At 38.8% G+C, this 144,179-nt stretch overlaps 1 protein-coding gene across 4 annotated transcripts; it reads right to left on the reverse strand.

Moving 5' to 3' along the window:
- Positions 1 to 1,929: 1,929 nt before the first annotated feature.
- Positions 1,930 to 82,027, reverse strand: STK38L (serine/threonine kinase 38 like). Of its 4 annotated transcripts, XM_046674226.1 has the most exons (16): positions 81,946 to 82,026; positions 74,238 to 74,313; positions 44,270 to 44,345; positions 29,998 to 30,142; positions 26,010 to 26,061; positions 20,425 to 20,547; positions 20,098 to 20,181; positions 13,594 to 13,717; positions 11,741 to 11,895; positions 11,268 to 11,370; positions 11,013 to 11,074; positions 8,966 to 9,083; positions 8,204 to 8,327; positions 7,149 to 7,244; positions 4,804 to 4,895; positions 1,930 to 4,697 (listed from the first exon to the last, which is right to left on the reverse strand). In XM_046674226.1, exons 4-16 carry the CDS (start codon positions 30,129 to 30,131, stop codon positions 4,570 to 4,572), a joined length of 1,395 nt encoding a protein of 464 aa, XP_046530182.1. In that variant the 5' UTR covers positions 30,132 to 30,142; positions 44,270 to 44,345; positions 74,238 to 74,313; positions 81,946 to 82,026; the 3' UTR covers positions 1,930 to 4,569. The 4 variants fall into 4 exon arrangements, with proteins under 4 accessions (XP_046530182.1, XP_046530173.1, XP_046530190.1 ...); XM_046674217.1 differs by lacking the exon at positions 44,270 to 44,345; XM_046674234.1 differs by lacking the exons at positions 44,270 to 44,345; positions 74,238 to 74,313 and having other exon boundaries at positions 81,946 to 82,027.
- Positions 82,028 to 144,179: the final 62,152 nt, after the last annotated feature.

Below are 144,179 nucleotides of genomic sequence, written 5' to 3' on the forward strand. Positions count from 1 at the left end.
GAATTTGCTTGAGTCCCTGTAGCCATCTAGCCTCTCTGAGAAAGAAAGACCAAGGACAAAGCCAACACTCTCAGGATGACACAGTGGAAAGATGGAAAGACCTGTGTCCTTGATGCTGTTTTTGAGATGCAAAATTGATCACCCTGGAAGCTCCTTGTGTCTTAGTGTTACATGAGATAGTCATTTTCCTTATCTTTGAAGCCATTTTTAGTGATGTCTTCCGACACTTTCAGTCAAAAGTACGCAAAGTGACAACTCTGTCACTGGCTCCCCATGTATATTTCTGGGGTGTAGAAGCATATGAGGTAATTTGTCAATGAAGCATGCTCTGTGCATAGAAGGAGCACTGGACTTGGGCTCAAGAGCAATTTATTACCCATGTTTTGGTAAGTCATGCTCAGTTTCATATTCATCATCTGTAAAATTATGATAATTATGTTTATTTCACAGAGTAATAGTAAAAACCGAAATGAATAACGTAAGTGAAAGCATTTTGTATACAAATATAAGTTCGTTTTATCACAAAATGCTTCTGAAAGATGAGTTTAGAGTCTCCAAATTTGCTCCAATGTCCAAGTTTTGACAATCAATGTTTTCACTTTTAGTCTTAATAATGGCATTATTTAAATGATGTTAAGTCAGGCAACAGTTGGGAGCACAACTAGAATGAGCAGGATTCTGAGTGGCTCCCACTGAGCCCAGTGGAAAGAGTATCATGGTTGATTATCAGTGTCTTCCAGGGGAGGATGTAGTGGCACCTGGGGACCTGGGTACTTCGATCACTAGTTTCCATGCTATCTTGAGGCATTTTCAATTTACTTTTGAGGCATTTTCAATTTCAATTCTGCTTGCTAATTGGTTTTGGCCAGTGAGATAACTGTACATAAACCTGTACAACTATCTTGATTGTTTAAAAGTAACACAATTGAAACTTCCAATACTTATTTTGTTCTTGATGTGAACTTTTAGTGTAAATGTTGAGTACATTTACAAAAGTCTTTCTTGAGTTTTGGATAACATCTTCTCAAAACTCAAAAATAAAACCCAAAAACCTCACCAACAGAAATATTATAAACATAGTTTTTATTCTTTTCTTACCTTCAATGAAAAAGGCCTCACGCAACCGAAACATATTTTTGAAACTCCGTAACTGAACACAGAACACAACAGCCTTATGATTATTGTTCTAGACAACTGCTGAATAATTTATATTGCTTTTTTAAAAAATAGCTAAGATCTATTTTATTTCATTCCTTTTTAAAAGCAGCAATATTCCCTCACATTTTTTTCATAAAAATCTAAAATATCTCCCAAGTGTCTTGTATTTATATTTGTTCTAAGTGTTTCATTAAAATTTTTCAGAAATAAGTGCACTTCTAAAGAGAAAATAAAATTTAAATAAAGACAAGAGGAAATAATCATGGTTTAGCAAAACAGTTATTTTGAATCATCTGAATCTCAGCAATTCAAAGAAAAATGTGATTAGTAGCCTGGGGCCTCTCTACTGATTAAAGTCTCGATTCATTTATTTGTAGATCATCAAAAGATGGATAGCTGTTTCTCCTACCAGTAGATACTGATTGATTGATTGTCTAAAGGTTTTCTACAATAAAACACCAAAAATAAATGTACTTTAAAAATTTTAAATTTTACAGATTTACACAAAGATTTACAGGTGTTTAGAAAACAGAAAAAGTATGCTATTATAGAAATAAATGAAACTCTATCTCAAGCAACCAAAGAAAGCTTTGAATATTCCACACTTGTTGTTTTCCATTCAACTAATAGCTTATTAAATCAGCTATATATTCCATTCAGAAAAGGTTGATTTATACGAAATTCCTTATTTTCAGAGAGCACTATGCTTCAATAAATTTAAAGGTTTCAAACTATGTTAATAAGAAAAGCATAAAAGAAAAATAACATAACTTGCTTTAATACAAAGTTTTTTTAATAAAAAAAGTCAAAGTCTACATTAGATCAGGAAATGAATAAATCTGAATTATACAAGCTTTCTATATACTTAGAAAAACCAAAAACACACAGTTTATAATAAAACTCTTTAATTCAAAATAGAGTCTAATTTAAAGAAAATGTCATTATGCCCAGTTGATTAGATAGGGTTTTGTCATTTAAATTAAATGGTTCACCAGAAACATGGGAAATGTATAATAGACAAAATTCAATCTCAAGGGTACTTCGCAAATTACCTAGCTAATTTGCATCATGAATTAAATTCTTAGCTTCCAAAGGGCAGACACAGTCTTTAATTGCTTTTAGATAGGCACTTAAGAAATGCTTTTGATGAGGAGGAAACCCAAAGATTGTGAATCACTCTATTAACCCCAGGGAAAAATGAGACTCTAAACAGGGTAAACTTTCCAGAACTGCCCATTTCCAAGTTCTTCCTGTTAATAAGAATACGGGAGATGGAAACTAAAATGTTCTATTACTATTCAATTAAAAAGTGAACTGAGGTAATTCAGCTCCTTTATCTCTCTCCCTCTCTGTCAACTTGAATTGATGATTTTTTTTACTAAAATGGTTACCATATTAGAACTAGAGAGCATTGCAATCTCCTCGTGTCTTACCCATCCACTATCACACTAGCAACAGTCCTTTAAAAAAAAAAAGGAGGGGAGTGAGAAAATCTCATACAAGTGAGCCAAAAGTGAAGATTTTTTAAATGAGAGGCAGTTATGATTAGAAAAACTAGAGTTAGTCAAATTGAGATAACCCCAGAATTTTACTAGTTCTCTCTCCTAGATACACAGCCACATACAAGAAAAATGGAGACGAACTATTAGATGAAGACATAATAAATATCAAATACTAGAAAGAAAGAATGAATGAATGAAAGGAAGGAAGGAAGGAAGAAAAGGAAGAGAGTGAACAGAGGGGAAAAAACCCAGGATGGCCTAATCGAAACACTGTAGAGCTACCTAGCAGCAACATTTATAAAAATTTTTGTAGATTTGTATAATGATCCTATGCAATTCTTCCCCATTAGGAAGAACATCCCTACAAATAAATCATCATTTTAGATTCTGATCACAGATCATTTGTAACGGTTATAATTGTTATAGCTTAAAAAAAATTTTCTCAATTAACAGTTAAGACAAGTATTAGGCCATTCTTTGATAAAGTAGTATTCCTCAACTAGTCCTTAGGAAACCAAAGCCTCAGAGAGTCCTTTTAGAATTAAAATGTTGAGCTAGAAAACATTATTTAACTCTTAGGGAAATACCCAAAGAATTTGATGCTGTCATCGTCTCCCCTATCCTCTAATGACACCCCCACTCCCCGGCCTGCATTTACTTCCTTAAGTCCATTTACATTAACCACAGTGATGTAGCTAAACATGAACAATATTGCCCTTGAATTAGCTGATCTCTATCAAAGATCTGTCACGTCTGAATACAGCACTCCCACGGGAAAGTAAAACTCCGCTCAGTTGTGAACATCCACGCTGTTCAGGATCTTTGGTACGTTTGGAGTATAAGAAAATAATGGCACAATAATACAAGTACTATCAAAGGAAAAACTGTCATCAAAAGAAACAAAAGTTAACCAGCCATGATATGTAACAACTTTCTAGAAAACCAAAGTCAATAGCTCTTTGTTCTCTACAAGTCCATTTACATGATCAGAAGTTTGACATTTAAAAAAATAGTTTAATAAAAATACACTAGGTTCTACAAGCAGCCTTCATGGTCATTTCTTAAATTCAACTCACCATAATCAAATTAAAATAATGCCATGTCCTCTTGTTAAAAAAGAAGTCCTCTTGTCACAAGAAAAGCAACTTTACATTTTATACGATACAGTACATCTCCCTATGAGTATACAGACTACGTAGAGAAAGGTCATCAGTATTTATCAATGCAAAGTAAATATATTAGTGGAGTGCTCGAGTGAAGGTGTTGAACTTCCTCCTCATTATAAACTTGCCACTCCTGACTGTGGAGTTTGTGTAATAACATGATGATAAATTCTATTTTTTAAATAATTTCCTTTTTAAAATTTCTTAAAACCATTACAGAAATTGTCTTCATATATATTCTATAGATGTCCAAACCAATAGGGCAAGTGTTCTAACACCAACTATGGAAGATGGCTTTTATTGATTATCTAGACCCATAAGATTTGCAGTAAAAAAGCAATACTGCAGTGTTACCTACAGGTGAGCCTATGTTGCTTTAAATGATATGTGTTTCTCCTGAATTGATTAGAGGTGTTACAGTACAAAGCCACAGCAGACACAGGCAGAATGGACCTCAATACGCATGTAGGCAGTGCAGTTAGAAAGGGATGTACGTTTCTTTTATTCCAGTACCTTCGTATAATAAAGTTAACAAAAATAATAAAATATTAAAAAAAAAAAAGCCAGCTGGCACTGCCAACCAATTCCTGTAGTAGTCTTAGAAATCCTAGTCCTGTAGAATTTCCTCTTGTAGTCCTAAGCACCACCGTCTTCAGGAGTATTTCAGTGTACTGTTATCTACGCCAAGCAAGCCTGGTGATGCAGCTACCTGAGTTCTCTTGGTTGTGGGAGAATGTGATCTTCATTCATAATTTCCCAGCTTTCATGTAGGTGGGGATGGAGCCACGCTGAGTCAACCCTTCAAACCTTTTATAGGTATAATTGAGAAAAACCCAGTCTTTGGATTTGTAGTCCGGTTCTGTGGTGTTTGGCACTAGAAAGAGAGAACAATTCACCAAGAGCAAAGGAATTTCATTACTGAAAATGTCATCATCTTTGTAGACTTTTAATAGTGTTAGTTGTGCTGTAGATTGTCTTACCCGGTTGTAAAATATCAGATTCAGGAAAGTCATCAAAATTTGAAGTATCATCAATGCTTTTGATTTCTATAGGGATTGCAGCTGGCCTTTCCCTAAAAAAAGGTATTGAGTAACCATGGTAAATTTTCCTGAATTCTTAATTTTCCAAAAAAATAATTCTACTTGCAAATTCCACATGCTATTCTATATTAGAAGAGTCAAAGAAATTTATTATGGATTTGAAAATAAGTGGATTTCAGAGTTGAATATAATTTTTTATTAAAATATTATCATTTACTTGGAGTTTTTATTTCTTTGTACCAAGACCTTCTCATGCTGTTTTTTTAAAGTGGAAAAACAAGAGTTAATAAAAAGGAAAGTAGAACAGAAGAGATTTTATTTAAAATATCTTATAATTATAAAGTACACTGGATATTATGGGGACTCGATCCTACCTCATTAATTCTGGAATAGAATTCTTCTAGTGGAGAATCCATAAATCACAAGTTATTTTGGAAAATAAGGGGCTCAAACGGTGAAAGGACTACACATTTTTGATGAAATCTGAATCCAAAAACTTCTCAGTCATATAAATTTTAAGGGAATCAGGGACTTTTTTTTTTTTTCTGCTCTATCTCCCCAAACGCCCCCCATACATAGCTGTATATCTTAGTTGCAGGTCCTTCCATTTGTGGGACGTGGGACACCACCTCAACGTGGCTTGACGAGTGGTGCCATGTCCGCACCAGGATCGGAACCCTGGGCCGCCACAGCGGAGCACGTGAACTTAACCACTCAGCCACGGGGCCAGCCCCACAAAAATGCCTTCTTATCATGCTAAAAATATTTAAGTATAGAAATAGTTAAAAGAAGCTATCAATTTTTGTTGCTGTTATTTTTTCAACAAATACTTATTGCATCTATTAGGTGATAAGTTTACAAAACTATGTAAAAAGCATGTATATATTTTTCCCAGAATTATTCCACGTTAATTAATACTTAATCTACTAACTTAATAAATTTATATTAGTTTAGTGGAAAGAACCATAAACCCAAGTGCCCTGAGATCTAATCTCTTGTCATTAATTAGCAGGATGACCTTAGGCAGGTAAGTCTCTGCTCTGTGACTATTTATTTCCTCACTGTAAACAAGATTGGATTGGTGGTCTCAAAGCATCCTTCCAACTGGAAAAAGGGGGCAGTCATATGGGTCTCTTCAAGGAGATGATGTATGTATAGTATAATACAGCGCAGCAGTTAAGAGTCAGAACTCCAGAATCAAACAGCCTGGGTCCAACTCTAGCTAGCAACTCTAGCTAGATCATTGACTAGCTGTGGCACTATAGGCAAGTTACTTCTCTGTGCCTTAGGTGCCTCATTTGTAAAGCAGATAATAATAGTACCTGTTTTATAAGGTTTATTATGAGAATAAGATAAGAAATGCACATAAAGTACTTAGAACAGTGCTGGGCATATAATAAATGATCAAAAAATCAGCTACTATTACCACAGGGAGAGTGCCTAGCACACAGTAGGAGCTCCAGTGAAGCTCTGCGTGGACGAAGTGACATATAAGCTATCTTGAAAGATGAAAAGGAGATGCTGGCAGGGAAGGGCAGGGACAGGTACAGGGCAGGGAGAAGAGCATTTCAGTCAGAATGAATAGCACATGACAAAGCCCTGAGGTGGGAGGAGTGGGAAAGATCACACAGGATGCAACTTGTACAGATGAGGCAAGAGCCACACCCCACAGTCCTGAAACAGCAGATAAGGATCCTTAATTTGATTCTAGGTGGAAAGGGAAGGAAGAAAATGGCATGATCAGATTTAGGTTTCTAAACAGCTGCGGTGTGGAAAACAGACCACAACTACTGAAGGTAGTTTGGCCATAAACTGAATAAAGGTGAAAGCTTACAATTAACAACTATAAGCAAATTCTTAAAAGTTACTTGCATTATTTAATTTTTCCCACAATGTTTAAAAAAGTGACTGTATTTTGTTATAAATTAATAAAGGAGACACAGTATGGTATATTAGAAAGAAGACAAAAATGAGAGGTTATGGTGTGAAATGTAAGTACATCTTTGTTGTGCTAACAACCTTTATCATGTAACTCTGAATATAAGAATCTAAACAGACGCACAGTATGTGGTTTTTCCCTTAAAGTGGATATTAGCTAAAATAAGTCATTTAGCTCTAGCCACTATAGTTTTACTAACTTATATAATCCAGAACAATCATTTAATAACATTCTAACAGTGTTACTTCTTGTCTTTAATCTAGTAGAATCAGAGAGAAATCAATCGCTGTCTAGTTAAAAATTTGTCTTCACTCAGACCTCTGGCATTCAAAGCCTATGAACGTACCTGATGTGCCCCCAGTCTACACCTTCAAAAAAGGGATGACCTTTTATTTCTTCTACTCCACTATTTCCAATTCTATTTTCAGAATCAACACAAAATCTAGAAAATGGAAACAGGGAAATTATCATAAGCAAATTGTATCTAAAGTACTCTGTATTATTTCAAATATTGTTTTTTTCTGTTTACTGAAGTGAATCCTGTGTCTTGTGGGAAATGTGGGAGAAAACAGAAATCATCTGTAATTGCACTATTCAGAGATAACTACTGTAAACCATTTGAAGCCGTTTCCTTCTAGTCTTTTGTTATAATTTTTTAAATATTGTGTTGACACAGTAGTTACTATTTTAGGACCATTTTTTTCACTTCATATCCTGAGAAAATTTTGCAAAGTCGTTAAATATTTTTTATAACTTCATTTTCTAAAATTTGCATATATAAATAATAAAATTTTTCCAGCCAGTCCATTATTATTGAACATTTAGATGGTTTTCAATTCTTCATTACTAAAAACAATATCATGATAAACATATCGTACGTAAATTTTTACACACATCTGATTATCTATGTAAGCAAAATTCCTAGAAGTAGAATTACTGGGTCAAAGATCATATATAGTTTAAAGATTTTTGATAATATGCTGCCAACTGGCTGTTCTCATAGGTTATCCCAATTTATATTCCTTCCAGCCATTCACTACAACATTTCCTCTTAGTGGAGAAACAGAAGGGGATCTTTTGCTTAGAAAAGATTTCATATATAGACTTTTGTGATATGAACTGCTACTAAAAATTTACCTTCCTTTTTTTCTTTAATGGGATAGGGTCATTGCATTCTAACAGAAGTGCCCTTTGAAATTATTAACTCTTACTTTTTCTTTCTGCATACTTCCTTTTAAGAGTCTACATTTTTTAAAAACATTTTTCTTTACTGATCTCTTTGATTGCATAGATCAGTGGCAGTCCTTCTCTTCCCACGGAAGTGGAATGGGCAATTGAGTCTTTTGGGGATCTGCGAAGTTTTGGGATACCACAAACTCCTCCAGGGATTTAACCACTCACCTAAGAATTAAGTCCTTGGCTTTCTCAGATATAGGCACCTCTGGAGGGAATACCAGAGTTTCTTTCCAGTTCATCACTTTTCTATATGTTTCTTGCGGTGTTTCAGAACAGAAAGGCGGGTATCCTACATATCAGAGAAAACAAAAGTTTTATCAGCTGTTATGATCATAGATGCTACACCTACTATACGTGTCAAAGAAACAAAATAGCCCTGAGTGCTCTATTTAACAATAACAAATGCCACCATTCATCAATTTATAATAAAATTGCTAATCAAGTCAACAATAAAGGACTTCAAGCCTTGCCCCCCCCTTCACCTGAAAGGCCATGCAGACACAACTTTGACAACATCTGAATTCCGGTTAAATACCCCATTCCTGAAACAGGTTCCCTAGAGAACTCACTGGTATTTATCATTGTGTATTGAACATTGAGGAATGTCAGAAATCAGTTTACAAGAGTTCAGATATTTTATTTTCCTTTATTTATTTTTGCTGAGGAAGATTCACCGAGCTAATATCCGTGCCAATCTCCCTCTATTTGTTAGTATGTGGGCCACCAGCAAAGCATAGCCACTAACAGAGCAGTGTAGGTCTGCACCCGGAAACTGAAGCTGGGCTACTGAAGTGGAGTTGCTGAACTTAACCACTAGGCATCAGGGCTGGCCCCAGATATTTTAGCCCATGATATCTGCAATATGTTCAATCAGTGACACTCAAGGAAATTTATATAGTATGTAAGTAAATGAATGATAAATCATACCTATTAGCATTTCATACATAATCACTCCCAAAGACCACCAGTCACACAATTTGTTGTAACCAGTCTGCATGAATACTTCCGGAGCAATGTAATCTGGTGTCCCAACTGTGGAATATGCCTGCAAAGGAACAGCTTGTCAAACCAGCATTCTTAAATTTTTTCCGAAAGATCTGAGTATGGCTCACTACTGGCAAAAGCAATATATACAGAAGTTAACTTTTCATTTAATACTTATTTGGCATGTTTTTCATGTATAAGGGCTTGGTGATAGGTACTGAGTCAGATAATATGTTACTTAAGACATGATTTCTGCCCCCTAAGAAGCACATCTAAGTTGATTATACATTTAGCTCTAAATTCATTTAGAAAAGACTAAAATGGTTGAGCCCAATAGGCCTGGCTTCCTCACTCACTACTGATGTGTTTTTTTTTTTTAAAGATTTTATTTTTTCCTTTTTCTCCCCAAAGCCCCCCAGTACATAGCTGTATATTCTCTGTTGTGGGTCCTTCCAGTTGTGGCATGTGGGACACCACCTCAGCATGGCCCAATGAGCAGCGCCATGTCTACGCCCAGGATTTGAACCAACGAAACACTGCACCGCCTGCAGCGGAGCGCGCGAACTTAACCACTCAGCCACGGGGCCAGCCCCACTACTGATGTGTTCTTAAGGCAAGTTATTCAACCTCTCTGAGCCTCAGCTTCTGCTTACATAAAATTGGAGTAATAATACCTGCCCTAATAGACTTGATATGGGGATGAAACAAGAAAAGGAACGTGCTTTGTAAACTACAACCTGCTATATAAACATCAGGTAATTCCATTATAAACTTCATTCCGGGGCACTCACTATCCATTGGGGAGCACTGCAGTTTTTCATTCTTAATTGTTGTAAAATCTTACAAAAACTATTTCTTTAAGGCAATAGTTCTCAACTAAGGGTAGTATTCTAGGGGCCATTTGAAAATGTGTGGCAGCACATTTTGTCACTTCAATGACCTAGGGGAGAACATAACCGGCATTTAGTGGGCAGGGGATACAGGCTGTAAAGAATTTCCTGCCCAAAATACCTATAGAGTTCCCTCTACTTCTCCCTTGGGAAACACTGATATACGTTGTGATGATGGCCATGAGAACAGTGTAACATTCACTTGAGTAATCACCTGTGAATATTCCGTAAATAGAGAGGTACAGAATTCCCACCATATTTTTAAGCAGTATTCATTTATCCCTTTAAAACTAGGAAATACTGCAGTTCCTTTCTCAATTGTGAAATCTGATCTAAAAGTGACATATTTCAAAGTAGAAGGAAGGTTTTGTCATTGATGCATAGCTCAATACATTTTTTAACACTTTTTACACTTTTAAAAACAGTGAAATGTCTTACAAGCATAGGAAGCTTGTAATTACCTGGGTTAATGAGAGAATGAGCTCAATAATGCAAAGGTCTTTTAATTTGGTTTGAGAGGGTATCAGACTATTATCTTATTGTCTATTTATCTTCCTAAGGGAATGCTGAATTAGTTTCCCATCATCATTTGGTTGAATTTAACAAATATTTAGAGAATGTCTGTATGTGCCAGTCATTGTACAAAACATTAGGAAAACAAAGTCAAAAGGCACATTCCTAACCTTGAGAATGTTCATGACCTAGTTCACAGGATAAAGAGAAAGAGGAAAGGGGCAAGCAATTCTCATATTTGCTAAGTAAGAGAGGAGAAATATGGTGTGGGGTTAAAATAGACAGTGTTATTCCACATCAAAGGAGTAATTAAGTTTATCTGCAGTAAAGTCTGTTTTCTAATTTTATCTATTTATCTATTGATAAAATACTCTAAAGATAAGCCATAAAGTAAAAATCAGCTTTTCACTTTATAGGCAAGGAAATGTTACAGACAAACTAAAACCTGTGTGATCTCAGAATGAGCTCTATCATTGCTACGAAGTAGGCATTACTCATTGTGAAGATACGAAATAATCGGGCAAAAACCAGATGAGATTTTTAGCACCAGGGCACAAAATTCTTCCTTAGAAACATGGCTAACTCACCAGTTGTCTCCTGTTCTTCTTCCACGTTTCTGCTTTCCTCTTTGAATTCATGTTCTGAAACGCTAATTTCAACAAGACAGAATTGTAATCATGAGGGGAAAACTCTCACCAAAAAAAAAAAAAAAAATTCACACATATAATTTAAAATACATTGGTTTAAAGAGTGAGGAGAAGGAGAGAACCTTCAGTTCTCAAGAGCACTGAAGTAAACCAACTATACTACTTTAATCAGGAAAAAAAACAAATCAGACTTACAGAAGTCACTTGGTGGGTTGTGTGTAAGGTTTCTGTAGAATTCAGTCCTGTGAGCTTTCTTTAATCCCGTGCACAAACCAAAATCAGATAATTTTACATGACCCTAAAAAAAAAAAAAGGTCTAGTAAAATCAACAGAAGATATTAACTTTGAGACAAAAGCCTTATCATAAACTCTTCCTTTAAATGCAATTATTATAAAAATTCTTAGCTTAGAATTCATACAGGCGCAATGTAAAATTATAAATATTTGATGATGATGACTTTAAAAAGTAGAAAATGGAAGAAGATAAACAGACAGCCATATTCTCTTGATGTCATTTCACTCCAGAGTCCTCTCCTATTGCATGAGTCTATGAAATAACGCAGTTTAGCAATAATATAAATTGCAGTCGCCCATTTCCAATCACAAAGTCAGCTCTATTACTCCATAAATAATCAGCAACCTAATAATTCACCAATTTATTCACATGCCTTGGCATCCAATAAAAGATTGTCTGGTTTAATATCCCGATGGATGAAACCCAACTGATGGATTGCATCTATTGCCAGAACAGTCTCTGAGATGTAGAACTGTGTTTCCTCTTCTGTCAAGGTATCTTTCTTCATTAGCAATGTCATCATGTCACCTAAATAAAGGAAAATAAGTATTGTGTATTAGAAATGCCTCAAAAGGGGAATACCTTGTAAAAGCTTTCTTTTTATCTATACAACGTATGCCTGATTTTTGCATTTTATGATCCACCCAGTATATACCTCCAACTATCTCTAGGGCCAAATAAAAAAAGTGTCATTGCATAAGCAAAGTTTCATGACATTTAATGGTTTTAAGGTAGAAAGTATGTGAAATCAAATCAGAGCAGAGATGATAAGGAAGTAATATCCACTATTCAACATCCACAATAAGTTGCTAAGGAAAATATGTCCAACTGCGAAAATAAATCAGAGGAAGCAAACCTGGAAACGGGATATATTCTTTCACATTCAAGTTTCAAAAACACTCAGAGGTCTTCGGGCCAGCAAAAATAGGACATCATCCCACTAAAAGAGTCACCTCTAGACATTCCTTTATTATCAAGGAACTTTTTCTTTAAAAAGGGGCAAAGAATAAAAATTGGTAAACTTACAGCTCAGAATTGACAGCTGTTAATATTTTTTCATGATGCTTCAAGCCTTTTAAAAAAAAATAGCATGTAGAAGTATTCTTTGTCCTCCATTCTCATGCTATTCTCCTCTCCCTTTCTGCTGAGTAACCGTTATAATGGATTTGGTTTGATGTGTACCCTCCCAGCTTATTTTTAAAATATGTTCTCATATACATATATTAATCTATCTATAGTCTTCTGTATGTATTCTTAGGAATTACATAAATGGCATCAACTGTACATATAATTCCACAGCTTGCTTTATTCCTTGACTCTGTTTCTGAGATCTTACTGTTGAAACAGATATAGCTCCTGCTGCTTAACTACCGTACAATATTTCATCGCATAATTATGCCACATTTTATTTATCCATTCTTCTACTGATGACATTTATCCTGCATCCAGTTTTTCACTGTTATGACAATGCTGCAATGAGTATCCTTTACAAGTCGTCCACGCACACATTGAGGAGAATCTCTAGGGAAGACAGACGGTTGTGGAACTGCCGGATTGTGGGATCCATGCAGTTCCAACTTTACTGCTATCTGTGAATAGCTCTCCAGAGGAATTAGAGATTAACTTACATATATGAGAAGCCAGTTTCCCCCACGGCCTCGTCAGACTTTTAATGTCTTTGCTAATCAGATGAGTGTGAAACAGTATCTCATTCTTGTTTCAATTTGCATTTCCCTGAATACGGGTGAAGTTGAATACTTTCCTATCTACTTTATAGACCAGCCAGAGTTTCTATTCTGTACACTATCATTTGCACACTGGGTTGTTTGTCTTTTTCTTTAGTGGCTTATCGTTCTTAACTCTAGACTTCTAACAATCTAATTATATTCAGTAAACCCAGAATGGTAGTGTTTCAAATAAATACTATAAATACTATATAATAAATAAATAAAATGCTATATAATAAATAAGTACTATAAAATAAAATGCCAACTTTATCATTCCTTCAAAACAGTCTGAATTGTGGTCAAAATTAGCATTATTATGGGAGGAATTATAGGGAAACCAAGACTGACTATGTAAAACCTCAGAGCTAGGAATATGAAAGTAAAATTAAAATAAAGTTACAATTATAAAAATTAATAAAATCATAAATTACAATAAAATTATAATGACATATAAAGATGTGCTGTGTCAGTCTGTTATCGCTATTATGTTTGCTTTTACCTCCAGGGAGAAATTCCATGATTAGATAAAGGTTCCTCTTATCTTGAAAACTGTAAAACATCTTCACCACCCAGGCACCATCTGCTTCTACCAAAATATCTCTTTCTGCTCGGATATGGGCCACCTAGATGATGTATTTTGAAAAAATAATTGTAACACATTACACATTTTTCAAGCTTACCTCTTACAATTATCCATCCAGTTCTTTAAGAGATGAAGGAAAGCTGGAGTTTTAGAAAAGGTTTGAAACATGTATGCATGTTGATATTCTCATTAAATATGGAGAGCCTCAGGAAACAGTTTATTTTAGCTTCTATCTTTAGGCCTAAAAAGGTGGGATCCACAGGTATATTGCGGAAGCCAAGGCCTTTGAGGTAGAAAAATGATCAGACTAAAAACTTTCTAACCACCTTAGCCAAGGATCCTGGCTTGTCATAAATTTAGGGCCCTGATCTGACTTTTAAAAGTTAAATGTATACAATGTACATCTGAAAGCTATATGTTATAATCCAATGTTAGTGCAATTAATAAAAAATTTTTAAAAATAAATAAAATAAAAACCTTTAAAAAAAAATTAAATGTAGTAAGCAATGCCCTATAGATTGACATAACAAAGTCAGGGTCTTCAGCAAACTATTTTTAATTGTTAATAGTAAAACAAAGAGCTTGACTTGGTCTTTAACCATTTGTTTTTTGTGGGTTTTTTTAAAGATTTTATTTTTTATTTTTCCTTCTTCTCCCCAAAGCCCCTAGTACATAGTTGTGTATTTTAGTTGTGGCTCATTTTAGTTGTGGCATGTGGGACACTGCCTCAGCATGGCCTGAGGAGTGGTGCTAGGTCCGTGCCCGGGATCTGAACCGGCGAAACTCTGAGCTGCCGAAGCGAAGCACGAGAACTTAACCACTTGGCCACGGGGTCGGCACTTGGTTGTTTTTTTTTAAGATTAGAAACCTTTATAATAACTTTATATTATTTTGTTATAAGAGACTACCCCTATAATATCGACAATCGTCATCTACAAAAAATTAGTGTAACTTTTTGGAGTTTTGCTACTGACTTTTGTCAGACACGTAATTACTAGGGATACTATTATTTAGACACTTGATAGGCTGGAAAATTTCATAAACTGAGTAATTTGTGGGGTTGGTATCGATTTTCAATTGCTTTTGCATTACTATATTTTTTCTTCAAAGATTAATAATAAGATTTGATTTTATGTTTTTGGTATATTTACTGTGCACATGAACTCTGGCCCAAAGCACATGAGAACATAGATTTGTAAGTCTTTTCATGATAATAAAATATGATCTGCTTAAAATATCATATTTGGGATTACTGTATTATTATCTGGTACAGTAAATGCTCTCAGCTCAAAGCACAAAAATAAAAGTTGAAAACTATTTCTGGCATCAAAAAACTTTCTCTCTCTGATGTTTCATAAAGTGAGAAATGGTATCAAAATTTTTACCTATTGCCTTTTACAAAAGCATTTTAAGACGACACAGGAAAAAGCTTAAACTGCTTATGTTGCATCTGGTGTTGTCAGGAAAAACAGCTACATCATAAACTTGGCTTGATTATTTTTAAATATCTTAAAGCCAGATTACAGGATATGTTTTCAAAATGGGCATGTTTCCCAAGGCTAGGAAGTAGCACCCACAGTAATCTGGTATCACAATAGTGGGAGATAAATTGCTACTTAATTTTGCAATAATTTAAATTATTTAAAGTAAATGTGATAAAAACTTAAAATAATGACATGTTAGGATTGAGTATGAAAAGGTTTTCTAAAATGAAATTGAATGGTGACAAATAAGGATAAATTTTTATAGCGGGAAAACAACCCCAAAATGCAAAATAGAGTTGATGTTGGGCCCCAGTGAGATTGCCCCTGCAGAGAAACAGTGGTAGAAGCTCTTCAACTTCTGGCAAAATATTCTACACCAGGGCTGTCCAACAGAAATACAATGCAAGGCACATATGTAATTTAAAATTTTCTAGCAGCCACAGAAAAAGTAAAAAGAAACAGGTGAAATTGTTTTTAATAATATAGTTTTATATGACCCCACACATCCAAAATGTGATCATTTCAGTATGTAATCAACATAAAAATTATTGAGATATTTTACACTCTTTTTTTTGTACCAAGTGTTCAAAATTTGGTGTCTATTTTCCATTTATAGCATATCTCAATTCAGACTAGCTACCCCAGTAGCCACATGCAGCTAGTAACTAAAGGCTTCAGCTGGAACTAACTGCTGCCTCTTGTCCTTCCTCTAAAACCCCATCTAGGACTAATCCTATTACAGCTTAGTTAGAGTCCTGTTTATCTCCTTGTCTCTGAGGCTCCATATCTTGACCCAGACCCTTATTCCCAACAATATCTGTAATTCTCAAAAACAACTCAGTATCTCCACCATCCTTGCCTTCCAGATCTCTTCCCTCAGGAATCAGACTGTCTTCAACAAAGTCCTGTATCACCTCATCTCTGGATGGTTCCCATCACCTCCTCATCCTGACTGAAACCTGGCTGTCTCCTGAGAGTCCTGTCTTCCAACAGAGTGAGTTCTCAAGAATGGCCTGCTTTGCTCTCCCATGTTGCTTGGTGAAGAGGTGGGTTTCCTGCTCATTCTCATGGCTCCTTCTGAACACTGTGACACGTTCCTTCTCTCCAGCTCCTTTGACGTGCATGCTGTGAGACTACATCAGCCACCATCCTTCCTCATGGCTGTCATTTATGGAATTCCTGGTCAATCTCCCACACTCATTCAGGACTTCAGCTCACAACTCACCAACTCCCTTTCCATCCTTTCCACTCATGGATGGATTTCAACATCTATAAGGATGAACCATCAAATACCCTATCTACACAGTTCCCTGACGTCTTCCTCACTTCCACTCATCTTTTTCTCCACTACATCTCAGCCACCCACGGTAATCTTCTTGTCCTTCTCATCACCAGTAATTGTACCTCCTCTAAAATCTCAATTTGAAGGAACTCTGTTTCTGATCTCCACCCTTTATCCTTCCAGGTTTCTTATTCTTATACTTCAATTTCCATTCTATGGACCCTACCACTTTTTCTCTATTACTTTCCTCATAAACTCATTTCTTTCTCTAGCCAGTCTCAGTTCCATCATTAGGATCACTCTTTTGCAAATGCCTTGAACTCCCTTGTCCTTCCCTCTCTCTGTTGTATTTGCCTGGAAAAACACCAACCCTAGTTAAATCCAAATTTCTGTCTATTCCATCATGCCCCTGAGCAACTAAGCATTACTAGAGAAAAATCACCAACTCTACCAACTGGTTTCACTTTACATTCATGATTGCAAATCTCAGTGCGCATTCAACTATATTTCCCTACTTCAAGTCAATAGTTGTAACTATTTCACAATCTTCTCTCCTTATACCTCCAACAAGTCATCCATCCCTCCTTAACTTTGAGCTGATGACCTCACATATGTGTGCTCAGGGAGGAACTTGGCACCTTACAGTGCAGATCAACCACCCTGCATTTGTTCCCATTTTCTCTGCTTTTCTCTCCTGTTTTAATGAATAGGCCCCTACTCCTAACAAAGATCAACTCTTCTATCTTCCAGTGTATTCCTGTAATTATTTCCCCTCTCTCTCTTGTACCTTCAATTTTTCTCTCTCTCTTTTTTTTGGTAAAGAAGATTGGCCCTGAGCTAACATCTGTTGCTAACATTCCCCTTTTTTATTTTTTCTCCACAAAGCCCCAGTACATAGTTGTATATCCTAGTTGTAGGTCCTTCTAGTTCTTCTGTGTGGGATGCCACCTCAGCATGGCTTGATGAGCGGTGCTAGGTCCACACCCAGGATCCAAACTGGCAAACCCTGGGCCACCGAAGGGGAGTGCCCAAACTTAACCACTACACCACTGGGCCGGCCTCCATTTTTCTCTTCTTAATGGATTCTTCCAAACATCATTGAAACACTTCCTCTCTTAAACAAACAAACAACCTCGTTTTGACTCTAAATCTCACCTTCCCAACCTATTCTTTGTTCCGCTTCACACAAAAGATTTATCAACACTCACTTCCTCCATTTCTTGCTTCCCGTTTTCTTTTCCACCATTCCAATTAGGCTTCTGCCCTCTAATCCACTGAAACTGTCCTTGCCAAGTTATTCAAAATCTCCATATTAGGACATCCAGTGGACTATCTTGCTCTTGCTCTCTCTCTCTCGTAGCAGCATTCAACATAGCTGACCACTCACCATCTCCTTTAAACACTTTCTTCTCTTGGTTTCCAAGACACCATGTTCTTCCAGTTTTCCACTATCTGATTAGATGTTCTCTCTTGCTCTCCTCAAATGGTTTCTCCTCTGCCTTGTGTCCCCTAGGGCCTGGATCTAGGCCCTCTTTTCTTCTCTATCTGTATTTGTTCCTGAGGCAATCTTGTCCCGTTACTTTAAATATTATCAATATATTGATGACTTTCAAATTATATTTCTAGTCAAACTTCTCCTCATATTCTAGCCAACTGTCAACTTAATATGTCTACTTGGATATCTAACAGGCAGCTCAAACTTAATATGCCACCAAGAGAACTCTTGATTCCCACTGTCTCCAAACCTCAGTCTTTTCTAAATCAGAAAATGACACACCACGCATCCCATTCCTAAGTAAAACTCTAGGTAATATCCTTGATTCTCCCCTTTTTTCCTCACTAACCTCACCCCCCAACATACAGTACATCACAGAAAATACTGCTGGCTCTTCTATTAAAACATATACTCAATCTGTTCGACTTTTCTTCAGCTTGACTGTTGTAACCCTAGTCTAAGCCACAATCATATCCTGGCTGGAATTGCCACAGTCTCTCAGGTGGTTTCCCCACTTTAAATTGTGTACCTCCTATCAGCAAGCAAAGGGGTTGATTCATCTTTGTAAAGCATCCATCAGACATGCCACTGCCCTGTTTAAACAAAACACTGTCTTCCCATTGCATTTAGAATAAAACCCAAACTCTCTATCTTGGCCTTCAAAGCCCTATGTGATCTGGTCCCTGCCTACCTCTCCCATTTCATCTCTAACCACTCTTCCCCTCACTTAATTCTAGCCACAAATGGCTTCTTTCAGCAGGCTAAGATTCTTCTTGCCTCAGAGCTTCTGCATTTGCTACCTAGATCTCTGTTCTACTCTATCTTTATACATCATTCTTTCTCATTACTCAGTCTCTCATCAAATATTGTGTCTTCAGAGAAACATTCCCTGATCTAATTCCTCCTCCCAAACCCAGATCATCTGTATCACTTTATCCTTTTGTAAAATTTTCCTTTACAGTACTTATCAATCATGATTATTTGAAATAGCCACCTGCCCATTTTTCCCATTGCTATAAAAGAGCGAGGATCAGGTTTGTCCTGTTAACCACTATATTCCCAGAACCTAGAACAGTATTTGAAACATCACATGGAACCAACAAATACTTGTCGAATGAAGGAAATAGAAATAAAGTAAAAGAATGCAGTGAAAATTCAAGTGGGCCATATTTAAATAAAAAATCGGTACTATATTGCTATAATAACAAAGTAAGCTTCAGGTGGGGACGAAAAAGCTTGAAATAAGCCACTAGGTACAGAGAGGTGCTATCTCCCTCTATAACCCCATTATTGAGTCCGTCACTAGCATATGGATTCAATTTAGACACTCTCCAGAGTGTCTACCTGGACTGGTTGAAACACGGGTCAGATGAACACATAATACTATTGATGTTTTCAGATTTATGGCCACCCCCTAAACTGCAATAAGTCACAGGAAACATGGAGAGCGCCCCGGAGTATGAAATTGGAGTGGTTACAGATTTTGGAAATACGTAAAATCAGCAAATTCTCAGAATGGTCCTGCTTATTTGATACGTGATAGGAATGGGTGCTGAGAACTGTCCTTTATTTTCACTAAAGTCAGAAAAGAAGGCATTTTGTTATGGACTAAATGTTTGTGTCCCCGCCACCCCACCCCCAAGTTCCAGTGATGCCCTAACCCCACGTGTGACTAGATTTGGAGATGGGGCCTCTAAGGAAGTAATTAAAGTTCAGTGAGGTCATTGGGGGAGGGGGAGGGACGGGGATTAGTGTCCTTATAAGAAGAGGCACCAGAGAGGTCACTCTTTCTCTGTGCACACACCAGGGAAAGGCAGCCACCTGCAAGGCAGGAAGAGAGTCCTCACCAGGAACCAAGCCCTGCCTGAACCCTGACCTTGGACTTCCAGCCTCCAGACCGTGAGAAAATAAATGTCTGTTGCTTAAGCTACCTAGTCTGTGGTATTTTACTATGGCAGCCAGAACAGACCAGTACATATTTAGATTATAAATTCGGAAGAAATTTTAACTGTAAGAAGTGAGAAACAGTGAAATAGGCTATCATAAAATTAATATATACTAAGATGTGTAAATTTCTTTTTAAAAATCCCAGCATTAACGCTTACTCTAACACCTAGTCAGCGGATGTTCCTTTGGCTACATGTGTTAAGAACTCATACCTGTTCCTTCTCAAGCATATCAGCTTTTCTCAATATCTTCATCGCATAGATGTGGCCTGTATCTTTCTTCTGGACCAGCCGTACCTAGAATGTAAAAACTGATCATATTATAAATGTTAAACAGTCACCACTATTTAGTTAGGAACAAAAGGCAGCTGCCTTTAAAGAAAGCAGTGCTGCAATTTGCCATTGCTGGTATTTGAGGAATTCTATTAAAATTAAACTATCTGAAAACATCTTTTAATACATTAAACTATTTTAATACATATTTTAAACTGTCTTAAGATAACTATTTCCAACAGCAGTCACTTTTAAAAGGAAGCACACCTCTCCAAACGCTCCTCTTCCTATAACTTTCAGAGACTCAAAGTCATCCAAGCCAAGTCTGGTCCTCTTGAGCCGCAGGAACTCTGTTTCCTTGCGAGCATGCTGTGATCGGCGTAATTTTTTCTATTAAAAAAAGTTTAAAAGGATCATTTTAAAATCACATTGTTTCAAAGGAAGCCTATAGTATCAAAAGATAAGACACAGAAAAATGGGGGTAAAGTATCTTAAATATTATATACTAGTGCTATAACTTAGTTGCCCAAGTTGAATATTTATTAAGCATGGAAAGAATAAAACAATCTAAAGAAAACATTTTTTATGTTTAATAATTGATGTCTTTATTCTTGAGGTGGAGTCCATTAAATATTTCATCTTAACTAGTTCACCATATTCTTTTATCTACAGGCTAACTTAATTCATAAATAAAAGTTAAACTTTAAGAAATGATAATGATGTTTACTATCAGAAACCTACTTTGCTTCAATTCTCTAATTTCCAAGGTTGTTATGTCAAAACTACTGAGACTTATGACACCAAACTAACACAATGGCAGTGTTTCCATAGAGATTTATTTACTATGGTAGAATTTACTCTTGGACAAAGCTTAATAAACTGCTTGAGACTTGGCATACGACTTCCTGAAAATATGAAATTGCAAAAACTAATAATTACATGAGGAATTCATTAAAATATTCAAGTCAGGAACTTCATAATTCGTTCTCCAAAGATCACAAAAAACAACTACCATTAGTCAGAAACATTATGAAATTCCTGAAGGTTAGGCTACATTTGGAATAGGCATTTATTTCATTGTTCTAAACCTCATTTTTTCCCCTCACCAAACAAAATTCTGTTTTGTGACATTCTGTTAGTTCCTAGCACAGCAGGAAATAAACAAATTAAAAAAAATAAATAAACTCCTGTTCATCTTCAAGTGAACCTATCAAGCTTCCAGTTGATCGGGTTCCAAGTTCTAAGGGGAAGGAAGACAAGTCAAAATGACCATAACAGCTCAGTAACATTGCTCCTCAGATGCAGCTCAAGGTATACCCACTGAATAGTCCTTTCACACTGCTGTGTACATCTGTTTTAAAAAGGCTATGGGTGGACTATTAGTTAGTTATAAACAGGTAAATGTATATCATCAATGCAACGGAATTCTGATACTTCTAACGAAGTTAATCTAAGAGGAAGAAATCAAGAAATTATGTCTTCAATTTAAACGTCTTTAAACAGCTAAATGAAGCTACACACAGACACATCAATGGTGGAAACAAGATGATTGTTTTTTTGTTCAAAAATGCCTTTTGAATGATTAAAAAAACAACTGAATTACTAGTAAAACAAAAGGCCCAAAAAGGAGCTTGTTTTAAACTTTGACTATAATAAAAAAGGCCACATGGAGGCACTACAGTCATGTCTTTCAAAGCAGTAAAGCGGTTTTGGGGGTTTTCTTAATTACATAAATGAATAAATATAAGAGTTTTGAAAGACATTCTGGATTTCTGAGTTTTTAGATTACAAAACAGAGCAAAGGTTGATGTAGTGTCAAAAACTTGTCTAATCTGAATGGAAAAGATGCTCTCATTACCTAGTTTCATAAATTGTGCTCAAAATCAACAGAGAGGCAGGTAAAGAAAACAATGTTCCTTAATATCTGATAAGTCACATAACGCAGCAAGTAAACAATGTTTATGTAGTTTTGGGCACAGCTATTTAATGGCAAAAAGGGAGAATCGACAAGTGTATGGAACACATAATTCTACAAAAATGGGAAGTCACCTATAACATTGTTACATTACTTTTAAAAAAACCTATTCAGTGATATTAGTCTTAAAATCAGTGTTGCAGTCCAGAGGGAGCTGAAGAAAGACAGCATTTAAAAAAGTTGATGAAAAAAAGCATGCTGATACATACGCTCATGATTTATGTAGATTAAGTTGCCTTGAAAAGCAAACAACATTTTTGTGGTCATTGCACCCTTATCTTCTCCAAAGAGGCTAACAACCCTCTGGGGACAGGCTTCACGTTTCATGGCTCTCCTGTGCATCTTAAACTTGTCTACTTTGGTTTTCCATTAGAGTAAATAATATCCCATGTTTGATAGGATTATCTTAAGTAAGATGAAACTAGAAATACATCGTCTTGTTCCTTTCTCCATTCCCTTTTAAACGGGTGTTCCTCAAACTCTCCATCTGCAGGGTGCTCAGTTTCTGTATGAGACAGTGTACACAGAAGTTCTGAAATGTGAAAGGGCTCAGCTAGCAAGTTCATCTCAGTATATATGCTCTACATGGCTATATTACATGGTTTAGTTTTCACAAATGACTTTCACAAATACTTTTCTATTATAGAATGAATTAAGGATGAATACTAGTTTTCATTTAAAAAACTAGACTATTTTTATTAAAAAATTTTATTTTTAAAAAACCCACCCCACATAAAGAGAGTTCCAACATATTTTATATTAAGGTTGAGAAAGTATGTACATTTCATAGAATTTGACATTGTCAAGGACCTAGCATGGGGCCTAAAACTAAGCCTTTGTGGAATTAAAATATCTTTACAAAAACATTCTAGAAGTTTTATAAACAGTTATTAGGGGCCACTAACTATTTTTAGGGGTAAATCATGTCACATTTTCTGAAAGTCATTTAGAAGCATTAAAGGAAATAGCTCTAAGCGTAGTTAGTACTTCATGGTGCAGACCAGAGGTCACAAACTAGAAGCTACAAAGCGTATTCAACGTACAGATGTATTTGATTTGGCCAGCAGGTTGTTTTCAAAACATCTGAATTACTTGCTTTTATTTTAAAAAGCAGGTGATTTTACATGAAAGTCCAGATTTCTAGCATCTCATGAATAAGAGGATCTCAGCCACAGTGGGCAAAGTGGCCGTCCCCTTTTGACGGGCAGCAGTTCTCTACTGTGTCACGGTCTCCACCACTGATGCCAGTCACCAGGTGAAGTGTGTCATTGGGCTGGTGCTCTTGTTTTCTTGCAGTAAAGTGAAAAGAGGTATGTGTCTTTATCAAAAGATAAACTGCGAGGATCAAATATTTTAGAAAAAGGAAAAAAATGCATCTATTTCTTTGTGGAGGTGCAAAAAATATTCTTATGAGTTGAGGATGCAAGCAAAGTATGTTGGATCAAGAGAACATAACCTAAGACATCATTGTGAAGCCAACCTGGCCAACTTCTCATTTATGTTACCCGCTTGGCCCTTGGGCATCTATTTTTGTAATCTCTTCTCTAGATTTCATATTAAGATCTTATGCATAAGATTTCTATATCAATATAATGATATATAATGTATATTAATACAATTATAATTATAATATTATTAAGAAAATTAATACTAATGAATAAAAATGAGGAAAGATGTGCTCAGCCTTATTTTTTCTCTACTGATTGTAATACAGATCTAAATCATTACCTTTCTCCCTTAAAATTTAAAGAACATAAATGAAATGTTTTAAAAATATTTATTACAGTAATTTTATGTAAATAATGTGAGTTTTCTGGATTGAGTCAGCTGATTAACAAAGTAACCACCCTTGGTATAAATCATAAAATATTTTGTTACTCGATTTACACATTGCCAATATAAAAACATGGGTACAGTCTTAGGAAAGGTGCGAGGAAGATTAGAGAATGGTTTGATTTCAAATCATCCTTTGAAGACTGCTCTTCAAATATAGAAATCCTTCTCTGATCGTTGAAAACTGTCAAACTAATTAATCTAGGCTGTTATGTCCCTATTGCATAGAAAATAAAGTATATATTTCTTTTTTTTTTTTTTAAAGATTTTATTTTTTCCTTTTTCTCCCCAAAGGCCCCCGGTACATAGTTGTATATTCTTCCTTGTGGGTCCCTCTAGTTGCGGCATGTGGGACACTGCCTCAGCGTGGTTTGATGAGCAGTGCCATGTCTGCGCCCAGGATTCGAACTAACGAAACACTGGGCCGCCTGAAGCGGAGCGCGGGAACTTAACCACTCGGCCACGGGGCCAGCCCCTAAAGTATATATTTCTTAGTAAACTTTTCCAAGCCTAGTTTTCCATTAAGTGCTGTCAACTTACCTTGCTATTTCCTTTACTGCATACATATATCTATTATTTTATACATACCTCAGCTCTAATTTAAATTCTATCTTTTTAAGATTCAAATCAATTGTTACCTCTTCCATGAAACTTTTTCTGATCCCGTTGAACTAGGGGAAGAAAATCTCTGTATTTTCAGTTCTATCATACACACATATTTTTACATACATGTATACATATACGTATACATGTTCTATCATGTATACATATTTTTACACACACACATGTAATCTTTCCTTCTAATCTATAAACTCGTTGAGGGAAAGATCCATTGTTCACTTATTCACCAAACATTTATTCTAGCCCTCTGCCAGCTCTGGAGATGTAATGCTGAATAAGAGATAGAGTTTCTACTCTGGGAAAATGATTTTTAAGGCTACTCCAGGGACAGGAACAATGTTATGGCAGAATGTAGGAGCAGTACCTCAAGAAATTAGGGAAGATTTCCTTCTGAAAGCAAAGCCTTAAGTGAGACCTAAAGCCTCTTGAAGAAAAATGGGAGTTGGACAGGAGTAACGAAGTTCCAAGCAGCAGAAAGAGCATGTCAAAAGGTCCATAGGCAAGAGTGTGGAAATTAAAGTAATTCAATATTGTGGGTCAGCACGGGTGTAGGGTGACAAGAGATGAGGCAGAGGGAGATAAGCAGAGGCCACACTGTAAAGCGTCTTGTACCCCAATGTTAAAGAGTCTGCCCTTATCCTGAGTACTTGGGAGCCAATGAACAGTATTTAGCAAAAGAGTGACATGATCAAATCTGTTTTTAGACAGATAAATGGTTTCATTGTGTAGAAAAACTGGAGCTGGGGAGTGGGGCTAAGATCGGAGGCAGAGAGACCACTCGGGGGCCGTTATTCTTCTGGTGAAATATACGGTAGTTTAAAGTAGGGCAGTGGCACTGGACTAGAGAACTGGATGGTCTTAAGGAATATTTGGGAAAGAAATTTGAGATTTGATAATTGATTGATTCTCCTTGGGGCCCTATTTTCCTGTTCCACACACCTAGCATACTGTAGATGCTGCTCATTAAATCAACGTTCTCGGAATTCTTTTTAAAAAAACCTGCCTCCTTTTAAAGATATCCATCATAGCAATAAGAAGCCCATATTCATATGATGAAATCCACATTATCGAAGTTATAAAATCATCTGATATCATCTGATATCTAAGATATAAAATCGTCTGAAAAATGCAAAAGTCACTGGGGTTGCTTTTGTACAGTAATTACAGTCGTCCCCCCTGCCCCGCTTTACTGAGATATAATTGACATATAACGTTGTATAAATTCAAAGTATACAATGTGATGATTTGATACACACATGTATTGTGAAATGATTACCACAATCAGGTTAGTTAACACATCCATCAGCTCACGTAACCTTTTTTTGTAGTAAGAACATTTAACATCCATTCTCTCAGCAACTTTTCAAGGACATAACACAGTAGTGTTGACTGCAGTCACAGCAGTCACAGCGAACACTGTTACCTCTTCATCTGCTAATCCTTCTTCTTCCATGGCCACTTCTAATTTCTTCTGCCTTTTTAAAAGAAAAAATAATTTAAATTTTAAATACATTCCTAACAATTCCCATTTAAGAAATCTACATTTTTTCAAGTTTACCAGTTCAGTTTGCTATGCTAAAAAAAACTTTCAAGTTGAATCAAAGTAATCACTAAGAATAGTTTTCTTTCTCAAAATATATAGCCAACCCAGATTTAGCTTTCTCAGACTAGCCAAATGAAAAACTTACTTCTAAAGTTGCCTAAATGAATTGTTAGCAAAGGTGACTAATTTTCTAATAAGGAAACCTCTGTTATTGATGTTCAAACCACCATAACCATTAACATTTAATCAATGTTTACATTAGAAGTATATAAAGGTAACACTATATAGTGTCTAAAAGTATAAATTTTTAAGGTGGATGTTCCTGTTTGAATTCTGATTCTAACATTCATTAGCTAAAAGAGATTATCTAAGTCCCTCACTTAAAGTCTAAGCTTGATTTCCCAATTAATCAAGGAGAGAGATTCAATGTAATTGAGTGCATGTTATTCTAATTCTTGAAAATTGGAAAGTCATATATGTATATAAAAAATAACCTATTAACTACCAGAACATTTGCTTCTCTAGGTACAGCCAAGTTGAGTTATTCATTACTTTACAATGGTACCCTTGAAATTAGTTAAGCTAAGCACTGTGGGGCTGGGGAGGAGGGGAGGGATAAGTGAAATAACTAGTAACTACAGAGATGGTTGTGATTCGAATTTTGCAACTCATTTCCAAGTGAATGTTAAGTATTTTATTTGTATTGTATTGGTTTTTCCTAGAGATAAGCCTGGGAGAGCCCTTCCTAATTAGTTTTGGAGTGTGTTAGAATAAGACACTTTCCGGGATTTATCCATATGGGTTTAAGGATTGAAACCATCATACACATCTTTTGGTATTTGTTATTTATGACGATATGTCCAAAGGTAAGCTCTTTCCTAACCTATTATTAAGATCACTTCTTTTTATTTCTTATGGAAAGTTCATAACAAAAATATCTAAAGCCTGTTCACACACCAGCACCCCAGTGGAGAAGATGAGGCCTAATAACATATTCTCCACCCACCTCCTCAGCATTTGAGGGCACCTAGGTGCTTATCTCACTGCTTTTTATCTTTTGTTTTCACATTATTCCCCTCGGACCAACCCTTAGACGGAATAAGCTCCTAACACTGGGTTCTGTGCCTGCCATCATGCACCTCTGGGCACTGCAGAGCTGCTCGCTGAATGATTTTCAGTTTTCTTCTCTGCAGAAAGAATCCAAAGAGTAAGAGCAACATTAATCTGGGAGAGACTATCAATACACAAGCAACTTTATCCTGTCAGATCTCGACTGCCCGCTTTCCTCAATCCTTGCCAAGACTAACACCTCATGAAATCATCCCTCATTCTCGGGAGAGAGGCAGTAACTTTTATCTGTTTCCACCAAATGTAAAGGGGAAGACCTATGACTTCTCTTGTGCCTTTTTACTTACTTGTTTTTGGTTTTGGTTTTTGGTTTTTGCTGAGGAAGATTCACCCTGAGCTAACATCTATGCCAATCTTCCTCTATTTTGTATGTGGGTCACCGCCACAGCAAGGCTGCCAATAAGTGGTGTAGGTCCACGCCCAGGAACCGAACCCAGGTCACTGAAGTGGAGCACGCCAAACTTAACCACTGGGCCACCAGGTCAGCCCCTCTTGTACCTTTTTAAAAAACAATTTTCCTCCATTTAATGCTCTGACATTTTGTTCTGATTGGCACTTTATTTGGCTTATGTATTTATCTGATCAGTTAAGCCTTAAAAATTCATGACGTTTTCTTAAAGTATAAGCTTTTAAGAAAATATGAGCTGTTTAATATGACTTCCACGGCACCATCAAGCTGAGGCTGCTTTATTTTAAAATAACAGTAGATACTTTTATTCTTACTTTACTTTGTTTGGAAATAGAGGGCAAAACTGTGCTACTTTAAGGTTTCAGCAAGAAAAGACAATGAACCTTTACAATTCTGACGAATAACTTCAGTGCCTGCCTGCTGAGAAAATACAGGTCTCTCTTTCCTGGGTTCTCTTCTATTTTGTTCACTCTCCTTAATGATCTGATCACTTACAGAGACTTCCATTACATTACAATTAGTGTAATTACTTATACATCTGGATTTATTTCTAACTTATTTTGTGCTTTCTATTTGTGTCTACTTTTTGGTATTTCAGTTTTTCTTTTTCTCTTGCTTTCTTTTGAACTGACTTTTTTTTCTCATTCCATTTATTTCCTTCTACTAGTTTGGAAGTTACAAACTCTATTTTTATTCTTTTACTGGCTGCCTTAGGAATGATAACATGGACACTTAATTTGTCAAAGTCTGAAATTAATCAATCTTCACCACCCTATGTTATATTTCTGTCCTTAGAGATACAAAGATCTCTAAGAATACTTTAATTCCAATTACTTCCCTCCTGATAGTCTACTATAGCAAAATATTTTAATTCTATTTTTTAAAATGCATAAGATATTATAATTTTTATTGTGGCTTTTATACAGTCAATTGTTGTTGAGATTTATCCATGTATTTACATTTAGATCTTCTGTTTGTGATCACTCTCCTTCTGCCTAAATTGAATCTTTTGAAATTTCTGCTGATGGTGACCTCTTAGTATTAGCTTGCCTCTGCTCCATTCTCTCTCCTCTCTTCCTTTAGGAACTCTGATTAAAGATATGTTAGCTCTTCTCACTATGCTCCATGTTTCTTAACTGTTCCATATTTTCCTGCTCTGTCTCTCTAGGTTGACTTCTGAATAACTGCGTAAGTTTTAATTTTCTAGTTCTAATTCTCTCATCAGCTATGTCTAATCTGCAGTTAGACCTGTCCAAAATTAAGTCCAAAACCTGATTCTTCTTCTTGAGTCCAATTTCACTAAGTTGCACCACTCTCTGTTTGCCCAGGCATGACATTTCGGAGCTGGTATTGACTTATTTCCCTTATATTTCATATTTGGCCAGTTGCCACGATTTGTCAATTTTTCTCACTCATCAGTTCTTCTCCATTGTTGTTGTCACAATCCTAATTCAAGCCTCCTTTCCGTTTGTCCGACTACATCACTAGCCATTCCTGTTTCTAATCCCTCCTCCCACAGTCCATTCTATACGTCACAACTAAAATACTCTTCTAGAGAGACACCTGTGATCATTTAATTCTTCTGTTCAAAAATCTTCAAAGACTCCTACTACCATGAGAACAGCTATAGTAAAGCATCTAAGGCTCCCAGGAAATGGTGAAATCCAACTGGAGCCAGATTGGACACTGCCTGACCTAGCACTGAATGTGAGTTCTTCTGTCTCTAACATCCTTCCTCCTGTTCTTTGGCCTCTTTCTTCTCCCTCTGATGCATGTATAAATAGTACTCTTCCTTTGGAGCCCTGTTTCAATGGGACTACCATTTATGAAGCCCTCTCAGTTGCCTTAGCAAAAGCAATCTCTCCCTTCTTTGTCCTTCTCTTAGCGATACTTTTTACTCTTTCATGTAATATTTACATGCGTTATCTTCCTTACTGTAAGTTTCCTGAAGGCAAAATAACATGCATTCATTTTTTATTCTTCCATTCCCACTTACATATACACAACACTATAAATGCTTTTGGATTAAAGTTAGTTATTCATAAAGCACCCTCTAAAAGAAAGTATAAAGTATATCATAATTTCATGGTTGCAAACATTTTGTTTAAAACATCAATTGACATGTGATATAAGTATTTGGGTGTACAGGACAAGAAACTATTCTGTGAAAATAAAACAAGTAACTAGGTACACTGTCAGTATAGGAAACTTAAAAACAGCATACAGGAATCCACAAGATTTATATTATTAATGGACAACATGTTTACACCCCACTTGCAGCATAACAGCTTATGTAACTAAACAGAAAATTTTGACTAGCCTTTACTATACCTGGTTTCTCTCTCTTCATGCTGTAAAATTAGGTTGCTGTAAAAATTCTCCAATGTGAGCTTGGCCACAGTCACTCTTTCCCGGGTATGGTTGCTCATAGGAAAGGTGGTTGTAGTCCCTGCCGTCATTGCCATAGTAACAGAAACTGAAACAACATATAAACACAAATTATTCAGTAGAAAAAAACTTTCTATCCATTATAACAAACTCTGGAAATGGTTGAATTTCTACTAAGTAAAATTCTACCCTAACAGTTAAGACATCTAAGTCTTTCACATTATAAATAACACGATGCTAGTAAAGAAAGAGAAAGACAATTTCTATTGCTTTGGGAATAGCGTAACTTTGTGCTGGCAAAACGAGGGGTGAGTAACAGTAAAGCAGCAGCAGTGGCAGTCCACACACAATATGGACACACTTATATACAAAAGGTCATATTCAACATGCATTCAAAACAAGAACGGGTCAATCTATTTTGTTGTTTTACTGATTACTAAATAAAATCCATAAGATTTTGCCAATACTTATGTCCCCAATACATGTTAGTCTCCTAAGAATTACTGTAGTTTAAATAGTAAGAAGCAGCTTCTGCCATATAATTTCTATGAAACATGAAGTGTTGCATCAAATACGCACATAAATATCAGTTTACGGCAGTTCTTATGAGTACATGTTTTATTTTTTTATTTTATTTTATAAATACCACTGAACTGTGTGCTTTTTTTTTTAAGATTGGCACCTGAGCTAACATTTGTCAATCATCTTTTTTTCCTTTTTCTTCTCCTCAAAGCCCCCCAATAGACAGTTTGTATTTCCTAGTTGTAGGTCCTTCTGGTTGTGCTATGTGGGACATGAGCCTCAGCATGGCCTGATGAGTGGTGCCATGTCCTCACCCAGGATCCGAACTAGCAAAACCTTGGGCCGCCGTAGTGGAGCACTCAAACTTAACCACTTGGCCACAGGGCCGGCCCCAGTGAGTATATGTTTTAGGGGAAAACTGCTTTTAGAAACAAGCCCTTTAGATGGAGTTCATGGCTGTCCTATTTCATTCTGATTCCATGCTATTTCAGATAGTGCTATAACAAGGTCCAGTACATTTCTCCAGACTATGAGGTCCATTTCATTTTCAAATGACACTCAAACGCCTATAGGAACCAGGCAGAAAACACAAATGTATTAATCAAGCCAGGTGACAAGAGAGAAACTTTGTGGCCTTAACTGGACATGTATGTTTACTTACAGCCGTTCAAGCGCCGACTTTTAAAAACCACTGGGCCAGCCAAATGAAGTACTGGTTTGAAGAAGATAATCTGGACAATTAGATAAGATAAGGAACGTGGCAAAATGGCTGCTTCATAGGGTGACAGACTGAACTCTGGTGGCTGTTATAGGTGGGCAGTGACCCTAAGAGACTTGCCTACCACAGTCTACATCTGGGCCAAAAAACCTAGAAACGTTCCATATATTATAAACAGGTTTTTGCTTATCTGGATGTGGATCATAACACACCATTCTAGAGAAGATCCAGATTGTCAAGAGTGTGCATCCAACATTGCACTCAAACCTGCCACCTACTCCCCAACACCCACTTCTCCAATTTAAATTACATGAAAATACAGACCCCTGTATACGGACCTAAGCTGGACTAGACTCCAGGGATAATGGAATGAACCAAAAGACCTTTCTTGTTCTACAATGTCAAGCAAGTCAAGTATAGGCTGAAAGTAAACAATTTAACTATGGCAAACTCCCAGTTCCACTGTCATCTTAATTGGGTTTCTACCTCAGTGTGCTCCGTAAGTCTCAAACTCATTATGTCTAAAACTGAATCTATTATTTTAACATCATAGACTTGTTCCTCTGCTAACTACTCTAAATCTTTTTATAACAAGAAGCAGATCATGTCATTTGTTTAAAGTCATTCATGTCTCCTCACTGCCTATAGCAAAACAAATTAGCGTGATAAATAAAGACAACTCACACACACTGAGTGCTGGTATTTACCAGGAGTTTTATGATATTTTATTCATTGATTTTTTTTTTCCTCCTGTGGATTTAAGATAGTGACACTTCCTAAGCACGACTGCCTTTCGTCCTCCCAACAGCCCTGTAAGGTAAGGAACTAAAGCTTAGAAAAGCCACATAGCTAGTGAGCTGTGGAGTCAGGACTCCAGCTCCAAGAACTCTCTCCAACTTGTCTCCATGGCCTTATCTGCTGCCCAGCCTCACCACTCACTCTTCTCCCAACATCCTTGGCTCTTTCATGCCTCCCAGTCCTCACACGACCTACCCTCGAATCAGTTATGTCCTGTACTCTCTGCAGGAACCCTGCTGATCCTTTAAGTCCAGTTTGGCTGAAGTCTTACTGGGATGACTTCTCTAACATTCCCTCCCAGAAGAGACATACATTTGGCATTCTTTCATGCGTGTTCTCTAGCATTTGTACCAACATAGCCCAGGTACTGGTGCTTCTCACTCCATTTGTCTCTGCGCAACAACTTTTCCTGATTCATTTTTGAGTATTCACCACAATAGCACTGTATCTGACACACAGGAGGCAATAATGAATGAATGAGTCAACCCGTGAAATGTGGGGTGGGGGAAGAGCTGAAAGAATTAGCAAAAGTAAAGTACTCCATAAAGGCTGGCTAATAAGCAACTATGGAAAAAGAAATTACTGAACCTAGGAGTCATAAATTTAGAAATCTAATCCAGGCCCTGCTGTTAATTGACCCATGGTCTTATTCAAATCACCAGGACACTCTGAACTTAAGTCATTTTCCCCCCAAAGATTATAATATTGGCTCTGCCTAGTTCACAGGCACAGTCTAAGGCTATTTGAGATAATACATAGCAAAGCCACAATGTCTTATACAAATGTAAGACATTATTTTAGGCACCTTGTTTAATATTTTTAAATGTGCTAAATGCTTTAATAATAACAAATATTATTTTTAAAAGTAAATAATAAAAATAATTGAAACTCGAGAATTATCATGGCCAAATGATTTTCAAGCACTAAGCTGTTCTTGGAATGCTATTTTAGGCAATGCTACCAAACCATTTTTGGAAATCTTAGAATTACTGGGTTCATGTTCTATGTTTCAGGATCAGATGCAGAAAAGTCAAAGAAGAAAAAATAGAACAGGGGTGGTATACAGCAGACATCCCAAATCATGTTTGTTAATTGGGATTTGAGGAGGGGGGTGGTGGGGGGAGCTGCAGAGGATAGACCGGAAGTTGGGGAATTCAAATAAATTTAGGAAATCCAGATTACACAAAGTTCAACAAGGTTCTTATTACAAGACTTCCCGGAATCTTTAATATGCATCCTAAACACTCAAAGGGGATAGGTACAATCTACAGCAGTATTCTAGGGAGCCTCCTTTAGGCACATAAAATTTAAGTGCATAGATAATTCTCTTCAAACACTAGTAAAAAAGCGCCTGCTTCTTCTTCTCAGCAAACAACGGGGGGGGGGGGGGGCGGGCGGAACTTAGAAGCTCCAAGAAAGAGCAATACTTAGGGATTTCAGAGTGCTTTCTGATTTGTCCAGAAGATCTGTAGCTGATAGAGAACTTTCAAATTGGTTTGCCAGTTCCTAAAAGGAAAAAAAAGCTCACCCTGGTGGGCTAGTGGTTATGACTCAACAGTGTTATCACTGTGGCCCGGGTCCATTTCCTGGTCAGGGAACCACACCACCCGTCTGTAGGTTGTTATCCTGTGGCAGCTGCATGTTGCTGTGATGCTGAAAGCTATGCCACTGGTATTACAAATACCAGCAGGTCACCCACGGTGGACAGGTTTCAGCAGAGCTTCCAGACTAAGAGAGACTAGGAAGAAGGACCCGGCCATCCTCTTCCAAAATGAAAGGATTCATGAAAATCCTATGACTAGCAATGGAGCATTGTCTGATATAGCACCGGAAGGTGACAGGCTGGTGCAACAACATCGGGCAGGGCTCAGCTCTGCTGTACACAGGGTCACCAGGAGTTGGAATCAACTGGATAGCACTAACCAAAAAAAAGGAAAACAGGTCAAGATCCAACCACAGTTGTCCAAGGTCTATATTTTCCTTTCAAAAAGTGAATGGTGAAAAAACAAACAACAGCTTTTATAATGCCTCTTGAAAAAAGCACAAAGAACTAATACATAAGCAATGCTTGTGGAAGTCAGAAAGAAAGACGTATGATGAACTCAGGGTGCGGCCTTGGAAGGGAGCTGACTGGCTGCCAAGAGCCTCATAGAACAGGCTGCTCTGCTCAGTCTGCCAAGGTGCAAGGTCTGGCTTTCAGTTGCTGGTGTGCCAGGGCAATCAAATTCTGGAAGCTACTTTATTATCCTAACAAAGTTCACAAGAGACTGATAATATAAGACATAATGGCAATTTATTGATTTACACAATAAGAAACTGAGTAACTAGGAACAGATACGTGCATCTTCTAGCAAATGCATTCTGTCCTTGTAGGCAAGCTAGATGTAAAGCCTTAATTAGGATCAGAAGATTGCTTGGTGAGTCTGGCATCAAAACAGAGAACTGTTACTCAATTTAAACGTTTAACGGCATCAGGATAAGGTGGAAGCTTAAAAAAAAAATTCTGGTCACTATCTTGCCACTTTAAAGTGGCTGGAAATGGCCAATATTAAGCTCTGCTGCTGATGGGGCTTTCCCAGAATGAAGCAAACGTGGGGGCATAGAGGTGAGCCGAAATAATACTGAGCAAAACTTTGGGGGAAATTTTTATGAAACATAAAAAAATGTTAGGGAATTCAAAACAACTCCAAACAACAGAGATTGTTTGCATTAACAGTATAGAAATAAATATGAAGTGGTTTTAATAAAAATTTATGAACCTGAGGTCTTTATAAAAGAGGGGTAAACAGAAGATCAGGTTTCTCCCATCATAAGAAGATGTAAGGCATTTAACTCCAAAATCCAGAAGTGGATATCAAGTAATAAAAAACAATCTGCAGATACTATACCATTTAATCATGATTATTATGTTCTTTCCACTCTAGTTATACATAAGGCAAGTTCGTATGCCTTATTTAAAAAACCAAATCAGAGCAAAACCTATGTCTACCCATCTTTGTAATGAAAGTATTACAGCACCTGGCAAAGTGCTGAGCACACAGTAGGCATTCTGTAAATGATGCAGAGTAACTAACTCAAATGTAATGAATTTTAAATCACATTTGTTTTACATATAATACTTTCCTTTGGATTAAAAACTACAGCATCATTTAGTTTTATGTTAACCTGCAGAAACAAATCCTACTTGAAACTCAAGATACAACTGCAGAAAATGCCAAAAATCCTACCCTTTCTCTTGACTAAATAATATCTTTTAGAGATTAGCTTAAAAAACAAGTAAAAATTATTTCCCTCTAACCAGACACAAATAGACTTTAAAAATTTCAAATTAAAAAAAACCTAAGAACAAAAGTGACCAAATTATTACAAAGAGTGATCTCAATGACTGGCACTTATTATACTGCAAATTTATTCCTCTAATGGATTTAGCACTGTTCTTTGTCTTTTATTAAAGCCCTTTCTTTAGCCAGAAAAAGAACAGGATACAATTTGCAAGTCTAGAATTCCTGGACTGATAAAAAAAAAACCAGTAGGTGCCCTTGAATTTCCTGTTCACGTGTTTTCTCCAGACTCTCCTATTCATTAACGGAGACACTACCAATAGTTAAGTCCAACATTCTTTCGTTTATCAAGCCTGGGGAAAGGAGATAACGAATCTGGCACTCAGGCCATCTATAAATACATGTAGTGTCTCCAACCATTTACCATCAAACTTCAAAAGTAGGAAAACAGAACTGCCTTACCTGACTGGTAAAACACACTATTTAACTGGTGATTTCACCTTAGTTTTCACACACTACATTTCAGAGAAAAGCACATCCTTAATGCTACTGTACTGCCTTGGAGTATAAAAATTTTCCCAGATTCATCATTACAATCACGTCGTTTAATGACAGGGATGTGTTCTGAGAAACGTGTCATTAGGCTCTATCATTGTACAAACATCACAGAGTATACTGAAGGGGAACAAAATTTGCCACCCCAAATGTGTCTCCTTAACAGAAGATTATTTTAGGCTGATAATTTTTTTTGTTTGTTTGTTTTTTGTTTTGTTTTTTTTTTTAAAGATTTTATTTTTTCTTTTTTCTCCCCAAAGCCCCCCGGTACATAGTTGTGTATTCTTCGTTGTGGGTTCCTCTAGTTGTGGCATGTGGGACGCTGCCTCAGCGTGGTCTGACGAGCAGTGCCATGTCCGTGCCCAGGATTCAAACCGACGAAACACTGGGCCGCCTGCAGCGGAGCGCGCGAACTTAACCACTCGGCCAAGGGGCCAGCCCCAAGGCTGATAATTTTTAAGAAACAAAAGACTTGAAAGTTTTTCTTGTTACCTACCCCTTAACTGCCTAAAAGAATTCAGATAAAAGAACCTGAATTCTCAGGAAGTCTCAGGAAGGGAGATATCACCTTAGCATAACATGAACTAGGTGGTAGACAGGGAGGAACCTAGAGAAGCCTATTTGTTGGGCTCCCCTCTGTGTTCTTCTATTTCTGTGTGCCCAAACATTTGTTTTCCAAAAGTTTGCTCCTTTGCACCTTCTGTGACTTGCCTTCCTTCACTCTGAAGTCTCTGACTCTCCCCACCCCCAGTATCTTCTTTTGTCTTTAACTCAGGATGATATTTAAGGTGAGGGCCTCAGCTATTTTAGCAAGTTACTCAGTTTTCCTGGGTTTCTCCCATGTGTCCATGTTATTAAACTTTTGTTTTTATCCTGTTAATGTCTCATGTCAATTTAATTCTTAAACCAGCCAGAAGAACCTAGTAGGGTAGAGAAAAATTTCTTCCTCTCCTATAGTACGTACACAAACCTAGATGGTATAGCCTACTACAAACCTAGGCCATATGGTACTAACCTTATGGAACCATCACCATATATGTGGTCCATGGTTGACTGAAACGTTGTCACGCAGTGCATGACTGTAGCTGAAATCATAATGCCCTAGGCTACAACAGATCCTCAGGTGTCATACTGTATATGCTGGTTCCCTAATGACGGAGCAGCCACAGCTTCTTTATTCCCTGAGGTACAATTTGCAGAGCAAGAAAAACAGTCAGATGAATACTTTGAATAGATACCCAGAAGCGGAACTGCTGGATCATATACGGCAGTTCTATTTTTGAATTTTTGAGGAACCTCCATACTGTTTTCCATAGTGGTTGCACCAATTTACATTCCCACCAATGGCATACAAGAGTTCCCATTTCTCCACATCCTCACCAACATTTGGTATCTCTTGTCTTTTTGATAATACCCATTCTAACAGGTGTGAAGTGATATCTCATTGCGGTTTTGATTTGCATTTCCCTGATGATTAGTGATGTTGAGAATCTTTTCACGTACCTGTTGGTCATTTAAACATGTTCTTTGGAAAAATGTTTATTTAGGTACTTTACACATTTTTTAAAACCAGACTATTTGATTTTTTGCTTCTGAGTTGTGAGAGTTCCCTGTATATTTTGAATATTAATGCCTGGTTCTGAGCTCTTCTTTGTTGGGAAGATTTTTTATTACTGATTCAATTTCCTTACTCATTATTGGTCTGTTCAGATTTTCAATTTCTTCAGGATTTGGTCTTGGTAGTTATATGTTTGTAGGAATTTATACATTTGTTCTAGGTTGTCCAATTTGTTGGCATATAATTGTTCATGGTAGTCTCTTACGATCTGTTCTATTTCTGTGGTATCAGTTGTATTATCTCCTTTTTCATTTATAATTTTATTTATGTGGGTCCTCTTTTTTTCTTGGTCTAGCAAAAGGTTTCTCAATTTTGTTTATCTTTTCAAAGAGCAAACTCAGTTTTGTTAATCTTTTCTAATGTTTTCCTATTCTCTATTTCATTTATTTCTGCTCTGATCTTTATTATTTCCTTTCCTTCTGCTAACTCTGGGGTTAGTTTGTTCTTTTTCTAGTTCCTTGAGGTGTAAAGTTAAGTTGTTTATTTGAGATCTTTCTTTTTCTTAATGTATGCATTTATCACTATAAACTTCCCTCTTAGAACTGCCTTTGCTGCATCCCCTAAGTTTTGGTATGTTAGGTTTCTATTTTCATTGTTCCATCTCTTATTAAATTTCTCTTTTGATTTCTTCTTTGATCCACTGGTTACTCAGGAGTGTATTTTCATGTATTTGTGAATTTTACAGCTTTCCTCCTTTGATTTCTAGTTTCACATCATTGTGGTCAGAAAATATAACTTACGTAATTCCTATCTTCTTGAATTTGCTGAGACTTGTCTTGTGGCCTAGATCATGATCTAGAGAGATCATGTGTACTTGAGAAGAATATGTATTCTGCTGCTGTTGGATGGGATGTTCTGTTTTTGTCTGATAGGTCCTACAGTGTTACTCTGTCTGAATGATCTATCCATTATTGAGAGGGAGTATTAAAGTTCCCAACTATTATTGTGTAGGTGTTTATTTTCCCCTTTAGTTCTGTTAGTATTTGCTTTATTTATTAGGTATTTTGATGCTGGGTGCATAATTATTTACAATTGTAATTTCTTCTTGATGAATTGACTCCTTTATCATTATATGACCTTCTTTGTCTTTTTTGACTATTTTATCTTAAAGTCTATTTTGTCTGATATAAGTATAACCACTCCTGCTTTCTTCGGTTACCATTTGCTTGAAATAACTTCTATCTCTTGACTCTCAGTCTATGTGTCCCCTTAAAGTTAAAGTGATCTCTTATAGACAGCACATCATTGGATCTTGTTTTTCTATTCATTCAATCATTCAACGTCTTTTGATTGGAGAATTTAATCCATTTGCATTTAAGATAATTAATGATAGGTAAGGACTTAATATTAATAAACTATTTATTAAATTAATAAATTAAGAATTTGCTAATTGTTTTCCGACTATTCAGTAGATCCTTTGTTTCTTGCTGTCTTGTTCTGTGAATGATGACTTTTTGTGGTAGTATGCTTTGACTCCTTTATCATAATCTTTTGTGTATCTACTACAGGTTTTTCTTCGTGGTTTCTATGAGGCTTACATAAAATGTCTTACATTTATAACATCCTATTTTAAGCTGATAACAACTTAACTTCAATAGCATACAGAAACTTTGTACTTTTACTTCTCCTCCCTCACATTTTAGGTTACTGGTGTTACAATTTACATCTTTTTTATATTGTGTATCCAGTAACAAATGATTGTAGTTATGGTTATTTTTAATACAGTTGTTCTTTAACTTTTAAACTAGAGCTGTGAATCACATACTATCATTACAATATTAAAGAATGTGACATGGGCTATATATTATTTACCAGTATCAGTGAGTTTTATACCTTCATATGTTTTTATCATGTTAATTAGCATTCTTTTATTTCTTTTCTTTTCTTTTTCTGCTGAGGAAGATTAGCCCTGAGCTAACATCTGTGCCAATCTTCCTCTATTTTGTATATGGGTCACTGCCACAGCATGGCCACTGATGAGTGGTATAGGTCTGTGCCCAGGAACCAAACCTGGGCCACCAAAGCGGAGTGTGCCGAACTTAACCACCAGGCTATGGGGCCAGCCTCCAGCATCCTTTTATTTCTGCTTGAAGAACATCCTTTAGCATTTCTTGTAACTTAGGTCTAGGGGCAATGAACTCCCTCAGTGTTTGTTTGGGAAAGTCTATCTCTCCTTCATTTGTAAAGGACAGCTTTACCAGGGATAGTATTCTTGGTTGACAGTTTTTTCTTCCAATATTTTGAATATATCATCCCACTCTTTCCTGGACTGCAAAGTTTCCGTTGAGAAATCTGCTTACAGTCTTATGAGGGTGCCCTTGTACGTGACAAGTTGCTTTTCTCTTGCTGCTCTCAAAATTCTTTTTCGTCAACGTTTGACAATGTAATTATAAAGTGTCTTGGCATAGCCCTTTTTGGATTCAACTTATTTGGGGCCCACTGCACCTCTTGAACCTGCATGTTCATTTCTCCCTCAAATCTGGGGAGTTCTCAGCCATTATTGCTTTAAATACACTTTCTTCTTCTCCTTCTGGGATTCCCATAACGTGTATTTGTATTTCTTGATTGTCCCCCATAAGCCTGTAGGCTTTTTTCACTCTTCATTCTTATTTCTGTTTTCTCCTCTAACTGGATAATTTCAAATGACCTACTTTCCAGTTCACTTGATTCTTTTTTGTTCTTGGTCAAGTCTGTTGTTGAAGCTCTCAGTTGAAGTTCGATCACTGTTTTCTTCAGCTCTAAGATTTCTGTTTTGTTTTATAGCTTCTATCAAAAAACTTTGTTGAACTTTTCATTTTGTTCATGCATTGTCTTCCTAATTTCATTCAGTTGTCTGTGTGTTCCTGTAGTTCAGTGAACTTCTTTAAGAGAATTATTCTGAATTCTTTGTCAGTTCATAGATCTCCATTTCTTTAGGGTGAGTTACTGGAGTTTTATTAGTTCCCTCTGGTGGTGTCATGTTTACCTGATTCTTCGTGTTCCTTGATTCTTCATGTTGCTATTTTGGTAAGTGGTCTCCTCCTCCAGACTTTACAGGTTTGCTTCAGCAGGAAAGGATCTTTACTAATCAGCTCAGCTTGAGGTACTGGACAGGTCCGTTGGTGGAGTCTGTGGGCAGGCAGGACTTGCTATTGGGGTCTCTAGTTGGGTGAGGCCACTGCCCATGCTCTGAAGCAAAGGGGGTTGCTGCTGGCTGGGCTCTGAAGTTGGGTGAGACTGCTGACTGGGCTCCACATTCAAGCAGGGCCAGGTCGGGTGGCTGGCTGTGCCAGTCAGGTGGGACCACTAGCTGGGTTCTGCAATCACCTCTGGTCACGTGAGCTCTCAAGCTGTTTTCCCTGGCAGGGTGGTGCCACTGGTTGGACTCCACAATTGGGCAGGGCTATGGCCTGAGCTCTGCAATCATTTCTGGTTGAGAGGAGTCTCAGGCTGAACTTCCTGACTGGATGTTGCTGCTGGCTGGACTCTGCGTTGGGGCGGGACCACAGGCAGGTCTTTGTAGTTGGACAGGGGCTCTGGCTATGCTCTGAAATCAGACAGGGCTGCACACTGTGCCCTGAACTTGGGTAGGGCCTCAGGCCGGGCGTCACAATCAGGTAGGCCACTGGCTATGCTCCACTGTTGGATGAGGTCACTGGCCAGGTTCTTTGGTTGGGAGGGACCTGCAGCTATATCTTGCAATTGGATGGGCTACAGACTATGCTTTGCAGATGAGCAGGGTTGCTGTCCAGACTCCCTTATCAGGTAGGGCTGCAGGCTATGCTCTGTGATTGGGCAGGGTCAATGGTTGGGTTCCCTGCCGGGGTGAGGCCACAGGCTGTGTTCAACAATTGGGCAGGACCATAGGCTATGCTCTGCTGCACAGCAGGGCTGTAGGGTGGGCTCTGCAGCAGGGGGTACCATAGACTGGGCTCCAACCTGCCCAGGTCACTGTTCAGGCTCCCTAGTTATGTAGAGCCAGAGGCTATACTTAAAAGTATAATTAACAGGGCTGCTGGCTTGGCTTCCTGCCCACGTGGGGCTGTAGGATAGGCTCTGTGGCTGTCTGGGTGGGACTGGAGGCTATACTCAGTAGTTGGGCAGGGTTGTAAATGTGCTTCCTTGACTGGGTGGGGCCGTAGAACAGGCTCCACAGCAGGTATGGCTCGTTGGCTAAAGACTCAAATCAAACAGAGCTGCCAACTGAGCTCCCTGGTCAGAGGAGACTACCAGCTTGGCTCTGCTGATGGGCAGAGACCCTGGCTGGGATCTGTGCTCAGGCACCACTATAAGCAGGAATGTGGTCCACTAAGATCTGAGCACTGGTTGCTGTAAAGCCCACCCCGTCCTCTGTCTATCTGATCCCCACTGGTTGAGCCCTGAAGATGTCCGTAGTGATCTCCGTGAGGCGGGCTTCCCAGGAAGCATCCCACAATGCTGGGGGAGCTGGATGTCCACCTTGCACTCTCTTTTTCCCACGGGAAAAACCACACGCCCAGGGGGGCTCTCTTGGTGCAGTGCTGTGCTGCCCTGGGGGAGGGGCAATGTGGGCTAGTGTAGCTGCTCCTCTTAGCCTTCTAATGTGGTCCTTCTCAGTCTCTGCAGTCCAGGGGGTTGCTTCAGCCTCACTCCTGGGTTCTGGGTTTTTTATAATGGTATCTTAGCTATAGATAATTGCTAGTTGGTCCTCTTGTTAGGGGCAGTGAAGTTGGGAATGGCCTATGTCACCATCTTGATGATATCACTCCCTGTCTTCTTAAATGGTAGGGATGTAATCCTTTCTGGTAGGGGCTATGGCAATTTGTATCAAGAACCTTAAAGATTTTATTTTATCTTTTGACGTAATAATTCCACCTTTAGGAATCTATCCTAAGAAAATAACCCAAATTACAACAAAGACTTGTAGGTTTTTTTAAATCAAAGATTAGTTTAAAAAAACAAACTAATGTTTAAAATTAGGTGAACTGATTAATAGAAATGATGATAGCATGAAATACTATAGAAATAATACTGAAGAAAATTTTCCCAAAGAAAAACCATGAGAAATAATGTTAAGTAAACATGACACAAAGTTCTATCTTCAGGTATAATATAAACTCAACAAAATGAAAAAAGGGGGGGCAGTAAATTATGGTGTGAAATTATGGATGATTTCAATTTTGTCCTTCATCATTTTTTAAATTTTCCAATTTTTCCATAATGGGAAAATGATCATTTTTATAAAAAGAAAAAAGTACTTAAGAGTAATTGTGTGAGGGTACAGGTGTGAACAGGAAACAGGAATCAACTTACATTTTTTCAGCCCACTGTACAGTACCACTGTACTTGGATTTTTTCCCTATGAACCAAATTCCTAGCTCTGGTTTAGTGGAGGATTATGAAGAACAGCAAAAAGAGTGCGACGTCATGGAACAAAACTAAAGACAGCCCAGAAGACTAATGGGAATTCTGAAAAGTTTTTCAGTCATAACTTACAGTTCTTTTCAGGGAAAAAGCTTTTTAGTGTCTTCTACCTATGCATATTTACCAGGACTCCAACTGTCACTCTCCTTTCAAATAGCTTTTCTATAGGTGACTCAAAAAGCCATTATCAAAACCAAAAGCAGGGCAGCACGAATCTTAGCTAACTTAACTTTAAGTCATATTTAAGGTAAGGGAATTACTCCTCTAAAATCATAAAGAGAGACAAAATGAATGCTCTAGCTTTAAAGATCTTCACTGCCCCTTAGTCCTTCCTTGCCCATTTTAAAGGAGATAATGCCTAATTCAAAGCACCAGTACAACCACAAATGCCTATTTTGTACAGAAAAGGTGACGGTTTGCTGTCATCAGAGAACACCCAATGAATGAACAAGACAAGAAAATGATGAGTGGTAAGAGGTGGTGTGACATGCTGTTAAAGAAAAGGGGAGGAGCAAGCTTTGGCGAGCAGCCCAAACACATAACTCACTCAGTGGCCCAACTATAAGAAGGTTGGTGATCTTTGCATTCTAGCCTTTCACTTTCTTAGAAGTAAGCTTCTAACAGGAATGAGAGAGAGACTGAAATTCACACACAAAATGAAACCTGAAAACAGACTTGAGTTTAATGAGGATATAAAATATATTTTCCAAACACAACTTTAATTAAAAATATCAACTCATATTTTAATTTTTCCCATTCATTCAAATACTCAAAGCTTCTACATCTTTGAATAGCTTCAGGAGAGACTTAAGTGGATTCCTCCATTGGACCAATTTCTTTATTTTAATTTGAAAATTACTATGTTATTTTGTTTGCTGTTCCTTTTCAAATGACAACTACACACTGAAAAAGATCAGACTAATTTAGCAACATAAGAGCCAGAGCAGCAGTCCTTTTTGAGGGCAAAGAATTGGATTAGACTAAAATTAAAATGTGATATCACCAAGCTTACAATTTTAACATATAAGTAGCTCTGAGTTACTTTTAATTATTTTGAGTCACTTAAACTCTCCCACAAGACTTTTGGACCATCACGAGTAACCAACGAAAAATGCTCCCAGCTAAAAGCAGACATACCACGCGACTCATCAGACTGTGGTATTGTGTTAAACACACAGATCAGCTGACTTCCACAAACATGAGAAAATCCGGGAGGTATCCATCTCATTAAGACACCAGGGTACAAAAAGACTTGAAGGCAGAAAAAATTTTTTTAGTGTCAGTGACCTTTATAATTAATACCTGAACAGCTTATTATCTAAGTATCAAACAGGGTCATACCACTTTATTGACTTGTGATCTTCAGAACACAACTCTGGTTTATTTGGAAAACAAATATAGGCGAGGAAAAGAATGCCTAAAATGGAAGAAAAAGTAAACTGTATACTTTGTTGTCATCAAGGATATCCTGTAATTCAAGTAGGCATACAGGCAAACCCTCCCATAAATCAGCTTATGAGTTCAATTCTGTTCAGCAGTTTTTCTAGAGGTCTAAGATTGCAAATTTAGTTCACCAACAGGCAAGACTGTTAGAATCACAGAACCTGAAAACAGAACTGTACTATCTAGTCTATCTCCCTCATTTTACAGACTTGAGGCCCACAGTCATTTGGCTATCTGGTCCAGAACTAGAACGGGTCACTCAGCCTTCAGGTGGAGCTCCCAATCTAGCTGGAGAGTCCACCGTGCAGTGGCAGTTCTAGAACACCACACTGCCCCTGCAGAAAAGTTGGCCACCAGAATACTGACAGCCATGGCCCAGTCCTGAACTACGTGGCATCTATTAGCTCTAACACTGAGTTTAATGTCTAACACTGAATCGCTGCTTCCTATCTTATGATTACACATCTGTGTATCAAATAACTGGTTTCCACCTGCTTTTTTCACATGACAGAAGAATGACATTTTACCACAAACTTCTGGAATCCAAAATATTATGACTAAAGGTTTCTTGAAAGCTATTAGGATTTTAATTACAGAAGATAATCATCATTAAGTGATGTACATTTAGCTTGGGACCCTACCTCTGTCTATATTAGAAATGTGCCCCAAAGTGAGGTTCTCAAAATCTCATACACTGTTATGTATGGGGTCATGGACACTCGTTTCCAGGGCACCTGAGCATGAGGGCAAACCTAAGTGTACATATGTTCAGACCTTTGGAATTTGCCATAGGTATTCTATAACAGATGAAATAAGGTTTCTAAAATATAAATATGTACTTTTTTTCTTTCCAAACTGGAAATATCTGTTTTTCTATTTATGAAAGTAAAATATGTTTCATGTGAAAATATCCAGAAGTATATAAATTGCAAAGTGACAGTGCCCTCTCAATCCTACCTCCCATAATATCCAGTTTTAACTGCTAGCTGATAGACTGGAGTTAGACTGCCTGGATGAAATTCTGGCTCTGCCACTTAAGAACTGTGAGACCTCTCAGGGTGTCAGTGTTCTTATCTACAAAACAGAGATAATGACAGCATGTGAGAATTAATAACTAGGGTTTACTAAGTACTTTACAAAGTGTAGGTATTGTGCCAAGCACTTAAAATATATTAACTAGTTTTAATAAAGTGGTTGATTGATATGTGTTAAAGACCTTAGTGTCTGATATTAGTTGAGTGCTCATCAAATGCTAACTGTTACTATGTCGTTCCAAAACCTTAAGGCATATGTAATACACATACATAGTTTTAATATAAATGGGCTCAGATAAACTGTTCTGTAACTTGCTTTTCCCCTTACTATCTTGCAGATATCCTTCAATATTCATTAAAATAGATCCACTTTATCCTTTTCAAGGAGCACATAGTAATAATATTTTCTAACATATGATGAGTGATTTGTGCTAGACATTCTGCTTTATGTTTACCATCTCACTTAATCCTCAGACCAACCCTAAAAAGCATGTGCCATTATCATTTCCATCTAGAGAAGAGGAAAGTGAAACTTAGCTGGAGTAGGTAATTTGCCCAACATCATCAGCTTAAATGTGGTGGGACCAGAATTTGAATGTAGGTTCCTCTGAAACTAAGCAACCATGGCACACTCCATTTTCTATACTGCCATAGTTTTAAACCAATGTCCGCTAACAGTTGTCTAGATGGTTTCCAGTTTTGGGGGGTATTTTTACCAATGCTGCAGCAAACATATTAGATCACAGATTGCACACTCTCTCTCTCTCATTTCCTTGTTATATACTTCCAGATGGGCAATTGCTGAGTCAAAGAATACTCACATTTAAAATTTAGATACACACTACCTAAGTGCTTTCCTGAGAGACAGTACCAATAGACTATCCACAGTTATATGAGAGAGCCAACACTGGGCACTGTCCATCTTTTTTTTTTTTTTTGAGGAAGATTAGCCCTGAGCTAACATCTGCTGCCAATCCTCCTCTTTTTGCTGAGGAAGACTGGCTCTGAGCTAACATCCATGCCCATCTCCCTCTACTTTATTTGTGGGACACCTACCACAGCATGACTTGCCAAGCTGTGCCATGTCCGCACCCGGGATCCGAACTGGTGAACCCCAGGCCGCCGAAGCAGAACATGAGAACTTAATCGCTACACCACTGGGCCAGCCCCACTGTCCATCATTTTGATCTTTGCCAGCCTGATTAGTTAAAAAGAACCTATGATGTGTTAGTTCTGCTTATGCATTTCTTTGACTAAAGTGATTTAAACATTTTCCTATATTTTAAGTAATTATTTCTTCTTTAACAAGCTGCCTAAGTTTTTTGCCCACGTTTGTATTAGAAAATTCATTCTTGAAGAGATTCAGTATATTTGAACAATATAAATTATCACAGCCCATTCTTAGCTATTTTAAATAGCTGAAATTATACCATAATGCCAATATTTACATAATTTCAATTTATACGACTTACGAAAAAAATCAGAGTATGCTTAGTTCATGCAGGAAATACACTTGTTACGTTAGAAGCAGGGCACTTCCCATAAATCAACAGGATCAAATGAAAACTATTGTCACACAACTCAAAGGTTGAGAATTTAAGTAGAAACATAGCTTTCCAAACTAAGTAAAATTTTCTCTTATCTCAGATGTGACATTATGACTCTATTGTTTGGACTAGCACATATAATTTCTTTTTTTAAATAACGCCAATTTAGTCTTTAGCAGAAAACTTTCCAGCTTAATGATTCTCTGGACAGCAACTAATCAACGTCCTTATCGCTGCTATGATCATCACCGTCCTCATCACGGCCACCATTTACCAAGCACCTTCTCTGTGCCCGCCAGTGCTCGTGCATTATCTCACTCGATCGTCACAACCACCACATGAGATAGGCACTATTTCCCCATTTCATAAATGAGAAACCGAGGCTCAGAGGGGTTAAGTCACTTGCTAGTGATCTCTCAACTAGAAAGTGGCAGGGCTGGGATCTGAACCCTGTCTGACTCCAGGGCTATTGTTCTAACATCATGCCTACCCTTTATGACCAGGCTTAATTAGCTAAACAAAGCTAAAGGCAAAAATAAATATGTAACTTCCTAAAGGCTATTCAAGAGAATTACTGGTCTTTTATTACACGATCACCTTACTTACTGTCAATAAATCTTAAACCTGTATAATTCCCGGTTTTAAAGAAACTTAAAAGGATCAACTCGCCCATCCTTCTACAGAAACAAGGCTGTTAACCTTCCTCCCACTTAACCTGCCCCCTTGCCCAAACAGCTGTATAAGTTGTTTAAAGAGCTTTATAATCTGTTGGGAATTTTTGCAATTATTTTGCAGATTATTTCAAATACGTATTTGTCTAACCTATGCTGTCCTCAGTTACTAGTCTAAATAGGGAAAGACTATGAGAAGGCTTTACTGTATGAGCAGGAGGATTTACCAACACAGAGTGGCAGCTACAATCCCGGCAAAGATGCCATCATTAGGGGTGAAGTCCAGGTTTAAGCTGCATGTAGACGGGTTCTCAGGAGCCCTGAAATAACCTCAGGAGGCAAGAAAGGTCTCCTCGTGGTGACACAGAAGTGCCTCTTACCTGCTTGGCAGCCTTACAATCAGAAAGTTCTTCTTCCATCTAACCTAAATCTCTCCCACTGAAATTCAAACCCTCTTCTTTTTCTCAAATTCCCCATAAAAATGAAGAACCTCACTACAGCAATTAACGTGCCCAAATTCTCACAGCAAATAAGACAAAGGTAGCTGGAATCAGTACTGATTTTCTTCAGTGCAAAATCAGAAGTTCTAACTTTTCAATCTATTTCGCTAAGGGAAGAATTGCTTGTCTCCCTCAAGAAAACTGTGAAACTGATTTGAAAATAGAGTTGCCTTTCTGAAATCTTCGTGATTAGTACCTATCTGAGAATTTCAAAAACAGAAACCCTTCACAGTGCCTTTAAAGGTCTTCATTAATAAAAATAAAACCAAAGGTAACTCTTATCTAACATTTCTTTGTTGGGTACAGTCCTAAATGTTTAACACGCATGACATTCTTGATTCTGTGAAGTCGATGTTTCCCACATTAACAAATGAAGAAACTGAGGCTCAGTAAGTCACCACCCAAAGACACACAACTAGTCAATGGAACCTGGTCTGCCGCATACCAGGGCCTAAGCTCATAACCCGCTGCGCTGCGTCGTCCCTCATCTGACCTTTATCTTTAAGTGGGTAAGCCTCCCTTTAGAGAGGACTTAGCTCCGGAAAGCACCAAGTTCTTTATAATAAAGTTTATTTTCCTCATCTCTTTCCATTATAAAATTTGTGGAAACATAAGGCCCCAAGGTTTCACAAAACTAAAGAGTCATACTTAAGAATGCAGCAAACATTTTTAAAAACTAAGAAAAAAAATACGTGCACTAGGACTCAGAAGCAGGAGTCTGAGCAACTAGAGAACTTCTGCACTAGATAACCACCTGGTAACAGTGCATTCTGAGACTCTACTCTGTTCCTTCCTTCCTTCCTTCCTTCCATCCATCCATCCATCCATTGCTCCATAACATAACAGTCCATTCTGAGACTCGACTCTGTTCCTTCCTTCCATCTATCCATCTATGCATCTATCCAGCCAGCCAGCCAGCCAGCCATCATCACACCTAAACCAAACTATTTTATTTTCAGAGCTGTAAAATATAATTTGACTTCTGGATGGGCAAGCCTCTCACCTTTTCCTTTTGTTCTCTCCCAAAATTCGCACATACTCTTTTCACATGAATTTTAGAATCTGCTTGTAGAGTTCAATTAAAAATACTATATATCATCTTTTTGAAAAGAGGAAAAAGCATGATTTAAACTAACCCAGCCTTAGCCTCGGGCTTAAAATTACCGTTTTGGTTTGGTTTCTTTGCCAAGGTATTTCTGCCATCTGGGGAAAAATATCCAAACTGAAGGTTAGAGTTTTTTAAAGTCCCTTTTAAAAAGCTACACCTGAATTTACAGTTATTGATTATAGAAAATAAAATAAGATATTCAATAAACCTATTAGGTGGTGTTTGCAGGACAGTTAAGGCTTCAGTCTGACAAAAGATAGAAAAATAGAAGAAACAGCTAAGCTAACAGTTCCACTGGTTGTAGGTAAGGCTGATCAAATAATTGGCATCAATAGCACCCGTCATACACCAGACAGTAGGCTAGTAGGGAGAGGCCAAAATAGTAGGCGAGATGATATGAGCATTCTAAGATCCTGTAATACTGTTGAAAAAAGTGAGACTAAGCCACAAAAACAATTAGTGCATGGGACAAATAAGCCTGGGTGGGCCTTTCTGATAGAAGCAGGGCTTCAGAACAGGGTAAGATCAGTGTGGCTGCAGTGCCTGATAAAAACTAATAAATTGGGCAGCTCAGCTGTAGCTTAACTGAATGCCTGGCAGTCATTAAAATTTAATGACAGCTATTTAGAAGCCCATGTGAAGAAAAACAGTGATGACCTTAACTTGGTTTATAAATCAAGACGGAGCCACAGGTACAGCACCTAATCAAAGGGCAGAGATCCCACCAGCAAGCCTCTCTCCTCGTTCTTGCAGCAGCTCCTCCCGATGATGCCTGTGAATTGGGGCCAGCACTAGACTACCCCAACGGGAAGGCCCCAGACGCTCTGTGGCTCAAGGGGCTATTCAATACCAGAACCTGATCCTACTACCCCTATACCCGGCCTGAAAAGCCCATGTTCCCCAGAACCTGCATCCACAAAACCTCCACCCAGTTTCCTGATATCATGGAAACTTACTCACTTCACTCAGAAGACCTAGTATGTGGGCTCATCTATTTGCGGAAAGAGGTAGTTCTGTCCAAAAGTACTGAGTCAGACATTTTTACCAGAACTGGATTCATTTTAAAAAGAAGAAAAAAAATTTTTTCTTTTTCTTTTTTTTTTTAAATTGAATAAACAAGATGAGCACTGTATCTCCTTCCAAGGAGCAAAAAATAATGCTAAACATAGCTGGGAATGTTGGTTGGGAGGAATTGGAGTGGGAACTTTTTTAAAAATTTAAATCATATGCAAAGTATACAGTTTAATTTTTTTTTTAAGATCGGCACCTGAGCTAACATCTGTTGCCAATCTTCTTTTTTTTTTTTTCCTGCTTTTTCTCCCAAAGCCCCCTGGTACACAGTTGTGAATCTTTTAGTTGTGGGTCCTTCTAGTTGTGGCAGGTGGGACACCGCCTCAGCATGGCCTGACGAGTGGTGCCGTGTCCGAGCCCAGGATCCGAACCGGCGAAACCCTGGGCCACTGAAGCAGAGCGCCCAAACTTAACCACTCGGCCACGGGGCTGGCCCTCAGTTATTTAATTTTTAAAGCATTATTAGATAATGCAAAGCAAGACATCTCCGTGACTTCTTTACCAATCTGTCACGCCAGTAAGCATTACTTAGTGAGGGTATGTTCTTTCAAAATGAGTAGAAAACTTACCTATGAATTGGTTTCAAGGCAATTTCGCTAAAATCAGGAAGCTAAGGCTATTTAAACCTGCTGAGGTTCCTTCCAGTCCTATTGTGCTGTTTATACTTTTTAAAGTAATTATTAAGTACTTTAAACTAGGCAGACACACAGCAGGGTGTGAACAGTTTTCATACACCAACTTCAGAACTCTATTTCTAATGAGATACATTGTAAATTGTAAATTATAAAACAGTTCTTCACAGCCTTTAGATTTTATTAAGTGAAGTTGGAATAATTTGGTGGGTTGTACATTTTTAGAAGTGAAATACATATATAGTTCCCTACATACTTTAAGAGTTGTGAAGATCAAATGGAAGAGGTAAAATTGCTTTATAAAAGGCAAGACACTACTCAGTGTAAGATTATACATGCACTGGAACGCTAAAAAGGCTAAATCCAGGATAACAGTTATTTCTGGGGAGGGAGGGTGAGAGGGGACCACAAAGGCATCTCAGACTCAATCTGTCATAGTTGTTACTTCAACAACACCTGAGGCAAATACGGCAGACTATTAAGATTTATGATGCAGACACATGAATGCTCCTCAAATTTTTCTCTCTTTTGTTTATATTTATAATAATTCATAATAAAAGCAAGAACTATGTTTATAATATAATCTTGAGAAAACAAAAATAAAAAATGATAGATTCTAAGGAATTTGAAAGGTTTCTTATAATTATTAAAGTTACTTAACTTTACACAAAGAGTATCTTGATTTCTACTAACAACTATTTTCCTTTCTAATATCATCACCACCTCTTTTCTTCCTTAAATTTCCATCTAACAGAGTTTAAATAAAAAAGCACAACTCTCAGGGCTGGTCTGGCGGTACAGCGGTTAAGTTCACATGTTCCACTTCAGCGGCCGGGGTTTGCTGGTTCAGATCCCAGGTGCGGACCTATGCACTGCTCATCAAGCCACGCTGCGCAGGAAGATGGGCACAGATGTTCACTCAGGGTCAATCTTCCTCAGCAAAAAGAGGAGGATTGGCAGTAATGTCAGCTCAGGGTTAATCTTTCTAAAAAAAAAAGTGCAACTCTCTCCAGGGCACGTGGACAAAGAAAGCTCAGTGAGATAGGCTCAGTGGAAGTGACAGTCCTGGGAACAGCTGGGAAGATAGAGTACCAAGACAGAAGACCACTGCCCGGGGGAGAGGCAGCCAGATTTCTGCAGCCAGGTTTTCAATGAGGCTTCATTATTTTAAGTATCATGACTTCCCAGAACACCAGAGAGACCCTATATTTAAAAGATTAAAAATATATCCCATACATGCTAAAATATTTCCAGGTGAAAAAACATAACATCAAGGATATGCTGCAAAATAATATAGAGGAAGTAGATGTGGATCATATGGAACAAGACTGGTCATGGTTGGATAACTGTTTAAGCTGGAGACGGTACATGGGAATACATTATACTCTCCTATTTACTTTTGAGTGCATTTAAATTTTTCTGTAATAAAGTTTAAAAAAAACTCAAACAAATAAACGATTTAACTATCACTGCAGTAAGTCTTGCCCAATTTCAATTTGTTAGGCCTATTCATGGCAAGGAGGCCAGGCAGCCAGGCCAGCATTAGTTCTGACACAACCACTAGTCAGCTGTGAGCCCTGGTCTTAGTTATTCAGTCTCTTCAGTTTTGAGTTTATCCATCTGAAAAAATGAAAGGGCTGGATGAGATGATACCTAAGTTCCCTTTTAGCTATAACACGATTATTAGATTTATAAAACTAACTTATGGTTATTGTCTAATATAACTAAAAACTGCAAATGTTACTAATGAAACACCATGGCCACATGGGAGTATCTTTAATCCCTTATTTATTTATTTATTTATTTATTTATTTATTTGACAAACATTTGGGGGAGTGTGTACTATGTGCCAGGCAGTGTTACATGCGGGTAGAATACAAAGTTAAATGATACAGAATTCTGCCTTCAAGATCCACTCTCATCATGGAAGAGAGATGTATAAACAAATGACAACAATACAATGTAAATATGACGATAGCAATGATGGAGTTGAAAATACCAAAAGGCCTTCACAGTGTGAGGGAGCAGGGAACAGTGAATAATTTCATACACAGACAGTGAGAGAAAGTAAGCGTCAGGAGATGAGACTGCATAGGAAAGTAGGGACCAGATTGAGGAGGATCATGAATGTGATGCCAAGGAACTTGGATGGTATCTGGAAAAGTGATAGGGAAGGCATTTTAAAGATTCTAAGCCTGGAAATGATGCGGTCCAATCCACTTTTTAGATGAATTGCTGGAGCAGGAAATACAGATTTGGTGGTTGGTGGTGTTTGGGGGACAGAGGAGGGAAACAAAGAAGGGAAGGGAGGTTTACCTAGTAGTTGGGAGACAACTAAAATGGTCCAGCGGGGATGATGAGGGTGTGAACCAAGGCAGTCTTCACGCAGATTCCCGGAATACTGTTATAGCAGCATCTTGGGTTTTGGAGTAGGGAAAAGAAAGTGTCCTGAATTATATAAGTAAGTAGTTGTTAATGTACAATAAAGGTAATCAGCTCCTTCTTCAAAGCATAAATGAAGCAAAGGTTTTAGAAATGCAGATTTCAGGTACTCTGCTGTAATATTTCTCCCTCCATCTTTCAGCATAATATAGAAATTACAGCATGAAACTCTAACATCGATTCATCATTGGTGGGTTACCAGCTTCAAGCACAGTGCCTAGCACATAGTAGGTGCTTAATAAAAGTGAGTTATGTGTTGAACGGGATGAAATAAACAGTGCCACATCGTGCAGGCAGTTAACTCCCCGCTTGCTGGCCATCTTAGCAATGACTTGATAAAAAGCACAAGTCAGGAAAGAGGAAAATTCTTTTTCAGGTGAATTTTATGCCCCTCTGTAATCCCAGCCCTTCCAAGTTTTTAGACTGTGTCAACAAATGATCCTAACTGCTATTTCTTAGAGCAATGGGGTGGACAGTTAAGTGCTCGTAATCTAAGAGTTAGACTGCTCCCCACATGTAGACTATAATAGAAGATATTTTTTCTTATACATTACACGGTGCCTTTTATCTTGCCCCCAAAAAGGCATTTCTAAGAGAAGTATTAGAATTGCTCAGTCTGTTCTCGGGGCCACAAACCGTACGGACTCTTGCTTCAATTTTTATAAAACAACAGCAATATTTTTCCCCTCAAAAACCATTATCTTTATTTGAATAAAGGTAAAGAGTAAAGCACAGACAGGTGGATCACCTTAGACAATGTCCTGATGTCAGTGACTATTAGTCTGAAAGGAGAAAATCCTGCCTTTCCATTATCACCTCCTCACACTTTCAGATTTTCTCAGCAATGAGCCGTGGGACTAAACATCAACACCTGGAAATCTGATCACTCTATTCCACACCCATAATGTTATAAAACGTTAACACCCCCCCCCAAATGTTATCAGCAACAATACTATACCATTCATAATAATCAACTGAACATTAATTACATGCCAGGTGATAGGCTTAACACTTTACATACATTATCTCATTTGACTTTGATCCTCCTATTAACCCTAAGAAGTGGTACATAAAGTTACTGCCATTTTGCAGTATAAAAAAGTGGGCTCAGAGAAGACATGTGTCTTTATCTGATGTTAACCAACCAAAGCCTGTCAGACCCTGGTCCAGAACTCTCCGTCAGGCTCTAGTACCGCCTCTCCCAAACCAGGTGAGGTAGGTGGGCAGATATTATCCTGTTTTAAAGATGAAAAACCTGAGGCTCAGAAAGTTGAGAAGACACACATTTAGAAATGGAGCCAGCTTTAGACTTCTATCAAGGCCTCTACCATAACCACTCCATGGGAATCAGCAAAGTATAAAATCCCCACCCTTGTTTTAAAAAACATCAAACACAGGCTGGCTTTGTCAACATAGCATAAAGGTCATGAGGTTCTGGTGGAAAAAAAAAAAGAAACGCCAGTAAAGTTTTTTTTTGACCTACCAAGGCCACCTTTAACTCAAATCATAAAAGGAGCTAATTTAGAAAATAATGCTTTTCAGATTTCTAACGTGTCCATTTATTTTTGTTTGCCAATATTTATTTTGTATGTTTCTTTTACAGCCCACATTCAACTGCCAAAGTTTTCAGCACTTATCAGACACTTGGGGAAAGGTTAAAGAGCAATCTTCTGTCCCCAACCACAGAGAAACAATGTCTCCAATTAATCCTCACAGAATCTACCGCCAAGTAGCAAGCAGGTGCAATATTTCTGATGCATTGAGAGTGTGTGTGTGGGGGGGGGGGGGGGGTAGGGGGGTGAAGAGGGTAGAGAGAAACATTGAAAACAAACCACACTTGGGGGGCTCATTTCTTCTAAGTGACTTAAATCCCATAAGGCATTTGGCTGTTGACAAGATGATCCTGCCCTTGAATACAAGGAAGTTGCACCCAGTCTCACAAAGCACAGAGTCAATCACCCTAAACAGAAGTCTGGACTTCCCTCCAAGACAAATATGGAATTCAATCTGTGTGATGCCTTGAATGCAGCTAATTAATTTGCAATCCTTTATTATGACCATACAAGGAAGGGAAAAGAGCTACCTTCCTTGTCCTTCCTTGAGGGGGAAGCAATAGAGGAAAAAGCATAATATTCAAATTCCATAGCAAAGTTCTAAAACTTTTCCATTAAGATACACACCCTAACTGAGTCATCAGCATAACACCCTACAGTGCATCACCTCAGTACTAACTACCTTTCCTGTACATGGTCATTCCAACTCAGTTAATTCTAGTCAAAACACAATGGGTAAGAAGCTATACCTTGTTTCATTCTTTTCACTTGGTATTTTAACTCTAATTTTTAGAGTAAATGCATTGACCTTAATTCACTTAAGTACTTAAACTATTGCTAACTGAATAAAGAAACCACAGCTGAGGAAAATTACATCTGAAAGCAGCCAATAGCCAAAGCAGTAACAGCAACTTAAAGAAAATTCCTTCATGAACCAATGAGAATGTTTTAAATCCAAAACAGGTTATGAGGAGGGAAATTCTCTTCACCTAAAGCTAATGAGTGGACACTTTTCATATACATTTAGCCACTTCCCAAATAGCTGTATAAGAGTTCCTACACTGCGATCTTTCAGGAGGGCTCCATCTCAACTGGAAAGTAACTATCCAAGCTCGAAAATCAGTTGGACCCCTCCATGGTATTTTTTAAAACCATTCTCCACTGACTACTGTCCAAATATTTGAATGTGGCATATGGGAGACTGAATTTCCTGAAATCTTTTACAGGCCATCATCCACTCACAAAGATCCAAAGCTGTTCATCATGGAAGCTGACACACTGGGCAACTCCAGCTCCAAACTCTGCTCTGATCTTAAAAGTACTTGATCCCAGCTACCACCCTGAAAATATGTTTCCCATTCTTTTACCATCACATTAAAATACAAAACAGAGTTTTAGGTGAATCCTTCTTTTAAGGATTAAAAATGAATTAATATTTCTACAGATACCAAGTTGATAAATATCTTATATATCTACTTCTAAGACTCTACAACTAGACTGCCTGAATTTGAATCCCTGATTCCACTCTTGCTAGCTGTGTGATCTTAGAGAAGTTAATTCACCTGTCTGAGCCTTGGTTTTCTCATCGGCCAAAGAGATTCTTGTGAGTTAAGACATGTAATGTATTTAGAATAGTACCTGACACGTAACAAGTGGTCAATTTGAAGAAACTATTATCATCATTATCATTGTTATCATCACTGTTGCTAACTTGACAATTATATTGTTAACATGTCCTTTTGCCAGCCTTCCAGTATATGGAAAAAAATCTATCAAAACATAAATCTCTGATCTACTACTAAGCTAAAGAAAATAATCATTGACATGGTACATTTATTTCATAACCTACAACTTTTCAATCTTCAGTATTATTTTTGTTGATGCTGGGTTTTTGTGGGGTTTTTTTTAAGATTTTATTTTTTCCTTTTTCTCCCCAAAGTCCCCCGGCACATAGCTGTATATTCCCCGCTGTGGGTCCCTCCAGCTGTGGCATGTGGGACGCCACCCCAGCGTGGTCCGATGAGCAGCGCCATGTCCGCGCCCAGGATTCGAACCAACGAAACACTGGGCCGCCTGCAGCGGAGTGCGCGAACCCAACCACTCGGCCACGGGGCCAGCCCCATTGATGCTGGGGTTTTTTTTAACCAGGAAAAATTAACACGTTTAATCCCCTGTTCAAATTATTACGCTTTTATTTTCAGTTGGTCAGTGACAGTTTGGTCAGCAAGTTACGTAAGTCCGTAATTTAACATCGTTAAGAACTCAATTATAGCAATAGTTTAGGATTCATTTGGATCTCTTATGGGCAACTATTGCAGATTTAAGGCAGTCTTTAAGTTACAAGCATTAAACTTTTGAGATCATGAAGCCAAAAACGTTTTGTCTTCAAAATAATCCTAATACATTTGGAGAGACAGATGCATCTACAACTAGGCTACAACATAGAAAATAAAAGTACAGTAATTTGAACAGGGGATTAAATGTGTTAATTTTTCCTGGGTTAAAAAAGACAGCAGCAGAAATGAAAATAATACTGAAGATTGAAAAGTTATAGGTTATGAAATATATGTACCATGAATATGCCATGATTATGAATATGTATTCAAGATTTTATATAAAACTTACTTTATACACATTAAAACACTAAGGTGGAAAAAACACATTAGCATTATAGGATGAAAAATAAGCCACAAACTAGCATAAGATACTTGCAACACATTAAAATAAAGAATTAAATACAATGGTGATATAGTATTAATAGCTATTCTCATATAGTTCTTACTAGGATCAGGCATTATTCTAAACAATATACATGTATCTTTAATGAAGAATTCCTATAAATCAATAAGAAAAACACAAACAACAAAATAAAAAATGGGCAAAAATCCCAAATAGGAATTTCAGAGAAGAAAACACACATGGCCCGTAAACACAATGAAAGCTGCTCAGCTACAATTCTAATCAGAGAAATGAAAATTAAAACCCCGAGGTGATATCATTTTGCACCCCAGACTGACAAACTTAAAAAGCCATTGATATGTAGTCTTGCTGAGGAAGTGGCACAGCGGGACTCTCGTCCACTGCTGGTGAAGGTACACATTGGTGCCAGTGCCCTGGAGAGCAGGTTGACACTACTCAGTAAAGCTGAACACACCCACACCCAATGACCAAGCAATTCCACTCCCAGCTATGTACTGTAAAGACACTCCTGCACATGTGGAACAGGGGGAGTGCTTAAAAACAATCACGGAAGCACTGTTCCTACAGAAAAAGAAAACAATACAGATGACCATCAACAGAAGTGGAATAAAAAAGAAACGTGGTATATTCATATAACTGAAAACTACACAGCAGTGAATCTGGACAAAGTACCAGTGCATGGGTGAATCTCAGAAACACAAAGTTGAAAAAAGAAAAGTCACAGAGGAATACACACTGTATGTTTCCATTTATATAAAGTTCAAAAACAAGCAAACCTAAAAAATCATATTGACTCAATGGGCTATATTCCTAGGTGACGAAAACTGTAAGTAAAGCAAGGGAATGCTTACCATAAAATTAAAGAAGTCGTTACCACTGGGAGGAGGAAGCACACAGGCAGCTTCTGCGATGCTGGTTAAGTTCTATTTTTTAACCTCCAAGGAAGATACTTTGGTGTCTGTTTCCCTATTTTTCTTTATACTGTACTGATCATTTTATATTCTCACATGTGACACACTTCAAAACTAAAACAAAAATTAATGTATTCCTTTTAGATGAGTTGTGGGCAAGTCTATGTAATGAATTCATCACTGAAACAATGTAGACATTTCAGACTAAGAAAGTAACTATTTTAGGATAAAGAATCTAAGAAAAAACCTGTAACGGAAACAAAATCTTGAAACTTTAAAATTAAGCAAAACTAATTTACAAGCAGAAGAACAATAAAGTAATGATATATAAAGCATCACTTTCCAAGTGTGTTCTACAAAACATTTTTTCTTAGATGTCTGACGGAAAACCATTTCTAGGAGTGAAATAAATTTGGGGAATAACGGGCTAAACAAGTAAATCTCCTAAGGAAGGAACAGAATTTCCCAAATTCTTTGACTCTGGAATCTTTAAACACGGTGAATTACACAGTGATTCTTTTAGGACTACTGTTTCATATAACACCAATTGGGAAGCATTTTCTAACACAGAGGCCATCCTAGATAGAATATTGCCCCCAAGATGGAGGGAGAGCAGGAGATACTCCAGTAGGTACTCAGATATCTAAGCCTTCAGAAGCTGGCCGGTCCAAGCCAAACCCTGAACAGTTGGAATAAAAATCCATAACCAAATAGAACCCTGTAGGAACTAAGTGAACCATCATTCTATGTATTGCATGAACACTGAAAAACCTTTATTGTAATTCTCTTGGGGGCAAAACATGATTCAGGCAAAAAGTGCAAAAGAAAAGATCTAGATAAAGAAATATTTTTATAGCTTTCAGGATCACAGACGACTAATAAACAGAGGGTCTTATTTGATTTAGGTAGAGTTCAATAGAAGCATCCAGCACAAAAATCTTATGTTTCAAATCAGATCTCTCAGTTAAAAGGTTTTTCCATTAGTCTTCCCCTAATAAAATTAGAAAGTCTCTAATTTTTTACTGAAGTTTTCCCTAGGTACAACAAATCTGTGAAGTGGATCTGAAAATGCTTCATAATGTGTTTTTAATACCATAGGAAAAATAAGATGATAATGCTCTTCAAAAGAAAATGTAAACACTGCACATTTATTTTTAAAACTTCTTTATGATTAGACTACTATCATAAACTTTTGCACACACATTACTCTTAGAAACTAACTTCTGGGTGGCAATGACATACATGTTTAAGGAAAAATTTGTGTCAGATACAATGTCTTTGTATCTTAAATACGTTAAAATCTTATTTGAAAAAAGCCAAACACCTGTCTTTTCAGGGTACCATAGGTATTCAAATTGGCAAATGTGGTACTGCCACAGGTTTCTACCAGGTGGAGGCTAGCAGACTGTCTTCCTCAGAAGGCTCCTGACAGAGGGGCATTCATTACCCTGGCGATTTACCACAAGCCAGGCCCAAGACACAGCTTTACAGGTTTAGAAATTTGATTTTATCAGCATCAATAAGAGAGCTCCATCTTTTAGAAGTAAACAAAAATTAATCAAGCTTAAACAAAATCAGAATGCAAATTTATTAATATAAAATGACATAAATAACTGTGACAGAAGCAAGAATGCCTGGTTCATATCCAATACTTTCATTATAGCCAGACTTACATGGACAGTCAAATCATAATCAGAAAGTTCCTGAGTACACATGGAATCAGGATTAAGGAAGTAAGAGGAATTGAGTATTTAATGGTCTTCCTTCCTTCTGTCAATAAGTGCTTTTTTAATTAAGCAACTACTATAATCAGGCACTCTCTTAGGTGCTAAGAATACAGAGATCTCTGCTTTCAGAGAGCTCCTATCTAAGGAACAGTTGAGGAGTATATATTTCACAGAAGTTTATTTGTAATACTATTAATAAAAACAAAAAATTTTGGAAGCAATCTAAATGTTTAACAATAGAGCTGTGATTAAATAATGATAAATTCGAATGATGAAAAAAGTTCTTTAAGAATAGTATTTTTAAGCAGTAATTCATGACTTGTGAAAATTATCAGAATGCAAAGTTAAATGAAAAAAACAAGCTAGAAAAGTGTATATAGTGCATAATCATATATACATATATATAGCACATGCATACATATATGTATATATTTCCTATCCCTTTATATGCATAAGAAAAAGACCAGAAAGAAAGTCATAAAAGTACTGTTAACAATTATCTTTTTTTCTTTTATACCTCTCAGAATTTTGTCATTTACTAAAATAACATTACATGCCTTTTATCACTAAGGGAAAAAATTACTTTTAAAGCAATTTCAATCAACACGAATACTAGGATCTCTTCAGACTGATCTATTAGAAGCTATCCATGAGTGCCAGTCCTTGAACCTGTCTGTGGACTCTGAGAGAGAGCTCATCCTTTCCCATGCCTTTGAGCCATACTCCACAAGGATAATAATACACCTGAGTAACACACCCTATCTTTTCATCCAACCTGTGGTCTTATATTTCTAGCTGTCTGCTGAACATTTCAACTTAAACACCTTACAGATAGCTCATATTTAATTATGCCTAACTTTTCCCCCACAGCCCATCTTCTAGCAACTCCATTTCTGTCCATGGCACTAACCTTTCTCCCAAACCAGAAAGCTTGGAAAACAGCCTTAGTTCATCTTTCCCTTTCCTATTTCAAGTTCATTAATAAACTGTCAAAATCTCTCTCCCATCTCATCTTACTCTTCATTCTCACCTCCATCACTGTATCAGTCCAGGCCCTGATGGCACTGTCACTAACATTACTGTACCAGCACTGGAGCAGGTCTTCCTTGTGCCATTCTCTCCCATCTCTAAATCACTGCTCCTTATACAGGACTCAGATGATGTCATTCCTTGGCTCAAAAACTTTCAAATCCTTCTCCTTTCCACCACTCCAATCTAAACTTCTTTGCCTGGCTTTTATTAAACCCCGTAATTTGGCTCCACCCTAACTACTTAACTTTATTTTCCATTATTTGCTGGCCTCCTCCCTCATCAACCAACAGACATGCCATCATCAACCTTACCACTGAGCCCTGGGATAGCTAAACTTACAAATGTTCCTTCCTTTCCCCTCTACTTGTGTTTAAAGAACTTAGTGAATTTTTCCTCTTCTGCAAAGCTTTTCTTGATTTCTCCAACCTCATTTATATTTCACTTTTTCAAACTTGTCTAGCACTTATTATGAATCTCACAATTAGGGACTTAATTCCATATTCTCATGTATGTATGTTAGTCATCTATTAAATTCCACATTCCTTGAGGACCAGAGCCATACCTTAGTCTGTATCTAGCATGATGCAGAGCACAAAGAAAGTGCTCAATATTTGTTGGCGGATCCAGGAAGAAATAATCAACTTCAGTCTCAGCCTCTCTTTAACACAAATGTAGCAATTTGGGCAGGTCAAGCACCATCCTAAGGGATGTAATAGGAGACTTACATTTAAGCACATTACTATGGAGGCCCCTTAGGTATAATACTGTAGTCTCTATGCCCCAGACCAGGGACAATAGAGACAGAGTTCTAAGGAATGATAATTGGGGATCTCTAATGGAGATTACGGAGGATTTCAAACACCTCCCAATCTGTGTGAGAATGGGCACTAGATCTTTTGTAAGAGAGCTCGGACTGGAGTGAAGCCCGAAGAGAACTGCATAATAAAGCAAAAGACCACTGCATAAACCACCGAATCTCACTAGGCCGCACTACACTGCTATTGGTAAGAGACGAGAAGTGAAACACGATAAGAAGTATTTTCATATGCATGGTACTAGTGCTCAAATTTATGAAGTTCTTCAGAGTCTTCAAAGGGCTTTCTACATTGTAGTTTATTATCTGACTTTTCCTAAATACAGGGTGAAATGGACACAAAGAGTCATATTAAAACAGAGTTTATATACAACTCTGCTTTATTCTGAGTCTTTAAATACACTTATCTATATTATTCTAAAATTAAGAGCTACTTCAGAAACTGACTACTCAATGATTTTATGTGTTTTCTTCCATGGAAAATGTAATGTTTTAGAATGCTTAACCTATCAATACCTAGCAAAATTTTTAAAATTCCTTCTCCCTATCAAAGAGGTATTTTAATTTACTCACTTTGTATTGAATCAATTAAAACGTGTACGGAATTCACCAAATATAAATTATAAAAACTAGTTTTCAACAACATTTCTATTTTTAAAAGTTGAAGTTTTAATTTAAATTTAAAGACATTATTATCTGGGCCTTGAGAGGAGGGACAATTGCGAGGTTTCTTGTGGTTTCTTCTAGCAACTGGATAGTATTAAAGAATGGTATATGGTACATGGATGTCTGGTTGATTCCTTAGCATACAGGTATCTGTAGCAGACTCTCCGCTGACGAGGAAGTGTATCTAACTAAGAAATGAGTAACTAAGAAATGAGTATGTTTACAAAGAGATCTGCTGCCGATGTTTCTAATAAAAACCTAACGTTTACTGACTGCTTCCGTGGGCGAGCACGTGCTACTAAATGCACTGTGTGCCATATACAGTATATGTTAATATATGTAAGGCTCTTAAAACAATGCCAGGCAAATGGCAAACCCTACATAAAAGTTTACCACCATCATCTTCATATCACTTCAATCTGAGAAGAGGATGAATACCTTACGAAGCAGGCATTACTTTACTGTGGCTTCCCAATCCCCCAGTTTGCAGATACAAAAAGTTTAGAGGACTTAAGGCATTTCATTTGTTCCAGGTCACACAGTTAAAATGGTGGATGCTGAGCTCTTTCTAACCACTGAGTAATGTTTTTCCAGTTTTACTGATATAATTGACACACATCACTGTGTAAGTTTAAACTGTACAGCATAATGGTTTGACTTACACAGATTATGAAACGACTACTGTTCTAAGTTTTTAGTTAGCATCCACCATCTCATATAGATATGAAAAAATTTTTTTCCTTGTGATGAGAACTCTTAGGATTTACTCTTTAACAACTTTCCTATATATCACACAGCAGTGTTAGCTATAGTCACCATGCTATGCATTACATCTCTAGTACTTATTTATCTTGTAACTGGAAGTTCGTACCTTTTGACTGCCTTTCTCCTATTCCCCTTGCCCCATCACCCACAAATCTGATCCCTTTTTCTGAGCTTCGTTTTCTTTTTAGATTCCACACGTAAGTGAGATCACACAGTATTTGTGTTGCTCTGTCTGACTTATATCACTTAGCATAATGCCTCAAGGTCCATCCATGCTATTGCAAATGGCAAGTTTCCTCGTTTTTTATGGCTGAGTAATATTCCATTGTGTATATATATATATACTAAAACTTCTTTATCCTTTCATCTGTCAATAGACACCTGGGTTGTTTCCATGTCTTGGCTATAGTAAATAACGCTGCTATGAACAGGGAGGTGCAGACAGCTTTTTGAGTTAGTGTTTTCATTTCCTTTGGATATATTCCCAGAAGTCACTACATAATTGTAATTCATTGATCAAATAACTTTAAGCTTAAAATAGAAGAATTAGAAAAAGTTCAGACATTACGGTAACTATGAAAGAAGTTGGTCATGCTCTGAAAAAATGACAATATTAAGAATGGTCTAGCAATTTGTTGCAGAAAAACAAATGGGAAGGGTGTGAGCAAAACTGTGGTCTTAGGTTCCTGGTTATCCATGCCCAGAATATGGGTATTACACAAAGAAAGAAAATTGACATTTTACAAATGTGTTAATACAACTAAGCATCACTGAGATTTGATGGAATGGGACTCCGAACTGGAACAGAGCAATAGTGGAAAAGTAGAAGCATAAAGAATTGCTGATCTGGAATCTTCTGGAGACTGAAACTAGCATAGAAATAGTGATGGGGACTACAACTTTTGGGATATTTGCTAGAATTCTCCCACAGCTAAAAATCAAGGCATCTGATAAATGCCTTGCTAAGCCTTCCATCTCTCAAACAGGGAAAGAAACATTCTGGATATAAATGTAACCACAGGGAAGAAATTAGCTGATTAAATGGAAGTACTGGGAAACCCAAGAGCAATGGTGAAGCTGGTTACAATGGCTGGGAACAGGAATGTGGGACATAATTAAGGAACACATATTACAAAAACTTCAAAGAGAAGAAAAGTAAATCCTGCCCGAGACTTTAAAAGGGAAGATGTGTCCTATGTTTTAGGAAGCTCTCAAGAACAGACTTCTAGTTAAACTAGCTTTGCTTAATTAATCCAATAAATATTTACTGAGCACCTACTATGGGCCAGGTACTGTTCTTAGCATTAAGGATACAGGTGACACAAAATACCTGCCGTTATGGAGCTTACATTCTAGTTGGGGAGGGGACAGAAAGTGCAGGGGCTGGGAGGGGCATTAAAATTTTAAATAAGGTCATCAGGAAAGGTTCCATTGAGAAGAAAGTTTGAGGTGAAAAGGAGTGATTTCAAAAGCTGGGCAAAGAGGGTCCATACAGGGAACTTTATAAATGCAAAGGCCCCGAGGCAGCAGTGTGTCTCTAAGAAACAGCAAGGAGCTCAGTATGGCAGAAATAGAGAGAGGGGGAGTGGTAAGAAAAGGAGCTCGGAGAGGTAAGAGGTGGCAGAAAGTGTAGGACTTGTATAGACTGGAAGGACTGTGGATTACTCCTAAATTATACCCTAAGCATTCACACTTCTTAGGCTCTGTTACACTAAAGGCCTGTGTGGAATACCTACTTTTTACTAGGCGTTGGGAGGAAAATAGAAAAGAAATAGAAAACATGATTCTTATTCTGAGACAATGTCCATTTTAAACTCTGTTGAAAGTGAATTATAAACTGAAAATGAATTTAAAAGAATAACAAGGGAAATGTTCTATATCTATTCAGGACTTCATAAAATACCAAGTTGAAATTTCTGGGTTTTAGAGTAACTAATTCTTAAAGTTATATCACTAGAATTATCCAGGAAATAAGGATGAGAGAGAATGAGTCAGAAAAACATGAGGAAAAAAGGTATATCCAAACAGTATTGTCCCTATTCATTCCAGTCATGGAGAGAAAGGAAAATCTGAAATGGTTTGGTATAAAAAAAATGAAGTTCCAGTTATAAACTGCAAAGGATATTAACAATAGAGAAAAGGGGAAGATCCTGAAAAGACAGGCTGCACGAAGAGCCCTCCAGTGAGCTCAGACTTTGAAAGACACAGAGAAAAGACAGGAGGCACAAGTCACATTGACGCCCATAAAAGAAACACAGGATGGTATCAGGAAGGAAAATGCCCACAACGAGCTGAACTTAGGAAAATCATTAAGGGCTGCAAAAGGGGCTTCTGAATTTATGTCTGGAAGAGAAAATTTACAAAAGGCCTGGGTAAGCTGGTTAAGTTAAATAGTGTAGTTAATACCTAACAAGAAAAAAAAAAGAAAAACTTTTACTTCTGTATTGGTTTTTAAAAATCTTACACTTGAATACCACCTTTCACCTTACATATTTCTATTTTACAACGTCCTTGAGAGGTAAGTACAACCCCTATATTATAGAGGAGAACTCAGTCCAGTGTGCACCCCACCGCTGGACCGCTGCCTCTTTTCTCAGCTTAGGAGAATGACAGCCAAAAGTGGAGAGCCAGGACCAGAGAACTGAAGCCCAAGATACAGGAGGCTGTAAGAGAGCTGCCCCCGATCCACTCCAAATCTTGACTTGGCCGGCTGACCAAGCTCACCTATCATGAACCCACATTTTGCTGACTGCTCGACGTACTCTTTAATGAATTATGAAGACCAGAGGGCTTTGCTGAAAGACAGGGGACAAATTGCCCAATCTTTGAAAATGAGGAAAGAACATGAACATTACAAAAGAACGTGGACATTACAAAATACTAACTGTAGTGTTTACCATCCAGCCTGAGGAAAATTCGAGAACCAGATAATAAAGCAGATGGTTTTTGAATAGACAAAGATGGGTGATCACTAAAAATCAACATGGATTCAGGAGGAACAAGTCTTGCCAAGTAACTTTATTTCTTTTGTTGGCAAATCTACAGGACAAATAATCTATGTGACTCTTTGAAAGGTATTTAACAAGCTTCACTCTCCAACTCTTTTTAGGCAGGGAAAGGAGAAAGATGAAGAAAAATGGCCTGAGTAATAGATGTATTTATAACTGATTAAGCAACAAAACTCTGAATGTTCATAAATAAGTTCTGCAAGACTAGCTGGGCTTAGACAACTATATTACCAATGAGCTGGATAAAGCTTTTGACAATATCCTTATCAAGACTTCAGGATCACTGGGACCTGGAGAGAATAATCAAAAGTGGGACAGCAGAGTCAGAATCCAAAACAATTTTAACAGAAGATTAACTTAAATGAAATTTAATAGAGAAAAGGTAAGGAATTATATTTAGAGTCAAAAAAAATCAAATACTAAGTATAAATTGTGAAACTGTTATTATAAACATAAGGAACTAAAGATTTGTGTTGAATAAAGCTTGACACCAATTAAAACTGTGAAATAGCTGCCCCTCAAAGTTTACACAATCTTAAGGCTGAGTTAATAGACACATAAGGGCAGGAACAAGGAAGGTGAATGTCGTACTCGACACTGCACTCGCTGGCTCATCCCAGGAGAAGTCTGCAATCCTTGGCAATGCCCTATAGGCAATACAAAGGGACAAAGTAAATGCCCTCATAATTTGAAAATGCAGTTACCCTCTGGGAGCAATATCAGCAAGAATCAAATGGAGTGGCAGAAATTAGCCATCAACATAAGTCAGTCCAAGAAAATGTGTGACTGAAAATATCTGGGAACACTCAAGTCCAATCAAAAGTGGGCTGGGTGTAGCTTCTGGGGGGCATGATTAGAACATGAATGTAGAAGGCTGAAACCTTGTCAATTGTGTTTTCTTCTGGCTAAACAAAGACTGCGTTAAGAGAAGAGTGTCACATAAAAGCAGGAACTTAACAAGCAAGATTTTGCCTGAGTTCCCCTAACACTGTCCCAGGTGAAAATAGGCTGACCATATCCAGGGCAACACTGGGTAGGTGCATCCTTACAAAAAGGGCTCCATCAGGCTCTCATGGCTTAGTGACACTCCCCATTAGGATTACCCATTCTGATTAGAATGAGTGGCTTCCCACGTCGAGTGTCCTATTGGAGTGACAGTGCACTGATCAAATGATGCAAGTTTCCATTCTGCTCACAGTTATATTAATAAATTCATTAACTGGCATTCTTGTTTTTATGTCAGTCTCTTGGTCACTCGCTAAACATAAGTGAATACCCATAATCCTCATTATTTCTGGACATACACACAAAAAATTCACATTTATGGAACTCGAAAAGTGAGGTCTCATCTTAAATATGACCATCCATATCGAGATACCCCACACCTGTGAAGTGCTGCCTCTTTTTACAACAACTGTATTTTGTCTAAAACTGAACCACACTTTTTTGTGTGTGTGATTGGCCCTGAGCTAACAGCTGTTGCCAGTCTTCCTCTTTTTGCTTGAGGAAGACTGTTGCTGAGCTAACATCTGTGCCAATCTTCCTCTATTTTGTATGTGGGGTGCTGCCACAGCCTGGCTTGATGAGTGGTGTGTAGGTCCACACCTGGTATCTGAACCCGCAAACCCCAGGCCACTGAAGAGGATCATGCGAACTTAACCACTATGCCACCAGGCCAGCTCCTGAACCACACATTTTAAGAGAGAAAACCAACAAAGTATAACACACATACAGGAGAGTAGACAGGAAGGTAAAAGGTCTGGAATCTATGACATCTGAACAAATGAAATGAACACGCTCAGCTTGAAACAGAGAAGATCAGAATAGCCATTTCAAATAGCACCCTTGCGGTGAAATGAAATTATCTCTAATTCTGTGATGAGAACCAGCTGAAAGCTGCATAAAGAAGAGCTTTCCCACTAACACTGTTCCATGCCGGGCACAGAGTAACTGCTCAATAAGTTCCGGCACATGGTAAATGCCCACAATGCTAACTATGACTGTGTTTTAGGATATAAAAAATGTCATGAAAGAGATACACAAAAGATGCTGTGGGAAAGCACGGGAGGAGCACCTAACCCTGACAAGAGGTGAGAGGTCAAGGAAGGCATCCCTGAAAGTGGAGACGCGTAAGCAGAGTACTAAAGAAAACAGCAATTACCCAAGAGAGTGTGGAAAAGGGCATTCCAGAAAGCAGTATGTAAGACCCAAGGTCAGAGAAAGCTAGTGGTTAGGACAGTTGGAGAGGTGAGTAGAAGGAGGAATAAAAGATAAGGCTGGAAAACCAAAGGGCACCACTTCTTCAAGGGACTCAGACTTGCATGCCATGCTAAGGAGTCTGGAGGAAGCTATGGGGAAGCACTGGAAATTTTAAGTGTGGCAGTTACATAACCAGATTGCTGTCTTAGGAGAACACTTTTGGCAGCCACATGGAAGATGGATTGGCAGCAGGGAGATGACTGTTTCAGTAACTTGGAGACTGAATGAAGATACTGACACTGGAGAAAGAGTAAAGAGAGAATTCAAGAGGTAGTAAGGAGGACTTCGGAAATGACTGGATGTGAGTGATAAAGAAGAAGGAGTCAAGGATGATTTCCAGGTCTACGGCGTGGGCAAGCAAATAGAGAATAATGTCATGCACCGGAAAAGGTAAGGAGCATGAGAAAGACTCTGGGAAGGGAGAAGACAAAGTCAGTTCTGGGCAAGCTGAATCCTAGTTACCTGAGGAACACACCAAGCTGGTGATATCTAGGAAAGAGAGGGACAATGGAGTCTTTAGCTCAGAGAAAAGTCTGAGCAAGACATACAGATTTGGAAGTGATCATCAGAGGGTGGTCACTGAAGATATCAGAGCATATAAGATCATCCAGACTCCAGAGTACACAGAGTGAGAAGAAAAGAGAATTGGGGACAGAAGGCTGGAGAACACCAACCATTCAAGGGAATGAAAGTTAGCTATCTTGTGATCTGTAAGTTCCTTGTCTTTAGGCAAGAAACGAAAATATTTAGGCAAAGACTAAACATCCACCTGTCAGGAATTAGAGGGAATCCACAGTAGAGAATTCGATCTCTACAGCATCTTTCAATTCTGACAATGTGTCAAAGACTTTACTTCAATCCAGTGTCTCCCACAATCTGAGAAATAACTTTTGTCACCATTACAGAAAAACTACACTTATACCTATTTTTATTCTTTGGTTTTGTTAGCCCAATGACAAAAAAAACACTTTGAAGAATTAACATTTCTTGTTGCTTGAGGTGGTTGTTTTCTGAAAGGGAAGGAGTACTTGGTTTAGCTGGACAAGAGAGCACAGGCTCCAGATCTAATTTCTTACCCTATTTTTCCCACTGTGGGTCCAGTTATATGGTTGGTATGAGAATGTAGTTTTACCCAAACACATGCCCTTCTTCTTCTTCCCTTCCCTTTCTGCCACCTTCTGCCTGTCTGGGGCTATACATCTATGGGCTTAAGTCTTAAATGTTTTACTACATTTCAGAAAGGTACCTAGAATTTCCACTAATATTTAAAGTGTGTTGGTTTCTGTTTCCCTTTCTGCTCAATTCTAAAAATAGAGAGATACAGGTACATATACAATTTTTTTTTAAGTCATTTTTTTTTTTTTAAAGATTTTATTTTTTCCTTTTTCTCCCCAAAGCCCCCCAGTACATAGTTGTATCTTCTTCGTTGTGGGTCCTTCTAGTTGTGGCATGTGGGACGCCGCCTCAGCGTGGTCTGATGAGCAGTGCCATGTCCGCGCCCAGGATTCGAACCAACGAAACACTGGGCCGCCTGCAGCGGAGCGCGCGAACTTAACCACTCGGCCACGGGGCCAGCCCCACATATACAATTTTTTTAAATTAAATCCAGAAATATTTGATTGAAACAAACTGTCATTTTTGGCCTAACAACACAGCCAGCGTATTTTCCAACAGGACCACTGGCAGTTTAACTTAACCTAAAATGTGGTTCTGGAACAGGTGTTAGAGGTACTTTCCCTCTTTTAACCACAAGCACCTTTTCTCCTGCCTCCACCCCAGGCCTCTCCCACCACTCTGCACCTTCTTTTCTTTGCCTGTTCCTGTCTTTCACTTTCCTCCTGGTAGTGCCCATAAACTTTTATTATTACCACTCAAGGCACTAAAGCTAACACAGCTGCCAACCCCTGACCTAGAAATCCAGGGGATATAATTCTAATTGGAGTCTAGAGTTAACTTTTTGGTTGTCCTCAAAAAACAACTTTATCTTCTGTTTCAATGGCCCAATCCACAGGACAGAAGAAATAAATGTGAAAAGGAAACTAGAGAGCTTTTCAGCTCTAGCATTACATGTACAACGTTCAGAAGCATGATTTGCAAATTCAGGTTTCTGAATGACCAAAAAAGGTGGGAGAGGGCAAACCAGGGACAATGTTTGACACAATTTGAAGTTTAGAGTCATACTAAGTTATTAAAATACAACAAAGGTTAGAGTGGAGAAGAAAAAAAAATCAAGAAGCAGAATAAAAGGACTTTAGCACTAGATATTACAGTTCTGGGAACTTAAGGGTTCCATAAAATTTTATGGGAAAGGTAAATAATTATGGTCCCACCACAATCCCCTCCCTCAAGTCAACTGCTCCTGAAGCTATGCTTTGATGCTGCATTCTCTCTATAAAACAACCCTAGTTGCTCCAGGCATTCATAAAAGAAAAGGTTTTTAGTGCATTGCTTTCTCTCTTTCTCTCTCTGGCTAATAATATCATTAGCTTTTCTGTTTAATTTCACAAAATGGAAGCAAGACACAATTCATCACTGGCAGTATATGTGCAGGCTGGGGGTGGGAGGCACAGAAGAGGGTCTTCCTCTAGGCTATAAGAAGCAACAGAAACACTTCCTCACAAAAGCTCAGAGTGCTAAAGCTGGACAAAATAAATAGAAAAAAACACAGCAAACAAAACGTTATTTTACTAAGACAAGTTCATTTATCTTCCAGCTTCATGTCCCAACACTAAAAGAATCCAGCTTCTTGTGACTCCCTCAACAGGCTCTTACATCTCTATGCTATAACGTCCTCCCGCCGCCTGTTGGCCTGAAAAACTCTCACTCACCCTTCAAGTCTAAGCTCAAACACTACCACCTCTCTGGAAAGCTTCTCTGACTTTCCCAAGCAGGGGCTCCTTCTCCTTAAGCACTCCTCTCACTGTTCCTTCAGGCTAGCAGGTATGTGCTGGTACAATTATTTCTAGACCTGCCCGGTTTCTGAGGGAGCACCATGTCTCCCCATCACTGCATCTCCTGGCACACAGCATGTACCTCACAGGCAGTTCACAGAGCGAAAGAACTCCCCAGGTCTCGACAGGAAGGGGCAACACCCATCCATCCAAGAGTCTCCTTTCCAATCCCACCTAGTTTAGAACTTCATTATCCGCCTCCTACATTAAGTTAGTCACTTCATTGCTCTTCCCATTTCTGGTCTCCCTTCCCTTGAATCCATTCTATATACACTACTGCCATTGTAATCTTACTAAAGTACAACCTTAATTAAATGTACCAGGTGGAGCAGTTGATGATACAGAGAATGAAAAGCTGAAAACACCTGTTCTCTAAGCTCAATGGGCTCAAATCCAACACGGCAGAAAGAGAAGTAATAATTAACATATAATTTATCAGGTGTTACAGAGATATATCCAACTCATGCTAATCCCTCTGCCTGGCATGTCCTTCACTCTTAAAGGATCAATTCAAATTTCACTTTATATAGGAAGCCTTCCTAATCTCTCCAGCCAGAAGCAACCTCTCCTTCTTCAGCTCCCACAGTGCCCTGTTACTCGCTTATCACTTTGTTTGAATTATAGTTATTTGAACCCATACATTATGTCTCTTACTGGATTGAACTTTTCTAAATGGAAGGGCAAAACATTCTACTCATCTCTATTTTGCCATGGTACCTAATACAGTGTCCTGCAAATAGTTGATAAATGTTGAATGATGATGATTAACCTCACTAAAACATCATGAGTCTGTGATTCCTTTAGGATTTGCCAGTATTATGAATATCAATGGATCAAATACATGCAATTCAGGACTGAAATTTTTCCACTTGAGCCACAAAAATAGAAAACATCTATTCTTTTCGGCTAGATAATAGTGGACATATGGAGAATATCCTCAACCAGACTGGAAAGATGTGTCCAAATGAAATGGATCTCTATTGTACAACCACAACAAAAGGCAACTCCCTAGCGCTATAAACCAGGCAAGCAGACTCTGCTGACAAATAAAGAAAAATTATGAAGGGCAAACATGGTGTGATGTTTCCATTATGGGGGCAAGTGCTTAACTAAGTAAAAACATCCACAGCTTAGTAAAAATTAAATTTAGAAAAACAAGATACTGGCACAAGATAATACTTCAAAAATAAATCATTAAATAAGCTCTCTGATCTCTCAAATAATACAACTTTCCAGAGGGGAATACTTGCAGCTTATCCATTCTTTAAAGTTTACATCCTATTTCCTACAACGGTGCTACTATAAGAGACCTCAATTCTTTAATTTCACTTCTGAAATGAATTCTGCCCTCCCTCCACCCCATTCCTTCATCATCCTTACTTTTGTTCAATGCAACAGTTGTGTGCAGGATGAGGTAAACAGTAACAACTATCATTCACCTGAATCGCAAGGATTGAGGACTTTCAACATTTCATGATTCAAAAAGCAGAACTAAAATCCCAACTTCTCAATTTTGACCAACAAAGAAGCTCAAAGTAAAAAAAAAAACACCTTTTAAGAAAATACTGTGCTATCACGATATTTATCTGTTCCTAATTGGCTTGAATGAAGTCAGAACATCTGATTATATCATTTACTTCAGTATTAAAGTTGCTGAGGGCAAGAACTGTGTCTCATCAACTAATTTTGTAGAGTCCTTAGCAAACCGTCTGTAGCAGCTTTTAATCTAAAGATCAGAGTTTAAGTTTGCTTTGAGGACTAAGAAAATGGATAAAAATGCTTTCTAAAATTCTAAAGCACAATATAAACATAAGTTGCTACTAGTATTATTCTTACAATAAACTCTCTCCAAGAGCAAGTCCCCCTCCCGTCCACAGGAAGTCTGAACAGAGCTGAATTAGTTCTGTGTACTTTTCCCAAGAGAATTTATGTTTGACATGCAAAACTGTAAATAACTCCTAAAAGAGGGAGGCAGGAGTGGCAAGAAAGAAAACTCAGGTGGGACTAGAAGAAGGAGGTAAATTAAATAGCAAAGAAGTTTTTTAAATAAAATTAAGCAACACCAAAGAAAACAAACCTGGATCTTGGAGATCAATTTCTAACTCCACCACTTACTATGGACCTGTGTGACCCTGCGCACTTCATCTCACTAGGCTCTAGTGTCCTCATTTGTAAGTAGAGATAATATAATTCATAGGGTTGCTGTGGGGATTAAATGAGAGAATATTTATATAAAATACTTAGCACTATGTCTGGTAGAAAGTAAGTGATGAGTAAATGGTTACTGTTGTTGATAAAATTATTATTAGACCTGCACCCTGATTGGTGACATTCAGGAAGAAAAAGGAGCCAAGAACATGTCAGAGGGGAAGATGAGATACAGAGACCTAAGTCTACATATTACTGTTGGGAGACAGTGTGAGAAACACAGCTTACATAAAGCATTTTTGCATATTAAATGTACAAATTACTTACTGTGTCTCCAGGATTGCAGAAGAATCTAGAGAACCGTAGCCAGAATCTCCAAGTCATAAAAGCAGAATAGCAATGACTGTATGGAAGGAGAACAGGACCAAAAGAAAAAAAAATATGCTTACTGATGTGAACAGAAGCTTCTCTGTTTCCAAACTTTCAATTTTCTAAATTTTCATAGACAGAATGAAAGCTAGGCTCGATAGCAATGGCACAGTGACTCTGCTTGCCAAAAATAGATGATATTAGCAATCATGCAGGGGCATTTAAGTTTCTACCATCTTGTTCTTTAGGCTGGGGAAGTAGTTGTATTTGTGGCTGATTTCTGAGGTGTTAAACATTATCAAGTTCATCATATTCAGTAATTGCAAAAGCAGTAAAAGTATTCCAAAATTATGAAGAAGAGGAATGGAATCCCCTCCTGAATCAGATGTAGAAACAGCAAATAATTGTAAAAGGGAAGAAAACAATGGATGCTGCCTGTGCATATGGGATCAGAAACTTATATATTGTAATATGTGAAAAGAATCCTCAAAAGACAAGGAAAATAGGAAACCTTCTGTATGTGTGGCCAGAGAATCAAGATCAATTTGGGTTGTCACGTGGTCTAGTGTCAATTCAGGGGAAGGCAAGGAGCTAGTTTAAGAATTTAAAAGCTCAGCACAGTACAAGCGCCACTATCATAAGGTACAGACAAATTGCCAAAGTTTGAGGTCTTTTTGAATTTACACAACATCAGTGTGAAGGGTCAGCTCACTACATGACCTGTAATGCTAAGGTCTTCCCTAACACCTCTGCCAAGATCATCTAAGAGGGAGGATGCCTATCTCAGAGGAACAGGTTAACTTTTTTATAACAAAGCATAGCTGACTTCTAAGCATCTCCATGACATTATGGGCTGAAGATCCTGAGAATTTTGTCAATCGGGGGTGCTAAATGGAAATAATATATTATCACTACTAATTTAAGATGTGTAAACAGCAAATCTTTTTTAAAAATTTGTTTTGCTATTTTTGTCCTATTGTAATAATCTAAGTTTATGAGCTTTAAATTCTGGCTTTAGTTTTGCTACTTTTCCCATTAGGTTTTAAGTTCATCAACATAAACTGTCCTACGACGTGGATTTTCTAGAACCTACCCAACTCAGACAAGGAGAGAACACTTACGATATTAATTCACAGAGCCTGTGCCTCTGGAGTTCTACTTAAAACTGTGAGTATGGTTAATGAGGGCAGTGACAAAGGAGCTGAAGGGTCTGCATCTTGCTAGAGAGGTAACAAGAGGAGTACCCCTACCACCACCTAGATACACTCTTTATCCTAACTTTGAAATCCAATTGTGTTTATTGTGATCCCAGTACTTAGATAATCCATAACAAATGTGACTATTCCTGAAACTTCACAAATAAAATCAGTTGGACCATTCCAACTGATTTTCATTCAACAAAGAAGCACTTACTGAGTGCCTATACAAGGCACAGCGCATTTCTATAGCAGCTTTTATTTCACAATCCCAAAGAGCTTTCAAAGTTGCCCTAAGATCAAGTATCAGTGATCGAACTTGTCTCATTTCATACATGTGTGACACTCTACTCAAAATCCTGATTCAGGTGTTATAAATTTAGCTGTTTGAGGAAATAAAAACTAAAAGGACTGAGACTGACATTCAACCATTAACTAAATTCCAACTTCACAATTCAATCCAAAAAAATACCCAGTGCCAAGTGATTTCAAAAAATTACACGCCAAAATATACAATGATTCAAACATTCCATTACGCAAAGGAGTTAATGTCATTATAACTTATCACTTTCAAATCATTATGGGTACACTACTAGGTAATAAATCAAATTTATCAAAAGTGCTACTCAATGGATTGAAACAGCAATCAAAAACATCCCAAAGAATAAAACCCCAGGACCAGATGGCTTTCCTGGGGAATTCTACCAAACTTTCAGAGAGGATTTAATACCTATCCTTTTCAAGCTATTCCAAAAATTAGGGAAGATGGAACACTTCCTAACACATTCTATGAGGCCAACATCACGCTGATACCAAAACCTGACAAGGACACCACGAAAAAAGAGAACTACATGCCAATATCACTGATGAACATAGATGCAAAAATTCTAAACAAAATTTTGGCAACCAGAATTCAGCAATTCATCAAAAGAATCATACATCAGGATCAGGTGGGATTCATACCAGGGACACAGGGATGGTTCAACATCCGCAAATCAATCAACGTGATACACCACATCAACAAACTGAGGAATAAAAACCACATGATCATCTCAATAGATGCAGAGAAGGCATTTGACAAGATCCAACAGCCATTTATGACAAAAACTCTGAACAAAATGGGCATAGAAGGAAACTACCTCAACATAATAAAGGCCATATACGACAAACCCACAGCCAACATCATACTCAATGGGCAAAAACTGAACGCCATCCCCCTGAAAACAGGAACGAGACAAGGATGCCCTCTATCACCACTCTTATTTAACATAGTACTGGAGGTCCTGGCCAGAGCAATCAGGCAAGAAAAAGGAATAAAAGGAATCCAAATAGGGAGGGAAAGTGAAACTCTTGCTGTTTGCAGACGACATGATCTTATATATAGAAAACCCCAAAGAATCCATTGGAAAACTCTTAGAAGTAATCAACAACTACAGCAAAGTTGCAGGGTATAAAATCAATTTGCATAAATCAGTAGCATTTCTATACTCCAGTAATGAACCAACAGAAAAAGAACTCAAGAATACAATACCATTCACAATCGCAACAAAAAGAATAAAATACCTTGGGGTAAATTTAACTAAGGAAGTGAAGGACCTATATAATGAAAATTACAAGGCCTTTCTGAGATAATTGAATGACGACATAAGGAGATGGAAAGACATTCCATGTACATGGATTGGAAGAATAAGCATAGTTAAAATGTCCGTTCTACCTAAAGCAATCTACAGATTCAACGCCATCCCAATCAGAATCCCAATGACATTCTTTACAGAATTAGAACAAAGAAGCCTAAAATTCATATGGGGCAACAAAAGACCCCGAATTTCTAAAGCAATCCTGAGAAAAAATAACAAAACGGGAGGCATCACAATCCCTGACTTCAAAACATACTAAAAAGCTACAGTAATCAAAACAGCATGGTACTGGTACAAAAACAGGTGCACAGATCAATGGAACAGAATTGAAAGCCCAGAAATAAAACCACACATCTATGGACAGCTTATCTTTGACAAAGGAGCTGAGGGCATACAATGGAGAAAAGAAAGTCTTTTCAACAAATGGTGCTGAGAAAACTGGAAAGCCACATGTAAAAGAATGAAAATTGACCATTCTTTTTCACCATTCACCAAAATAAACTCAAAATGGATCAAAGACCTATAGGTGAGACCTGAAACCATAAGGCTTCTGGAAGAAAACGTAGGCAGTACACTCTTTGACATCAGTATTAAAAGGACCTTTTCGGACACCATGCCTTCTCAGAGAAGGGAAACAACAGAAAGAATAAACAAATGGGACTTCATCAGACTAAAGAGCTTCTTCAAGGCAAATGAAAACAGGATTGAAACAAAAAACAACCCACTAACTGGGAAAAAATATTTGCAAGTCATATATCTGACAAAGGCTTAATATCCATAATATATAAAGAACTCTCGCAACTCAACAACAAAACATCAAACAACCCAATCAAAAAATGGGCTGGAGACATGAACAGACATTTCTCCAAAGAAGATATACGGATGGCCAATAGGCACATGAAAAGATGCTCATCATCGCTGATCATCAGGGAAATGCAAATCAAAACTACCCTAAGATATCACCTTACACCCGTTAGAATGACAAAAATATCTAAAACTAATAGCAACAAATGTTGGAGAGGTTGCAGAGAAAAAGGAACCCTCATACACTGCTGGTGGGAATGCAAACTGGTGCAGCCACTATGGAAAACAGTATGGAGATTCCTCAAAAACTTAAAAATAGAACTACCATACGATCCAGCTATCCCACTACTGGGTATTTATCCAAAGAGCTTGAAGTCAGCAATCCCAAAAGTCCTATGCACCCCAATGTTTATTGCAGCACTCTTTACAATAGCCAAGACGTGGAAGCAACCTAAGTGCCCATCAACAGACGAATAGATAAAGATGTGGTACATATATACAATGGAATACTACTCAGCTGCAAAACAGAACAAAATCATTCCATTTGCAATAACATAGATGGACCTTGAGAGAATTATGCTAAGTGAAATAAGCCAGCGAGAGAAGGACAATCTGTGTATGACTCCACTCATATGAGGAATTTAAAATTATGGACTAAGAACAGTTTAGTGGATACCAGGGGAAAGGTGGGGTGGGGGGTGGGCACAAAGGGTGAAGTGGTGCACCTACAACATGACTGACAAACATTAATGTACAATTGAAATTTCACAAGATTGTAACCTATCAATAACTCAATAAAAAAAAAGTGCTACTCAATGGTTACATTTAATTTGCACCAAGAGCAACTTCGAAAAATGGATTAAATATCTAACATGCCAAAAATAACTTATTTACCTGGGTTTTCATTATTTTGGAGCTCTTTCTAAAAAAACTGATCCCTAAATTTAGGTGCTGGAGGAATATATTTTCCTAAATCAATTCTCTGAAACTACAGAGCCGAGAAAGAACATCAAGAATAGGAGAGAAAATAAGGATAATGTTTAGGCACAGGGATACAAGCATCAGCCAGAATGCCTGGGTTGGAATCCTTGTTCCACCATTTTCTAGTTATCTGACCTTGGTACCTCAATTACTCTGTCTGCAGAATGGGAATAATAAAATACCTACTCCGTACAGTTGTTCTAAGGATGAAACCCAGGTAAATTACCATACGTAAGAGTTTAGCAGCAAGCAGCATTATATAAAGTGTTTGCTTATTATGATCATCATACGACTAGATCATCCAAATCATCTACACAAATGCCTTTCCTGACTCAAAGCCTTCCTTAATTGGTCTAGAATTTAATCCCTCCCTCCTGGCTTCTCCAGAAAATGCATCGTGTATTATAGTTGAGTACATTTCCCTCCCTTTAGATTATATCTCCTTGAAGACAGAGCCCACAGTTCATCTGAGTGTACCAGACAGCAAATAATATTCACTGTTGTCCTTCATTTCTCTCCCTAAAGACTCTGAACAATAATACCCTGTCAATTAGCAAACCTTTACCTGGAGACAGGAGCTTTATGTAACCAATACACTTAAGTACTGGTCATACCTTGCTAAGTACTCTCTTAAGAGTTAAACAAAAAAAATTTTTTTGGGGGGGAGGAGGAAAGAAGGATTCATTGAATATTTTTAAACAACTGACCAAGGATATCTTCTTGAATTAATTAATTTTTTAAAATTTCTTATGCTTTAAAAGCTTACTTTCATTATCACATTCAAAAAGCTCATGGTGTTTTAAATATAAAAATACAGTAGCATAATTTCTGCATACGTCAAGTCTAACCTAATCACAACTTGCCCATCTGTTGATTTTAACGTAATCCTGGGGATGCTAGAAGACAAGATGCTTGCTTGATTCATCCTACACTATTTACGTAAAATAAAATCATTTTAATATTACATTGAGATGCAAATCTTTCTGGCTTTGATTTGCGCCCTCTTTTTCTCTCTTAAAAAAGTGGCACACACACACACACACACAAAAGCCTGCAACTTATCCCAGCTCACTGGGAAAGCACTTGCTAAAGTGTTATCCAACTTTGCTAACACAATGATATTGCCCTTAACTTTGAGAGAACAGAACTTTTCTGAAAACGAATGACTGAATTGAGTTCACTGCTTTATTACCATTTTCTACAAAGTACAATTGTTCCTCTGTTTTTATAGTGTCCTACCTTTTGAAATTAATTTTTCAGCATAAAAACTGACGACATCTAATTAGTTGCATAAATATTCCTAGACTCTATGACTGATTTTAAAACAAACTGAAAAACAAAAGCCTAAAGAAGAACTGCACCCATTTAATGTGGTTTTTCTAAGTCTAATTTTTTCATTCCCCAGTGGCAGGCCTTTCAACAGAGTACAAAAACTACACCCAGTTTGTTTCTCATGCTAAACACACCCCGACCAAATGGGAAACATTATCAGCCATCTTAACAAGGAGCAGAACACAAAGCCAAGCAAAATCAAACCAAATTTTTTTTAATCCATTGTACTTCTTTTGAGATTAGGATTTTTCACATAAAAGTACTTTGATGAACAAATGCCATCATAATTTAATATCATATTTTGGACTAATTTCTCTCCCCTCAAATAGTCATCAAAGTGGCTAATTCACATACGATACCTCTCAGCTACTGAGTACAGCATAGTAAACTTGTTTTATATATCCTGAGGCTTACAAAGAAAGGCCAATCAAACACAAAGAGGTTTCCAGTATCTTATATACATATATGACTGAGACAAGGAACTTTCAAAAACCTGCACTGGGCAAGCAAAACTGGGTTTAAACAACAATAAACTCTGCCTTACAGTAGGGAGACCCGACAAGTTTAAGCCCCCACTCCACCTCTACCCCTTAAAAGACAAGGTTTCATTCCCATCTCACAACCAGGAGGCATAAATTAAAACACTTCAAAGATGTTTCCTCACATTTTAGCAGTAATGAAGTTAATACTCAGGCCTGTTCCGAGCAATTGGCGTCTATCAAAACTTAGCACAAGTTATGTGAAATAGACAAGAGCGTTGGTTCTGCATTTTATCAAGTGAGGAACAGCAGCATCACAGGTTTGGGACAAGCCATTTCTTCCAGCACACCAGCTCTCCCCGCAGCCCCCTCCCCCCACCCCCGCCCCACATTTCTTTTTATATCTTTCCTCCAAACTTACAACCCGAAAAGCGATCCCACAAAACCAAAGCAGCATCAGTAAACGGAAGGCCACTGGTTTGGAAAATAAAGTTTGTTCTTTTGCTGTCAACCTGGCAACTTTTTAAAGGTGAGACGTCTCCTCCTCAATCGGGTACAAGCTTTCCTATTCCCATACCAAACCACCATTCGTTTGTCCCCCGATAGTAAAGGTGAAAAAAGGGAGCGGGAGAAAATGATGCTGAAAAGCAGGGTCTATGGGTCCAGCGGTAGGGACAGATTTTGAGACCAGTTTTGAACACTCCGTGGCTTCTGGGAGCTGGGCGGCTTTACTCCGTGTATCTGAGAAATGTTTAGCAATCTGACGCATCAGTTTTTAGGAATGGTACACAAACAGCCCCCACAACGTAAGAGCCATGCCTAGAATCCTTCCTGTCGGTGACATGGGCTGGAGGGCACGGGACGGGAGAGCAGAGGTTACCAGGAGAGGCTCCGCGACATTTGTTATTGTTTATGAAGCCCAGGCGGGGACCGCGAGCCGGGTGCTCGGGGGCCGAGGAGTGGAAGGGGAAAGGCGCAGGGAAGGACAAAGATTCCTCCCCGGGCTCGAGGCTACTTCTCCGGACACACGGAGCCAGTATCACCCCAGGGAACAAGAGGGCCAAGGCCGTCGCCGGGGCTTCCCCGGAGACATTTCCACCCCCGAAATTAGCCCGGCTTTCCTTGGACACCCAAAGACCCATAAGCTCTCCTCCTGCTCCTGCTCGCAGAGTTGGGGCTGGCGCGGCGAGACGGGCCCCCCAGCCCCAGCAGCCGAGCGTCGCATCCGCGCACTCACCTGCCTCCGGTCGCGCCCGCGGCCGGCTCAGCCTCCGCACCGACCGCAGCCGGCCCGGCGCCCGTCCGCTCCCTGCTGCCCGCTCCGCCCTCGCCCCGCCCCCGGGAGGTGGGACCCGCGGCCGCACCGGAATCTCGGGGCGGACTCCCTGAACTCTCGCGAGCCCTCCCTCCTCGGCTTCTCGGTGGCTGGGCCGGTCCGACTCAGCCCTGACGTCATACGCACCAAAGCCGGAAGTAGCCTTCTGTCGTCAACGCCGCCCCCCCCCCGGCTCCACCCAGCTGCGTCTGGTGGATTCCTGATTGGCCCTGGCAGAGTTGGCTGAACAGTTGGCTGGTTCCTCCCTGATCAGCCTCGCCTCACTTCCCTCCTCTCTAGTCAAAGCTGATTCAAGCCTCTCTTGAGAGTGGCCTAGTGTGTTGCCGTAATATGTCACATGTCGTAAATGTCGTCAGAGTTTTTCTCAATGCTTCACAATGTAATGCAGAGAATGTTAGAAACAGAAAGAGTGTTAGCGATAATCTCCATGAATCCACACATGTTGCAGATTAGGAAAATGTGGTCAACGAAGATGGGTTGACTGACCGAGTTGTTTAGTCGGTAGCCATGGAATCTAGAAGCGACCCAGCTTTCTTGACCCTTTTCCATTTCACTGTGACTCGACTCTAGAGACTTGAAAGGAACTCAAGTTTGGAAAAGCCACAAACACTTGGAGGCATACATGAAAAACTTGCTTGGATTATCTTGGAAAATTTGAAATAACTGACCATACTGGGCTGCCCTATTTAGGATCAAAGAACTGTGAGGAAAATCACCTCCCTACAGTTTAACTCAGAAGGGATGGCTTTGGGAAGATGATGTCTTTGAGTTTTGAGTGAAAACTTATTGGGAAAGCCAAATAATAGAATCATTTCCAATTGTTGACAAATTTATGTTCAATTTGAATATTGGAGGTTTCATGAAATACCCGTGACTTTTAGACTACTAAGATAATATACGAAGCTGGTACTGTGCTTTTTGCAGAAAATATAATTATTTTTAGTTTCGCCAAGAGCCGGTGACACATGCAAAACACTTAGGGAAGCATCGTGACATCACTTCCCTCTCTTTTTTTACACTCTGTGCTTTCTCATGCGTAGCTTGGTAGCAGAAAAAGCACTAGCCCAGTAATTTGTGTATTTGGGGGGAAATCAGTTCCACCTATGTCATACGGTCATTTTGAGGTGCAAATGTCTATTGCCATATACAGCCTAAGTAGGTTTAATTGTGATGAAACATACTCGACAGAAGCCTCTACAGCTCCCTCCCCGACCACACACATATATATACCAGTTCAAGTGGGTAGGATTGAGAACAATTTATGGAGTGTTCTACAGCAAATTTATGTTTCCAAATAACACACCATGCTTTTTTTCATGGCACTAGAGTAATATGGACTAGTCTAGGGTATCGGACTGGGATAATATGGGTTGACTAAAGCTTTGACCTCCAATTTCTAAATTGAAGCCATTCAAAACAAAAATTCCCCCAGGAGGCTGTTGAAAGTGCTTGAACTGAAACAAATTGGAGCCATGTGCCCTTTTGGAAGTTTGATGAAATCTATGAACTCTTTTTTAGAATAGTGTTCTAAAATGCATAAAATAAACTAGCTAGGGCTACAAAGGAAACTGATTATATTAATATACAGTTATCAAAATAGTAAAAAGCGAATTTGTGATATAGTTGTGTGGTAGGCAGCTTCTATAATGACTCCCAATAATCCTCACCTTCTCATATTCCTGTCTTGCACAACTCCTCCCCTTGAGTATTGGCTGGACCTAGTGACTTCTTTCTGAAAAAGAAAATACAGCAAAAGTGATGGGATGTCACTTCCATAATTAAGTTACAAAAGACTTTTGGCTTCCATCTTGCTCCTTTCTTCTTTCTCTCTCCCTTGCTTACTCTGACGGAGGCCAGCTGCCATGCCATCACTTGTCTTATGGAGAGGCTCGTGGGGCAGGCAACTGAGAGAGGTCTCCAGTCAACAGTCGCCAACAAATTGAGGCACTCAGTCCAACAACCCATGAGAAATTGAATCCTGTCAACAGCCACATGAGTGAGCTTGGAATTAGATTGTCTCCCAATTGAGCCTTGAGATGACTATAGCCCCAGCTCACACCTTGATTTCAGCCTGAGAAAGGACCCTGAGCCAACAGACCCAGTTAAATCTTGCCAGATTCCTGGCTTGTGGAGACTGTGAGATTACAAATATTTGTTGTTTTAAGCCACTGATTTTCAGAGTAATTTATTGTACAGCCATGGATAAATAATAGTTGTATATTTGCTTCTTTATTAATACATTAAATAACAAGATCAGGACCTACAGTAATTTTGCACTAGTGATGCACATAAACAATATTTTGAGATATCAGCAACAAATTTAACGTGGTAGAAAATATGAGTGATTTCTATTGGGGGCAAAGTCACAGGTTGCTAATATTATTGTGGTTTGCTGACTACATTCATAATGGAAGAAATGCTAATTTTCAATTAGGGTTTGGTGAAAAAATATAAATATACGTATAATATATGTTAAGATATAGATAGATAGATAGATTATGTACATATTTATTTTATCATCAAAGTTTACAGACAGATTAGGAACCCTGGGCCTAAATAATAGATTGTTTGTAAGACCTTCCAAAACTGTTACTGTCAACTCTCTCAAACATTAGAATTAAAGTTCAGGTCATAAACTCGGGTAACAGATATACATCATGGCTATTGCTAACTGTTAACCTATAGTGGAATAAGAATTTTTATCCCCTATCTTTTACTTATTCCCTCTTCTCCAAATGTGTGCTAAATGTAGATGGACAAACTAAAATTCTCGGCCAGAGAGAGTGAGAAAAATCATGGTGAAAACCTTGTCAGCACTCAGAATTCATCTGATTTTCCTTTCCGTATGTGAAACTGTAAGCTCCTTGACTAAAGGGACTCTTTAGTATTACTTTTACTCTCCTAGGCCTACCAGATAGTAAATAACCATTGAATTCCAAATGATGGTAGTAAAGGATAACAGAAGGAAACATTAAAACCCTTCCACCAAGTGAGTAAAGTTGGTTTTCTATATATGCAACTCTGCAACTGTGGTCTAGGCCAAAGCGGTATTTAGAGATTAATTTATTGCTTTGAACACATTTAACAGAAAACACGAAAATGTAAGAATAAAGGAACGAATCTCTCAACTCAGGAAACCTGGAAAAGAAAACAAATTAAATCCAAAGAAAGTAGAAGGATGTAGCGCAAAATCTCTTCCAGGGGTCCACAACCCTTATGTGCACTATGTATCAGAGATCAAATATATAACCACTCCTATATATAACTCTGTTTTTCAAGTGGATGTAGATTATGTTATGATTAACAAATTCACATACAATTCTAAAATATAAAAGCAGAAATTAATGGAAGAGAGATTTTTAAAAACTGGAATGACCAGTAACAACCAAAAGGTGATTCTTTGAAAAGTCAAAGAAATAGTAAAAACTTTGGCAAGACTAATCCAGGAGAAAAGAAAAGACAAAAATAGTAAGAATGATAATGGAGATGTAACTACAAATATGGAGATTTTTTAAAGCATAAAAAATTATGATAAAAAAAGAGAGACTATCAAGAGAAGCTGGTTGAGTACTCCCCTCCGTATAAATACAAGAGTAATGTTAATTCCTGCTTCTATGCGTAGATAGTCCAATAAGAGTAACTAATATTTATTGAGTTCTTTCTGTGTGCCAAGCATTGTGCTCCTTGCTTGTACTATCTTATTCAATCTTTACAATAAGCTTGTGAGTTAGGTATTATCCCCAGTTTATAGATGATGAAGCTGAGTGAGGCTCAGAGAGCTGTAGTGACTTATCTAAAATTGGCCCAATAGAGAGTGACAAAGCCAGCAATCCAGATTCCAAGTAGTAGATAAAAGAAGTACTACTGAGCAAAAGCAAAAACATGGAATCTGGAGACAGAGAAACTAGTTTGAAATCACTTGCCTATTGACAACATGCTCAATGAATGTTAGCTGTTACCATTATTATGGTAATCCCCATACTTTAAATGGGCTTAAGAAGACTACTGCCTCAAACACGCAGTAATGGGCAGAAATTCACTTTCAAGGACGTTTATCCCAGCACTGTTTATTCATAACTGTGCAAAGTTGGAACTAATCTAGATGTGTAAATATAGGATTGGTGTAATTAATTATGGTGAATCCATACAGTGTAATAGCATGTGTCAAAAATCATATGTAGGTAAATGGTTAATGACATGAGAAGATGTTCAAAATACATTGTTTGGTTTGGGAGTTCTTCTAAAACGGGTTACCAAAAGTGTTCTGTCTTTTGTACAAAAATTATTTGAAAAATAATATATGTGTGTATATGTAGGTATTTATAATATACACATTCGTACATATATTTGAGGACTGAAAAGAAAGATACTAAAATAAAAATTTTCTCTCAATGACATGATTATTAAAAAAAAAGATTATGACGCACGATATTATGCCAATAGATTTTTTTAAGTGAGAAAGAATAGGTGCCTTTCATTTCTCCTGGGAGACTGTCCTGATGGAAATCCATTAATATTTTTACCATGGAAAAAATGGAAAGTTGATGAGATAGAACAATTGAAAGGAAGCTTCCAGTTTGACACTAAAAGTGCTTGACTCCTGCCTCCTCTTCTCATAGCCAGGACTATGAAAGGGGCTCTAGCCCAGACAGGCTAAATGCAATTGACTTTGTTTGTTTGAAAATGAAGGCTCTGTTCTACAAGCTTCAGGGGACTTTCACTGGACCGTTTAATCAAACACATGACCATCCATTCAGAATTCTGAGCAGACTGCCTTCTGCAGAGCACTTTATAAACTGGGACACAATGACTTATGATTGATCCCTGCCTTAATTTTCAAGCAGCTTGACTAAACTGCAAACTATTTATCACCTAGGCTTTAAAGCATTCCAAGGTTTAGACTATTTCTCCCCAAAAGTGGAAAGCACCTATGTCAATCAGAAGCCTGAAGAAAAGCATTAATGAAAGGTGAAAAATATATTATTTCTAACTACCTTTTTGCATTATGTTTATTGTTCTGCAAAGTGTAACAAAGAACAACATGGGATTTGTATTTCAAGGACCTGGTTCTGTTACTACAGCATGACCTCATACAACTCACAAAGGTTCTCTGAAGTCCTGTTTCCTCATCTGTAAAATGGGAGAATATCAATACAATAGTTGCTGCAAAGATGAAATATGATTATGTATGATGAAAGTACTTCGTGAACCATAAAACGTCATTACCATAATGGAAAGAATACTAGTTTGAAGATAGAAAAATCTCAGTTTGAATAATAACTACCTCTTAGGGTGAAATGAAATTAAATGAGATAATGTAAACTAAGCACCTAGTATAGGACCTAGAATGTATTCACACTCAGTTCAAGATAGTTATTATTATTACCACTAATACTAATTAGTGATATAACAAAAGCATGTTTCAGAATGGAACACTTTTTTTTTGTCAACTACAAATCAAGTGGATTCTCTGCGTTTAAGGAATGTTTTTGGTGATGCTTATATCCAAGAAGAGAGAAAAAATCTCTGTCAGACATTTCTTGCTTTGATTCTTGTCTACTCTTTATTAATTTTTACAAATTCCTGATACTAGCAGAGATACATAAACAGTGGATTTTCCATCGGTGAAATGGGAAATATAGAGCATAGTGCATTAGTAAGATGAGGTCAAGTCCAAGAACAGTTTAGTGGATACCAGGGGAAAGGTGGGGTGGGGGGTGGGCACAAAGGGTGAAGTGGTGCACCTACAACATGATTGACAAACATTAATGTACAATTGAAATTTCACAAGATTGTAACCTATCAATAACTCAATAAAAAAAAAAAAGCTGGAGAAAAAAAAAAAAGATGAGGTCAAGTGATGCTGCAGTAACGGACAATCACAGAATTTTAGTGGCTTAAAATGGTGAGGAATTATTTATTGTTTACGCTTTATGTCCTTTTCAGGTCAGCAATAAGCCTTTGCTCATCAGAGTCACTCAAGGTTCCAGGCCAACAGGACAGCCATCATCTTGAACAATGCCAATCTTCATGGCAGAAGGAAAGGACAAAATTGGAGGGTCTCACGTAGAGACTTCTGCTCACAACCCATTGACCAGAAGGAATTGCATGGCCCCATACAAATAAAAGGGAGCCAAGAGGTACAATCTTTTTCTTAATTAATTATTTACTTATTATTTTGTTTATTTTTTTTTAAATTTTTTTGGTGAGGAAGACTGGCCCTGAGCTAACATCTGTTGCCAATCATCCTCTTTCTGCTAGAGGAAGATTGTTGCTGAGCTAACATCTATGCCAGTCTTCCACTATTTTGTATGTGGGATGCCACCACAGCATGGCTTGGTGAATGATATGTAGGTCTGCACCCAGGATCCAAACCTGCAAACCCCAGGCCACTGAAGTGGAGCACACAGACTTAACCTCTATGCCACCAGGCCAGCCCCTATTTTTTCATTTTATTGAGGTCATATTGGCTTTTAACATTGTGTAAATTTCAGGTGTACATTATTGTATTTCAGTTTCTGTATAGAGTGCATTGTGTTCACCACCAATAGTCTGGTTTTTATCCGTCACCATACACATGTGCCCTGTTACCCCTTCAGGAGGTACAATCTCTTGACGTTCCAAGAAGGAGAGAAAACTAGAAATATTTGGCAAATAGTACTCATGACAACCACATATTGTATATGTGAAAAACACTGTCCAAATGCTAGATATAACATGATTCCTTTTTTCCACCTTTTAAAGAAAAACTGATAGTTAAGCTCTTTACAAAAAGAAAAATGCAAGACAGTATATAATATTTTGTGATAATATATGCTATATTTGATACAGTTTAAAATTTTTAAATATCAAGTTAAAAGAGAAAAAAGTAAATTTCTTTTGGTGTCCTCAGTCTCCTAAAAATGATATTCACTGATATTAAAAATTCACTAACATTATAATTAAAATTTAAAAAGACTTTTCCTTTTTAAAACTAAAACAAATTTTTTTCTTAAATCTCACCATCTTTCTTATTCTTAATTTTAAGATTGAGTCCAAAAATTTCATTTTCTCAAGTAAGAGAAAGAAAACCACCCCAAAGACTGTTTTTTCATCACAATTGTGGAATTTAACTTATTAAAAAACCCATTCATGTTTAATGTAGGCAGCCCAAGAAAAACTGAAATAATTTGAATACATTCTAGGAAATTGTAGTCACTTTGTTGTGGACTATTTACATTCTGTGAATCTAGCACTGAAAATTATTATATATTGAAAAAGTGACCACTTTCCAGTTTTAAAAGGAATTTTAATGATACCACCCCTATTTTTAACTATAAGTCATGTGTGTATATAGTTTGATTTTGGATCTGCACTAGAGTTTCTATGCTTAATTTGGTTCTTTCTCTACAATTTATTAGCCCATTTAATATAGAATATGTGAGAGGAAAAGTTGATTTATGAGTGATTATTATTCTGCGTCAAAGTCTATTTGAATTGTTAGAATTAGCTCTTTATAGATGGTGTCAGGTCTTAGAAAATCTACAAACTAAGAGGATTTTGAGGGGGTTTCTATTTTATACCTCCCGTCTTTTGGGGTGGGGATTTCTTTCCTTTTCTTATAGCCACCCTATTCAGGTCCTACTCCTTCAACTATCTACTTTCTTTATTTTTTTATTTTTATTTTTTAGATGTTGAAATTCCTGGGACTGGAAGAACAGGCCAGAGGGTGAATGTCTCCAACTCATACCCCCCGTAGTGGCCCGGGTGCTGGTAGATGTTCGTTCTGTGGTCTGAGCCTGGAGAGAAAGCCAGATGTGAGGGCAACTAGCAGATCTTTTCCCCATGGTTTAGGGTAAACTGCCCATGCTCAGAGAAAGAAGACAGACTGATCACATGGCCAAGCAGGGCGGAGGGGCCCTACTATGTCACACTGTATAATGGAAGGAGGACCACATTTGGGGCCCACATTTGGAATAAGGGCTGAATCCTTAGTCTTGTGGCATTGGGCACATTTCTTAAACTGTCTAAACCTCAATTTACTCATCTGTAATTGGGAAAATTTAGGTAGACCTATATAGCGGAAAATAACTGTTACCAGAAAAAAATAATTAAATATCAGAAGGAGGGTCAGTATTTTATAGTAAATATGGGGGAAAAAATGTTATATTTTACCACAATAAAAAAAAACTTGAAAAAAAATTTAGGTTATAATTGCAGCCGTGAAGTACTTAGACTGAGCCAAAGCTGAATCATATTAGAAAATTTTTAGCATAATTTTCCTGACATAATTGTGTGATATTATGGACTGACATCCCTCAGTTTACATTCGACATTACGTCACAATCATATAAAGGGATTGCTCTTGAAAAAATATCTGTTTTCTGAGCTCTTTTGATGTTCACATTTTTCTATTTTAAACCATCGTTTGCAACAGTTTCCTCTATGTTAAAACAGTTAAAACAATTGAACTTCCCTCTCAGTTATCTCTTCCCACTAGAGGATGTCAACTTTAGGGCAAATTCCTCGAAGTGGGTCAAAGGGAATGCACATTTTACATTTCCAAACCTATTGCCAAACTACCATCCAGAGATTGCACTAATTTCCACTGTTACCAGCAAGCAGTACAAGAAAAGTCCCATTTCCCCACATGCCATTCACACAAGATTTGTCCATATTTTAGTCTTGCCAAAAATTAAAACAGCCTAAAACCTTGGCATGATATTAGAGATAAACCCTTGTGTTAAGCAGAAGAGAAGTTTGTGTAGAGACTCATCTTGTAAAAGGTCGATTGGTTAGTAATTATTTTTATGTTTTGATGACTTTTGCTTCCTCAAACAATCTTATAACAATGGAGACTCAGAGAATGAATGCCTGGATATGGAGGACCCTCTCCGTCCATCCAATAGAGTTGTGAAAATTAAATTAGATAAGGTACGTAAGAATGCTAGCTACTTCCTAGGCACACAGTCTAAGTTTCTCTTCTTCCTTTCAGCTCTGGGGCTAAGGTTGAGGACGAGACTGTGTAGGGAAGTAAGTTACAAAACCTGTGGCTTGTATGAACATAGAGAATTTAAGTAGGGTCTGGGGCAGACAAGATCATGACTACTGTTGATTGCTGCTATGTTGACAATTTTCATTTTGCTGGATGTCTTTATAGATCTAGAGATAGGGATTGTCGAGAAGTTACTGGATCTGCCTCTTATTCTGCCATGCCCTCCAACCTCCCCTTCAGTCAAGTTGTTTTCAGAGAGTTAGCCTCATGCATTTATGCTGACTTGGTTTACTAGAGGAAGTAACCCAAAGAGGGCTTTCAAAGAATTGGTTTTTTTCTGATTAGACCACACAGGGCCTTGTGGACAAGGTTAAGGAGATTTGTCTTCACTTAATAGCAATAGGAAGCTCTTAAAGGGTTTTAGGCAGAAGGGTGACATATCAAACTTGCATTTGAAAAAATACTCTGCCGCTAACATTGAGAACTGGTCTGAGGGGAAACAGAGTGGATATTAGTGGATGATTAGGAGGCTGTTTTGTATTTATAAGTATTAAATTGTATATTGTAAACTAAGGCAAGAGTACCTTGGTAAGCAGAAATGAATATCTGGTCTACTTCTAGGTATGTCCTACCAGGGCTGAATGGTACAAAGATGACCATATCATGATAAATCAGATAAGTTAAAATTGTATAAATCAGCTTGCTCATCAAGTAAATTCCTTATTTGTCTTCCCATGTAGGTTTTCTTAGGGAATAAGGGGGTGCCAATTAGCCAACAGGAATTTTTGGTTTGCTTGGCAATTATGTTTCTCATTACAAATTGCTATATGTTCTTTTCTGAGTTAAGTTCCCCTTGCTCTGGATTAGTTCTCTGAGTTTAATCACGTATGAGAAAATTGAGTTTCTGGACATACAAAGCTAAGAACCAAGCTCTGACTATCCTAAGCAACATAGACAAAATCTCTTATCATCATCTTTGTGTTATTGTTCTCTAACTACAACAGTTCCTACGGTAGAATCATGCTGGAGTAAAATTCTTATAAGATGATTAATATGCACACTGCTTTAATAATTTTAATATGTTTAAAATAGACCTATTTTAATGCTTGAAATGCTTATTAAAAGACTCATTCACATATGTAAAATGGCCCAGTTGTAGATCAGATTTCCTGGGAAAAAGACCCTGAAGCTCTCAGATTAACGTGCAGATTTATTGAGGAATGCTGTCTGGAACAGCTCAGGTGAAAGAGAGAAGGCAGGAGGATTAGGCAGAGGGATAAGTTGAACTGAGATGCAGGCGCAACAGAGGCCTCAGCCTATCCCACAGGGAGCCCTGGGGTTGGGATTGTCCTTCAGTCTTGTCGCAGTTGAGTCAAGGGGCTAGGCCTTTGCACTCCAAACTCAACCAGCTGTTGACTATGGTAGAGGCAGCTCATTTGGCTGAGGGAATAACTGGAGAGAGACTCAGCCATGGGCTGTCAGAAGCCAGTGCTCCCCACAGCTGTAGATGGGGGTGATGCCCCACAGCATCCTCTACTAGCCCACTGAAGGCTTCATCCTCCATCGTAGGCTTGCTATATTGCATGTACCAATAACACACTGCTCTTTAAAAACGTTCCATTTTGCCTCCTGAGATGATATTCTGAGGTCACCTCACTTCTGTATCACCCTGCTTACCCTCAATCTAATCATGAAGAAACATCAGACAAACAAAAAGTGAGGGATATTATACAAAATAACTAGCCTATTCCCATCAAAATGTAAACATCATGAAAAACAAAGACTGAGAAATTGTTCTAGATTTTAAAAGACTAAAGAGATAAGGCAGGTAAATGCAACATTTAATCCCCAATTAGCTCCTTGACCAGAATTTTATTATTATTATTTGCCATAAAGGACAATTGTCAAAAATATGATTAAGATCTGTAAATTAGATAATGTTAATGTAAATTTTCTGATTTTGATAATTGTTCTGTGATTATGTAAGAGACTATCCTTGACCCTAAAAAATACACATGGGAATATTTAAGCTTAAAAGGGTAAAACGTTTCATTTGAACAGTACCATTTATTTTTATCTCAAATACTCCCAATTTTGTCCCGGAAAAAAACTACAGTATCCGTCAATGGAGAACATGGCATTTTCAGTAACTAGGACTAACTACGTCTCACAGAAGTATGTTTACCTAGAATGCATACAAGGAGAATAGAGCCTATTTTCTGAATGGGCACTTTCTTATAGTTTTTTACAAAAGCCAGGTGACTTCATTTATTTCAGACCTGTGCAACTACCTCCTTTCTGCCTGTGTATTTTGTTCTTTAGGTCCAAAGGCCCTGTATCATTTACCTTCCGTCTTTGATATTTTTTAAAAAGAACAGTTTGTCATGAACTAATTCCGTATTATGTCAATATTGTTAGTGAACCTCCATGGGAACTTCAGTATCTAAATAATGGCAGAGTAATCCCTCTATCACTGAGGTGCTTTGAATCCTGCTGAGTCCCTCTGAAGGAAATAAGAATAATAATGTTACAAACCTTTACAGTTACTTAGTGCTTTCATCAAAGGATCTCAAAGCAATGTACAGGCATTAATTAAGCAAGTGAACATTCCTGTGAGCACACTGCATATTATTCTCTTTGTTTTAAAGATGATTCAACTAAAGAAAAATGAAACGGAGATAGATTGGTGCATATATACGCACAAATACATATAAATGTATATATTTAAGTTATTCCATGGGACATAAAATTAATTAGAAACCAACATCTACCACATAGACCTAGTCCCCTTTAGTTAGTTATTTTTAATGCCTCTTATATATTTATAGGGTGAACAACTCATCCCAGTTTGCCCAGGACTTTCTTGGTTTTAGCACTGAAAATCATGTGTCCGGGGACCTCCCTCAGTATTAGGCAAGCCAGAACAACTGGTCACTCTAAGTATAACTTTCCCTTTTCTTTCGAGGTAAATGAATGAAAATTGACTACGAAAGTCAGAGACCCCACCAATTAAGCGGTAAATTATAGACTGGCCTGTGGACCTGTGAGCTTAAATTCTCAGTTTGTTCTATGATACGAGCGACACTTGTCAACTCACATGGACTTCTGCATTCTCCATCAAATATTTTAACTTGACTTTTTTTTTTTTGAAGAAGCAAATTTGTAAATAGTGGTACAAAACAGAATGACATGTTGTTCCTAGCCTCTTGTGATCCCAATCTTAAAGGTCATAACACTGAGAAATAGAAATTAAAGTTCTAAGGAGCTCAAAGTTTCAGAATAGGAAGATTCACTAGGGAAAATCATAAAATGTCAAAAAACATATCAGTAGAACTCTCAGAGATATTGTGGGGAATAACAGACTTTGGCAAAATAGAAGCAAGAAATATGTTAATGAATGGCTTCTTATGGTAACACTGGATCTTGGCGCTAGCAGCATAAAAAAATAATAATACTATAAAGTTAGTATTGTGTAGGCTTTCAAACTATTCATATTTTATATATAAAGAAAGATGAGGTTAAGAGGCTGGCCCGGTGGTGTAGTGGTTAAGTTTGCATGCTCAGCTTCAGCAGTCTGGGGTTCACAGGTTCTGATCCACAGCATGGACCTACACACTACTCATCAAGCCACACTGTGGCAATGTCCCACATACAAAAAAATAGAGGAAGATTAGCACAGATGCTAGCTCAGTGACAATCTTTCTCAAGCAAAAAAGAGGAAGATTGGCCATAGATGTTAGCTCAGGTCCAATCTTCCTCACCAAAAGAAAAAAAGAAAGATGAGTTTAAAAGGCAACTAAAATGAATGGTACAGCCATTATGTATAGCCATGATTAAATTACCTTTAATTAATCTATATGTTATAACTCTTCCTTAAAAATGAAAACTAAATGGAATAAAAAGCAAGCATACTAAGAAGAAATCGTTCCTTCCTTTATGCTCTATTTGTATTCTGTACACATTTTATGATAGCATTTGCAACATTTCATTCACCTAGAGTATTTGTTAATATATAGTAAGCATTCAATAAGTATTTTTTGAAGGAAAGATTGGGAGAAAGAAAAGGATTCAGGCAAGCGTAAAATAGTCTACTGAAAACTAGCCCTTCCAGGCATACGGGTGCTAACTCAATGATGTACAAAACATTGTTCTATGTGGGGGGGAGGGGTATAAGGACAAAGAAATGTAAGATGATACCCTCTGCCACTAGGAAGATTAAAATTATGTTAGGGAGCTCTGACTGAAAGTTTAAAAATGCCTTGGGTACAATACACTGGCACAAAGCTCCACATAAGTAAAAGTCAAGTGAATAAGGACAGTGAACTCAGATGAGACTGCAAGATCGCTGTGACCTTGAGTAGAATAGATGAGGTCATAGCTTAGATTTACCTTCTACAGGAAGCCTTTCCTGATGATCTAAGATTGGGATCGATGTTCATCTGATGGCCTCCCTCACATAGGACACAGATATTGAAATTGCCTGTTTTCTTCTCTGTTTCTGCCACTAAGCAAAAATTTCCTTGAAGGTAGGAACTCTGTTTCATTTATCGCTGCATCTCCAACGGCTGCCATTATGCCTGGCAAGTAGAAAGCCAAAAAGAAATGGTTTTTGAAAGACTGACTGAGTAAATGAGTTAAAAAAAAAAACATTTTGAGTGAATCTTAAAGGATTTGGAGAAATTAAAGGGCTCCACATCAGGGACAGGGAAAACGTTATGGGCAAGTGTGCAAAACCAGGAACAATGTGCTCACAGAACAGTGACTAGACCAGAAGTTCCAGGACGGTGAATTTAGAATATAAATCTAGAAAGAAAGGTTAAGTTTGGACGCTGGAGTTAGGATTCTTTTTTTTTTTTAATTGAGGTTATAATAGTTTATAACAGTGTGAAATTTTAGTTGTACATTATTATTTGTCACTCATCATATAAATGCACCCCTTGTGCCCATCCCCTAACCCCCTCCCCCTCTGGTAACCATTAAACTTCTCTTTGCTGTGTATTAGTTTGTCTTTTACATATGAGTGAAATCATATGGTATTCTTCTTTCTCTGTCTGGCATATTTCGCTTAACATAATACCCTCAAGATCCACCCACGTTGTTGCGAATGGGACAATTTTGTCTTTTTTTATGGCTGAGTAGTATTCTATTGTATGTATATATATATATATATATATATATATATATATATACCACGTCTTCTTTATCCATTCATCAGTTGATGGGCACTTGGGTTGCTTCCACTTCTTAGCTATAGTGAATAATGCTGCAGTGAACACAGGGGTGCATAAGTCTTTTTGAATTGTTGATTTCAAGTTTTTTGGGTAAATACCCAGTAGTGGGATAGCTGGGTCATATGGTACTTCTATTTTTAATTTTTTGTGTGTGTGAGGAAGATTTGCCCTGAACTAACATCCATTGCCAATCCTCTTCTTTATTATTATTATTATTTTTTTGCCTGAGGAAGATTAGCCCTGAGCTAAAAACTGTGTCATCTTCTTCTCCTTTGTATGTGGGACACCTCCACAGCATGGCTGATGAGTGGAGTAGGTCCACATCCAGGATCTGAACCCACAAACCCAGGCTACCAAAATGGACTGCACAGAACTTTAACCACTTGGCCATCAGGCCAGCCCCCTCTATTTTTAATTTTTTGAGAAATCTCCATACTGTTTTCCATAGTGGCTGCACCAGATTACATTCCCACCAGCAGTGTTTGAGGGTTCCCTTTTCTCCACATCCTCTCCAACATTCGCTATGTCTTGTCTTGGTGATTATAGCCATTCTAGTGTGTGTCAGGTGATATCTTAGTGTAGTTTTGATTTGCCTTTCCCTGATGATCAGTGATGTTGAGCATCTTTTCATGTGCCTATTGGCCATATGTATATCTTCTCTGGAAAAATGTTTGTTCATGCCCTCTGCTCATTTTTTGATTAGGTTGTTTGGGAGTGTTTTTGTTAAATTGTATGAGTTCTTTATATATTTTGGAGATTAATCCCTTATCAGCTATATGATTTGCAAATATTTTCTCCCAGTTGGTGGGTTGTCTTTTTGTTTTGTTCCTGGTTTCCTTTGCCTTGCAGAAGCTCTTCAGTCTGATGAAGTTCCTACTTGTTTATTTTTTCTTTTGTTTCCCTTGTCTGAGGAGACATGGTATTTGAAAACAGCCTTGTAAGACTGATGTCAAAGAGTGTACTGCCTATATTTTCTTCTAGGAGTTTTATGGTTTCAGGTCTTACCTTCAAGTCTTTGATCCAATTTGAGTTAATTTTTGTGTATGGTGAAAGATAATGATCTAGTTTCATTCTTTTGCATGTGCCTGTCCAGTTTTCCCAACACCGTTTGTTGAAGAGGCTTTTCTTTCTCCATTGTGTGTTCTTGGCTCCTTTGTCAAAGATTAGATGTCCATAGATGTGTGGTTTTATTTCTGGGCTTTTGATTCTGTTCCATTGATGTGTGTCTGTTTTTGTACCAGTACCTCGCTGTTTTGATTACTGTAGCTTTGTAGTATATTTTGAAGTCAAGAGTTGTGATGCTTGCAGCTCTGTTCATTTTTCTCAGGACCGCTTTAGCTATTTGGGGTCTTTTGTTGCCTCATATGAATTGTTGGATTCTTTGTTCTATTTCCATGAGGGAAGTCATTGGGATTCTGATTAGGATTACATTGAATCTGTAGATTGCTTTAGGTAGTATGGACATTTTAACTATATTTATTCTTCCAATCCACATGCATGGAATATCTTTCCCTTTCTTTATGTCTTCATCAATGTCTTTCAATAATGTCTCAGAGTTTTCATTGTGTAGGTCTTTCACCTCCTTGGTTAAATTTATTCCTAGATATTTGATTCTTTTTGTTGCTATTGTACATGGGATTGTATTCTTGAATTCTCTTTCTGTTAATTTGTTATTAGAGTATAGAAATGCGACTGACTTTTATAAGTTGATTTTGTACCCTGTAATTTTGCTGTAGTTGTTGATTATTTTTAATAGTTTTCCAATGGATTCTGTAGGGTTCCTATGTATAAAATCACATTGTCTGCAAACAGTGAGAGTTTCACTTCTTCGTTGCCTATTTAGATTCCTTTTATTTCTTTTTCTTGCCTAATTGATCTGGCCAAGAGCTCCAGTACTATGTTGTGGAGTTAGGATTTTTTAACTTGATATTCTAGGCAAAAGAAGGCAATAAAGATTTTAATTAGGAGAGGATAAAATCAAAGAAATCCTTTAGGGAGATTAGTCTAGGGGCAAGGAAAGGCATGGATTTGTTGAATGAGGAAAGGAAGATACAGAGAGATCAGTTAAAAAGCCAGGGCAGTGAGCTCAGTCAAAAAGACAAGAACCTGGGGAGTGGCCTTCAAAAGAGAAAAGCAAGGACAGAAGAGAGAGATGCTTCATTTGTTTGTGATCCTATCATAAAATAGATGTATTCAGAAGCGATTTTAAAGAAATGATCATTATAATAGTATAATCATTATAGTAGATTGATTAGTTAGGAGATCATTGATTGATTGTTAGTAGATCATTATAGTAAATTGGCTATGGGCAAGGGCAGGGAAACAAAGAATTACATTCTTGGGCCTAGATGAATTAGTGAGTAACAGTTTCAGCTACTTATTTAAAAAAAATTCAGAGTAGGGGGACGAATTTGGTTTTGCAATGTTGATGTGGTAGCTAGTCTTGAAGATGGTTCCAAACAATTTCACCACTCCCTATACATGCAAGCTGCTTCTCCCAACAAGAGGTGGAGCTTATGACCTCTCCCTTTGAATCTGGCAGGGCCTAGACTGCTTTCCCCAATAGAATACAGAGGAAGTACTCTTCTGGGACTTCTTGACTCAGGCATTGGAAAGGCATGGCAGCTTCCTATTCTTCCCTCTTGGAGCTCTGAGCCATCAGGTAAGAAGTCTAGGACACCCTGCTGAAGAGAGAGAGGCCACAGGGATAAGATGACACATCGAAAATCATCAAGGCACCAGATGTCCAGCCCTAGCTGCAGCCCTGGCTGCTATCTGACTACAACTGCATGAGAGACACCAATTGAGACTCGTAGAACTACCCAGCGGAGCCATCCAAGTCAACCCATGGATTTATGAGATATAATCAAAATCGTGGGTATATTAAGCCACTGTTTAGGGATGCTGTGTTATGAAGCAGTGGGTAATTAAAATGGTTGCTTCTGATGTAATTATGGTGTATTCAAGTGAAAAAGTGCAGTAGAAGAAAATAAAGCTAAGTCGCAAGTCTGGGACCCCTGTAGAAGGGCTGTGGCCTGAGAGAAGGGTAGACCAGCTGGCAGGAATTCTTTATCATTCTCTTGCCATGGGCCTAGGAAGAAAGACAGAAATCTATGATTATTTTGAAGGTCTATAAATTGAACCATCACTCTCTACTTACTCTCTTCTTCCATTAGGCATAATGTCAGGTGCCAGGTATTTACTGCCCATCCACATCACCCGTGTAGCTGGGCCGCCAGGTAAAACACAGGATGCCCAGTTTAATTTGAACAATGAAGTATTGCAAGGGACATACTTATACTAGAAAACAATTTGTTGTCTGAAATTCAAATTTAACTGGGTGTCCTGTTTTTTGTTTTTGCCAAATCTGGCACTATTACCATAGCCACAAAATGGAGGGTTCTTTCCTAAAAGGAGAACAAGGGCAGCCAGTGTGTGTTAGGCTTCCACGGTGTTTCCCTTTGCAGTCAGGAATTTGAAAGCCCACCAGTGCAATGGCTGGCTCCTGAAGTGGTCAGCCAGTCAGCAAATCCCACCCAGATACACAGTTAAGCTTTCTGTTGTCTCATTGTGAAATATGAATAGATACCAGGCATTTGATGAAGCCTACAAAATCATTAAAGAGAAACATCACAGTAAATAAATAGAAATAGTGACCCTGGAGAAAACAGCTAATGCAGGGAATAGGATAGAACTTTAAAAAAATGCAAATAAAAGCCTCAGAAATTGAGGTGATGCTGTATTTCTAAAACATGAATGAGAGGCTATGGGGAAAAAAAGTCAGAGAGCAAACGTCATTCCTAGAATTTGAAAATACAACTGCTGAAAAATATTAAAAAGCTTAGAAGATAGAAATAAATTTGGCAAAATATAGAATAAAAAGACATGAAGGTAAAAAATAGGAGGGAAAGTTAAGAAATAAGCGGTCATTCTAGAAAGTCCAAAATGGCTAAAAAGCATTTCAGAAAGAAAGAACAGCAACATAATAAAAAAGCTAAATGGAGAAAGCAGCTGTCTTTATATTGCAAATGCCCATTGATTACTGTGGGGAAAAAAAAAAAAACCCAGAAAGAAAAAAACCTAGATACATGGCTAACATCCTAAAAAAAACTTCTAGAAAGAAAGCGCTCACACACTCATGCACACATACACACACAGGTCATCATCAAAGGAATGAATGAAAGGCAGGCATCCCTCAGATTTCTCATTGGTGGCAAAGCTGTCAAAATTCTAAGAAAAAGTGAGTTTCAACCTAGAATTATATGTCCCACCTAACTATCAATTAGGTTGAAGGCAGAATACAGACGTTTTCAAATACGTAAGAATTTGGAAACTTTACTCTCAACGCATCCTTTCTTAGGAAGGTACTTGAATACAGTCTCCAACAAAATGGAAATAGAAACTCATAGGACCAATCAAGGAACAGAAGTACCAGGATGGCATCTATTTAGCAGGTTTAAGGGAGAAACTCCTTCATTTATTCAGCAAATATTTATTGCACACCTACTACATGCTAGACACTCATCTAGGTGCTGGGGATTCAACAGTGACCAAGAAAGTCATCATAATGCTTACATTCTAATGAGCTGCATAGGAAAGAAGTAAACAGATATGTACATAATCTAACTGTAGGAAATGATAAATGCTATGAAGGAAAACAAAGCAGGGAAAGGAGAGGTGTGCTGGTTCAGGCTGAGTGGTCAAGAACAGCCTCTCTGAACGGTGACACCTGAGGTGAGGCTTGAATGAAATGAGGAACTGGGACATTAAAAACTCTGGGAGAGGAGTATTTCAGGAAGAAGAAACAGCTAGTACAGGGCCCAGGGGTAGACATGAGCTTTGTGTTTTTGAAGCTTGGGAAGAAGACAACCGTGGCTGGAATGATGGGAGTGAAACAAAGAGTGGTAGGAGATGACGTCAAATAAGAAGGGGCCAGATCACAAGGGCCTTCTCTGCTGCAACAGTGACAATAAATCATTTGAGCAAGAGAATGAAGTGAGCAAGACAATGGAGGAATACAGGAAAAGGAGGATTTCATGGGCTAGATGGTGTGATTGAAATAATGGAAAATATTAAGGATCCAGGCAAAGAACGAAAGGGAAAAAAATGGAAGGCAATTTGAAACTATGGGGGAAAAGGTGGTACAAGAAAATAAATATAATCATTTCTCATTATGTGCGTCTCCATCAAGAAATATTTAACTCAACACAAAAATATAAATAATTTTTACTGACTTTCAACTTTTAGGATGGGATTGGAAGAAAGGTTGAAAGAGGAAGCAGAATAGCACAGTAGTTATGAGCATGGTTTCTAGGAGCAGACTGCCTGATTATGAATCCCAGCTATGCCACTTATTGACCTTGAGAAAGTTATTTAACCTCTCTGTCCTTCAATTTCCTTGCTTGCAAATGGGAATAACAAAAGTACCTATCTCATGTGGCTGTAAGGGGTAAATGAGTGGATATTTGTAACATAGAACAATATTTGCACATGGTTGGCCTCAAATTAGTGTTTCTTTAATTTATAAAGCATGGTATGATTAGAGGGCAACAGAAAAGTGTTCCATCCAAATTTCTGTCTCCTACAGAGAGAAATTATTAGAGATTTTGTTGAAGGCTTTACAATCTTTTAGAGTCCCCCGCGAAGTAGAAGTTCTCTTGAGAGGAATGACATCTTAAATTCTCATTTGCTCCAAACCTCTTTGAATGAATCAAATCCTTTCCAAGCTTGATCCTTGTCTGAGAGTAAAGGCAGCAGGATGGGCATCTGAGATAGGGACAGGGGCTGGTTTGGCAGGAGAGCAAAAAGCTTTGAAAAGGAAGGTTAGAGGATAATTCGAAAGACAACTAACAGGGAGGACTCCAAGACAAACAACCTCCCAGTTTGGCCAAGAACCAGAATTCAACCAACAGAGTCTTACCTCCTGTTTCCCCATGGCCAGTCCTGTCTGTGCCACATTGACATGTTTAAACTAGGATAGACCAAGGAATGAGTTCCAGGTTTGGCATAGTCTCGGGTTATTTATAACCAGACTAAAAAGCCATGTTGTTTCTGGGGCTGCCATGGAGTCAAACCCCAGGGAACACTTTCACATTCTTTTTGTCCAAGGCTCCCTGGCCAGTGTAGTAGACTTGATCTCAAAGGGTGGTCCCTGAACCAGTTCAGCCTCAAGGGATTGGGAGGGGCTGTTTGTTCAGGCAGGAAACAGCTCCCAGAAACTCAACCCGCCTTTGGGAGTGGTGCCTTGGGAGACTTTGCAATCCCCTCAGACTGGGGCCTCTGGCTGGCTAAGTTCTACTATTTCCACAAGAACGGTGTCTGCCCTTGAGTGGAAAGAACATGTGTACAAGTTAGGACTTGCCCCTTTGCAAGACGAGAATTTCTGACCCAGAGACAATCTGCTTTGGGAGTTGATGAAATCTAAAATGTGGCCATTTATAGTAAGCTTTTTCAGGCTTTTAGGTTTCAAGTTGAGTGTAACATGATACAGGAGGAAACCGTGCTGGCTTAAACAGTCACCATCCGTATTCACACTTGAACTATAAAAATCATAAAATTTTAAAGCTGGAAGAGACTTGACTTAGCATCTCGTCTCCCTCCCTTCTTTTCATATATGAAGAAGCTAAGATATGAAGAAGTTAAGTAACTGAAAATGACTGAGATTAAACTCAGGTGTACTGACTGCCAGGCTAGTAATTCAATTCATCAGATGCCATTCGTAACCTGGAGGGGATTGGAAATAGACTATATGATGCTTGGTGAAAACACTATACTTTCTTTGTATGATACAATTATCTATAAAAATGCAAAATAATTTCAAATGCTGTAAAAATTTTAATAGTTCTTCAATTGTTTAAAAGTTTTAAAAGACTGAAAATTTAAAAGCATCTATATCTCACAGACACCTGTAACCTGTGACGTGTGCACTGAGAAACTCTGCAAATCAACTCACCTTAGGAGTCGGTAAAGCCCTCGGCAGGGAAATGTAATTAGTGGAAAAACCAAAGTATTAGATATCTCCCTTACAGCTCCAATCCCACCCAAATGGCCAGGCCTAGATGTCTGGGTGTTTGTGAGGGCAAAAGAAACTCAGAAGCGTGGGGCTGGCAATGGCCGGGTCAGGCCATTCTAGCCCAGCATGTCCACTGTACTGCGGGCCCAGGGATTCTTGATCCAAAGCACCTGGGAGGTGGAAACAGGAAGGATGGGAGGCAACAGGAAAGTTTGGGAACAAACAGTTGTGAATCAGACACACAGAACTGTGCTCAGCTAAAGATGAGCCCATTGCTCTAAGACTGTCTCAGTGATAGTCTGTCCTTGGTCTGGGCTGTGAAGTGTATCCACCCTGAAATATGGAAATACTAATATGAGATCAGACTGATAAAATAAGCACATGGAAAAAACCAAAGTGACTGAAAGCTCAGAAGGGTGGAGGCAGAGATGGAATGGCCAGTGCTGGATGTCATGGGAGAAAGCAAACTTTCCTTAGTAGGGCAGTATCAGTGAAGATTAGCCTCTGCTACTCGATATTTTTATCCCTCTCTCACTGACTCATCACTTATGCTCTCTTTTTTTAATGAACTTTACTTTTTAGAGCAGTTTTAGGTTCACAGCAAAATTGAGTGGAAAGTACAGAGAGCTCCCATGTACTCTCTATCCCCACACAAGCACAGCCTCCCCCACCATCAACATCCAGAACCAGAGTGGTACATTTTTTACAAGCGATGAACTTATGTTGACACATCATTATCACCCAAAGTCTATAGTTTACATTAGAGTTCATTCTTGGTGTTGTATATTCTATGGGTTTCGAAAAATGTATGACAGGTGTAACCCACCATATTATCATACAGAATAGTTTCACTGCCTTAAACATCCTTTATGCTCTGCCTATTCATCCAACTCTCTCCTTTAGCTCCTGGCAACCAGTGATCTTTTTACACTTCCAGAATGTCATATGGTAGGAATCATGCAGTATGTAGCGTTCTCAGATTGTCTTCTTTACTTAGTAATATGCATTTAAGGCTTCTCCATATCTTTTTTGGCTTGCTATATCATTTCTTTCTAGCAATGAATAATATTCCATTATCTGGATGTACCACAGTTTCTTTATCCATTCACCTACTAAAGGACCTCTTGATTGCTTCCAAATTTGGGTAATTATGAATAAAGCTGCCATAAACGTCCATGTGCAGGTTTTTGTGGAGACATAACTTTTCAACTCATTTTGGTAAATACCAAGGAATGTGATTGCTAGACTGTATGGTAAGAACATGGTTGGTTAGTTTTGTAACAAACTACCAAACTGTCTTCAAAAGTGGCTGTATCATTTCGTATTCCTTCTAGCAATGAATGAGAGTTCTTATTGATCCACATTCTCACCCACATTTGGTGTTGTCAGTGTTTTGGATTTTAGACATTCTAATAGGTGTGTAGTAGTATCTCATTATTGTTTTAATTTACATTTCCCTGATGATATATGATGTTGAACATCTTTTCATATGCTTATTTGCCATCTGTGTATCTTCTTTGGTGAAGTGTCTGTTCAAGTCTTTCACCCATTTTTTAATCAGATTGTTTTTGTATTGTTGAGTTTCTCTTACTGAGTTCTTTGTATATTTTGGATAACATTTATCAGACATGTCTTTTGCAATATTTTCTTCCATCTTGCATCTTCTCATTCTTCTTGTCTTCTCAGTCTCTTGACAGTCCTTCATAGAGCACAAGTTTTTAATTTTAATCAAGTCTAGTTTAACAATTATTTCCTTTATGGATTGTGCCTTTGGTGTTATATTTTAAAAGTCGTTGCTATACCCAAGGTCATCTAGATTTTCTCCTGTGTTATCTGCTAAGCGTATTATAGTTTTGCATTTTACAATTAGGTCTACGGTCCATTTTGAGTTAATTTTTATGAAGGGTTTGAGGTCTGTGTCTAGATTCATTTTTTTATATGTGGATGTCCAGTTATTCCATCACCATTTGTTGAAAAAAGCTATCTTTCTTCCATTGTATTGCTTTTGCTTCTTTATCAAAATAACTTGGTGGGATTTTGATTGAGATAGCATTGAATCTGTAGATCAAATTGGGAAGAACTGACATTTGAGCATATTGAGTTCTATCCGTGAACATGGAAAGTCTCTCCATTTATTTAGTTCTCCTTTGACTTATTTTATCAGAGTTTTATAGTTTTCCTCATATAGATTTTGTATATATTTTATTAAATTTGTACCTAATTATTTCTTTTTGGGGGTGCTAATGGAAATGGTGTTGTGTTTTTTATTTCAAATTTTACTTGTTCATTGCTGGTATGTAGGAAAGTGACTGACTTTTGTATATTAACCTTGTATCCTGCAACCTTGCTATAATCACTTATTGATTCCAGAGGAGTTTTTGTCTATCCTTTCAGATTTTCTACAGAGACAACTTATGCTCTTTTTATGTTTTGTTGCACCTGTTTTTTGTTTCAGTTACTTCCATTGGAGCAGCAGAGTTGGGTATGGGCTTTGTGGGCAGAGACAATTTTCTATACAAATCCTTAGACTGGACTAAGCAGAGCTGGAATTCAGATCGAGTTTGTGTTTAGGTCAAGGTACTTGGAAAGATAGTGAAAGGATGAGACGGTGGGTGAATAAGGTAATTATTTCATCAATTTTTCAGATCTTTTGCCTGATTTTTGGCTACTGTTTCCTGTAAGTGGTTTCTTTGCCCAAACAGCCATGGATGGCTGCAGATGCCATCTTATTCTCAGGACTTGAGACAAAGCTTCCAAAATTTCTAATGTAGAGCTAGCTGGTCCTCAAGTTTGCTCTTTCACAACCCTTACTACCCAGCTGGTCTCAAGAGAGTTTTCTCATCAGTGGAGCAATCTAGGAACTTAAAAAAAAAAAAAAAAAGATACCTTTGCTGCTTTATCCACTTTCTCACTCCCAACCTCCCAGAAGGCCTGGGCTAAGTCAAGCAGCCCCTGCAAGCAAATTTCTACAAATGAGTGTTCCACATTGATTTGGTCAGAATATGGAGAAATTTATTTTTCTAATTGATAAAAAGTATATTTAGAAACAGATTTACTTACTGGTTTACTTCCACTAGCTAAAGAACAGGAAATGTTCTAAAAAAATTTAACAATCGGTTCCCATTTTTTCTGAAGCTCTCTTCAGTTTTGTTTGTTTGTAATTTTATGAACCAGAGAACATTTTGAGAGGTATAGGAAAGGGTGAGTAAAACAAATCACTCACTCTCAAGAAATAGCACTAGGCCACATATTAATTGTTTTAGGAATTTCAGCTGACCACTACTGCACATATGCATCTCAAAAATATCCAAATTAGGTGGGCGGCTGCTAATAAAGAGTGTTGTTTTCATTTCCTTTTGAGGGCAGTGTCTACCTCACTGAGACAGCAAACAATTTTCATGTCTTTAGCTACATAAGGAGTTAATAGAAAAGGCAGAGTTAAAGGACAACTGCCTTCCAATTCATTCCAGTGGAATGTTGGAGTTGATTTGCTTTTGCCTATTAAAATCATTCCTCTCCCATCTACCTCCTCCCACAGCTGCCCACTGGCCTGCCTCTTTAATCTGGCTCCAAAACTTTGGTCCCACCTAGTCCTATCATGTAATTTCTTTCTAAAATACTCTTTCTTGGATCGATGACTTGAAGTTGACCACTTACTCCTAAATGATTTAACTCCTTTGTTGGAACTGCCTCCTCTTAAGACTTCTCAATTTTCACTTCCAAGGGTGGGAAGAAAGTAAAGGTGTCAGAGACTTACTGCATAATTGGCTAAGGAGTACATTGACCATTTTTCCCCTCCCTGACAGGAAGGGTTTTTACTCAGCCTGACGTATGGGCATAACATAACCCTACCTTGATCTATATTCATCACAATCTCCCCCTTTACTGACACTTGAATGTGATGACTTGACTGGATGCTCTCCTTTAATCAGGAGGGAATGGGGGTATGGAAAGAAGAGATAAGATTGATTCATGCTGTAATTCTTCAGCAATTGCAGCAATATCAATTATAATTCAACTTAAAATCCCGCCTTCCACGAACATATTTGGAAATACTGTTCTGCGAGGTAATTTGTAAATTTGCATCAAAACCTTAAGAATATCTATATTAGTCAAGAGTTTTGGTTACCTAAAGACAGAAAGTCAGCTCAAATTATTTTAACCAAAAGGGGAAATTTATTAGGTCAAGTAATTGGAAAAGTCTAGGGGAACATCTTGCTTCCGGCTTGTCTGGATCCAGGAACTCAAGTGGTGTCATCAGAAATCCCCCTTCCTCTCCATCTCTTAGCTCTGCTTTCTTCTGTGTTGGCATCATTGTGCCAAGGATGGCCCTTGTCAGTTCCAATCTTAAATAGTCCTTTGTGCCCATAAATTCAGAAGAAAAGAGATGTTTTTATCCAAGCATCATCATCAGACTTAAAAAAATTCCCTCTTCTTGACCCCGCTTGTATCATGTGCCCACTCCTGGACCAGTCACTGACTGAGGTGGTAGGAAACACAACACTTTGATTAATCCCAGACATGTGACAAAATGTTCCTCCAGGTTGGGGAGAAGCAATTTCTGAAAGGCAATGGATAAGTGGAACAGGAGGTCGGTTCTGTCATCCAAAAAAGGGAAGGAGTTCTGGGCAGGTAGAAAAGAGGGCTATCTATAGAAAATGTTCATCTTCTTCTATGTATTTACCCTTAGGAAATAATCAGGCATGTGAAAGATTTACAAAGTTATTCATCACAGAATTGTTTATAATAATGCAAAACCAGAAAGAATTAAAATGTTCAATAATAAAGGATTGGTTGAATAAATTATGGTACATGTATTCAGTGGAACACCACGCAGCCTTTGAAAAGTGTGTTGTAGAAGAAATCTTAATGACATGAAAAAGTGTTCATGGTATGTTGTTAAGTATAACAGTGTGCAGAACCTGCTCCCAATTTATATTCATTTTTACACTTACACACATTTTATCTATATAAAACATAATGTGTAAATATGAAAGATTAAAAGAATATGTAATGTTGATTACTTCTAGTTGGTGAAAATAGGAGTAATTTTAATCATTCTGGTACTTTTCTCTATTTTCTACAGTAAACATGTATTTTTTAAAATTAAAAACATTATTGAAAAACTTTTAATTCCTCACTACCAATTTAAACTGATTGTGCTATTTCTCTCTGTGAAAGAAGGAGCTGAAATGGAGATCTTAATTACTGGTAAATAGGAATCCTTAGTTAGACTTTAAGAAAAGTAATTAGGAGAATGAATTATTCACCAATTTTCTAAGACTCGATGTATTCTCCATTATGTCACATTTCCATACTTTGAGGCTTTATTTGTATGCACACCACCAAGTCTTTCAGAACTGATCAACCAGCTAGATCCATGCTCAAAGCACAGGCCCACATATCTGCACGGGAAGAGACTCAGGGTTTGGTCTCTAAATGTCGTAGTTACTCTCGAATGTATCTGGAGAAAGTGAAATGTATTTTCTGCTGCAAGAGACAGGGAATTTTTCTCAATAGCATTAGAAATATTCAGATTAGAAGAAACTACTTCAGCAAAACAGAGAGCAATAAACATTCTAAATGACCAAACCTATGGCTCCTAAATCGCCCACTCTACTTGTTTCAGTTTTCCCTGGAGAACTCCCCTTTTGAGTGAGATTTTGCATCAGCCAAAGAGCGTCTGCATCGTCCAACCTCAGGAGACAGGACCAAATAATTGGCCTCTCCCTAGCCGACCAACCAAATACCAATGAGCCAAATCTTTATAAGCCCAAAGGGAAAACCTTAATTATGCCAATGACTTTTGGAGAAATACAAAATCAGGAGGAAGGACAAAAAGCAAGACTCATTTTCACTTATTTCTACCATTACCCATGTCCATCATTTCACCAGTACACTAGCCCCATTTCTTTTTAAATTACCCAACAAGAGGCAACTTGATGCCATGGGAAGATGGATGACAGGGTGCTGTCTAATGAAGATGGTATTTCTGTTTCTTGACACCCTTCCATCATGAGACACTACTCGTAGAAGTTTGTTCAACATACAGATGCCCTTCATCTGGTGAGACTAGTTGTCTCTTGACAAGAGAAACTTAACAAAGTATATCAGATTTGACAATGGCCTACAGAATATCCTTTTTTCTTGCTCATTAACAGAACTCCAAATTTCTTTGAGACAACAGTGTGCTCAGCTTAAAACCCACATTCCCCAAGGTGGCATACCTAGAGGTGTACTGCTCAAACCCCTTGCTTCAGGAAAGGATTTGCTACTCACTTTGAGGCATGTGGTTAGCTGACAGTCTCCCCTTATTAGCTCCTGGAAACTTTCAAGCTGACATCATGCTTTCCTCCCGGCAGCCCCCAGCCAATGACTAAACAAGATGGTAGTACAAAGGCCTAGCCATTTCAACCCTACACAGCATTCCCCTAACGGGCAGTCTGCTCTGGAGCTGCACTTTGGGCTGGCAGAGACATTGTCAGGGCTTCATCAGGGAACAATGCCTCCCCCTGCTCAATTCAGCTTCCTGCTTCTTTCACAGGTGTTACTCCCCATTCAACCTTTTGCACTCCTAACTCCATCTCAGCATCTGCTTCCTGAAGAACACAACCGGCGACACTCAGCTTCCTTTGTGGCTTTGGGGAGCCATATGACACAGTTCTGGCCAGTGAGATATAAGTGGAAGTTGTTCAGTGGGAGTCTAGAAAAGCACTCTAGTTAGAAGCAGTGTCAGCTGACGTGCACCTTTTGCTCTTTGCGTTTTCCCTTCTTTTTGCCTGGGATACAGATGCATTTTGAAGGGTGGAGCAGCCGTCTTGTGACAATGAGGTAACCAAAACAAGTTCTAAAATCATATGCTAAGGATGGCAAAGCAGAAACCTGGAAAAAGCCTGGGTCCTGGAAGGCATTATGAAGAATCACACCAGCCTTGGACTGTCTACCTCTAGGTTTCTTATTTTGTGCAACAAATAACTCCTGACTTGTTTAAGACTTGCTATGTCAGATTTTACAGTAGAATGCAAATCTAGCTGATTCATAGGACACAGGAAAATGTTCTTGGTATTAAGCATGTTGTTAAGCAAAACCAGCAGGTTACAGAGCAATGTGCAGAGCATGGTCCCAATTATTTATTTATGACTGTCTGTGTACATACATGCAAATATCTTTTATATATATATTTTTTATACATATTAGACACATTTATGTATATAAAGCTAAAAGATGTGGAAAGAAGAGGAGGAAGGTGGTGATACGTACCTATCCAGCCAAATGGGCCTCCTTCAGTGAGGGGTCTGGAGTGACATCCAGTTCACCCCTTCTCCTTCTCCCACCGTGATTTGACTCATGAGGAGTAAAACAATCAGTGTGTAAAGTAATTTTTGTGCAAGACAGAAAGCAAATATTTATCAGTTGCATAATACGCATATTGATTTGCCCAGGAAACTGCAAAGTTAAATACTGCATGTAATTCAAGCCGAGCAACTCTTTTGCTAGCAGAGTAGGAGAATTCCAAATTTCTACTTTATCGTCATCTGGGAATTCCCAATGACAAGGTGAGATCGCCAACCTTTAAATTTCTAAATAAAGAAAACCAGGCTGTCTTTCATGCATGAAGTAGTAGAAAGGGTTTTGCACTAGAAATCAGAAAATCTGAATCGTAGACTTAGCGTGCTGGATAGCTTCATCTGTAAAGGTGCTAATATGACCTGTCTTATTTCCTTCACAGAGTGTTGTGAAAATCAAATGAGATAGTTACTGTAATATGATACACAGATATAAATTAATAATAGTAATAACAATAGCAACCAAGGCTCTCTGCATGCCAGGCACTGTTCTACCTACTTTATACATTTTAACTCACTCAATCCTCCCAACCACCCAATGATACCATGTGATGTGATGATGGGACCCAGAACATTGGGCCCCCAAATATCCTGAGGTCAATTCTCCCTGCTGTCTGTATTTTATGGGTGGCCATATTTATGCGTAACAATTATGCTTCATTCATATTTTCAGGTGTTAACGAATAACAGGAAATGTGTCTAATTATGATCTAGTTGAACACTGAGGCACTTTAATATCTTTGTGCTTCTAATTATTTTTAAGAAAATAAAGAAGGCACGCGAGTAAGGAAAATTGTTGAAGAGGGAGGAAGCTTCTTTCAACTTTTCCTCACGTGTGCACCTCAGCTCAAGGAAGAGGGAAACTCTACTACGCTTCTGTCCTCTCGCTTCACCCCTTCCTTGGTTCTTCCTCATAGGACTGACTGAGATGACTGTCAGAATTGGGGACAACCACTGGACCAGTTTCACTGGGGGGGCTAGACCTGTGTTGAAGGCTAAAGGTCAGTGCTCATGACTGTCTTGCCCTCTCGTTCACTTCCGAGTGCAGGTCCTACAGACTCTGCTTCACTTCCTGTTAGACTGGCAAGCACACATGGGCAGGACCTGGAGCCCACGTTTTAAACAGTTTTAAACAGAGGCTTGTGGTCTTTGCCTTCTGACTGCTGTTTGGGTAAGTAGATTCAGGGTCTGCTCTGAAGGTCCTGCCTTTGTCTTCACAGCACCATGCCTGAATATGCAGGTACCAAGGTCTAGTAACCCATGTGCAAAGTAGGAAACCCCAGTGCAGCCAGACTCACAGTTCAGTCTCTAACACTGCAGTTTACCACAGCCTTGCATTTGGGAGGGTGTGCGGCTACTGCCTGGATTAAGACAGTGGGACGTATTCTTTGCATTTGCCTAGTGATCTTTTCATGCATGTTCCTGGAAGACAAGAGGGCTAGTGGCACTCTAATCCTCCAAAAGAAATCCAAACTGTAACTTAGGAAACTTTTATCTTCTCTACCAGATGGAACCATATATTCTTCTGTCTCCAGGTTATGGCATAGGATTTGACCCAGAGAAGCGGCTTAAAAAAATGCTTGTTGGATGAATTAATAAAGTATGTTAACAAAAATAAACAGTAGAGTTCGAAAGAAAATTTGGAAAGGAGAACAGGTTTCCAGAAAGATGAGAAGGTAAACTTAGCTTAGACAGAGAAGGAAAGATATCGACTTTCATAGAACCAAGCCAAGTACCCAGAACTGAAAAAATACTGGACTTTGAAGTGAACAGAAGTATCCACACTGAAGGGCCAGAGTCAGAACACAAGAACCGAAGTTTTCAGGCAGTAGCAGAGATGAAAGTTAGCTGTCGACAGGTGGGCTACTCTACTGCACGTCTTCCCACACGGAGGTCTTGAAGTATCCACTCTCTGACTCCCAGCAGTTAAAATATCTCCAGCAGCTCAGTCTCGATATCTGTCAATATCATGTATTTTACATGTCAAAGGGGAGCAACTGGCATATGGTAGTTTAAACTTCTTAAAACATAGATGAAACGTGTAAAAGGGATGGTATGGGCAGTCCCCTACTTTAAAAAAAAATATTGTTTAATGAATTAATTAAATCTTTATCAAAATAACACATGTGCAATTAAAACAATGAAATAGTGAAGAAAAAAGGCTTATAATGAAAAACAGCAGTTCCTGCTTCACCTTTCACCAATCCCCAATACCTGTCATAACAGGCAACTCTTGACTTTTTATCTATTTCTTTTAGCATGTTTCTAAATAATATGCTTATGTGGCTATTGCTTGACTTACTAATTTTAGAAATTTATCGACTTCTTCTTATGGAAGCTTCTTATGGAAGCTCTAATTCTACTTTCCCTATTCTCATTCACTCAACAGAGTTAGGTCACAATTTGGGAGTAAATCAATAGTATTATTATAACTATGAATTGTTTGCTATTGAGATAAGTAATATATATATATATATAAAATTATTTGGTTTTATATCTTTTTATTTTTCCTAGAATTAGCTACTGCCTCGTTTTTTCATTTGCTTAATTTCCAATGTTCATAATCCTTAATTTTTTCTATCAATCTGCTGTACGTGTAACAATAGTTATTTTCCAAATGCCAGGTACGTCAGTTATTCAGTCAAATCCATTTTTCCCTGAAGCCCTCTGCTCTGGACCCCCATCCCACTGCTCCAAACTTAACTGCTCTCTAGGTACAGGCTGACATCCAAGGAGTCTATTTTGTCATTTTCTTATGCAGTCCTAGATCTCATTTTTCAATTATATTAAGTTGCTGGCTTTATACTTTTTACAAGTATCACACATTTAGTTTTCTGTTTTCTACTCATTTTTGTCAAATAATGAGGACAAGATACAATTAAAATAGTCCAAAAGTTACATAAAGTACTATTTAACAGAAATCACAGTGCCATCAAACTAATCAGCAGGCAATACTACTATGAAAGTCCTTCATTCTTCTGACATATTTAGTATACGAAAGGTAAAGTGTTACAGAGTAATGTACAAACAATACTGTCAGGGTTGTATTAAGGTATCTGTGAGCTCTAGGTAAGCTACTCATTTGGTGCCTCTTCAAACCAATATCTTAAAGATATCTTCTTAACTTTTTTTTATGATTGAAAGGATAGACAGATTTTCTGCAAAGTGAAATTGTATCCTTTTTTCTTCACGCCTCTAACTCTTATGTCTTATCCCCCAAGACAAAACTCCATTTAACAACAAGGTTAGTGATTCAAATAGATCTTTTTCTGAAAATGCCACTGCGGAATAGTGCACAGCTTTTCACGAAAAGAAAGGAAGAAAAGGAAGGGAGGGAGGGAGAGAAGGAAGAAGAAAGGAGAGGAGTCCATCAACTATATCTCTTCTTTCAAATCTCTGTATTTGGCCCTAAATCCACTCTCTCTCCCTCCAGCATTAAGCGTTCCTGACCACTATCCCTGCCTTCTTGGATCTCTCCCCTCCTCCCTCCCAAACTCTCATGCCAAAACTTTAGATCTGCCCCAATCTCTTGTTCCAAGCTTACACAACAACCATATGTTACTACTTATTCCTGTCTTCCAGGATGCCAAAGGCTCTTAGGTTGATCCTCTAGTTAACTGAGATCCATTTCCCTTAGATGTCAGTGAAGGATTATCAATAATAAATTTTCCTCTGACATGTTCAAATTCAAACTAATGGATTTATTATAGGCACTAAAATAAGACTTGGGCGAACTTCAATTTCTCCACTTTTATAAAGAGATGCGTGTAAAAATCTAGGTTTACCAGCACCAGATTTACAATTTTGAGGGGAGCGTGTTTTGTGCCACATACAGATTCACGCCTAATAGCTGACTAATCCAGCATAGAAAGTGGGTTAGTTGAAAGCAGAACAAGTGAAATCAAGGACCACCATGGATTCTTCCAGAGAAAGCCTAGTTAAAAAGAGTGCTGGGGAGGTAAGGCAGCATCGTATCCAGTGTTTGGTTCTCCGGACTGTGCAGGAGAGCTTTTAGACTTTCAGGCTGGAGAAGTAGGCAGAGACTAGATTATGGAGGGTCTCAAGGTCAAACCAAGCTTTTGGATCAATAAAGCAATGGCAATGGATTCCAATGGGAAGTCTAAGATTTAACTTGGTATGTAGAAAATGGAAGAAAATGTGAAGAAGGACAAAAGAAAAGAAGAGGAGGAGAGAACAAAAGAAAAAAGAATCCTAAGAGTTGAAAGAAGCCTTGGCATTTATTTATTTAGCCCCACCTTCTGCTCAGCGTTGGAATCCTTTCTTCAAATCCAATACTCAAGGTTCTGTATCCCAGAGTTACCTTGTGTCTTATTTTGAAGTAATTGTAGATTCACTTGTAGATGTAAGATACAATACGGAAAGATTCTATAGATTTTTCATCCAACTTCCCCCAACGGTAACATCTTGCGTAACTATAGTACAATGTCACAACCAGAAAACTGATGCAATCCATTGTCCTTGTTCAGATTTTACCAGTTGTACCTGTACTCATTTGTGTGTATGTGTAGTTAGTTCTTTGCATAGATTTGTATGACCACCACCACAATCAAGACACAGAACAGTTCCATCACAAGGGTCCCTCATGCCTCCCTATTACAGCCACAGGCACCTCCCTCCCTAAACCTGCCTCAACCTCCAGCAACCACTAATGTGTCCTCTCTATAATTTTTCATTTTAATAATGTTATATAAATGGCATCGTATAGTATGTACCTTCTGAGATTGGCTTTTTTCATTCCACATAATTCTTTGATGATCCATTCAAGTTGTTGTATGCATCAATATTTCATTCCTTTTTATAGTTTAGTAGTATTCAGTGGTAGGGATGTACCACGATTTATTACAAATAAAGCTACCATGAATGTTTGTGTACAGGTTTTGTGTGAATATAAGTTTTCATTTCTCTGAGGTAAACATTCAGAAGTGCAATTGCTGGGTCATATGGTAGTTGCATGTTTCGTTTTTTCAAGGAACTGGCAGTTTTCTGGAATGACTGTACCATTTTATATTCCCACCAGCAATGTATGAGTGACTCAGTTTCAATACATAGAGTTTTAAATTGAAAAAATATAATTTAAAAATAAAAGAAAGAAGCTTAGTGACTGACCTAGGATTGCCTGATGGCAACATTACTGCCTTGCTCCTCTATAATGGAGAGAAGTCAAGATTTACATTTCCCAGAATCCACTTCCCCATATAGTTCCAGGGTAGCATCAGCCAATGAGAAGCATTGGAGTAGGATGTGGATAGTGGAAGAGAAGGTAAAGCGATCACTCTCTGGAGGCTGTTCTAGGCAGATTTGTGAGCTGACATAGACCGGAAGTTCTCAGCACTCTCTGGATTAACCCCTGGGAATCAACTGCTTCAGAATCGTTGGCTGCCAAGATAGCTACTATGGTGCTGCAGGCTGTGATGGTTTGTGGGAGTTTCCCACAAGTCCTTGACTTTAAAAGCAGCTTCTAGGTGAGTCTCTGAGAACTACCCACTTTATGCTGCGGGCTGCAGTCGTTGGCAATAGCTTCCTTTATCTCTGTGCCAGCCCTTCCAAAGTCTCTAATTCCTTGTATTAAAATTCTCCACACTTGGGATACATCGATGGTAGATGGAAGATGCTGTAGTGAAGGAATCTCAGGAGGCACAACTGTGGGAGACCAGGGCTGGTGCCACCAGATTCTGGGCCCCAGGAGCATGACTTTATTCCAGACCATGTTGGTGAGGCTACAGCTGCTGATACAGGTCCTGAGGGTGAAACTAATCGGAGTGTGGGCACCCAGCTGTGAGGCTCTGGGAAAGGCAAAGACAGAAGACCAAGTGTGGGTGCATAACTATGTTCGTAGCCGACTTTCCTTCTAACTGTCCCTTGTCCCCTCCTAGTGCTCTCCTGTCCCTGTTCACTTTCTAACACTTCTCCTCCTGCCTACAATCCCTTCTATAGCTTCTGGCTTTTCTAAGCCAGAAATATTTGGCCTTCGCTTAAGACACCCCATTTCACATCACATTCTGGTTACTCACTTATAGATTTCCTCCACTGTGCTGAATTTTGGACTGTGGCTTTTACATCTTTATAGCTCTCCTTGATGTACAAAATAATGCTAACAGGTTCTTTTTATTAAATGCTTATAACCTTTCTCCTTTCTTTTAGTTCAAGTCAGCAAACGATAGCCTGTGAGCTAAACCCAGTCCTCTACCTGTTTTTGTAAATAAAGTTTTATTGGAACGCAGCCAGGTTCATCATTTATGTATTGTCTGTGGCTGCTTTTGCTCTGAAACACCAGTGTTGAGTAGTTGCATCACAGATCTTACAGCCTGCAAAGCTGAAAATATTTATTATCTGGCCCTTTACAAAAAAGGCTTGCCAACCCTTGTTCATTTTTGGTAAGAAAAGAGATTTGTCCTTTGGATTTAATCCATTAACCCATTCACTGTGTTCCCTCTCGCCTTATAAAATCTGCAAGTATTATAATTGGGAAGTATTTTGAGAAATATGCATCATAAAATAAAGTCTCAGTTTGGGAAGTGTCAGGGTCACTTAAGGGCCCTGTACTAAGCTTGTGTACAGCCAAAGAAGTGTTCAGAACCTTGTCATAAACAATTATCATTGAAAAATAATAAGCTGACATTTTAGATTTGTAGATAATTTCCTCTGAGCCTGGATAATATGAATCTGCCATGTGGAGAAGCATTTGTGTTCCACTCCAGCTGAATTAGTCTCTCCTCCCTCAATGCTTCCAGAATACTTCATTCTCTCTGTTACAGTATCTATTTCAATTGGCCTCACATTAATTTCTTTTCACAAGTATACTTCCAGACTAGGGTTATGAACACCCTGTGGGAAGGAAGTCTTTTGTCCATTCATGTAACCTCCAGAGAATTTTCCCAAAGTAGATGTTGATAAATGATGATTGAATAAATGTCATTAATGCAGAGATGAAAAAGAGCTTTACAATAACACTGATCTCATGAAATCATGGGCAAAACCTCAGTAGAGATTCTTCACACTGTGCTTCATGCATCTACATTTTCGGTCATGTTTAGTCAGCTCATATCCATGTTTAGTTTGCTCATATGTGTGTATAGAAAGGAAGTCATTTCAAGAATACCTACTATACAATAGCGCTCTGTTGTTTAAACAAAACAAAACAAAACAAAACAATTCCCTTGAAAAAGTACATGCCTTGTCTGGGGTCAAGCAGTTTTCTCAGGAAATTAGCATTATTGTGAACCAGAAAACCCTTCTGGAATTTATTTCCTTAATTATTCATTTCACTGTTAAACTTCAGTGAGTAATGAATCCTGTTTAGCAGTCCAAGTGACAGAGGATCCAATAGGCCTCTGGTTTCTCTTCTCTGTGAAGAAATATTTATAGTCTGGGTCCAGTGGAGTCTAAATAGAAAAGCAAGGCATCCCTAGGGTATTTTATTTGCCTTTGTGTAAAGTGGAGCTCTTGGTTGCAAGATGACGGAAACACAGCTTGAAGTAGCCAAAGAAAAGGGGATGGGGGCCGAAGTTGCCGGCTCACAAAATCCAAGGAGGAGTGAATAACCAAATGATGGGGGAAACTGGGATGCAGCTGAGCCTCTGGAACCAAGGGAACCAGGGACTAGGGAGCTGCCAGGACCTTCTCCTTCTCCATTTGGAATCTCTACTTCTCTCTACATGCTGCCCTCATTCTTGTTCAGTGTAGATCAACCTTCTCTACCAGGAGGAAGTCTAACCATACACAACTCCTTTTTCTTTTTCCTTTTAAAATCTTATAGCTTTATTCTTATAGAGGGACAGCCCCTCTCAACTTTAATCATAAAAATCCCAGGCAAAACTTTGGGGCCCAAGATGGATCAAACCTAAAAGGAGATGTGTCATATAAGAAAATGACACTTCTGACATAGCCATGGGGGTAAAAAGGGAGGGGGGCAGGAGGATGGAAGAGAGACAGTTCCTAAGTAAAGGGAGCTGGAAGGGTATTGAGTTGCCAATTCCAGAGAGACTCTGTGCTCTTTTTGAGGGCCTTGGGTTGTCCTATTTACAAACAAATTCCTACGCTTCTGGAAAGAACAAAAAAGAGGGCTAGCGAAGAGCCATACACTGGATACTTCCCCTCGGAGAACAGATTTTCATCATAGGAGCACAGGTATCCTTAGCTAAAGGCAAGGAGAGGTGAAATGTTCGTATTCATTTGAAGTATAGTCAGTGACAATAGGCTTTCCATCAGAGGGCGGGGAGAGAAACTAACAAGAAGCACCTAAAATGTGTGGCACCTGAAATGGACCCTCCCAGTAAATACTGTGATGCGTCTGGTCTGTTTTCCTATTGCAAAAGGCTATAACTCTGATTACCTTATGGTTTCTCCTAGTTCTTGCCCAAGACTGCTGCCAGCCCACACCATGCCTTAATGCAAATTAGAAAGGCACGCGGCCCTTGAGGCAGACCCAGCACTCACCTACCTCTCTAGCATCGTGCCAGGACTCCTGTGTTGAGCGATGTATTTCAGCCTCCACCTGCCCCTCAGCTAGGTACCTTGCACACAGTCCAAATTGCACAAGCATCTGTGGCAGCCCCAGCCTACTCAGAGGGAGGTAGTGTGGGCAGGCTATGCTTTGTCTAAGAGCAAGGACTTACAACATCAGTAAAAGTGAGGCTGGGGTGGTAGTTTGGGCTTGACGATAGAAGACAGTAGCAAGAATGGCAACAATGGTTGAATTCAAACGACTCTAGGGATGGACAACCCACCTCTGGGTACCAGAGCCATAGGGACATTCCTGGGGGTGGGGAAAAAAGCAGCCAACTCCACTGGCTGTGCAACAGTAGAAGCAGCATTAGCTTCTGAGGCTCCTGGAATGATTCAAGGAGCAGGAGTAATGAGGGTCCAGGCGTGCTTATCTCTCCCGATTAAAAATAGGGTGGTTTTTTTTTTTTAATCAGGAATTTATGTAGCAGAATGCCTTGAGAAAGATGAAAGTTTTTTGTCTCATTTCTTTTTACTTTTGAAACACTAAAAATAACTACCTTTTGAAGGAAATGATTATGTAAGAATTTAAGGAAGTTATCCTTAGAAAAAGTAAGATGAGGATTTAGGAATGCCAGTTTTATAATATTCTGTTCAAATCTGCACGTTAGACATTCTTCGAAGAGAAGCCACACCCACATTGTCCCCAAAGAGGGAGGAATTAGTCCCTTTGGGGCAAGAGCTCAAAAGAGAGGCAATGGCACCCTGAAGTGGGAAGAGCAGGAGAGAAAATGATAGGCGTCAGGGTCTGGAGAGGCATCAGAATCTGGGCGTGCCTTCGAGCTCCGGTGGAGATCAGCATTTGCCCTGGAGATCCTGATCACCCTGAACCCTAGGTGATCAGGGTACAGTTTTGCCACAAGTGAGCATCATGCCAGCACCAGAAGCAACGGCCAGAATAGAGGAGCCATCATCCCAGCGCTGCCGTGCAAGGAATAAATGCCCAGGCAGCCTGCCCTGTGCTGTTAGATCCCATTTATTTTTGTGCTTTGAAGGAACCGCCCATGAATGTTCCAGCCACTGCATGAGTCAGAGTCTTGTTCCCCAAGAGCTGCTGCAAGGCTGCGTCCATTCCACCCTCTGCCCCTGCTTCCTGGACCCTGTCTGAGACACCGTAATTCCCCTGGCTGTGTGCGAATTAGAGCTGGGCTGGGTTTCCTACTCTGACACCAGGATAGAGTCCCAGAGTTGCAGGGGTAGGAAAATGGGAAAGAACTGGGCACTAGCTGTGTGAGTATATGACAAACAGGTGACATTCAAATCATTGAAGGAAAGAACGGATCATTCAAAAATGTTGGGTAAACTAACTAGTAATTAGGGGAAAAACTGTTAGATCGTTACTTCACTCCATCTAAATAAATTATCTACAGACCAAAGATTTAAGTGTTAACATTTTTCGACATAAAAGTAATAAAAAATTGGAAAAAATGATAACAAATAATGTTGAGTACAAACAACTGAAAACTTCTGTGTGGCAAAAAAAAAAGAGAAAATCACATATAAAGTTGAAAGACAATTGACAAACCAGGGAAAATAATAACAAAAATGGGAGGCAAGGGTTAACATTCATACTATTAAAAGAGCTTGTACAAATTGAGAAAATTAAAACTCTCATAGAAAAAAATAGGCATAAGTCACAATAGGTAATTATAATCCAAATAGTCAATAAGTATATGAAAAAATGTTCAACTTCACTAGTATTCAAAGAGGTGAATTTAAACAATAACAAGATGATTTTCACCTCTAAGATTGGCTAAGATTTTTTTAAATTGCTGAAACTTATGAATTGACAAAGTTGGGAGAAACATGTACTTTGTGCTTTTTCTGTATGCGTGTAAAATAGTACAACTTTTCCAGAGGACAATCTCAGAAGTATCAAAACATAAGCTGTACATATTCTTTGGTGCAACAATTTTACTTGTAGGACTTTACTCCAGGGAGATTGTTACACGAATTTGAAAATATGTATTCACACTTTGTTTGTGATTGTGAAAAATAGGAAACAACCTTATTGTCCCCTAGGGGCTGGTTAAGTAATTGTGGTAAAAGCATCCGTGGAATACTATATAGCCCTTTAAAAGAATGATGTAAATCTATACTGTCACAGAAATATGACTTCAATGATTGATTCTTTGAGGCCCATGCCATTCAATTATACCAACCACTATCCTTCTTCATCAGCAGTTTTGGTAAATTTCCCCTTTATTAATCACAGACTTTGGCCCCTGTGTGCCATAGTCTTTAACCATAGACTTTGGTTCATAGTCTTCCAAACCACTATCATCCAAGGTGACTTAGATATCTGTTGGACAAACCATACCATTTCCAGTCTTAGGAATTCTTGAATTCCTCATTTACAGTAAAATACGGTAGACTGATTCTCTACAGTCACCTACCACGGCCATGGTATGCACAGATTGCGTCATCTCTAAAATTACTAAATCAGGTGTCCCTCTCTCTGACCACATTCTCTTATCCTCTCATCTAGGTTGCTTAACTCTTATATTTATTCTTCTGTTTCTTCAGGTCCTCTAATCCACCCCTCTATTCATCTCAGACTTAAGGATTGACCGTTTCAAAAATTCTCTTGCCAATATTTTAAACTCCTTTTCCTCATTATTCTTATTGCACCTGCTGTAAAATCTCTTACCCTTTGTGGTTTGGATTGTATGTTGGGGTTTTTTTCATACCCTGGCTACCAAGCAATGCTAGAGTATCACACCCTGGCAGACAGGTAGCACTATAAATTGATATTCACTAATTTTGATGGGGCCCTTGTCTTGGGTTCAGTTCTCACAAACAGAGCCTGAGACAAAGATTTGAATGCAAATGGTTTATTTGGAGATAATCCCAAGTAGAGGAATGAAGAGGGAGGAGAGAAAAGGAGGGAAAGAAGGAGAGAGGGATAGAAAGAGGGAGAGAGAAATGCCACAGGGGAAGAGGAACCAACACAGGGTGTGTTAATGAGCAGACGACCACTGTGGGCAACTGGAGCTCAGTTCCCCTGGGACCTCTGAGAGACTGCATTGAGCCCACCTATGAGTCATCCCACCCCACTCCTCTCTGTCGTTGGTTGAGGACTGCTCTTGGGGACATTAACTCCCTCTCATTCCAGGCTGCCTCATGCACAGGTCACACGAGCTCCTAGCCAGAGAACATCCTCAGGCAGAATAGGATAGGAATCTCTGCCTGCTCTTGACTTTGTTTCACAAATGACCTCTTTGTGGCAAACGTCAGAGGACATCAGTCCTTATCTCTCTTGCCCGCTCAGCAGCATTTGACTCTGCAGGTTAGTTTCTGCCCTGGGCTTCCATGATATCTAATTCTTTCGGTTTTCCTCCTTTTTCTCTGGCCACATCGCCTCAGTGTCTTTATTCATCTCTTAAATACTGCTGCCCTCAGCTCTCCAACATTCTCCAAGAGTGGTCTCAGCACTTGCACACCTCTAATTACCATGGTAAGGTGGATGACTCCTAGATCTACCGAAACAGTCCAGATTTCTCTGCTGAACTCCAGACTTAAATATGCATTTGCTTAATGTACGCATTCAGTTCTGTCACTTTGGCCAAGTCATTAAACTTCCCTTAATCTATGTTCTTGGGTGTAAAATGGAAATGAGATACCTACTTCTTATATCCTTTTAAAAATTTTGAAATAATTATGAACTCAGATCCAAATAACAGCAAGTTTCAAAGCTAGTACAGAGAGGTCCCCTGTGTCTTTCACCCAGTTTCTCCCAGTGGTTACATTTTTCCTAAGTATAGTACAATATTAAAACCATGAAACTGACATTATAACAATGTGTGTAGTTCTATGCTATTTTATCACCTGTGTAGTTTTGTGGAGCCACCACTGCAATCAAGACACAGAACTATTCCATCACCACACCACAAAGAGCTCCCTCATTTGCATCTGTTTTTACATATTTCTCTTTTTTTTTTAACTTTATTCTCATCAAATCCTTGAGAGAAGGGACATACATGTTATTTGCTGTCGTGTTCCCAGAGTCTCACACGGAACTTTGCTCTTAGAAGCCATTGCTAAATGTTTGTGAAAGCAAGGATGGAAGGAAGGAAGATTCCATCCATGGAGGGCAGGGATGTCAACCCGGGATCCAGGATCGACCATGACATTGCTTAGCTCCACACCGGTGACCAGGAACCTGAGGACAGAGGCCTCCTCCCTGCTTTTAGCTCCTGTGAATGAGATGTGGCAGATGCAGAAAGAGTCAGAGTGGTGAGGCTTACCTCACAGTAATTCCAGTAATCACAGCCCCAGTCTGTGGCAGAGAGGGAGGACTTTCTCAATCCAGTACCTTTTTTGGGAATCTCTCACATCACACCACATGGCCAGTTACCCACTCCACCTATCTGATGCCTGCCCTGCTCTGCCTCACATCATCGGCACAGCCCTGTGTTTGCTGGAAGCACCCGGGAGACCATCCTGACCTCAGCTTGTGTGCTACTTGGCTAGTGTGTAGGGCAACATTTGTCTCAAGGCCCAGGAAAGGTGGCCAGTCCTAGGGCGTGATTTAAAAATTCTGCTTAATTGTAATTGCTCTTGATATATAAGTAATATTTGTTTGCTCAGTAATTATGATAGTCAATAGGAGAAATCTAAAACTGGGAAAAGAGGCAAAGCATAGAAGAAAACAGCTAAAGAAACTGCATACACAATTATAAGTATGTTCAGGTCTGTACATGCCCCACATAGAATGTGGGGGGGGGGTGTGTGTGTGTTTACCATCAAACTACTGTTCCTATCAGAAGGAGAAATAAGGTAGAGCTTATCCAACAGGGTATTACAATCTAATAGGTTTTAATCAGAGCAAAAGTCAAATTTGTGTTCCCTTAAATAGCATGGTTAAAGTCTCTGAAATGACAAAGCTCAGCTCGGAATCTTTGTGTCAGCCGTGAGAAATTTGTGTTGTCTAGTCTGTGAGTCTCAAGGGGCAATTGTTTTATTTCCAAGCCTTAAACTCATTTATCAAAGTTGTAGTTTATAAACTTGGTGCGGCAATTTGTGAGCTGATGTCATGCTGCCAGCAGGGTGGTTTGGAAATGGTCCACATGGGGATTCATTTTCAGTGGAGAATTGAAAGGCGTGGAATTAAAGCAATACCTGGGTCCCTTCATCTGGGGAAATTAGGGGTTTGGAAGTGCGGTATGTACATTGCACTCTGTACATTGTAAATGTACACTTACTTTGTGTGTACGATGTACAGTACATTGTACATAAGTGCAGAAGGACACGTCTTGGACATTGAATGGAGGAGCCAACTGATCTACGTCAGAGTGTGTTTGATTTTAGAGATCTGTGTTCACAGAGAGCACACACAGAATGGACGTAGTTAGAAGGACACAGATCTTTTGTTCACTGGTAGTTCCTCAGTGCTCAGAATAGTGCCTGGTGCATGGTTGGTGCTCAGAAAATTTTCATTGAATGAATAGTCAACATTTACAATGCATGCAAGGGAGAAAGAACAAACCAACAGGTATTCAATTGTCAACAAACCCAGGGCCCTGTGGACAGCAATGTCACAATTCAGACTTAGCCACAAAGCCTGTTGGGTCACATCAAAATGAAATAGAGGAGAGGGAGAAATCAGGTCAGTGGGGATGACAAAACCAGCTCTGGAAACTATCCTTGGTCCAGAGCCAGCTTGGTCCAATCTGGAGGGTGGGGCGTGACAGTGGGAGGCCCAGCGGCAGGCTAGAATTAAAATCAGGTGGATGGAGAACAGTCCAGTCTTAGCAGAACCCAGTCAGTGGCTGAAGATACGAGAAAGGATTTGATCTTATAGGGGAGGGACCTGGAGAGAACTACGTAGGGTGAAAGGGTCTAAATGCCAACAAAGAACTAGAGTGCAGAACAATGGGACTGAGATCAAAGCCCAGACTTACGGGGCTAACATGGTAGATGACTGGGGAAGGCTGTAATCTGGCGGGTCTACATGGATGCCCAAAGCACCCTGCTTTCTAGGTCATCCTTGGCAAGCTTGATTTTAGGAGTTCACCAACTGATGGGCAAGGGCTTATATCGTAAGCAGGGCTGAGTCTACAGGTAAAGGGAGTCCGATCAGCTCCCTCATTATGTGCTCTCATGGGATTCTAAATGTGCTTTCAGGTCATGCTCATCACACTTGCAGTTATTTCAACAACTTTTGCTTCTTGCTGGGGCAAGGGACTGTTTTTATATTGATTACCACCAAATCCCCAGCAGCACTACTTGGCACATAGTAAGCACATACCATGAAGAATAAAAGATGGAACCCCTCGCTATGGAAGAGGCTTGGGAAAGCAGAGACGGACTCTGCAACTGACCAGACTTACAGCTCAGCAGCATTTCTCATCCCCTCTTCCTCTTATTTCCTTGCAATGGTCGGGACTGGCATTGAGGAGAAGGAAGGCAGACCAGAGTCATGACCCACCCTACAGAGCAAAGCTCAACAAGGCAGCTCTGCCACGCTGCCACTTCCTTCCTGAGAAGCACCAGATTTCCTGTTGCAGTTATACATTTTACTCTCTGAATAGTGGATTTCCATGCCAACATTTTCTTCTACATTAAAGAAGAGATCTAGTAAGACATTCTGAGGTCCAAGGGGAGGAAAGGTGAGGAGTAGAGAGAGGAAAGAGACAGGAAAGGAAGAAAAATAAAAGATCCCGTTACTACTTGCACCAGGACTGGATTTGGGTTGTCAATTGCCCCCTCTCCCAGTTACTGCCCCGTCCTGCCCACTCCTGACTTCCAGTCTCCCACAACACTGCAGTTGTAGCAAACCTCAACCTTGGGAGGCCCTGTCCAAGGAGCCCCGCCCACCACATGCCAGCACAGCAGCCACCTTTGTTCTGACCTCCTGACTTCTGTACCACGTACGTCAAAATTTGGCTCTGTTATGGCTGGGGACCTCTTAGGGCTTTTTTCCTTGTACCAGGAGCATCCCCACCAATGAGACAGAACTGGAAGTTCTTATACTCTAGAATGCCTCTGAAGTCAAAGCTAATAGCTGAAGGAAGGGCAGGTGGTGGGAGAGAAAGAAAGACTCTCTGTGTGTATATGTGTATTTTTAAACTAATAGGAAAAATATTGTAAATAGAATTCCAACAGGACAAAATCCTATCCAACAGGAAATTGTAAATGGTTCTAAGAAATACCAAAGAACATACACCGACTGCAGAAAAACCACGAGATGACATCATCGCCTCTAAAAGGACGTGGTATCTGAAAAAAATAAACTGGCTCATGAAGCAAACAGATGATGGGAACATATCTGGAATGTGGGATTCTTTGTCCCATATTTTTATAGCAAATAAAAATGAGAGATTTCAAGCACAATTCTAAGAGTGTGGGGGGAATAAAAGAAAATAAACCAAATGGCTTGGAACTAGTAGAAGAAATTTCCAGAGAGACTCTAGTGTATACGGGAAGGGCAAAGAATATCAGTATCGCATTCAGACGTGTTGGTCTCTTAGAAAGGAGGCGATTTGACTTTTCCTCGTAACGCCCTTTTCCGGTTAGGTTAGCATTCACTGGGGCCCAGACGGGAAGCAAAGCAGTTAGAGCTTCCAGCAAAGTCCTCTCCGAGATACAGGTGGTCTTGGAGTCAAGCCCAGCGATCTGTCATAGGCTACTCTTCCAGGAAGTACAACACTAGCTAGAGGCTCAGGCACAGAGCAGGAGAGACGAGGTATCCATGGGTTGAAATCCATTTTAAGAACTTCCATAAATACAGTAATTGTCCTCATGGTATGCTTTGTTGGTTTGGGGTCATGCTTTCTTTTTGAACAACAAAGATCCCATACAGAAATATCTAACTGTTGTGCAAAGGGGGTTAAGAACACACACCCCACGGTGGAACGCAGTATAAAATGCAAAACACAGTTTACTGAGGGGAACCTTACAAGCACAGAAGGAGCAGAGCTCACACAAACCCCCAAGTTATCTTCCCCCAGAAAGCATGCTTAGGCTGAGACTAGACAGATCTCTTCACAGGAGGACTGGTCATACAACGCTCTGAGTTCTTACACAGAAAGGTGATTGTATAGTGACAGAAGCTTCCAGATCAAGCTGTTAGGAAGGGGAGCTGTCCCTCATCCCTAAAGGAAAGATAATAATAGCACATATCTCACAAAGCTATTAGGAAGATCAAGATAGTTAATACATATAAAGCATATAGAACACCACATAGCACAGAGGAAGCATTTTCTTGATTAAAAATTGTGTTGATTAAAAAACATGCATCAAGTGCCAACTATAAATCAAATGCTGTTTTAGGTTCTGAAAACACAATGGTGAACATGGAGCTTTCATTCTAATGGGAGTGACAGATAATAAACCAATAAACAACACAGTAAGTAACACAATGGCGTGTAATCATAAGCATGGGAAAGCTGTCTATGAGGAGATATTTGACAAAGATCTAAATGGAGTGAGGGCACAAATCATGTGGCTGTCTGGGGGGAAAGAGTATTCAAGGCAAAAAAAAACAGCACATACAAAGGCCCTGAAGCATGAATGTAATTATTTCACTAGCTAAATTCTTAGACTTACTGGGTTAGAGATAGTAATTGTAAACGTTCTGATACAGAAATATGACAACAGTTTACCTTCCCACAAAACTTAGACCCGTTCTGAGTATTACCTTATTTAAATTAAGAACTAAGACTCAGGAACAAACAGAAAGACTCAAATTGTTATAAACATGCACACATAAGACCATAAGGAATCACCTTTCCTGAAGAGACAACTGAAATGTCTGCCATGGAATTTCTCACAGAGTTTCACATTCACAGGCAGATTTTTAATGTTTTCCTTCTTAGTTTTTTCTGGGGTGTGTGTGTGTGTGTGTGTGTGCACGTGTGTTTGCAATTAGCATCTATAACCTTTAGAGTAAGGAAAACAATTCCTCAGTTAAAAACCATAACTCAACAAGTTCTAAGATAAAGTCTTGCTGAATTACTGTACCTATTTATACACACCACTCAGAATAAAACATAGTAGAACACAATCAGAATATTCATTTCTCTTACTCCAATGAGATCCAAGGAAACAGACTTTTTACTCTTGTGGGTTTGGGGTTTTTTGTTTGTTTAGTTTACCAAAAAGATTTTTAACAGAAAGGAAACAATGCATGCACAAAATTATAAGAGGCACTGTCTTAGTGCTGCTTGAGTTGCTTTGCTCAAAATGCAAGAGAAAATCTTTTTCTGTTAAAAACCCTCAAATGCTCCTTAGACCTTGCACCCTCCTCTGTCTCTTCTACCATCTCCTTCCCCCTCTCCCCATCCAGACATTTTAAAGTAGTCTACACCTGCTGGAAGCCTTCGCTTCTTCACCAGTCACTCAGTTCACAGTTGCGAATGGCTCTCTCCCAACCATTCCACCAAAAGTTGGTTTGCAAGGGTTATCAGTGACTTTTTACTGAGAAATCCAGTGACTACTTTTTGTCCTTATTTCAGTGGATCTTTCTGCTGAATGTAATGCAGTGGACTATTTCTTCTTTCTTGAAATTCTCAACCCTTGGCTTGGGTGACACCATACTTTCCTGAGGCTCCTTAACCCTTTCTAACCATTTCTTCTTGGCCGCCTTCAGGAGCTCTTCTTTCACTGCCCACTCCGTAAGTCTCGATGTTTTCCCATTTTCTCACTAGCTCTCTTTGCTCTTATGTGTCCTCCCTGGCAGATCTCACACACTTTCACAGTTGTAACAGCTACCTGAATGCTAAGCCTCCCAAACCTATACCTCCATCTAAGGCCCCAGACTCGCCAATCTAGCTGCCTGTTCAGCATAGCCATTGGAATCTCTCACCACACTCCAGGTTAACGTGTCCCAAGTTTCCCTCCTTTACATGCGTCTTCTCCACCATTCTCTCTTGGTGGCATGACTTAAGCACCCATAGAAACCTGAGATACTTCCTTGATCTCTCTTGCACATCCCTCATTGAATTATAGGCTGCAAGATGTCAAGCCACCCATGGCACAATCCAAACATACAATCGTATTCCAAGAAAAACAACTCAAATCCTTTCAGGTTCTCTCTAAGAAGACCAATTCAGGAGAACCCATACATAGCCAAACTTCTTGAAATGTGCTTTCCCGATCTGTCTTTATGGACTCACGTGCCTGATGTCTGACAGCTGCTATCCATCTAACCTCTCTTTTTACTCTCTTCAAAGCCCCCCAAATTTCCCTGACACCATTTCCGCTTGGAGATTCATTTTGCCCTTCTCTCTCTTCCTGTCTCTGTATGGCACAGGTTAACCTCACCGCTCTGGCTGTCTTGGCCTTGTTTCTACTTCGCCCTTTACCTGTATTCTGTACACACAAAAAAGTCACAGGTCTGATCCAGGAAGCAAGGTTAGAGGGGGAAGATATTTTGATATAATTTATAATTTAATATCTTTCCTTTTATTTCTTCCACAGAATCAAACACTCCACATTTCCTAACAGTACAATGTCCTAAACATCTCTTAAATCTGTCCTTCCCTCTTCAAACAATGTTCATTTGTCCAGGTTCAGTCTCATTCTCTCTCATCTGGACCACCAGCCCCCAGGTTATATGCCTGCCTCCAGTATTGTTCTCTTCAGATCCATCCTCTGCTTGCTTCCCAGTGCTCTAACTTTGTGCCCCACCACCCCAACACACATGCCCCAGTGGTTTCCCATTTTCTCTTTTTTTCTTTGTGAGGAAGATTGGCCCTGAGCTAACATCTGTTACCAGTCTTTGTCTTTTTGCTTGAGGAAGAGTGTTGCTGAGCTAACACCTGTGCCCATCTTCCTCTATTTCATGTGGGATGCCACTACAGCATGGCTTGACAAGTGGTGCTATGTCCATGCCTGGGATCCGAACCTGCAAACCCTGGGCTGCAGAAGCAGAGCACGCAAACTCAACCACTACGCAACCAGGCCAGCCCTGGTTTCCCATTTTCTACAGCTGTTATAGCAAAGATCTTTCACCACACAGGCCAACTCCAATCATTTGGTGTAACGTCTAGAGTCTTGTGTTGAGAGGGATTATGAAGCCATGCCAGGTGTTGACAAATGAACAACATCTGTCGTTGGTGAGGGAAGAAAGAGTGGCAGCCCTTACTCTGTGTATTTGCTTTTTCTGATCCACAGAATAAAAACCAAACGCCTGCCCGCTCCTCCATCTTTACCTTCTGGTGCCCCTCCTCTCCCCTTACAGTGAACAGCTTTGAGTCCCCTCCAGCAGCACGCTGCTTCTGGAATCTGCACTTTTGCTAAGCAGCTATCCCTCCGTGGAATGCCCCCATCTGCCTCTCATACTCCCTTCTGCTGGCCAACCTTATCTCATCACTTGAGACACAGGCCAGAATGCACATCCCCTAGGAAATCTTTACTGACCTCCACCTCCCCAGCCAAAGTTAGGGAAGTGTTCTTTCTCTGTGTTGCCTCTGAACTCCAAGCTTCCCTCTGTCATTGCACATCGTCTTTTTATGCATCTGCCTCCCCCATTAGGTTGTCAACTACCTGAAAATAGAAACTCTGTCTTATTCAACTTTGAATGAACTCCCGTGGCTATCCTAGTGTAATGCCTAGTGCAGAATAGACCCTGGAAAAGGATTCAGTAATAAACAAATGGATGTAAGAATTAAAAATGGCTGTAAATACATTGCCACCTCTCCTCCAAAGGTGGGGTCTATTTCTGCACCTCCTTGAATCTGGACAGGCCTGCAAGTAATTTGACCAATAGAATAAGGTAGAAATGACTCTGTGCTAATTCTGGGCCGAATCTTTAAAAGGACTGGTAACTTCTAGTTCTTCCCTCTTGGAATCCAGCTACCAAGCCGTGAGGAAGCCCAAGCAGCCATGGAAGGACCCTGTGGAATATGACAATCCCTTGGCCGGCGCCCTAGCCAGCTCCAGCCAACATTCAGTACCAATGTGCTAGCCACGTGAATGAACTATCTTGAAAGTGGGTCCTCCATCCTTCAGTAGCAGTCAAGCCACCCAGATGACATCAAATGGAACAGAGATGAGCTATGCCGACCAAATCCCAACCAAATTGCAAAATCATAAACAAATAAATGATTGTTATTGCTTTAAGCTACAAAGTTTTAGGATGGTTTGTTCTACCACTGTAAATAAAATAAATAGTGTGGTTTGGTTGACTAAAATCAAAGTCTTTTTGTTGTTGTTGTTGTTTTAAAGATTGGCACCTGGGCTAACAACTGCTGCCAATCTTTTCTTTTTTTTTCCCTGCTTTATCTCCCCTAACCCCCCCTGTACACAGTTGTATATCTTAGTTGCACGTCCTCCTAGTTGTGGGATGTGGGACGCCGCCTCAACGTGGCCTGACGAGTGGTGCCATGTCCGCGCCCAGGATCCGAACCCTGGGCCGCAGCAGCGGAGCGCATGACCTTAACCACTCAACCACACAGCCGGCCCCCAAAGTCTTTGATTGTGACTTTTCCTCCTTTGTTAATCATATTGCTTTCTTTCACTTAGTTTCTTCATACTTCAATATTCTCTTTTTCAATTTTTGATAACATGCCTGACCGATTAGTTAGGATAATTTCTTATCATTAGAAAATGCTGTGGAAAAAGACACATATTTGACGTATGCGGTTTCCCAGTGTTCAGCAATACAATAATCATTTTTCATGAGGGAGATATACTTTTCCAAAGACTTGTTCAAAAACATGCTAGGTTGCTTTGGGTGCAATAAGCAGGAGTTTATTAGAGAGAAATATAAAGACATATGAGAGCTCATGTGTCTCTGACCAACATAGCTTATTCAGATCAGGTGGAGATTGGCTATGGTTTCTCAGTCAGTGAATGGACTTCTTTGTGAAAGGTAATCTGCCTAATGTATTCAGCCATGTCAACTAGGAGGGCCAACCATCTTATCTCTGTCTTTTTGAAGCCCTCCAGCATACAGAGCTCTAAGAGCTGATAAGATATTCCATGGTGTAAGACACAAGTAGGATAAAAACTTCCCTCTATTCAGAATTGCTTTTAAAATTCTGACCTGCAAAAAAAAAAAAAAAAATGAGAAAAAGTCCTGGACAATAGTTAGCACATTCAACATTACATCAGGTCTGAATGTTAATAATTCATTTTAATTATTTGCATATATTTAGCACACCATTTGACAACTTTCAGATGCCTGATATTTCAGAGAACAATAAGCTTTGAACTAAGCATTCTTTTTTTTTTTTTTTAAAGATTTTATTATTTCCTTTTTCTCCCCAAAGCCCCCCGGTACATAGTTGTATATTCTTCGTTGTGGGTCCTTCTAGTTGTGGTATGTGGGACGCTGCCTCAGCGTGGTTTGATGAGCAGTGCCATGTCCGTGCCAGGATTTGAACCAATGAAACACTGGGCTGCCTGCAGCAGAGCGCGCGAACTTAACCACTCGGCCACGGGGCCAGCCCCAGGACTAAGCATTCTTTTGCCTTAAATCCAAGATATTTTTGGATCTACGTATGTCTGTAGGTCTACTCTTCACTCTTAGGAGGAAGGAGAGTCTTTAGAATCAGCTCTATTCACGTGTTTGTAGTAAGCCATCTTTCTGAGTCTTCCTTTTATAGCCTGTTAATATAAATGAATACTCGCCACCTCATTGCTATTTCCCAATTCCAGGAGAAACATAAACTTTCTCTCTTGAGTGAAGATCTCTACTCTAAATTGGAAATTGACATTACTATGAGTTTGGCAATGTTATTCATTCATTCAATCAATACATTTTTTTTTTTTGAACACTTTCCTATGTTTCAGGCATTGTTCTGGGAAATTTAGACTTAGCCATGAACCAAAGAGACAAGGTCTATTCTCATGGACCTTAAATTTTAGGGAGGGGGGGTGATTCAGTCAATAAAAAAATTGAGAAACGAGATAATTTCACATCTTGCTGTGAAGAATCTACAACCCAGTCATGTGCTAGAGAGTGCCTGGGGGCTACTTTAGATTTGATGCCAAGGAAAGGCTCTCTGAGCAGGGGGCCTACCAAGGTCAGCCATTCCTCCCCTGGTCTGACAAGAAAGGATTGAGAAAAACAAGCAGGACTTCCCTATGAAATAAGCTAACATCCTTCTTCAATGGCGTAGGGATGGGAAATAACCTTAGGGAGACCCTTTTGACATGAACTGATTTTTTTCTTATTTTCCCATTTCTTCTGGTTGAAGCCAGGAGGGGAGATGTCAGAGTCCTGGATTTCAGAGAGCAGGCACAATATACTTATTTCCTAGGGCTGTCATAACAAATTACCACAAACTGGGTGGCTTGAAACAACCAAAATTTATTCTCTCACAGGCTAAAAGTCCAAAATCAAGTTGTTAGCAGGGCCACGTTCCCTCCAAAGACACTAGGGAAGGACCCTTCTTTGCCTCTTCATAGCTTCCGGTGGTTGCCAGCAATCCTTGGTGTTCTTGGTGTATCTTGGCATAACTGCAGTCTCCGCCTCAGTCTTCACATGGCCTTCTTCCCTGTATTTCCTCTGCATCTCTGTGTCTAAATTTCCCACTTTTTCTAAGGACACTAGTCATTGCATTTAGGACCTACCCTAATCCAAGATGACCTCATCTTAACTTAATTACATCCGCAAAACCCCTATTCCAAATAATGTCATATTAACAGCTTCCATGTAGACATGAATTTGGGGGGGGACACTATTCAACCCACAACAGACAGAGTCAACTGGAACTCTCATCAGTGGGAGGAAATACCCCCCATCAACTTGATGCCATCCGGAAACCAAAGAGGAAGGCAAAGTATGGGGACCTCCTAAGAGGCATGGCCTGTGGAGTCTAGGAGCAATGTTATTTGCTACACAATTTTAAGTTTGCTTTCAGTGTCATCAATCTCTCATGTTATCCTCAAGGGTTGAGTTAAATTCATTAAACCACTAAAGCCTCCTAAGCAGTGCTTCAGGACATGGCTCACAGTAGGTGGGTCCGTGATTAAGCCACGGGTGTGAGGGGATCACAGCAGTCCAGAGAAGCAACTGCTACACAGCAGGGTGGATCTGCAGTCTCGATGTGAGACAACAAGGAAAACCAGGACCACCCAGGTGTCCTCAGAAATGCTCAGAGACAGAATCCTTAATGATGCAGGGTTCTTTCACTCACCCAACAATGTTCATCGAACCCCTGCCAGATGCCAAGTACCATGTTAGTGTTGGGGTCAAATGCTGAGCAAGAGGAGGCTGGGCTCCGCTCTAGAGAATTTCATTGTCATCAACAAGGATGAGAATTTGAAAGGTGGTGTTTGGATATAAAGGAAAATGTGACCCCAGAAAGCTGAGTTAAGGATACCTGACCCACACTGCTTGTAAAGTGATTGATAGTACAACAAATGTTTGTTGATTGCCTCCTAGTACATGCCACTGTGCTAGGTACTGGCATTCAGAAGCAGCATTCTCCTTGCTTCCCCTCCTTCAGTTTCTCCTTCGCTGTTCCCTGGAATCTTTAGACACAATAAATCAACTAGAAATAGATGTCCCTATGACCTCCCCAAAATAATATCTTTGATTGGTGGGCTTCCTATGGAAATAGCCCCATAATAGTATCAAATATCATACACTTGTTATTCAGCATTCCAGGCTAAAAAAAAACCCAAATCAATGCCTCAATGTCGCTCTCTTTAACTTCTATTTAAAACCCTATACCGCTACACAAAAACACACAGGACAGGGTCTTGGACAACATAGATATTCATGCATTCATTCACATTTACTGAATAACTACTATCTACCAGGCTCTGGGCTAGACACTGTCTCAGTATTAGCTTCCTTTTTTTCCTGAATAAGTATTGCCCATTTACTTGCTGGTCATAGCAATGAGTTTAATATAAAAGAAATAAAATTCTGAAAAGTAATCTCATTATAATTTAGCCAAAGAAAGAATCACTAAGTTCAAAATTTCAGAAAAGTTATGCCTCCTCAAGATCTTATAAGAACCCATCTCCAGCTCTTCTTTAATTCTGAATTTCCCTTCACACACAGTTCCTGTTGTGTAATGCTCCCGTCTTCTTTGCTTTCTTGCCTTCTCTCCCATCAAAGACAGAGCCACTCACTGTTAAGTCTGGTCAACCACATGTAATTAGTAATATTTACCTTTAAATAAAAAGTTAGTTGAGTAATTTACAGCTATCTTATAAGAGCTTCTAGAAATGAATGTCTAGGCCATAAATTGTAAAAATACCTAATATGACTTGGTTCACTTTTCCTTTGCAATTATGACACAATGGTCTTTTGGAGAAGACAGCTTACATAGTGTGGTAAAAGACCATGGGTCTTGGGGTCAGGTCTGGCTTTGAGTTCCTACCCTTCCATTTTCTGCCTAAGTAGACACTGGCAAATTGCTTAATTTTTTTCAGCTGGAAACCATAGCTACATTTTGGGGCTGTGGCAAGAACTAGAGACAATCTATGAAAACTGCCTGGCAACACTGAGCACTTAATTCGTGGAAGCTATTACCATTATTCTAGTCATGCCCAGTAATCTACATAATCTCTTGGATCTATTTATGGTTGTTTCTGACATTTCCAACTTGCCTTTTTTATATCGGCTGTGAATGTACTTGCAAATATAAGCCTGGTGTCTTCCAAACGCAAAGGGGAAAAATACCCAATTAAGATTACATTGCATAAAAGTGAGTGTGCTGGAATTCAAGCTATGAGATATGAAACAGATTAGCTACCATCGGCTGTTGGTGAGGTCATAAGCCTAAAATAATTTGGCAGAGCTAAACCAGACTAGCACAAACAGACTTCTGAACTGGCACACAGCACAAAAGGTAGTTCTCCTTATGCCCAAATATAGATGTTGACTCACACAGTCTGGGTGAGACATCTGAGGGACAAAGTGAGATCATCCAAGGAGGCAGGATGACATCATTCTGCAAATGTTTCTCGTCTGTCTGGGTTTTGGCATTAGACCTTTTTGGCTCCTATTTCTCATGATTTCCATCAGTTGCTCTTAAATACTACCCTCCTTAAGGGAGGCATCATCGGCTCCTGCCTATCTTTAAATTTCCTGTACGTTATAAATATTTTTCCACGTCTCACACAGTATCTGGTTTCCACTTTTGCTCATTCTATTGAAACTGGTCTCGAGAGAGCCATTAAAAATAGTCTGGTTGCTCAATCCAATGGATTCTCTTTAGTTCCCTTCCCAGTGGAACCGTGTACAGTGGCTGACTCTGCTGATCAACTCCTCTTCTTTGCCCCTTCTTCCTTTGCTTCCTTATACTTGTCTCCTGATTCTCTTAATTCTGAAGATCACTTCTGAAGAGGCTCCATCACTTGTTTCTCTTCCACAGTTCACCCTTAGATGTTCTCCAGAGCTATCATTCTGGCCTCATCTCTGGCCACAAGCCCCCCTTGGCAAGCTTCTCTCCCAGCTTCCCCACTCTCAATCATAGCTTCCTCAGTGACCTTCTCCAAACCAAACCTGCTCATGTCACTGCCCCAACTAAGAACATTCCATTGACACTGTTGCTTTCAGGATGAAGTCCACACACTCTGGGAAGACAGTTAAACCCTTCATAACCCGGTCTTAGCAAATCTTCTGAGCTTCATCTCCCACCACTGAACTTCTCTGCCTCTACTCAGGATGTTTGTTTCTCTACTCTCTGTCTCCAAAAATCTTGCAGATCCTCTGGGATCCAGTTCAAATGTCACTTCTGCGAAGTCTTCCTTGGTACATTCCTCTCTGCCAGCCTGGTGAAATGAGTGGCTTCCTCAGAGTTTCTACGTTTTTTGCATATTGCTAGTGTAGCACTTACCACACTATATTACTGTCTGTTCTGTACTTATTCGTCTGTTCCCCTAGATGGTGTCTTCTTGAGGGCAGTGACATTACCTTCCCTCTCTTATTATTCACACCACCCAGCACAGCACCTTAAAGATAATTACATTCTGAATAAATAGTTCTAATTTGAACTGAACCTATTTTTCAAAGATCAGCCTTATAATCATGCTTACTTGCTCTGCTACTCAAAACACAAGGGAGAGAGAGAAACACAATCTCTGCCGTGAACTCAATGTATTTTAGGTCATGTTAGGCTTCCATGGCAAAACTCTTTCCCACTCTGTCTATATAATTAACCTGTGGGCAAAACAAAGGTGTTCCATGCTTTTTCATATACAACCAATTCCCAGGTCAGCTAGATTCCAACGCAGAATCATCAGAAAGAACCACAATGTCTAATCTACTCTATGCAGAAGAAAGGCCTCCTCACTTAAATTGAGTAAGCTCTTCTGGGACACCAGGGTATCATTTAGTGAATTTCTTCTCCTAGGAGATTAATTAGGGTCTGGATATATGTTATAATTGATGCACATAAGCTCTAATTTTGTTCAGCAAAATAAACGGTTACTTAAAACTAAGCCTGGATCACCTTAGATGTATCAGGTGGCCAACCCAGACAGAAATAAAGCTCATTATAGTGGTTGTGAAGAACATCCTTTCTTTTTCTTTCACCTGCTCTGTTCAGTCAAGATCTGCTTCACCAATGATCTCTGCATAGGAATAGCTAGTGGAGTTGTATAACTCAGGATTTTGTCAAGGCAACAGAAAAAATTATTATGAATGACTGCTTAAGAAGGGTGCATACGATTTACAGGATATTCTCTAAAAGTAGTGGATAACATAGATTGAGCAATAGCATGTACGTGTCAAGCATGGGCTGTGTATCTTACATGGATTATCTCATTTCCTCGCAACTACCCTATGAGTTTGAAACTATTATTATCTCCACTTTATAGATGAGGAAACTGAAAGTTAAAAGGTCAAATAACTTCCTTATGCCACAGAGCTGCTGAGCAGCGAGCTAGGAATCAAAGACTGAGTCTGATTCCAGTGAATTTAGAGGATTAATAGATATTTTTTATGTCAGTTACTAGCACCTCTTTATGAAGGGAATGATGACGACCCATAAGCAATGTGAATAAGGAAGTGTGGCCATTCAGGTTTGAATCTTTACGCGCTTTCTCCTGGTCTCGGCTTAAGGCCTGAGTCTATCAGTTATAAGTCAAGAAGACGTTTCTTTTTGAAGTGGAAAAGGAAGTGGGAAACTGAGAGATGCCAAAGAAGTTAAATTATCTGAATGCACAATTTCTTGCTCAAACCTCAGCTTATAACCGTGTGTGAATAAGTGGAGGCTGCGTTCGAAGTCCCTTAGGCCCTTCCCAGTGAGGCCGCACTTCAGCAGAAACAAGTCAGCCTTTGCCTGGATCTCTCTCCTCCGCCTTCCCCGGGGAGCTCGGTAGCATGGAGCCCAGGGGACTGTACAGAATCATCAAGCCCTGCGACACAATTACTTCACTTATACAGACATTCCCTTCATAAACTGGACATTTCTATTTCACTTTTTCCAGCATCTACCAGAAAAATACTCCCATATTACTTTTGAACGGAAAGAGCCAAATTATTACTTATCTAACTTACTCCATTCTCAGCGGAGATCCTGAAAACAGTGCTGTGCCTTTCCACTTCCAAGATAGCCTATCTGTAAATGTTGCCCCTTCTTATGTTCCTGGCATGATCAGTCTGCTCCTGAGAAAGGTGGCTTCCTACACTGTATCTCCAAGAACGAATGTCACCATCTCTCAAACAAATCACTTCTGGGCTATTATTTAAAATAGAATGGTAATAGTTATTAAACGCAGTAATTAATGCATTCCTTTAGCTAAAATTGCATTTAAAAAATCTTAGATGGGTTGTGAACAATTATTAACAATGATGGTCTGACAAAGCACAAAGCATTTGGCAACACATTCTATCACTGTAGGCGTGGGAAAACAGACATTCTCATCTATTGATGATAAGAGTATCAACTGATGAGACTTTTCATAGACAGCAATTTGGCAATATCTATTGAGATTACAAATGCATTCACAGATGATTCATAGGTGATTCATTGTAGCATTATTTTGTAACAGCAAACGATTCCAGTCTATCCATGAATAAGGACACATGCAAACCTAAAAGAGATTGAGAAAGCTCTATTGGTGATATGAAATGATATCTAAACTATCTGTGTGTGTGTTTGTGTACTGTGGTGTGCTGGTAAGAGTTCAAACACCTGCTCTCCAAGTGCAGTTCCATGAATGCTGGTTGACAGGTAAGATGAAAGTGAAACAATGAGGATGCATTCTGGAGCTTCACTGGTTCATCAGTAATGAACTTCTTTGCAGAACTGGATAAGAATTTCAAATCGTGGAGGAATATTTCTTTAATTTTTTGTTAGATTCACAATGACCAACTTTTAGGCTTAATTGTATTATTAACATTTTACCATCATTTTCTTAAGTCTAGAAAATCAAGGAAACAAAAAATTAAGTCCTGATTTGTATCATATGCTGATTTCTGGAGTGGAAATGCTCCCACAATGGACAATTTCAAACTACCTAGGTGATATCATTGAGTACAGAGTTGGCAAGAGATGCACATCCTTATATGAACATCATCCCACAGTGCTTCCAGCATCCAGATACCGTAGATGCAAATAATCTCATGAGATACATATAACAGTAAAGTGTAGCAAAATAATTAGGAAGTGATGAATTTCTAGTATTTATTACCTTCTTTGTAACTTGTTTAATTTTAAGTTTATTTAATATATTTTTTAATAGTGGTTGGGTTTAGTAACCAGTTCACAAAAGTCCTAAAAATTCAACACTTGGCTCTTATTTATTGGTATGTGCTGGCACCAGACCATTTATATGTATACATGGATACAATTAGGCAGTGTCCCACTGTGAACCAGAAAACACACTGAGATGACAATATGAAGAAAATTCAATGAAAGGACTGTTGAAAAGGTATGAACAAGGTTAAGGAAACACAAGAAGCTGACAAATCTGTGAAAACACTAAAAGCTATTGAATTTTACCCTTTAAGTGGGTGAATTATATGGCATGTGAATTATATCTCAGTAAAGCTGTTTTTAAAAAAGAGAGAGATGCTTAGGCTCCCAGGGACTAGCAGTGACAGGAAGCCATTACCATCCCTATGTCTTATGGGGCAAGAGGAGGGAACAGTTTTGCCAGAGCCCTGTGAGAGATGAGGACCCAGAGGAGGGGCCTTCAGCAAGAGCTGTATTTATAGAGGGACTCAGCATCATTCCAGCTGTAGCTCTAAAACACAGGAAGTTGTAAGGGTAGGAAAATGGCGCCACCTTTCTCCTTGCCTGCCCTCTGTCTCCTGTTGATGACTCACATTGGCCAAACTCAACCCTAAGTCACAGGATAAGGGAATTTGGGTGATATTTGCATAGGGGTCAACTCCTTAGGGCACAGAGCAGATCCAAAAAAGGTGGATAATGGATCTGAGGTCAAACAGAGAATAACCACACACACACACACACACACACACACACACACACACATACGTATCTGCTAACAAAGTATATGTATAAAATGTTTCTGGAAGAAACACAAGAAAATTGCTGACCCTGGTTGGCTCCAGGGAAAGAGAAAGAGTAAAGGACAAGACTTTTCACTCTATAAAATTTTGTAGTTTTTGAATTTTGAAACATGTGAATATATTACCTGTTTCAAAAAATAAATAATTAAAAAATGAAAACGAGTCGGAAAAAAAAGTAAGTTTGTAAAACATGGACAAAGAGAACAGTTTAGTGGTTACTAGAGAGGAAGGGTGTGCACAAGGGGTGAAAGGACACAGATGTATGGTAACTGACAAAAAACAATGTATAACTGAAATTTCACAATGTTATCAACTATTATGACCTCGATAAAATTTTCTTTAAAAAGTAAGTTTGTGGGGGCTGGCCCCGTGGCCGAGTGGTTAAGTTCGCGCGCTCCACTGCAGGTGGCCCAGTGTTTCGTTAGTTCGAATCCTGGGCGCGGACATGGCACTGCTCATCAGACCACGCTGAGGCAGTGTCCCACATGCCACAACTAGAAGAACCCACAACGAAGAATACACAACTATGTACCGGGGGGCTTTGGGGAGAAAAAGGAAAAAATAAAATCTTTAAAAAAAAAAAAAAAAAAGTAAGTTTGTGGTGGTCATTAAGGCTGTTCACAAACAGCCTGATTCTTTTCTCCTGAGCACACGGTAGGGTTGTAGCTCCCTATCCCTGTTGACATTAGGTGTGGCTACACGTCTTATTCAAAGAATAAAATATGAGTAGAACTAATGTGTGTCCTATTCAGGCAGAAGCTTTACACGCTGGTGCATTATTTCCACCTTCTCTTTTTCCTGCCTCGTGGGTCATGGAAGCATCACGGAACCCCTGTGAGCTGGAGTCCATGACTTACAAGGAGTAGACACCCTCCCTTCCACCCCCACTCACTAACACTGGACATGCAGCATGAGTGAGAAATAACCTCTGTTGTTCTAAATTACCAAGACGATGGGATTGTTTGTTACCACAGCATAAACTAGCCTATCCTCACTGACATAAGATGGAACCAGATGACTCTTGGCACTATTTCCAAATCAAAAATACGTGATTTTTGACTGTTTACATTTAGCCTCTTATATTAAAAACAACGCATATATTTAAACCCATGGACATATCATTGATTTTAATGACTGTATGAATATTGATTTATGAATATTAATACTAAGCTCAAATTTGGCAATTTACATCAAAACCTCAAAAATGTACACCTTTTTTTTCTTTTGCTAAAAAAGATTGGGCCTGAGCTAACATCTGTTGCCAATTTTCCTCTTTTTGCTTGAGGAAGATTCTCCCTGAGCTAACATCCATGCCAATCTTCCTCTATTTTGTATGTGGGTCACCACCACAGCATGGCTGCCAACAAGCAGTGTAGGTCCACGCCCAGGAACTGAACCCTGGGCCTCCGAAGCAGAGCACACTGAACATAACCACTAGGCCACAGACCAGCCCCCCAAAATGCATACCTTTTGATGAAAGAATTCCAATCCTGGGACTGGCCCTGTGGCCAAGTGGTTAAGTTCACACGCTCCACTTCGGCAGCCCAGGGTTTTGCTGGTTTGGATCCTGGGCATGGACATGGCACTGCTCATCAAGCCATGCTGATGTGGCATCCCACATGCCACAACTAGAAGGACCCACAGCTAAAAATATACAACTATGTACTGGGGGGATTTGGGGAGAAAAAGCAGAAAAAAAAAAAGATTGGCGACAGTTGTTAGCTCAGGTGGCAATCTTTAAAAAAAAAAAAGAATTCTACTCCTAAGAATTAATCCTAACGAAATAATCTATAATAATGGCTAAATTTTATTGAACAGTTATGCACTAGGCACTGTTCTAGGTACTTTGCCAAATTAACTTAAAATTCTTATAGCAATCCTGTGATGTATGACCTCTAATTATAATTAGCTATTATTATTACTCTTTTACACAAGGAAACTGAGGCTTAGAGAAGCTGAGCAACTTGTTGAAAATTATATAACTAATAGGTAAAGTAGCCAGGGTTCCTATCCATCAGCTTGACTCCAGAGCTTGAGTGAAATTTCAACCACTATGATATACTGCTATTTCTTTTTATTTTTCCTCTTTATTTCTTCTTTGACCTATACACTTCTCTTTGTTTTTTTTAGATTGGCACCTGAGCTAATATCTGTTGCCAATCTTCTTTTCTTCTTTTTCTTCTCCTTCCTCTGCTTGTTCTTCTTCTCCCCAAGCCCCCCAGTACATAGTTGTATATTTCAGTTATGGGTCCTTCTAGTTGCACCATGTGGGACACCGCCTCAGCGTGGCCTGATGAGTGGTGCCATGTCCCTGCCCAGGATCTGAACCAGCGAAACCCTGGGCCACCGAAGCAAAGCACACGAACTTAACCACCCAGCCCGACCTATGCACTCCTTAATTTCCAAATGTATGGTCTTTTTCTAGTAATCATTTTTTTCCTAACTTTATTGAGAAATAATTGACAGATATAGTTGTATATATTTAAGGTGTACAGCATGATGATTTGATATATATATACATTATGGAAGGATTACGAAAATCAAGATAATTAACATACCCATCACTTCACATAGTTGACCCTTCTGTGTACATATGGTGAGAACACTTAAGATCTACTCTCAGCAACTTTCAAGTACACAATACTGTATTATTAACTATGGTCACCAAGCCGTACATTAGATACTCAGAACTTGTTCTCCTATAACCAAAAGTTTGCGCCCTTTGACCTACATTTCCCCATTTTCCCCTCCTTCCAGCCTGTGGCAACAACCATTCTATTCTGTTTCTATGAAACTGGCTTTTTTTTTTTAGATTCTCCATATGAGTGATACCATACCTGCTGCTACTTCTTAAATAGCTTTAAGGATGTAAATCATAGCACTGCTTTAGAATAACAAAACTGGGGAACAAATTTAATGTCCAAATGTGAGAGAGTGTTGACTCAATTGTGGCAGCATTTTGTGATAAATACCATGCACGTGCAGTCACTTTTTAAAAATCACCAAGAGGCATATAAAACGATGTTTGCAATATATAGAATAAGTAAGTTTAAAAAAATCTTGTCCCATTTTTTTACAAAGTATATGCACAGACAACAGTCTAGAAAGCTTATGTCCAGGTGGTGAATCTTGCATGAGTCTTTCTTCTAAGCGTCTACTTGTATTTTCTGATTTTCTGTAATAACATGTTTAAACCCTGTTTTTCATAGTACCACACTGAGCTCTGATAGCAGATCCTGAAACAAGAGCTGCGTGTGGTTCCTTTATTTTGGTCAGCAATCCCAGGCAATACCAGTGGGGACTGGAAGAGTGAAATTGAGATGGAAAGAAAGCCCAATCAATGGGGTGTTGTAAAGCTGATCCCCACTGGGGGAAACTGAGGGGTTCTCTCTAGAAATCTCTCTAACAAGCCACGTAGATGGGAGCTCGCAGTTGTCTGCCTGAGGGACACAAAATGGGAGGATTTACCCGAAGCTCCCTTTCCCACTGGTCAAGGGTGTTAAGTGCCTTCTTTTCCGAGGTTTGCATATTTGTCAACCGGGTTAAGAAGGTTGCTGCAGGCACCTCATGGGCTGCAGCTGAGAAGCCTCAGGGCAGAAAACCAGAGCTGTGCAGAGCCACTGAAGGGAGGAGCTGGAATGCAACCAAAGTAAAAAAG

The sequence above is a fragment of the Equus quagga genome, chromosome 1 (assembly GCF_021613505.1).
Source record: "Equus quagga isolate Etosha38 chromosome 1, UCLA_HA_Equagga_1.0, whole genome shotgun sequence".
NCBI lineage: Eukaryota > Metazoa > Chordata > Mammalia > Perissodactyla > Equidae > Equus > Equus quagga.

Coding starts and splice junctions, on each gene's coding strand:
- STK38L (XM_046674234.1), bottom strand. CDS start 30,131: ATGGCAATGACGGCAGGGACTACAACCACCTTTCCTATGAGCAACCAT. Junction 20,548..26,009: donor AAGGATTAGCAGATGAAGAG/GTAACAGTGTTC, acceptor TTTTTTTAATAG/AAAAAATTACGCCGATCACA. Junction 13,718..20,097: donor ATATGCTTGAGAAGGAACAG/GTATGAGTTCTT, acceptor TACATCATCTAG/GTGGCCCATATCCGAGCAGA.